The following is a 142965-nucleotide window of genomic DNA, read 5'->3' as shown; positions in this document are numbered from 1 at the left end:
TGTGAGGAGTTGGGGGTTGTAATCTGCAAAGAGTGACATATTTGATTTCTGTCTCACTGAACTACAATTTTAATGACAGTGGAGACCAGAAAAATGCCTCAAAATCAAGAGTGTAGTGACAGGTCTACTAACTAGTGGATAACCCTGCAATTTACCCTCTGACTCCCAGAGGTGTTGAGCAGAGTATGGGAGAGATTGCTGTTGTGCTCAACTGGGCTGGAATGTTTTCTTGGCACACATGGAGTATTGCTGTTGAAACTGGCTTCATTCTTTTTGAGGAAAGAGTTGAATAACATCATTTAAGACACTGGTACATTATGTAGGCTGTTATTAATCATTCCAGAATCCTTTGCAAAGACCAATGTAGTATCTGGTCAGTATTTAATTGATAATGTGAGATGTCACAACAAAGTGACACCTGTCACATTAACAATATTGAAAATGTACCGAATAAAAACGCTGGAAACCATACCTCTCCACAAACAGTGAGCAAAACCTTCCCATATACTCCTCTCCTCCCTTTCTCTGTTGCCTCTTGGACAAGGTCAGCATTCCAATCTCCCTCCCAAGTCAAGCACCTTTAAAACAAGCAATATAGACCTTGTATGCATTTTTGCAATTGTTATTAATTAGAATGCATATAGGGCTAATGTACCTTGTTTGGTCTGACAATGTACCAATCCTCTGCGGTTTCACGTCCTGGCTAACCAGAACATCAACTGAAATGGTTGTCTCGCTAGATAAGAACCGCCATTCCCCAAGACTGAATACAACAAGTTGTTTGGGCAGTGGCAATGGAACATGGACCTGGTGGCACTGGCGATTGGATTTGCTACAATAGATACGGACAAACATTTATGCTGTGAACTACAAGGATGGAGATTGGGCATGTCTGTAATGAATAACGATGGCTCAAATTGGGAGTTGCTGCGTGCCCACTTTCAAAATTTCAGCAACGAAATACCTGATAACTACCTGATAAACTGACGGGGTGCATCGTTTAACGACCAGAGGACGAAAAAATGTAACCGTCCCATGTTGATTTCCTCTGAAGTGAATCAGCAAAATTGCAGATTTGCGTTAACGAAGATGGTCCCAATATCACCAGGACAAATCGCTCGCCAGTGCAAGTGAAAGTGGCGTGTAATTTATAAACTGCGCACCTGTTATCGGCTCTATTGGGTTGCAGTGTGCACAGATCTAGGGTCAGTTTAGTCTCAACCCAGTCCAAATCTTCACCATTATGCGGGCCGACTTTACCCTGCTGTCGTGTGACCTCGTTCTATCCTCATCTGATTACTTTTTGGAACAGCTCAAAATAAAACTGTTGATGGATGTTTCATCAGCTGTGTTATACTTACATCAACTCCCTCATGATTGTTCTTAATGGAGAATCATGGGACAAACTCCCATAAGAGCATAGGCCTTAAGCTGTATGTGTGAGATAGGTCAGCTCTTATGATCAAATCCTATAGCATTTATGTAATGGTCTCAATCTTAAACAATTCAGTTTATCCAACTGATTCCGTCATTTCAGCAGCTGCAGGATAACAAAACAAAATCAGATTATATTTGTCACATGTTCCTAATAAACCAGGTGTAGTAGACCTTACAGTGAAATGCTTCCTTACAAGCCCTTTTTACCAACAATGCAAAAACATTTTTAAAGAAAGAAAATATTTGCTAAAAAAATACACAAAAAAATTAAGTAGGAAAAAAACTGACACAATAAAATAACAATAACGAGGCTATGTACAGGGGGTACCGGTCCCGAGTCAATGTGTGGGGGTACAGGTTAGTGGATGTAATTGAGGTAAAATGTACATGTAGGTAGGGGTTATTGTACATTTTTCAGTACATATGTGGCAATTATTTATTTCTGAAGAAGCCAGCCTCTGGGTCATTAGACACCATTAGACCTGGATACACCTCTTGGGTTTATTCCAGAGGACTCAGCCGGAGGACATGGATTGGTTATTCCTGTAGCGTGCCAAGGTCTGTTGCTATGGTCCTACATGCATGAAACTATTTCTGTGAGACTCTACAGGTTGCATGTTCACTAGCGGTTCTGGGGGGGGGGGGGGCCCTAAATGTCGAGTATGAAATTATTTTTACCAAACTAATTTTTGCTATCATTCTTTTTTTACATCCGTTATTAGACAGTGTCAACGATGATGATTATGAACATGGTCTTTTGCCTGCTAATGCCTGCAATGCAGTGAAGAAAAACGATACGACAACAATAACGTCTAATGTAACTGGCCCCTCTAACAGTACAACTGGCCCCAGCTTGCCCCCCCCCCCCCCCCCCCCAGTTGAAATGGTCTAGAACTGCCACAGTGCATGTCCTAATGTGAAGGCAATATTTATTTATTTATTTTTATTTCACCTTTATTTAACCAGGTAGGCTAGTTGAGAACAAGTTCTTGTTTACAACTGCGACCTGGCCAAGAAAAAGCATAGCAGTTCGACACATACAACAACACAGAGTTACACATGGAATAAACAAACATACAGTCAATAATACAGTAGAAAAAAAGGGAGAAAAAAGTATATATATATGAGTACAAATGAGGTAAGATAAGGGAGGTAAGGCAATAAATAGGCCATGGTGGCAAAGTAATTACAATATAGCAATTAAACACTGGAATGGTAGATGTGCAGAAGATTAATGTGCAAGTAGAGATACTGGGGTAGAAAGGAGCAAGATAAATAAATAAATACAGTATGGGGATGAGGTAGTTGGATGGGCTATTTACAGATGGGCTATGTACAGGTGCAGTGATCTGTGAGCTGCTCTGACAGCTGGTGCTTAATGCTAGTGAGGGAGACATGGGTCTACAGCTTCAGTGATTTTTGCAGTTCGTTCCAGTCATTGGCAGCAGAGAACTGGAAGGAAAGGCGGCCAAAGGAGGAATTGGCTTTGGGGGTGACCAGTGAGATATACCTGCTGGAGCGCATACTACGGGTGGGTGCTGCTATGGTGACCAGTGAGCTGAGATAAGGTGGGGCTTTACCTAGCAGAGACTTGTAGATGACCTGGAGCCAGTGGGTTTTGCGACGAGTATGAAGCGATGGCCAGCCAACGAGAGCGTACAGGTCGCAGTGGTGGGTAATATATGGGGCTTTGGTGACAAAATGGATGGCACTGTGATAGACTGCATCCAATTTGTTGAGTAGAGTGTTTTATAGTACCAGGCGACTGCCTCGCCTGGTTCACCAACTACTTCTCAGAGAGAGCTCAGTGTGTCAGATCGGAGGGCCTGTTGTCCGGACGTCTGGCAGTTTCTATATGGGTACCACAGGGTTCAATTCTCGGGCCGACTCTTTTCTCTGTATATATCAACAATGTCGCTCTTGCTGCGGGTGATTCCCTGATCCACCTCTACGCAGGCGACACCATTCTGTATACATCTGGCCCTTCTTTGGACACTCTGTTAACTAACCTCCAAACGAGCTTCAATGCCATACAACACTCCTTCCGTGGCCTCCAACTGCTCTGAAATGCTAGTAAAACCAAATGCATGCTTTTCAACCGTTCACTGCCCGCACCCGCCTGCCCGACTAGCATCACTACTCTGGACGGTTCTGACTTAGAATATGTGGACAACTACAAATACCTAGGTGTCTGGCTAGACTGTAACTCTCCTTCCAGACTCATATTAAGCATCTCCAATCCCAAATTAAATCTAGAATCGGTTTCCTATTTTGCAACAAAGCATCCTTCACTCACGCTGCCAAACATACCCTCGTAATACTGACTATCCTACCGATCCTCGACTTCGGCGATGTCATTTACAAAATAGCCTCCAATACTCTACTCAGCAAACTGGATGCAGTCTATCCCAGTGCCATCCGTTTGGTCATCAAAGCCCCTTATATAACCCCCCACTGCGACCTGTATGCTCTAGTCGGCTGGCCCTCACTACAAATTTGTCGCCGGACCCACTGGCTCCAGGTCATCTATAAGTCTATGCTAGGTAAAGCTCCGCCTTATCTCAGCTCACTGGTTACGATAACAACAGCCACCCGTAGCACGCGCTCCAGCAGGTATATCTCACTGGTCATCCCCAAAGCCAACAGCTCCTTTGGCCGCCTTTCCTTCCAGTTCTCTGTGGCCAATGACTGGAACGAATTGCAAAAATTGCTTTAGCTGGAGACTTATATTTCCCTCACTAACTTTAAACATCAGCTATCTGAGCAGCTAACTGATCGCTGCAGCTGTACATAGCCCATCTGTAAATAGCCCACCCAATCTACCTACCCCATCCCCATATTGTTTTTATTTACTTTTCTGCTCTTTTGCACACCAGTATTTCTACTTGCACATCATCATCTGCTCATCTATCACTCCAATGTTAATTTGCTAAACTGTAATTACTTCGCTACTATGGCCTGTTTATTACCTTACCCCCTCACGCCCTTTGCACACACTGTATATAGACTTTCTTTTTTTTCTATTGTGTTATTGACTGTACGCTTGTTTATTCCATGTGTAACTCTTTGTTGTTGTTTGTGTCGCACGGCTTTGCTTTATCTTGGCCAGGTCACAGTTGTAAATGAGAACTTGTTCTCAACTAGCTTATCTGGTTAAATAAAAAAAATGGACAAAATTACGTTGGATGACCAAGGATATTACTTCTATTCTCCAAAACTACTAAATATATGCTTTCAGTTGAGGGTTATGTAGCACTCAGGTTAACACACAAATGCTTTCACATAGAGCCAGACATTAGTTTAATCAATATATATAGTACCAGTCCAAAGTTTGGACACACTTACTCATCCCTTTACTATTTTCTACATTGTAGAACAATAGTGAAGACATGACAACTATGAAACAACACATATGGAATCGTGTAGTAACCAAAAAAGTGTTAATCAAATCAAAATCTATTTTATATTTGAGATTCTTCAAAGTAGCCAGCCTTCGCTTTGAACACTCTTGACATTCTCTCAACCAGTTTCACCTGGAATGCTTTTCCAACAGTCTTGAAAGCGATCCCACATTTGCTGAGCACTTGTTGGCTGCTTTTCCTTCACTCTGCAGTTAAAGAAAAACCCTTGAATGAGTAAGTGTGCCCAAATGTTTGACTAGTACTGTATATATGACCCAAAAATCCTTGATTGATCTTGAAAGATAATCATTGGCCGAGACCAAGCTCTCTATACTTTACTACTTAATGGGAACATAAAGTAAATGAGCTGTTGAAAATGTAAAAAATAAAACATAATGAAATGCAAATGAGAATCTTTCTTCTTTATTGTGATTTATTTTCAAAGGAAAGCTTATAAGAAACAGAACTGCATGCAGTACAAAGCACAGCAACCATGGGACACTTATTTTCGGTTCCTTATATTTTAACAGCACAATTCATATGATACAGTACCTTGGAAACATGCACAACACAGATGGATGAGGTACAAACATTCTTTTTTGGAACCACGTATGGGCGGCTATAATCATTTGAGATCATGATTAGGTGCATACAGAGCTACAACACAGAAAACACACACGCAATACAAATTTTCCTCCTTTACAGAGATCTGTGCATAAAATTGTACTTTAAAGGGACGATCCAAATCATACTTTTATACTGAACAAAAAATAAACGCAACATCTAAAGTGTTAGAGCCATGTTTCATGAGTTGAAATAAAAGATTCCAGACATTTTCCATACTCACAATATTTCTCTCAAATGTTGTGCACAAATTGGTTTACATCCCTGTTAGTGAGCATTTCTCCTTTGCCAAGATAATCCATCCACCTGACAGGTGTGGCATATCAAAGAAACCTATTAAGCAGCATGATCATTACACAGGTGCACTTTGTGATGGGGACAATAAAAGGCCACTAAAATTTGCAGTCACTCAACACAATGCCACAACCGTCTCAAGTTGAAGGAGCGTGCAATTGTCATACTGACTGCAGGAATGTCCAAGAGAGCTGTTGCCAGATAATTTAATATTAATTTCTCTACCATAACCTGTCTCCAACTTCGCTTTAGAGAATTTGGCAGTACGTCCAACCGGCCTCATAACCGCAGACCATATGTAACCACGCCATCAGGCAGCTTGACCTATGGGATTGTCTGGGGGGGGGGGACATCTGAGGAGTATTTCTGTCTGTAATAAAGCCCTTTTATGGGTAATAACTCATTCTGATTGGGTGGACCTGGCTCCCAAGTGGGTGGGCCTATGCCCTGCCCAGTCATGTGAAATCCATAGATCAGGGCCCAATGAATGTATTTAAATTGACTGATTTCCTTCTATGAACTGTAACTTAGTAAAATCTTTGAAATTGTTGCATGTTGCGTTTATATTTTTGTTCAGTATAGAAATATATTGAATCTGTTAGTATTTACAATAGTCTAATGCTAGTGTCCACAAAGACCAACCCACCACCTGACAACCAGCAAACTAAATAGGGACTTGGCAATGTAAATATTGAACCCATATTACATAAGAGCTTTTTGTGATAGGGGGTGGCTTTTATTTGTGTCATAAAGACAGACGGTGACCATTTGCTTTATCATTGAACTCGGAGCAACATTCAATATTCTTTCATTGACAATCACTCATTCCAATCACAGTATGCAAAAAAATTATTGAATTGTTGTGCAGAATATTTGTTTAACTGCATTTGGATTATCATACAATTCAAGTAAAAAAATAAAATAAATAAAAGGCTAAAAAGTGACATAGATGAAGCAAAAAATAAAACAAATACAGTTCTTTGGAACCTCTCCTGATTAAGCATTCCACCTAGCAGTCATCTTTCTACCAGTGTTCTTTGATCGCTGCCACCAAAGAAATGTTGTGTCTGATTAATATACAGTACCAGTCAAAAGTTTGGACACACCTACTCATTCCAGGGTTTTTCTTTATTTTTTACTATTTCCTACATTGTAGAATAATAGTGAGGACATCAAAACTATGAAATAACACATATGGAATCATGTAGTAACCAAAAGAGTGTTTAAAAAAAATCAAAATATATTTTTGATTCTTCAAAGTAGCCACCCTTTGCCTTGATGACAGCTTTGCACACTCTTGGCATTCTCTCAACCAGCTTCATGAGGTCTCCTGGAATATATTTCAATTAACAGGTGTGCCTTGTTAAAAGTTCACTTGTAGAATTTCTTTCCTTCTTCGTGCGTTTGAGCCAATCAGTTGTGTTGTGACAAGGTAGGGGTGGTATACAGAAGACAGCCCTATTTGGTGAAAGACCAAGTCCATATTATGGCAAGACCAGCTCAAATAAGCAAAGAGAAACAACAGTCCATCATTACTTTAAGACATGAAGGTCAATCAATGCAAAATATTTCAAGAAATCTGAAAGTTTCTGTGCCAAATTCTTTCTTTGAAAGTTTTGATTGTAAAAACAATCAAGGGCTATGATGAAACTGGCTCTCATGAGGACCGCCACAAGAAAGGAAGACCCAGAGTTACCTCTGCTGCAGAGGATAATTTCTTTAGAGTTACCAGCCTCAGAAAGTGCAGCCTAAATAAATGCCTCACAGAGTTCAAGTAACAGACACATCTAAACATCAACTATTCAGAGGAGACTGCGTGAATCAGGCCTTCATGGTCGAATTTCTGAAAACAAACTACTACTAAAGGACACCAATAAGAAGAAGAGACTTGCTTGGGCCAAGGAACACAAATAATGGACATTAGACCAGTGGAAATCTGTCCATATTGGAGCATTTTGGTTCCAACCACCGTGTCTTTGTGAGACGCAGAGTAGGTGAACGGATGATCTCCGCATGTGTGGTTCCCACCGTGAAGCATGGAGGAGGAACTGTGAGGGTGCTTTGCTGGTGACACTGTCAGGGATTTATTTAGAGTTCAAGGCACACTTAACCAGCATGGCTACCACAGCATTCTGCAGCGATACGCCATCCCATCTGGTTTGCGCTTAGTGGGACTATCATTTGTTTTTCAACTGGACAATGACCCAACACACCTCCAGGCTGTGTAAGGGCTATTTGACCAAGAAGGAGAGTGATGGAGTGCTGCATCAGATGACCTAGCCTCCACAATCACCCAACCTCAACCCAATTGAGATCATTTGGAATGAGTTGGACCACAGAGTGAAGGAAAAGCAGCCAACAAGTGCTCAGCATATGTGGGAACTTCTTCAAGACTGTTGGAAAAGCATTCCAGGTGTAGAGGCATTCTACAATGTAGAAAATTGTCAAAATAAAGAAAAACCCTTGAATGAGTAGGTGTGTCCAAACTTTTGACTGGTACTGTACATATACTATATATCTTTAAAATATGGTCAATTTGCCTTAACTCACGGCACATAACTTTTAAACAGAACATGGCACAAACACAAGGCTACGTCAAATCTTTCTCTATAAACACAGTAAAACATATGAGCAAAATGTCCCACTTCATAATTCTCTGGTCGTCTTAGATTTTAAGTGTAGATAGACTAGGAGCGAGCAACATACGCTGATTGTGATGAAAAATCTATGCACCTATAATTAACCATAACATGTTCTATGGAATCAAAAATATATGTAATTCTAGTAAGTCATACAGTCATATGCAATAGCTGACGCTTACAGTTCCTCAGGCACTGTAATACACTCTGTAGTACAGAGTCTTATTTCGCCATAGTGAGTAGGAGTTATTAAACTTCAGAAGGTAAGTGCCTTTTCCTGGATACTCGTGACTGCCACCTTGCACTGCCATGTGACTGTCCAGACGATACACAGGTAAGATTTCCCTTATGTTGGACTTGGCCAATGATTTAGAAGCCTTCTCAACATCCCCTGTGTTGATAAGTCCTGCATGAGACAACACATATGGCCTTCAAGACAATTACAACCTCAACTAATTTAAAGAGAAGTTATTATTAAATATATTCAAATCTTTTCAAATAAAATTGAGATTATTTCGTATTAAATTAGTTTGGAACTAAAATTTCAAACCAAAAGAGGAGGTGCCTACTGACCTTCTAGCGGATTTTCCTCCTCTTCGTCGTCACTGGATTCACTGATGTGGACTGTAATGGCCTGGCTGGTGACAGGGTTCCAGTCAAAGAAGATTCCAAAGGCTATGTCATAGCTATCTGTGGCAAACTCCCAGCACACCTGCTTTCCCTCAGGAATGGTGGGCACATGGACTGTCATAATGTTTCCTCGTTTCACTGTCACCACACTGTCCTTCTCCAGTCGCAGCTTGGACTTGAGCTCCTTAATCGCCATGGAGGTCCACGTGGAGGGAGGCTTCAGCGGTGGCATTTGGGCTAGAGCACAACCATAGACTATATGTGAGGACAACATAGGAACCAAACATGAGCAGCGTTCAAAAATGTGTGATATAATTACTCAATTTGAGATCCTTTGTCAAATATATTTTTTTTCAGCATACTCATTATTTTATTAATATGTTGCAATACAGACATCAGACTTCAGAACATGGATGAAAGCTATGAGTTCTCTTTAGTGGTAGTGGGTGTTAAACCCTAGACTAAATTGTCTCACCTTTTCTCTCTCCAGGGTTCTGGCTATTCCCACTGCTGTTGCTCTCCTCAACATCTCCCCCTGTGGCCTGCTGCCCGGCAGGAGACTGTTGATTAACCTGAAAACACACAAGTGCTTGCAGTATTTTCATTTCATTGCCATGTACTTTTTTTATGTGGCATGATGTGTACCTCAGCTGGCTGGTTGGACCCCTCTGTGCCATTGGTTCCATCCATATCAGGGTGACTTATGGGGTGGTTTGAGTTAGAGAGGCCTCTGCTCTGGAGCCTGTACACAGACAGTATGACCATTCTAACTTCTAAACACAATTCAGCATACAATACAATTGTGCTATGTAAGGCATACATAAAACAGGCAATGCATTACAACTATACAAAATGGTTATGCCGTATTTAAATTGTATTTAGTAATAGCATATTGCAGGAATTAAATACAGTAGATATACAGCAAAAGATCAAAGTAGGTCTAGCAAGAACAAGTGAGTAACCTGTCTAGCAGATTGGTCTCCGACGTTATCCAAGGGAAAGAGGAAACCGATAACACTGTCAGTCTGGATTGACGCTCCGAAGTAGCCTCTAATTCATCTATCTCTAAAATGAATGCATAAACACCGTTCAATCTCGCTCTAAATAGCGTACTGTATTAAGTCCCCCACCACTTCTCTCTATCCCTCCCCTTTACACACACACACACACACACACACACACACACACACACACACACACACACACACACACACACACACACACACACACACACACACACACACGAATGCCGCGTTCAAAACAACTTGGAACTCGGAAATCTCCGACTACAGTGTATTCAAGACAACTGGAAATCAGAAAAAAACGAGCTGGGGAAAATTGTTTTGAACGGTCACCTAACTCGGAATTCCAACTCGGACCTCTTTCTTGAGCTTCGACCTGAAGATCAGTGTCGTCATTATTTGACCTCGTATTTTTCACAGTTTCAAGTTGTCTTGAACACACCATAAAGCGCAGTTTACCATCATATCAGAAGACATTGTCAATCTGTCTGGAAGGCATTCAGATCCTGTATCATGAAAGAAAACGAATAGACACCAGAATACATTTTCACCAACGTAAAAACGAATAGACACCAGAATACATTTTCACCAACGTAAAAACGAATAGACACCATCATTGTTTTTTTTACCAACGTAAAAACATACGAAAAAGTTTTTGGGGGAGGGGGGTATTGTTGTTGAATTGATAGATATTGCTACATTGTTGGAGCTAGAAACATAAGCATTTCGCTGCACCGTGCTTCTACATCTGCATTGCTTACTGTTTGGGGTTTAGGCTGGGTTTCTGTACAGCACTTCATGACATCTGCTGATGTAAATAGGGCTTGATAAATACATTTGATTGATTTTGCGTACGCAACCAACAAACTGATTTGATTTAGTCCGCGAACTTAAGTCCGATTGGTGCGCGCGCGGTTACAAAGTAACATTCCTAGATAGCTTCCTGGTCACATAATTGCAACAGATTTGAAACCAATTTCATGATAAAATGTAACAGATACATTGAGTTGTTACAGACTGCTACTGGCATGCTGATGTCCCCGCTGAGCAATCACTGCACCCACTGGCTATTCTGAGCTGGAGGTACGCGTGCTAACGTTAGCTATAGTTAGCTAGCCAGTTGAACTAGTCGTAAGATCCCCTGACATTCTTGGAATCGATGCATCTCGACATAATCTTGTAACTCGTCAACAAATTACAAATAAAATAAAAAACTACCAGAGATAATGATAAAGGCACTCGCACATCTGAGCTATCTTTTTTGCAGGTGCATGGTAATAGGTGAATAAGATTAGAAATAAGAAGAAACCCGCACACTGCTCTTTAATACGCCTTACGTATCGACCCCAAGGCTTTTGTGATTTAAAAAAAAATTAGCACCCTTATTAGCACCCTTACGTAGACACCCACATCCGTTCAATGCATCGAATGGTGTTGGAGTCGAGGGAAAATAAGTTACCAAATATAACAATGTTCATTTCATAACTATTCTTATAAAGTGTGTATATAAAACGTCTGTAAAACCACAATGAGGACATCGACCCATCAATTAAGTTTTCATAAATCATTGGGAACGTCAGAGTAATCTGAAATGGGGGCATTAATTCATGTTCACATTTACAACATAACAATACATAGGCATTTCATCATTAAGACCTCAGCCACAGTCATCTAACAGACTCCCATCCAGAGCGACACACATAAGCAACCAGGGTCAACGCCCTGCTCAAGGGCACGTCGACAGATCTCCCACAAGATAAAAAACAGGGACCGGAACCAGCGATCCATCAACCACCGGCCCAAGCTCCCCCCCACAGTTCACCAAGAGCTGCCCCTCAACCATCCGAGACCCCCCCAGAGAAAAAGAATATTCCATTCCCCACCCCTCAATGCACCAACAACTGAACAAAAGAGAAAAAAGAGAGACAAAGGAAAACAGAAAACTATGCAAAAAAACAACAAAGATATCAATGACAACAAAAATCATAACAGCAAGGCCAACTGAATATGTTTGAGTGTATGTATGGCACTATTTACCTTTGTGCATGTGCATTTGATTGAGTGTGTGTGTGTATATGCACGTGTACAAACACCTGCAAGGCATCAGCCTCAGGCAAACCGGTATTAGATGGAAAAACACTGCCCCTCAGTGTCATTCAAACTTACTTTTTCTTATGTTTTATTTTTACTTTGTTTTTTATACTTTTGTCTTTGACCTTCATTCTATCCCCCGCCCTGCAACTCCACTCCCACATCCCAACCCCTTATCTTGTCAAAGGAGAAATGCTCATTAACAGGGATGTAAACAAATTTGTTCACAAAATTTGAGAGAAATACGATTTTTGTGCATGTGGAAAATGTCTGGGATCTTTTATTTCAGCTCATAAAACCAACACTTTACATGTTGCGTTTATATTTTTGGTCAGTATAAATCCAATCTTTAAAAAAAAAAATTGGACATATACATATTGCCCCTTACAAAAAGTATCTGTACGTTGTGTCGCAATAAAACGTTTCATCCATTCTACTCAGGAGCACTTCTATTTTCCAAATCCACAGAGTTTACACCCCAAGGAGTGTTGCTGCTCAATTTGCACCCCTTAAAGAGTTTTTGATATTGGACATATACATATTGCACTGTACAAAATGATTTGTATGTTGTGTCACAGTAAAAGGGGGTCCATTCTCCTCAGGAGCACTTCTAGATTTCCAAATCCACAGAGGTTACACTCAGGGGGGAGTGGCTGCCCATTTGATGGCCCTGATATAGAGCAGCCCATCAACTTAAATCCAATCGTTTTTGTCATATTGGACATACATATTGCGCCATACAAAATAATCTACTCACTAGAGTCCATAGCAAAACAGATGAGTTGGAATGAAAAAGTTTGCGTGGGGCCCCTTGACACTATATGGCACAAACATAGCACTGTAAGGGAAAAAACAATTGATTGTGTCCATAAAACTACGGTCCAGTCTGCACTTTTGTACTGTCACTTTAACTCTCTGCTGACTGACTAATTCAGGAATATACAGTAACTATTTTAGCTTACTCTTTGTTTGCTTCCAGTGTGAAATAAAACGCCATTCCAAACCAGACTTACACTCTTGGCTTGCCTTATAATGGAGATGCCAAATTCTGACTATTAGCAGGTGATTAGGTGAGAAGCGAACTGCTTAAGCGAAACAATGCAATCAGTAAATGTATGTCACGAATTTCGAATGTGTCTATTTAATAAGCTGTGATAGTATTGGGCATGACAATGTACTATTGTAAGGTTACGTTTTATCAATATTTGCACAAGTACGGTATGCGAGTAGTACAACAAATTTACCAACTGGCGTCGCACTTGTCTCCTATTTTTTTATGCTGCACTGATGAACATTATTATAAAGGAGATAATGTTTGGCCACAAAATCTTTGGTTTTCTTCTCAAAAGGCAATATATTTCAGTGGACATTAGTTTATTTCCCTTTTAAGAATATTTCATGCATTAAATACAAATTGTGAAGATCAACTGTACACTTATGTACAATAAACAATATTCTCTATTATCACATGCATTACAATTCCCATTACAGTTAAACATTTTTGTAGTGAACTATTGTCCAAAACAACTCAGGGGTGTAGAGCAAATGTAAAGGCTGCATTATCACATGAGCTATCTCCAAAATAAGCACATAGGCCAAAAAAACTAGTCCAATATTTCAAACATGGGCATGATATTTAAGACCAGACAGCACAAGCCGACATAGGCAAATTTATAGTGAAATAAAGTTTCACACTGACATTTGAAAAATGTCAAATTGAGAAGCAGTCTACTTCGCACATTAAAGAACTTGCTACACAGGCAATTATACCATACGACTGCTGCCTGCATCTCGCTTATAAATGTATTTCAAAGACAACAGCCATAAAAATCAGGAAAAAGTCTAACACCCCCATTGTACTGGTAACAAGTGACCTTCACATCACTTGTAATTAAAAGTGCAGATGATCTATATATTGTACCGCAACACATTCCACAATGCTGAGACTCTTTTAGGATGCTCTCTGCAAGAAATGTTACATAGAATGCTATAAAGCTCACACATACATATCCACATATGCTAAACCTTATAAAATGTTAGGGGACATACACTTCAATAGCTTACAACATCTCTGGTCGAGATATAGTGTTATTTGACACCAAGTAGGATAAGATCATGTTGAATATGACAAACTACAGACTTGCTGTTATCACAATTATGAAAAAAAAGATTCAATGAAATGCTGAGCTTCCAGACACCACTCCTTATCTCTGTCCCTTTTAAGGACATGGTATATTACTTTTCCTCACTGTTACCGTTATGGAAAGATTCTCCACATTCAAAACTATCCAGTCCTATCCTCAAAGCAAAGCTAATCAATTATGATCCACAGTAGGGAGGGACATGACAGTGACCTCTATGACTCTACATGAACTGCTCCTATGAGTCCCTCTATCTAACATATGGTATTACAACAGTATATTACTATGAAGGCACTGCAGGGGAAAATGTGCTAGGAAGTTAACACAAGCTGATTCACACTAGTTCAAACTGCAACAAGTCTACGAGATGAATTGTGTTTTATTTACACCAGCGCTGACTTTTCAGTGCCACTACATTTTGGCTATATACTCCATCCTGTATATAACCATGTTATTTTCTACTCCCTATACAGTGCCTTTGGAAAGTATTCAGACCCCTTGACTTTTTCCACATTTTGTTACATTACATCCTTATTCTAAAATGGATTAAATAAAAAATCCTCAGCAATCTACACACAATACCCCATAATGACAAAGCGAAAACAGGTTGCTAGAGATTTTAGCAAATGTATTATTGTTTTTTAAACAGAAATACCTTATTTACATAAGTATTCAGACCCTTTGCTATGAGACTCAAAGTTGAGCTCAGATGCATCCTGTTTCCTTTATGGTAGAGTGGCCAGATGGAAGCCACCCTTCAGTAAAAGGCACATGACAGCGCTCTTGGAGTTTGCCAAAAGGCACCTAAAGGATTCTCAGACCGTGAGAAACAAGATTCTCTAGTCTGATGAAACCAAGATTGAATGCCAAGCGTCACGTCTGGAAGAAACCTGACACCATCCCTACGGTGAAGCATGGGGGTGGCAGCATCATGGTGTGGGGATGTTTTTCAGCGGCAGGGACTGGGACAATAGGCAGGATTGAAGGAAAGATGAACGGAGCAAAGTACAGAGAGATCCTTGACGAAAACCTGCTCCACAGCACTCAGGACCTCAGACATAGCCAAGACAACGTAGGAGTGGCTTCTGGACAAGTCTTTAAATGTCCTTGAGTGGCCCAGCCAGAGCCCGGACTTGAACCCGATCAAACTTCTCTGGAGACCTGAAAATAGCTGTGCAGCAACGCTCCCCATCCAACCTGACAGAGCTTGAGAGGATCTGCAGAGAAGAATGCAAGAAACTCCTCAAATACAGGTGTGCCAAGCTTGTAGCGTCATACCCAAGACTCAATACTGTAATCACTGCCAAAGGTGCTTCAACAAAGTACTGAGTAAAGTGTCTGAATACTTACGTAAATGTGATATTTCCGGTTTTTATATTCAATAAATTAGCATAAATTTCTAAAAACCTGTTTTTGCTTTGTCATGATGGGGTATTGTGTGTAGATTGATGAGAAGGAAAAAAAACTATGTGATCAACTTTAGGCCTGTAATGTATAAGGCTGTAAAAAAACAAAAAGTCAAGGGTTCTGAATACTTTCTAAAGGCACTGTATATAGCCATGTTATTTTGACTCTACATTTTTATTTGTTATTTACTATGTATTTGTTCCTCGCATCACTATTTCTATTTTATCTTTAACTCGGCATTAGTTAGTCTACAACGCCGGTTGTCTACGAAGCATGTGACAAATAAAATGCGATTCAATTTTTTGTATCAAAAAGTAAATCTGCAGAGCCAGTTCCTTCCAGCTTGTAAGACTCAAAAGGCCTTGCAACAGCTGAGACGGAGTGTGTTCTCTAAAACAAAATACACCGCCCTCTGATTCCGCACAATCATCTCTTCAGTCATTGGACAGCAGTCGGCAATCACTCCTCCCCTTGCCGCCATTTCTGGGATTCCTCCTGGCGTGCGTCTGGGTGAATCTGGTTCCTCATGCCCCCCAGTACGTTGGAGGTGGCCTCGGTGGCCATGATGAGAGGCTTGACCACAGCTGGGGGGAGCTGTCTAAGGACCCCACCCACTGCCCCGGTCATCCCACGCTGCTCGTGCTCCCGTGTGGCCGTGTCATAGATGGTCAGAGCAGTGTCCGTGATTCCCTGTGGGGACACACACATTGAACATGATTTATGACAGTCCTGATAAGTAACTTCATTCTGTACTCAATCTTGTAGTGTGTTACACTTTAAGCAGCACTACAAGCAGATGAGATGCAAATTGCTAGCATCTTGCAATTTACCTCTTTTACAACACTGTAAGCATTGGCTACTCCTTCTCTTAGATCAACTGGCTGATGAGCAAATCGGTAATGAGAGAACCGTTTTATTCTCTTCATTTCCCTCTCATCGGATCCTGGAGATACCATGTCATAGGCAGTCTCTGCTGCTGCCTGAAGAACACAAATACAACAAATTGTTTTGCATTACATTATGGAGCCTGACAAACTGGTAACACAGAAGTTGAGATGCAGGACAGTTACAACCTACATTAGAAATATTCTATCTGGACCAGGGTGTGTTTTTACCTGGATAGTCCGCACCATACGGTTGGTAAGCTCCAGAGCAGCCATAGCTGTGGAGGTGCCAAAGGAAGCAGTACCCCGCTGCAATCCACGTACAACCCGACCATCCTTCCGGTACTGCTCTATCGGGAGCCACACCAGATCCCTAAATCCCTGGACTGAACAGGCAGAACATTTTATTTGGTCAATACAAAAAAGGCCCAAAAGATCAGGATTTCTGACTTTTAATTTAGTTTATTAATACATTAAAAATACTCTAAAATACATACTGAACAAAAATATAAACGCAAATGTAAAAGATTTTACACTTCAAGTGTTACAGTTCATATAAGGAAAAATCAGTCAATTGAAATAAATTCATTAGGCCCTAATCTATGGATTTCACATGACTGGGAACGCAGATAGGCATCCCTTGGTCACAGATACCGTAAAAAAAGTAGGGGAGTGGATCAGAAAACCAGTTAGTATCTGGTGTGACCACTATTTGCATCATGCAGAGTGACATCTTCGCATAGAGTTGATCAGGCTGTTGATTATGGTCTCTGGAATTGTGTACAGATCCTTGAGACATGGGACAGTGCATTATCCTGCTGAAACATGAGGTGATGGTAGTGGATGAATGGCATGACAATGGGCCTTAGGATCTAGTCACCGAAACTCTCTGTGCATTCAAATTGCCATTGATAAAATGCAACTGTGTTTGTTGTCCGTAGTAAATGCCTGCCCATACCATAACCCCACCACCCCAATGGGGCACTCTGTTCACACGTTGTCTGCGGTTGTGAGGCCGGTTGGACGTACTGCCAAATTTTCTAAAACGACGAGAGGCGGTTTATGGTAGAGAAATGAACATTCAATTCTCTGGCAACAGCTCTGGTGGACATTCCTGCAGTCAGCATGCCAATTGCATGCTCCCTCAACTTGAGACTTCTGTGGCATTGTGTTGTGCAACAAAACTGCACATTTAAGAGTGGCCTTTTATTGTCCCCCGCACAAGGTGCACTTGTGTAATGATCATGCTGTATAATCAGCTTCTCCTTCTATGCCACACCTATCAGGTGGATGGATTATCTTGGCAAAGGAGAAATGCTCACTAACAGGGATATAAACAAATTTGTACACAACATTTGAGAGAAATAAGCTTTTTGTGCATACGGAACATTTCTGGGGCGTTTTATTTCAGCTCATGAAACATGGGATCAACACTTTACATGTTGCGTTTATATTTTTGTTCTGTGTAAGCATAACAATAGTATTTTTTATGTTGATCCAAAAGCTTACAGACTAATTTCCTGTGTAGCGCAATTGGCCAAAAGCATGACCTTTGTCACAGTATCTGTGTGGTGCTGAGAGGCTTAGACAGAGTCTTCTTACAAAGATCCAGTTAGTAATTTAAAGAAGCCCTTGCAAATGAAACCACATGCAACAAGACATTAGTGACTCAAAACCAGTTTATCAACATACACATGTCCTACTTACCCAACTGTACCAGCGAGTGGATAGGTCCCACTCCACCCAACAGTCCTGGCAGCTGGTTCTTCTTGATGTCGTTCAGCCACTCATTTATTGCATAGGAAAAGAGCTTATCCACTCCCAACAGTCTGGAAGAAACCAATAATGTCCTCACAGTTACTGCATACTGTATTATTCATACTATACATAGATACCCTGTGTGTCATATTTAACATAACGAATGGCCAAAATAAGTGTTGGTAGGTCCAATCATAACGAATCATACTAATATGAGGGGACTGTACTGATTAAACCTACCCTTGTCTGTAGCATAATCGCCTTAGTTTCAACTCGGAGCAATTCAGCTGCGTCAACCCAATCACAATACCTGCAAACGTTCCCTGTAACAGAGGAACAGCGTAGGAAACATGAGCAAAATGTGCTACTGTGAGGGTAAGAAATGTTATACTTATAAAGAATGTGCTTATCCATCAGAGCTTGTGAACCAAAATATTGCACAATATGTAGGCTGGACAACACCAGTTGTCAAGCCTGTCAACACTGGAATCACTGAACACAAAACTGAATGTGTTGGTATGCAGTGTTTTGAAGAGATTGTTAAAACAACATACCTGCTCCATTGAAACATGTTTCCCATGGTAATCCAGACGAATGGGAACTTCAGAAGTAAACCGAAACTCTCTGAGGGAAATCAAACAAAAGAAAACAAATATTTCATAATTTCCTAACAACATCAATAAACACAATGTGGACACCTGCTTATCTCATTCCAAACTTATGGGCATTAATATGGAATTGGTCTCCCCTTTGCTGCTATAAAAGCCTCCACTCTTCTGGGAAGGCTTTCCACTAGATGTTGGAACATTGCTGCGGGGACTTGCTTCTATTCATTTCTTTATGGACCTTGCCATGCTGAAACAGGAAAGGGCCTTCCCCAAACAGTTGCCACAAAGTTGGAAGCACAGAATCGTCTAGAATGTCATTGTATGCTGTAGCATTAAGATTTCCCTTGACTGGAACTAAAGAGCCTAGCCCGAACCATGAAAAACAGCCCCGAACCATTATTCCTCATCCACCAAACTTTACAGTTGGCACTATACATTGGGGCAGGTAGCGTTCTCCTGGCTTCCGCCAAACCCAGATTTCTTCCGTCGGACTGCCAGATGGTGAAGCGTGATTCCAGAGAACACGTTTCCACTACACACTAGTCCAATGGCGGCAAGCTTTACACCACTCCAGCCGACGCTTGGCATTGCACATGGTGATCTTAGGCTTGTGTGTGGCTGCTGCTCATCCATGGAAACCCATTTCATGAAGCTCCCGACGAACAGTTCTTGTGCTGACGTTGCTTCCAGAGGCAGTTTGGAACTCTGTAGTGAGTGTTGCAACCGAAGACAGACGATTTATACGGGCAACAGCCCTCTGTGGTCCCGTTCGGGGAGCTTGTGCGGCCTACCACTTCGCCGCTGAGCCGTTGTTGCTCCTAGATGTTTCCACTTCACAATAACAGAACTTACAGTTGACAGGGGCAGCTCTAGCAGGGCAGAACTTTGATGAACTAACTTGTTGGAAAGGTGGCATCCTATGACGGTGCCACATTGAAAGTCACAGTTCTTCAGTAAGGCCAGTCTACTGCCAATGTTTGTCTATGGCAATTGCATGGCTGGGTGCTCGATTTTATACACCCGTCAGCAACGGATGTGGCTGAAATAGCTAAATCCACTAATTTGAAGGGCTGTCCACATACTTTTGTATATATAGTGTACCTGTCCACTTCTACACATAGTAAGGACACCTACCTGAAGAAGATGGGCTGGTCAGTGAAGGATGATGCAGTGGCAGCCTCAGCTTCCCCAGAGTCGCTGTTACTGGGCAGGGTGAGGCCATTGAGACTGAGGCTGGAGCGGCTCTGGGCAGGCACAGAGATGATGGGGGCAGGGTCCTGGCTCCCACCTCCATTCTTAGTGAAGCTGCACGAGACCTCTGGGGCAGACGGCTTCTTCATTGAAACACACAGTGCTGCAGACCAACAAATGCATCATTGAGGGTCAACATTTTGCTCAGCGACAAATCATGAAATAAAAGCTGTGATGGAAATGCTATTCAATAGGCTACATATTTCATACAGTAGTAGCCTCTAGCCAAGGATATTTTACCTTCTTGATCAGGTGGAGAGAACATCTCAACTTCAGCAGCAAGGCTAGCAAAGAAGTCTTTCAAGAAAAACAATGCATCCTACATGAAAATAAAAAGCCTGTGTCATTTCAAAGGGATCAATATTAAAACTGAAACATGTTAAATGAGATCATGTGAAAGCCTACCAATTTCCATGGCTTGAAATATTTTGCAAACCTCAGAAGGATGTATGATTAACTAGATAAAACCAGCACGTTTTTCTCTGGCTCACCTGATCGATGTTGAGGCGAAGGGGCATGAGTGAGACTCTCAGACAGCACTCCTGGGGTGCTTGACCCGTCTCTGGACACATGTGCAGAGCCCGAACTGTCAGCTGCAAGAAAACAAAAACACATTCAGCCTCAACATGCCTTATCCACTACCATGTCTTTGATATGACCACAGTCACATGGGCATTAGTCTAGATGCCCAGTGTCCCTCACCATGTTGGAGTGGGCCGTGCGGGGCATCTCCTTGCTGGAGTAAAGGTACAGGAACTTGTTCATCTGGGAGGTGGCCAGTCTGTCTCTGATCTCCAGGTCCTGGACGATGAGCACCTGCCGGGACACAGGCTGGTCCGCCGCCGACCCAGAGGCCACCGGGGACTGGGGGTATACCTCATGTTGGAACCGCACCTGAGAAAAGAGCAATTAGTCCTAAACTTTAGCTTCAGACTCATAGGCAGCATGTTGTATAGTTACAGGAGAGGGGGGTTGTGTCATGTTCTCTTACCTTGCTGAGCTGGATCTCCATCAGGACATCAGGGTTCCTGCCCCGCCCTCCCCCGGCCCGTCCTCCACCCCTGCTCTGTCTGACTGGGGTCTGGGAGGGGGAGCTGTGTGGGGTACACCTTCAACATAACCCAAATATTAACAGAGGACACTTGATCATCTGTTGCACCTTTTGACCATTATATCCATTTCTTTCTCTAGCCATCCTGACATTTCACACAATCTCAGTTCAATCACATCTCCCAGTATTGTTGTTGTAATAAAGAACAGCTGAACAGTCCAAAGCACAAACACTCACCCCCAACTTCTAGCTGGAGAGGAGGTGAATGTGGAGCTCCCAAAGTCCTTCCCCCCGTACAGGTGCCAGATGACAGAGATCTCCCTGATGAGGTAGCGCAGCTCTGGGACAGGGAAGTTCAGGGCTCCCCTGCTGGAGTCGCTGCTGTCCAGGGGCAGGCCAAAGTGGTCGTCTTTGATCTCAATGGAGTCTGGGATTAACTTGTTCACCAAGGGCTCCTCGTCCCGATCCTGAGACAAACACACCCATCACACCAATGCAATGGAGTGACACTAAAAATGTACAAGTTATTCAACATGCTGAGTAAGTAAGTGTATGAGATGCATGTTCTTACGTCTGCTCTGGAGCCTGGGGTCTCTAGAATACAGAAGTCGTCGGTCTCTGGGACCAGGCTAGGGGCAGGGGTGATGAGGGGTGAGTGGAGCGTAGGGTAAGTGGGACTCAGCTCCTGAGGCAGATTTCCGCTCTCGTCCGGGAAAAGGAAGAGGTCAGAGCGAGGCTGGTCGAGGTCATGATTCTGCTCCTCATGAATTCCTGTGGGGGAGAGTAAGGACAAGGTAAAATCACTTAGACAACTACTATGCATGTAGTAAATCTCCAGTCGTTTTAGTTGTATGTAGTCTCACCGTTGTGTTGCAAGGCCAGGCTGTGCTGGTTGTCTGTCTCCTCCATGGCCTCACTCATCAGGTCCTGCAGCATCTGCTGCTCAGCGTCGGGGAGCGGAGGAGCCTGGGAAGGGGGCCGGCTTGAAGCCTCTGACTGACCAAACAAACAATGACATGAACACCATTTTAACTCAGCAGACAGCAGTCCATAGCCTCACGACAGTATTTACACCAGTATAAATTCTACACAGTCCAGACTGGTCTTCTGTCTCAAGGCAATAGTTTGATATACTGTAATTGTAATGGCTATGTTGAGTCATAAATAAGCCTCACAATTTACAGATACAACAAATTCTCCACTGCCCAGTCACTGCTCTTCACTCTCAAGGCAACAGTTTGATATAGCGTAATGGCTATGATAAATCATACATGTATATGAGGGGTATAAATGCTGACCTTGGCTCTATGCTTGGAACACGTGCTTTTGGCCTCCGGCCCAGGAGGGGGCACTAGGTCTCCATAGCTGGCCACATACTGGATGAGGTTCATCAGAGCAGCACAGGAGTCTGAACACGTTCTGATGTGGATGACGTCACTGGAGCAGCGCAGCTCAAATCTGGGCTCAGTCTGTCAAAAGACACAGTGAGAAGACTGGATCAACGGTGCTGTCTTGCTGTTGGAAAGACTTTTCTCATAGATCAACAGAGGTTGTCAGCTCTTACCAATTCTCCATCCACTCCAGGTTTGACAGCAGTGATCCTCAGCTCTAATGTTCCCATGTCTACCACCTGCACATAGTCTGGGAGATAAAGCACATGGGTTACTGGTCCAAACAAATCTGTTTAAATAGAGAATATTTTAAAGCATCTTTGAATAACACATTTTACCAGAGTTTGTCTCACCTCGCATTAGATTTACAGAGACGGCGTTGCTCTTGTCAGAGAGGAACAACGCTGCTTCATCCAAAATGATCCTAGAACCAGCACAAAATACATACTGAAACACATAAACGTCCAACTTCTCATTTCCTGTCAATGACACGTCCAGTGCTGCAACTGTACCTGAGAGTGGAGGATGAGTGGTCTAAGGAGACACTGCTGGAGATGCTGAATGTCTCCACTACCAACAGAGACCTGAGTGGCAGGTACAAGGGCCTGCAGAGAGGATATACACCATGTTAAAATACAATCATCCAGATCAGGTATTCCCAAACTGCCGTCATTTATATTTTCCAACGGGGCTATACATTTGGGTGATGATTTTTCTTGCCTGAGTAGCCTCGTTTCACTGCCAAAAATAAAATAGAACCATCTTGTGTTCAGCAAAATAACACAATGTCAAATACAGGTAGCCTAGTCAAATAATTAACATCCAATCACATTAACCGTTACTCTCTCGCGGGAAACCTTCACTCTTGCGCAGACATTTAGAAACGAAACATGACAATTCGAAAAATAAGCCACAGGAGTTTGAGCGAGAATAAAGACGGCTTTCAAGTAGTAAGACATGTATAAAAGCAACAGATACCATTAATAAGAAGGGGCTAGAAGCGTCTTATATGGTGAGCTACAGAGTGGCTAGGACAGGAAAGCCCCATACTATTGTGGAAGACTTAATTCTTCCTGCTGTCGCAGATATGGCCGGGACAATGCTGGGAGAAAAGGCCCAAAAAACTATACAGACAATGACTTCATCAAACAACACTGTTTCACGACGCATCAGTGAAATGGCAGGAGATGTTTTGAAACAATTACTGCTTCGCATACAAGCCAGTGAATTATATGCATTACAGCTGGATGAGTCAGCAGATGTGGCGGGCCTGGCACAGCTGCTGGTATATGTCCGTTACGTTTATGGGGGGTCAATTAAGGAAGACATCCTCTTCTGGAAACCAGGACAACAGGACAACAGGAGAGGATATTTTTAAAAGTACTGGACAGCTTTGTGACATCAAATGGACTTTGGTGGTCAAGATGTGTTGGTATCTGTACTGATGGTGAAAAAGCCATGACAGTGAGACATAGTGGAGTGGTAACGCACGTGCAAGAAGTTGCTCCCGACACCACTTGGGTACACTGCAGCATCCACCGAGAGGCTCTTGCTGCCAAGGGTAATGCCTGACAGCTTGAAAGATGTTTTGGACACTACAGTGAAAATGGTTAACTTGGTTAAAGCAAGCGCCCTGAACTCTCGTGTATTTTCTGCATTATGCAATGATATGGGCAGCGACCATGTAACACTTTTACAACGTACAGAAGTGCGCTGGTTATCAAGGGGCAAAGTATTGACACGTTTTTTTTTTTTATTGAGAGACAAGCTTAAAGTTTTCTTTATTGACCATAATTTTCACTTGTCTGACCGCTTGCATGATGATGAGTTTCTCACACGACTGGCCTATCTGGGTGATGTTTTTTCTCACCTGAATGATCTGAATCTAGGATTACAGGGACTCTTCAACTATATTCAATGTGCGGGACAAAATTGAGGTTATGATTAAGAAGTTGGAGCTCTTCTGTTTGCATTAACAAGGACACCACACAGGTCTTTCCATCATTGTATGATTTTTTGTGAGCAAATGAACTCAAGCTTACGAACAACGTCAAATGTGATATAGCGAAGCACCTGAGTGAGCTGGGTGCATCATTACGCAGGTATTTTCCCGAAACGGATGACACGAACAACTGGATTCGTTATCCCTTTCTTGCCCTGCCTCCAGTCCACTTACCGATATCTGAACAAGAGAGCCTCATCAAAAACGCAACAAGCGGTTCTGTGAAAATGTTATTTAAATCAGAAGCCACTGCCAGATTTCTGGATAGGGCTGCGCTGAGAGTTTCTTGCCTTAGCAAATCAAGCTGTTAAGACACTGATGCCCTTTGCAATCACATACCTATGTGAGAGTGGATTCTCGGCCCTCACTAGCATGAAAACTAAATACATTTACAGACTGTGTGGAAAATGATTTAAGACACAGATCTCTCCAATACAACCCAACATTGCAGAGTTTTGTGCATCCTTTCAAGCACACCCTTCTCATTAACCTGTGGTGAGTTATTCACAATTTTCAATGAACAAATAAGGTTTTATATGTAAGATGGTTAAATAAAGAGCAAAATTATTGATTATTATTATATTATTATTTGTGCCCTGGTCCTATAAGAGCTCTTTGTCACTTCCCACGAGCCGGGTTGTGACAAAAACTCACACTCATTCTTATGTTTAATAAATGTATCGTATAGTGTGTGTGTGGCAGGCTTACAATGATGGCAAAAAAACTACATTTGAGAGTACGCTGACCCTGGTGCTAGAGGGGGTACGCAGCTGGAGGTTGAATGTTTGAAGGGGTACGGGACTATAAAACGTTTGGGAACCACTGATCCAGATACACAGCCAAGTTAGGTTACAAACGTGACCTATCTACACTGTAGTCTAGTCCACTGTTTCCCCAACTCCAGTCCTTGAGTACCCCAACAGTACACATTTTTATTGTAGCCCTGGACAAGCACACCTGATTCAACTTACCAACTAATCATAAAGCCCTAAATGAGTTGAATGAGGCATGTTTAGCTGGGGAAACAACAAAAACGTGTGCTTTTGGGGGTACTCGAGGACTGGAGTTGGGAAACACTTCTAGTCAACAGCACCTGTAGTCCAATGAGCAGCTCCACAGGTGCAGATGAAGGGTGGTGACTGAGGCAGGTGGGATGTAACCCAACACAGGCTCATCAGACACATTCAGGAAGTCCACAATCTGTTACACACAACAAAGAAACACTGATCAGACAAGAGTATGGTTTAACCAAGGGATGCTTAATGTTGTGGCCTCAGACCGTACACAAACACCTTGGATGGACAGGTGTTGCGTTTACCTGGTCATACCAGCCCAGTTTGGGGGGAACCACTCGGTGCTGGAGTGTGGTCCCTCTCACTCCCACTGCAACCAGGAACTCCTGCAGAGGAAACACATAGTAACAGTGAGCACATATCTCCCCGTCTGTCAAAAATGACATGGCTTTTCTTTCTCAAGCAACAGGCTAGTGTTTCAAACACTGGCACAAGTTAATGCACACCAATAGAAATGTAAAATGGGGTGTACCTACCTTGACATTGCGCTCCATGTTCTGGGAGGAGATCTTGACGGCGACAGACAGCATGCTGTGGTCCTCCAGGCCGATGCCCTCCGAAGGGGACGCCCTATCAGTCTCAGAGCGGTAGATGGCCGGCTCCAGCCAATGAGGACGCGTCCTGCAGGGCAGCTTGATGTCGGACACTGGGGTGTCTCCTTCCACCAGACCTAGGTAGAGATATAAACCCATACAATGTAACAGACACAGTGGCATCACCATGAACAATGGCATATTTACTCATTTGCAGAGGGGATCTATGAAGCTCCACCTCAAATGTGTGCCCAGGCTTAATGTCTCCAGTCTTACCTTGGTGATAGAGACAGATGTTGCTGGTGTGGAAGCAGATGTAGTGCCTGTCTTTGTAGCCTTCGTACTGTGTAACACTGAACAGGACCCCATTCTTCACCTCCAACCAGAATTCTCCATGTCGGTTATTCAAAATAGTCTTATCCTCCTGCTGGAAAATAAAAATAAAAATTGGGGGACCAGTCAGTCAAACAGTCTCAGAGAATACCCAGCTGTTTAAATGCAATGTAATTGAGAAATGAAAGATCATTGTGTATGTAACTCAGGGTTACCTTAGCGCTGGTCTGCAGAGCCACCAGGCCATGGTTGACAGTGAGGATTACAGAGAACAGGCTCTGTGAGGTCTTGCTCTGGGCCTTGGGCTTCTTCTTCCTGCGAGATCTGAAGCACTGCTCAGAGGCAGGGGAGTAGTGGTGCATGGTCTCCTCCTCTGATCCACTGTCCTCCTCTACAAGCACAGGACACCACAGCCATACGGGTGGGGAAAGTTGCAGTTCATTTGATATGAAGGGATAACATTTGAACCATTACATTTCAGTACTTTTTTTACCTGGAACAATTGTACACCTCAATAATATTAATGCACAGAACCGAGTGCACTACAGACTAGCAGCAGCGTATGAAAACCATGAATGAGATTGAGATGCAGCAGATGTTGGTTGAACTATGTAACTATGTGGGGAGAGTCTCACCCTCAGGGCCAGTGGAGCGGAACGGGCTGAAGCTGTCCTTGGTGTAGTGTGCAGCGTTGATCAGCTGGCTGGCTACAGACAGCCCTACTCCATACGGCATGTTCTCCACTGTCTCCACAGGCGAGGGAGCGTTGGGCTCCCATAACAGCAGGTCATTGTTTATCCTGCAAGAGAGGGGGTTGACTATAGACATAGTAAAATGATCATAATAATAGCCAATAGTCAATAGTCAAAGTAATAGCTGTGGTAGAAGCAGTGGAAGATGTAGTAGTTATTGTGATACTATTGTTTTCGCATTCCTAGAACATTTGATTAGTTTCCCGTTTTTTGTGCATAGTACCTGTTATGCAGTTTCTCATAAAAGGCCTTGTTGGGTAATGATAATTGCACATTTGGCAAGCATAACTCTAGGATAAAGCGGGAATTGCTCATGGTTTTCTCCTGGAACTCTGTCATTTCAGCCACATCACCAGGAATGACCATCTAAAGGAGAGGGGAAGAAATGTCAATCATTCAAGTTCCCAAATTGCCAGTCCTAACTAAATGTTGATCAATCAGTCCTAATTATGTTCAAATTAGCGTATCAATAATAAAATGTGCTCCTACCTCCTCATTCTCATACATGACCCGGCGTGAGGAGAAGGGGGAGGGTTCAGGCTTCCCAAAATCACAGACATCCTTCAGTGAGTGGGCACCTCCCCCCTCCTCCTCCTCCTCTGGGGAGTGGCCTTCAGCCCCCTCGTCCTCCTCCGCAGTCACACGCTCCAGGATGGAGTGGACAGCGGTGGGGTTGACTTTCAGCACCACTCTGGAGGGTTAGTAAGGAGTTTCACAACATCTAAGGGACAAGGTGTAGGTATGACATGAAGCAGTACAGTACTACATGGACAGGTGTACAGTACCTGGGCCAGTCAAACTTCCCACTGTCAGAGGTGGTCATGTCTCCATCCATGGTGTGGGAGACCCTGAGGAACCTGGCTGCAGGCTGGTCCTCCTGTTCCTGGAACTTCCCTGTGCGAATGGATGAAAAATGAATGCAGAAATTATATATATATCAAAAGTGGTTCTGGTTTTGAGGCTAACCTGTACGTTAGCAGCTGGGTGACATACATACCGACTAGCTCTCTGAAGGTGAGCTCCATCTTGGTCTGCTCTGGGGAGCTGCTGCCTGTGAACTCTGTCTTCACCTCCAGGTCCTCCAGCTCCAGGTACAGAACCTCCTTCTGCAGGGACTTCTTAAACCAGGGGCCTCTCTCCTGGTCCGAGCGCAGGTCTGGGATGGGGAAGCGCACCACCAGGCTCAACACAGGAGCGTTGACTCTTATCGACACGTGGGTGTTGGCTGGAGTACGGCTGTCATCAAGGAAGACCTCTGTAAAGGCCTTGTGCTATGGGGTGGACGGAAACATTTGAGATGATTTACTTTTTCATAGTTATTGCAATAATAGGCAGCTTCCTTAAACACATGGTATAATCGCTGCTATGACTGTGTAAAGATGGTATTAAGACGGTCCTCACCAAGCTGATGTGTTTATTATAGGACGTGTACATGTGAGAGGCCATCATCTCCGTGGTGATCAGTTTCTGTGGCTGTAGCAGAGAGTTGAGGCGGTCCACGATGCTGATGTCCAGTTCAGAGCGGACCGCCCCCAGCTCCACCTGGAAGTCAGCCTTCCTGGGCATGGTGCTCAGACGCACCTGTCCACCCTGGAGGAAAGCATGTAAGGGGGTACTGTATGAGGCACTGTACAGGATTTGCTACGTACTGTACATTGTGGGCCGAATACTAACTTGAGATGCACACAAATCTCAGTTTGACATTAATGCATGACTGATGCAGAATTAAGTTGCAGTTACTTGAGAGTATGGCAAGTTGGGTTGCAGAACTGGGAATCTAATTACGGTGCATTCACTGCAGCTTTTAATCTCCCTAAGATTGCTCTTACCTGCGGCCCTCTGCGTTCAGACAGTTTGTAGAGCAGGTGGAGGCAGGTGGCAGATGGTGCCTCAGTGGTGACAGGGGTATCAAATGTCAGGAGCTGAGGTGGGACAGACCGAGAGAACATCAACATCTCGACAAGCACATGCCATCTATGCCTAGATCCAAAAATAGACTTAAACATCTGTTATGTTGTTATGATATCTGTTTACTGGGACACTGTGGATGTTGTTGGTGGGGAGGCCTTTACCTCTGTGTACTGGACCCCTCTTAGGGACACACCCCTTTGGGCCTCAGAGGGGAAGAGACACTCCAGCAGCTCCATCTGGCCCAGGGACACGTCTGTGCTGAAGCTGTGCAGGCTGGAGCCCTGACAATGCTCATATGTCACCTTCATCCCCTGAGCCACAAACCTGGAGAGATAGAGGACACATATGACATGGGATTGAGTCAGTCAGGTTACTAAGGTGGCAGGGGAGTGCAAAATATGTCAATAAGATCACCTGAGGTGGTCATAGGGGCAGGCATCGTCAAACGCTGTGCGTAACTGGATGAACCCTGCTGGGGGGAGCTGGTCGGAGCAGACAACCCTAAAGAAGTCAGCAGCCATGGGGGCCAGTGGGCTGGGGGCAGCATCTGGTGGGGGCAAGGGGTCGATGTGGAGAACACACACAGCCAGGCTCCCCAGTGTCAGCCTGAAGACCAGCTCCGGCCTGGACTCATCACCATGGGCTTTGGTTGGGTGGGCTGAAACACAGGACAAAATGAGTGAATTACTGACTTGTAAACACTCTGCTCAGTTTATTCTAAATGGTAGTGACAGTGTATCCTGGTTCTTACAGGTCTGTCTCAGCAGCTTGTGTTGGAGTGGTGAGTCCCGCATCAGGAAAGGGCTTTCTTGGGTCTGCTTCTCCCTCTGTCTGGGCACATCAAGGTAATCGTCCCAGAGGTTCTTAGAGGACAAAGGAACAAAGAATTACTCTATGTTACAATAACCATGTCATTAGATCAGGTTAAGATGCTTTTACTAAGTCTAGTGAGACGTACCGTGGCATTGCCAGAGGGAGACTCTCCTGGAGAGGGGGAGTAGTTACTGTTGAGTGACAGGTCCAGGTCCACAGTGGGCGGTTCCCCCAGTGGGGGGAGGGACGACAGGCTGTGAGACATGTCCATGTCAGCCATGGAGAAGAAGACATCCTCTGCTCCAACGAGAAAGAAACTAGATCAAACAATTGTTCGTGATATTTAGATATAAGCCTACAATAACTATCAAAAAGCTCAATACAAGTCATCAGGTTATTAAACAGTGGTTGGAGGTAACAATTCATCTGAACCTCGGCTGGACACAGTTCTGGTGGTCTGGCTCTCGAAAAGGTCAGGGTCTTCCCCGGCCATCATTGAGTCCTTCTTCAGGCAGCGGTTTAGCTCCATGTGGAGCCGATACTCATCCTCCTGCTGCATGGGACGGTTCCTCTTGTCCTTCCCCCACTCCGGCCCACCTTCGGACACAAAAGCAGAGGCTTATAGTGTTTCACTCACCAACCTCTGAGGCAGCTCCTTTTGAGATATCATCATTAAATTGCAATCATTAAACCCACCTGAGCCTGAAAAAACTCCAAACATGTCCAGGAGTAGGTGAACTTGCCGTGGAGATAGCAGCATGATCATTGTACTGATCTGTCCATCAACATCCAACTGAAAAAGAAAAATACCCTTTCAAAGACCAAGACAATAGACATTCTGTGCATTTCAGTGTGTTCAAGTTTCACAGCTGCTGTGCCATTTGAATCATGTGAGAATGCTGACCAAACCTTTGCTCCAGGCATGGTTTGGTTCTGTTTCAGGACAAGCGACAGATCGATTCTGCCACTAAGGTGACCAATCTGCATGGGTTCAAAGGGTGTTGCAGAGGAAACAGGCTCTGTGAACTGGGGGTGTGGCTCACAGATTATTCTTGGGTTCCAGCTGGGGGATAGCTTGGCCTCTGTCTCCTAAGGGGGTGCAGAAAAGGGAAGAGCGAGTGAGTATCTGTGCTTAAAACTACACAGGAGATTATTTGGATGTAGACTCACTGCTGGGATGGGTGAGGATTTGAAGCCAGGTCTGGCCGCCTCTGAAAACTCGTCCCAGAAGACAGTGACTCCCTCCAGTTGCAGGTTTTTATGTGCAAACGTGGTGGGCTGGTGCACATTCACACTGGAGCTCTCCTCGCCCGTCTCATCACAGTAAACAATCCTGAACAACACAAAACAGATAAGGATTTAAGAGCTCATGTAAAGAGTGGAAAGCTCTGTAAACTGCTCAATAAAATCAGGATTACCTAAGTAAAAGTTATTGGACACTACTTGAATGTGCAAGTAGTTGTTATAACCTAACTTACTTGTTGATTCGCATCTCAAGAGCGATTCCTGTTTTGGAATTTTCTGGAACATGTTCTATTCTGAGAACCGTGTCCAAAAAAGTCACCTTGACTCTTCTCAGAACTACAGAAATGAAAGTAGAAATCATAATCAACCCTACTGATCCTTGGGAAAAAGGCCCACTCAAGTGTTGACTTATTGTACAGTAATTTTGTACTGCACCTGTTTCTATGGTCTCTGCAAACTTCTCCAATCCCTCTAGTGGCTGAAAGCTCTCCCCCAAGTCATCCGTTAGTCTCTGGCTCAGACACTCTTTGGCAAGCTGCATGCTGCTCGTCATGAAGCTGGACCAGTACATGGGTTCCATACCTGATGCTAGGGGCACACAGGGAGAAACAGTCATGGTGAACATGATTTATGCAATCTATAGTCGATGTGGAATCGTTAGCTAGTTAGCTGTGTGCGCACTAGTAGCAGGCAGCCATAGTACAATGATGCTGGAGAAACAAACAAATGGAGGTGTCCTCTTACCCATGCGTGGTCTGGGTCTGAACACCATCTCCAGTCCCTTGACCTCGAGGGCACAGTTCTCCTGCAGCAGGGACGCCCATGGTACGGTCAGAGAGATGGTCTGGATGAAGCCCTCTATTACCTCGAAGGGGGCATCCACCGACTCCAAGATCTCATTTAAAGACTGAAGGGGAAGAAATAGCACTTAGGCAAAGGTACACTTAAAGCATTTATGTCAATACAAATCCAATTATGCCATTGCTATTATTTGTTTACACAACAAAGGTTGAACTTACCCACTTGTCCAACGGCACTTGTGCCAGGGATCCAGTGCCTTGATAGAGGTCTAAGCTAAGCTGATCTAAACTCAGTTTCTCTTGTAGGAAATTGCCCAAATACCGATGCAAAAGGTATCTGCATGCCCGCTTCTTTATAGACTCAGAAAATGGCCAAGGCATGTTGGTCTGATAATTGTGGTGGTTGCCAAATGGCTGTTGAATACAGTATTCAACAAATATGGAGAAAAAGGATGTTGGAGAACTATATATTTATCTTAAAATAATTTTGCATTGGTAGTATCGGGCTTGTCATCCTGGCAACTTAAAATCAGGAAAATGTCAACTTAAACATCCTATACATACAGGGAGAATTATATGGTTTCTATGGAGATATGTGGCAGTAATTCCAACTTCAGTTTGCTGTACCTATCAATGAAAAGGAACATAAGATTGAAACTCAACTTCACATTTGAACACCACATCAGATAGCAAGTTAAGGCTTCAGTACCAGTACTATAGCAATATTGTTGTCACTCCTAGGAAGAGAAGTAGACAGTATTACTGTTGGTAGCTGCATGTTAGTGACACTACCCTGACTTCCAAGCGTCGGGCTAATATATATAAAGAATGGGTGGCAATATCTAGCTAGCATCACATCACATCATTGTTTGCTCAAACCGGGTGTCTAACGTTACTCGCTTGATAATCCTGTCTATACCGTTAACTGAAAGGATCCGTCGAAATATGATAGGTTTTAATGGTTTGACAATACTGCTAGGTTATTTTAGTTTGATTACAAATATGTAGCTAGTATGACAAGCTTACCAGGGTATGTCGATAGCTATAAAATTAAATCCCCACATAATCGACTTGTTTCTCGTCTGGGGTTGTTAGCTAGCTAATGTTAGCACGACTAAGCTAGCATGAACCTCTTGAACATCTTGGACTAGAACTAGTTTGTCTGCCACGCTCTTTTGAATATAGCTCAACTGACATGGCACGACAGTATGTTACGTGTCATATAATGAGTTCTATATAGCAATTTGATTGCATAATAGCTTACGTTTCTCACCTTCTGCATGAATTGTTTACAAACACTTTCATGACACTGCACCATTGAGGGAGTTCGATAAAGTGAACCGGTCTATGGCCCGTGACGTGACCGGGCAAAACCGGTGAGTGAGGGGCGCCCTCTCAAATCGAACAGTAATCTGCGCCGCTCATCCCTGTTGTCAATAAGGCAGCATGATGCATCGTTAAGAAACACACAACATTTATTTTCCATAAAATATGTTCTAATTTTCAAACGAGACAAATCATTTTGATCAAAATCAATCACTTTTGTATTTGAAAACACATAAACCTACTATTACTCCACGTGATTAACCTACGTCACTTTTGTTTTGAGCAGTCTTCGCCGTCGGCCAGAACGGGGCCCCTGGCTCACGACCGGTTTCCAAAACAGATGCAATCAAGGCTAACCCGCTTACCCCGGGTATGTCCGGGGCATTAATATAACTCCCTCTTGACGCTTTCCACGCTCCGCTGTACGTAAGAAGACAGAGGGACGTACACAACCGCACTCCACCCCTTCTGCGAAAATCTACTAAAAGTGTTTACGGCGCATATGGTCTCGGCAAAGCTTTTTCCTCCACAAGTTATTCCACTTCAACTTTTTCATATGACTTCTGATCTGAATATTGCCATGTTCAAAAACAAGGTGTAGAAATAATTGCAAAGAAGTAATTATCAAAAATATTTAACAGTGGTGTTGACCCGAAGTCACTAAGGGCAAAAGATTTTGAGAACTGGAAATGTGAAATATTCATGAACAAAACTCTTTGTTGATCACACAGAAGTACAGTTAAAAAAATTAAAAAATAAACCTGCGGTGGGAGGTAAGACAGCTAGAATTATTTTAATTGTTTATAAACAAATTACATTTCCCGATTAACTGTTGAAGTTTGCGTATAATCATGATTGTTTATTGGAAATACAAATCATTCTATAACGAGAACCCATAGCAACGTACATTGGCTGCTATTGGCGATAAGTTAGCTAGCATGCTAACATGGTGATGATGGTAGTGGACTGCAGTGGGTCTGTCTTGTCACAGAATGAGAAGTGGTACGGTAGTGATGGGAAACCGAGGCTTTCTGAGGCACCAAATTGTGCCGAAAACGGTGAATTACTCAAAGCTTCATTATCTGTTCACAATGCATTAGTAACAACATATTTTCATAACTCCGTGGCGTAGCGGTAAATCGTTGGCTTTATTACCCAATAATCAGTTGGAATACCTGCGTCATACTTCCCGTTTTTGCCTTCCAAGTTTACTACACTGAACAAAAATATCAACCGCAACAAGATAATTCATCCATTTCACAGGTGTGGCATATCAAGAAGCTGATTAAACAGCATGATCATTACACAGGTACACCTTGTGCTGGGGACAATAAAAGGACACTTTAAAATGTGCAGTTTTGTCACACAACACAGTGTTTTGAGGGCGTGAGCAATTGGCATGCAGACTGCAGGAATGTCCACCAGAGCTGTTGCCAGAGAATTGAATGTTAATATCTCTTCCATAAGCTGCTTCCAATGTCGTTTTAGAGAATATTTGGCAGTAAGTCTAACCAGCCTCACAACTGCAGACCACGCGTAAGCCCAGGATCCCAACCCAGGTGCTGAGGAGTATTTCTGTCTGTTATAAAAAAAATAAAAACATTTTTATGGGGGATAACTAATTCTGATTGGCTGGGCCTGGCTTCCCAGTGGGTGGGCCTGACTGCCAAGCAGGTGGGCCGATGCCTTCCAAGGCCCACCCATGGCCGCACCCCTGCCCAGTCATGTGAAATCCATAGATTAGGGCCTAATGAATTAATTTCAATTGACTGATTTCCTTATATGAACTGTAACTCAGTGAAATCGTTGCATGTTGCGTTTATTTTTGTTCAGTATATAAAAAAAACGGAATCTATGGCATTAAAGATGCTTAAGACAAAAGCTTATACTAAATAAAACAAATTATTTAAACAGTGCAGAAAGTGTGGTTTCACTTTTTGTATTTTTTATGAAATAGTGTGTCTTCAACCTCACCCTCACGTCCCTGAATGTTCTCTGCTCCCTACCTGCTAAGCTAGCAGTCAGGGTAACGCCTCGATCACACCGACTTTTTGATACACCAGAAGTACATTTATTTCCAATGGAACGCTGCATTTGCCTTGCAGCATCGTGTTAGAGGCAGCTGCCGTGCGTTCTGTGTGGTGCATACATTGGATATATCGAGCGTATGCGTCAAACTGTATGTGCAGAAGTTGAATGTTGAACTTTTGTTACACACATAGAGATGATGCTCCATACCATTTTGCACAACAACGCTGTATGTGTGATCGAGGGGTAAACTACTTCTTCATTGAGGTTTATTGGCAGACTACACTCATAAGGTGTATTGGCACAACCTACTGTACGAAGTAGTAAAAAAGGTTAAACCTTTATTACAAAATACTAACTATATTTGTAAGTACATTATCCAGTAGAGGTCAGTGTTTGAAAGTAGTTTGGAATCGAAGAAAGCACCAGAATCACAGTGAAATCAGTGGGATCTCGCATTTTGCAACACATGGTTGCAAACGCAGCATTCCGTTGGAAATGAATGTACTTCTGGTTTACCAAAACGCTGTCGGCGTGATCGAGGCGTTAGCTGCTTAGTGATTTCAACTCATGCCTCAGCTCCGATATCAAACGTAAAATCACTAGTTAACAGTAGTAACTATGGTATGAGATGCTAGTCATACTCTGACTGGTCTCAGTAGTTATCACATGTTTCATGAATGAATTCCAAACCATCACAACACACCAGCCTTTAAATAAAATTAAATGTTGTAACATGAGCTGAATACAACAGTGAAATGCTTACTTACAAGCCCTTAACCAACAATGCAGTTTTAAGAAAAATAAGTGTGGGGGGGTAGTCCAGGTAGCCATTTGATTAGCTGTTCAAGAGTCTTATGGCTTGGGGGTAGAAGCCTTTTGGACCTAGACTTGGCGCTCTGGTACCACTTGCCGTGTGGTAGCAGGGAGAACAGTCTATGACTAGGGTGGCTGGAGTCTTTGGCAATTAAAAGGGCCTTCCTCTGACACCGCCTGGTGTAGAGGTCCTGGATGGCAGGAAGCTTGGCCCCAGTGATGTACTGGGCCGCATGCACTACCCTCTGTTAGAGGTCGACCGATTTATGATTTTATTGGATGACCAAAAAAAGCCGATACCGATTAATCAGCCTTTTTTCCCCCTTTTTTTTCTCTTCATTTTATTATTTTTTTAAATTATTATTTTAATTTATTTATTTGTAATGATTACAATTACAACAATACTGAATGAACACTTATTTTAACTTAATATAATACATCAATCAAATCAATTTAGCCTCAAATAAATAATGAAACATGTTCAATTTGGTTTAAATAATGCAAAAACAAAGTGTTGGAGAAGAAAGTAAAAGTGCAATATGTGCCATGTAAAAAAGCTAACGTTTAAGTTCCTTGCTCAGAACATATGAAAGCTGGTGGTTCCTTTTAACATGAATCTTCAATATTCCCAGGTAAGAAGTTTTAGGTTGAGGTTATTATCGGAATTATAGGACTATTTCTCTCTATACGATTTGTATTTCATATACCTTTGACTATTGGATGTTCTTATAGGCACTATAGTATTGCCAGTGAAACAGTATAGCTTCCGTCCCTCTCCTCGCCCCTACCTGGGCTCGAACCAGGAACACATCGAAAACAGCCACCCTCGAAGCATCGTTACCCATCGCTCCACAAACACCGCGGCCCTTGCAGAGCAAGGGGAACAACTACTCCAAGTCTCAGAGCGAGTGATGTTTGAAACGCTATTAGCGCGCACCCCGCTAACTAGCTAGCCATTTCACATCTGTTACACCATCCTAATCTCGGGAGTTGATAGGCTTGAAGTAGAAGTAATAAACAGAGCTGTGCTTGAAGCATCGTGAAGAGCTGCTGGCAAACACACGAAAGTGCTGTTTGAATGAATGCTTACGAGCCTGCTGCTGCCTACCACCGCTCAGTCAGACTGCTATATCAAATCATAGACTTAATTATAACATAATAACACAGAAATACGAGCCTTAGGTCATTAATATGGTCAAATCCAGAAACTATAATTTCGAAAATAAAACGTTTATTCTTTCAGTGAATAAATATTCCTGTTACATTGCACAACCTTCAATGTTATGTCATAATTACATACAATTCTGGCAAATTAGTTCGCAACGAGCCAGGCGGCCCAAACTGTTGCATGTACAATGAACGCAAGAGAAATGACACAATTTCCCTAGTTTAATATTGCCTGGTAACATGAATTTCTTTTAACTAAATATGCAGGTTTAAAAAAATATATACTTCTGTGTATTGATTTTAAGAAAGGCATTGATGTTTATGGTTAGGTACATTCGTGCAACGATTGTGCTTTTTTCGCAAATGCGCTTTTGTTAAATCATCCCCCGTTTGGCGAAGTAGGCTGTCTTTGTTAGGAAGAAATAATCTTCAGGTGGCCCAAACTGCTGCATATACCCTGACTCTGTAGCACAGAATGCAAGAGAAGTGACACAATTTCCCTTATTAAAATAAAATACATTTAAATAATAAATTAAAATATTAAAATAAATTAATGTTAGCAGGCAATATTAACTAAATATGCAGGTTTAAAAATATATACTTGTGTATTGATTTTAAGAAAGGCGCTTTTTTGCGAATGTGCTTGTTAAATCACCGGTTTGGCGAAATAGGCTATGATTCAATTTTAAATTAACAGGCACGATTATATGCAACGCAGGACAAGCTAGATAAACTAGTAATATCATCAACCATGTGTAGTTAACTAGTGATTATGTTAAGATTGATTGTTTTTTTTATAAGATACGTTTAATGCTAGCTAGCACCTTACCATGGCTCCTTGCTGCACTTGCATAGTAGCCTGCCACGCAGTCTCCTCATGGAGTGCAATGTAATCGGCCATGATCGGTGTCCAAAAATGCCGATCACCGATTGTTATGAAAACCTGAAATCGGCCCTAATTAATCGGCCATTCCGATTAATCGGTCGACCTCTACCCTCTGTAGTTCCTTGCGGTCGGAGGCCAAGCAGTTGCCATAACAGGCGGTGATGCAACCAGTCAGGATGCTCTCGATGGTGCAGCTGTAGAACCTTTTGAGGATCTGAGGACCCATGCCAAAGCTCTACTGTAATATTGTTTACAGTCAGACTGGGTCCATCCACAAAAACGTAAACCCTGGAGTTAGGTGCATTCTGATGTTTGAAACTTTGGACTTGCTTGTACCATGTACCACCTACCTTACATCTTAGTTTACAAACTCTCCTATGATAACGAAACACATTTATTATATGGTGAAACACTACTTTTTTCTTTTTTTTGTACTTAGCTTGCATTTGTTATACTTAATTGTATTACTTATTGCACCTTTAACATCAGTTGTCCAGTGATTTTGTATGTGTCTGGTGAAGGGGATGGAGATACACTACCAACTAGAGGACTCACCTGTTTCCTTGTTTGATGGAGACTGTATTAATCACATGAAGGACATGAGGTTGGAAGCAGAGGCAGTGGTCAATGATGTTCTATTCGCCGTGGCCAAAATGTACGTGTCCCAAAATCTGGACAGTGTTTTGGATGTGGCCTACATAAACGTGGAAACTAGAGAGGAAAATCATTATTGCTTTGAGCTCACTGAAGCCGGAATAAGGGTGAGGGATATTGACTTGATGCTGTGATTCAATTTGTGCTGTTGAACTGTTATTCTGTGTAGGCCTATATGATGGGCCGCTCTATATTTGACCATACAAGTGGTTGGCTACGCCTTCGACCAGGTGGATGAGAGCTTTTGCACCCAGTACTATGAGACTGTTTATTCGCTGCTGGACACCCTCAGCCCAGGTTACAGAGAAGCCTTTGGGAATGCCTTGCTACAGAGATTGGAGAGGCAGCAGCAAAATGGCCAATAGAAAAGACACTGTAGCTAATGCTGTGGAAGTGAAACAAGGGTTGTTGGGACATCAATTGTACTATCTGAATACAAACAGAAACCTTTCTGGTTAGGTCATGATTTACCGGACATCCATCTGGCTGCTACCACCACCACCAGGGAAAGTAGAACGATTTTATTCACATGGGGAGCAGGGGGGGGAAAGGTATTTCAAGGGAGTATGTGAGCACACTCGTTCGGTTCGCCTAGCCGAACCGAAGCATACTGCCGCTTTAACATGCTGACCACACGCTCGCATCGCAAAATAAATGTACACATGTTATTCAATCATTGCACCCACACTGTGCGAGCGTCTGTGTAGCCAGGCGTTAAAATAGAACTTGGTTCTATTTGTGATGCTTGACAAGCTGTAAGTCCCGCCTCTCCCATCTCCTCATTGGTTTTTAGGAGCATATACCCACGTAGGTGATTGAAAGATGAACTGAGGTCCACAATCCAGACCAGTTGGTAGTGGTAATGCACCTTAAAGTTGGTTGCCAACCGCCATATAAAGTCCAAAGAAGAAGAAGAAGCCTGAAGGAGGAGAGATTACTAGAAACAAACTTGGTTTACCCTTTTATCTGTGGAATTGTCGGAGTAGAGGACCTTGTGCATTTCAGGTAAAATAACAACCCAATGTTTATATCCCAGGACAAATTAGCTAGCAACAGCTAGCTAGCTGAATTGCCACAAATGTTTAATGCTTTTTTGACCTATCCCCAAATGCATGTAGTTGGTTCAGAGTTAATTTTGATATTTCAACCTGCGTGTCTTGATCGCATCTGGTGTGGGTGGACAAAATCAATATGTGCGCGGTCTGGTCAGCATGCTAGCCCCTTCATCAATGATTGGTCAACAGTACTATTTTCTAGTAGGAGTGGGAACATGAAATGTTTGTCATTCAATGAGAGACGACTAGTTTTCATGCCCATTTTTTTCATTGCATCAAACATTTTAGCTAGATGTAAAATTGCGCAACTTAAGACCTCAACAAATTTCTTGTTTTATCTTAGATTAATTAAGTCTAAGGTTTTTGATGAAGTGTTTCCGTCTATGTTGTTGCTACGGCGTCTCTATATGGACAAACAGTAATGTTGTCACTTTTTTCTCGTTTCCAAGCAAAGGTCTTTAGGGAGTATGAGAGCGCAGATGTTGGCTTCGCCTTCGCCTGCTAGGAGCAAACTGAACCCATGTATGTGGACGCCTTTAGGCAAACAATTTAAGCACCTGAAGATGACTTGAAGAGGATGGATCATTGATAAACGTAATTGTTTTGGATATGGAACATAAACTGCATTTGGTTCCTCAGTAAAAAGCACTGAGTTTTAACTACCGGTTCCACCTCCGAGAGTCAACATATTTGAATTATTTCAGATGTCAAAAGATGGAATCATATCCATTATTGTGAAGCTGCTTTAGGATGTTGGCCCATACATCTATGATTAGCCCCAAGTCCATATCAGTTTCACAGATCTGGTACTTTTACAGTTAGTATTTTGTGTTGGGAATATATTCTCATCCCCAAATGAATAGACAAATGTATAGATTGTTTCCGGTATATGGGACATTGGACAAACAATGCATAAATGTTTCCCTTTTATCAGACTTGCAGCCGTCTTCAATAGGGATGGGAATGTGAGTGATCACCCCATGGACAATTGCTCTACTCGTCTGGCTCTCAACCACTAAAACGAGACCCAGGAAGAATGAAAAAAATATAGGCAACATTTACTTTGAATTAAACCTTTACACTCATGGGAATTGGCCTATATGAATAGGGCTAAATTGAAATGCTTCTTACAGAAATATATGAAATGCATAAGCATGGTAGCAACTGAAAGGGAACAGTTTGGAGATTATGGGGAAATTATTAGACCAAAGTTGAGGATGCAACAGTTCACCGGACACAAGACTGAATCCAAACATTACACTTGATTTTATGTGCATTTTACACTTACTATACTTTCCACCACATTTGTTGGTAACAAATTCTGGAAATACTCATTCAGTAACATAAGAATATTCCTAGGAAATGTGGGGTAGGAGCAACATAAAATGAAAACTGACAAGGGTTTGAGTGAGAGGACTAACTTGTCTACTATACGCACAAAAAGCTGGCAGAATGTTTGTTGTTGCCCAATTAGCTGGAGGGTTGGGGGCAACTTCTTGTCATGTGTTCAAGTTCAGAACGGCTGTCAGTCAAAACCCATACAGTGCTGTGAAGCGCAGAGCTTGAGCTCTGACATCATTTATAGCATGTTACTGTACAGCCACTGCATTCCAATAGCCGTTTATCAGTGACCAAATCTGAAATGTTCAACCAGTATGTGGGTACGAATGTGAAGGGCTATAAAAAATCTGTTGATGATAGATATATTTTGGGGAGGCAGGTAGCCTAGTGGTTAGAGCATTGGGCCAGTAACTGAAAGGTTGCTGGATCGAATCCCCGAGCTGACAATGACAGATTTTTACCTTCTGCCCCTGAACAAGACAGTTAACCCACTGTTCCCCAGTAAAAAAATATACCGGTACTTACCACAATTGAATGTCACATTGACAGCATAGGCCTGTCCTTTATGGAGCTGGCATGGTTGTTTAGGACAAGGGTGGATGTCCACAATCACAACCGTACCAACAGCAGAGGCTGGAGAGAATAGAAAACAGATTGCATTGTCACTATTCGTTATTCTAGTAATGGAACCAAGCCAAAGAGCCACACCTTGTAAAATATGTTATTTTGGTAACCTTCCCTTGTGGTAAATGAAAACAGCCTTGCAACAAATAGAGGCCACACATCACATGACAAGATGAGACCAAAACATTCAGTAAATGAAATAATTTGTCATCAAAATGCCAACACATAAATCAAAACGTACCACAATCTGCAAATTTCACAGGTTCTGCGCAGGTGAGAGCAATCGGGGAGAACAGATGGAAGCTAAGTGAAAATCCATAGCTGCAATCTGGACCTGAAAGCGGTTACATACAGTTGAAGTCAGAAGTTTACATACACTTAGGTTGGAGTCATTAAAACTAGTTTTTCAACCACTCCACAAATTTCATGTTAACAAACTATAGTTTTGGCAAGTCAGTTGGGACATCTACTTTGTGCATGACACAAGTCATTTTTCCAATAATTATTTACAGACAGATTATTTCATTTATAATTCACTGTATCACAATTCCAGTGGGTCAGAAGTTTACATACACTAAACTGACTGTGCCTTTTAAACAGCTTGGAAAAATCCAGAAAATGTCATGGCTTTAGAAGCTTCTGTTAGGCTAATTTACATAATTTGAGTCAATTGGAGGTGTACCTGTGGATGTATTTCAAGGCCTACCTTCAAACTCAGTGCCTCTTTGCTTGACATCATGGGAAAATCAAAAGAAATCAGCCAAGAGACCTCGGAAAAAAATTCTAGACCTCCACAAGTCTGTTTCATTCTTGGGAGCAATTTCCAAATGCCTGAAGGTACCACGTTAATCTGTACAAACAATAGTACGCAAGTATAAACACCATTCTGTCTCCTAGAGATGAACGTACTTTGGTGCGAAAAGTGCAAATAAATCCCAGAACAACAGCAAAGAACCTTTTTGAAGATGATGGAGGAAACAGGTACAAAGTATCTATATCCACAGTAAGACGAGTCCTATATCGACATAACCTGGAAGGCCGCTCAGCAACGAAGCAGCCGCTGCTCCAAAACTCCCATTAAAAAAAGCCAGACTACGGTTTGCAACTGCACATGGGGACAAAGATTGTACTTTTTGGAGAAATGTCCTCTGGTCTGATGAAACAAAAATAGAACTGTTTGGCCATAATGACCATTGTTATGTTTGGAGGAAAAAGGGGGAGGCTTGCAAGCCGAAGAACACCATCCCAACCGTGAAGCACGGGGGTGGCAGCATCATGTTGTGGGGGTGCTTTGCTGCAGGAGGGACTGATGCACTTCACAAAATAGATAGCATCATGAGGAGGGAAATTATGTGGATATATTGAAGCAACATCTCAAGACATCAGTCAGGAAGTTAAAGCTTGGTCGCAAATGGGTCTTCCAAATGGACAATGACCCCAAGCATACTTCCAAAGTTGTGGCAAAATGGCTTAAGGACAACAAAGTCAGGGTATTGGAGTGGCCATCACAAAGCCCTGACCTCAATCTTATAGAACATTTGTGGGCAGAACTGAAAAAGCGTGTGCGTGCAAGGAGGCCTACAAACCTGACTCAGTTACACCAGCTCTGTCAGGAGGAATGGGCCAAAATTCACCCAACTTATTGTGGGAAGCTTGTGGAAGGCTACCCGAAACGCTTGACCCAAGTTAAACAATTTAAAGGCAATGCTACCAAATACATCTTACACCTATAACACCGCTCTCTACAGGTGAAACTAGCTAAACTACAGTGAACTGGTTGCAAAGCTAAAACAAAACACAGAGAGCTGGAGAATATTGCCTCTTTCTATGATGGGGTGCATTAATGCCATGGAAATAGTTTCTCCCCCCAGGTTCCTTTATCTTTGCCAGTATCTCCCAATATTTCTTAAGACTTTGGACTGGACAATCTTGTCATTTGTCTAAGGTTACAAAAACCACTGTATTCGTAAAGCCCACATGCAAAAGCCCAAGGAAAGTGGCGGCTTAGACCTACCCATCTTTAAGTATTATTACTGGGCTGCAAATGCCAGGGCATTACTGGCAACTGGGTTTCCCTGATAAGTTGGACACTGTTACCCCCTTGTGGCTAAATATGGAACTCAAGTCTGTCACAAACTCCTCTCTTCCAGTCTTGCTTTTCTCCAAAGCAGAGTTCCATATTCCATACAAACTGACAGGCAACAACTTTGGTTTGAGAAATTCTTTAAGAATTTTAAACCAGATTAAGCATGGTTGTAAGGTGCCTGATACCTCTGTATACACCCCTATATGCTTTAATCATTATTTTGTTCCATCTCGGTCTGATAAGGTGTTTCTTGAATGGAGGGAGAAGGGACTGGCCACAATTGAAGACTTCTACATAGATAAGCAATTAGTATCATTCATCCAATTAGAATAAATTAAATCTCTCCCATTCACATTTTTTCTGTTACTTATAAGTCAGACACTAAGGGGAAACATTCGTTTTATGATTTGTTACAGCACCCTCCCAATTCAAAACACCTCATCTCACAGTTTGTCTCCTTTTCCTCCAACTACACAGAGGCCTCTACTAGCCATCTCAAGGAGACCTGGGGTAAAGAGTCAAATATTGAGATCTCAGATGATCTATGGGGAGAAGCCCTGTCAAGAATTCCCTCCTGTTCCATCAATGCCAGATATCAATTGATACAATACAAAGTCGTGCTTAGACTTCATTACTCCAAAACCAAATGACATAGAATTTACCCCCAGGTCTCCCCACTGTGACAGGTGTAAAGCCTCAGAGGGTTCCTTAACACATCTTTTTTGGGTCTGCCCCATACTCAATAATTATTGGAGGAACATCTTTGATTGGTACTCAAAGGTATATGAGAGGGCCATTGACCCTGAAGCAGAACTCGCTCTCTTTGGCTGCTCATAGTCAGTTCTAAGACCGTCCTATGAGGAACAACAGGCTCTGATGTTTGGAATGGTGGCTGCTAAAAAAAATGATCCTCACAGAATGGAAGTAACCCACCCCCGCTGCTTTAGTAGATGGCTATCAGAAATGATTAACACCATTAACTTGGAAAATATTTGTCTTTTTAGGACCAACTCCTCCAGCAGATATCTCAAGGTTTGGGGTCTGTTTCTGGACCGTCTGGACAGAGACTGACTGTGAAACTGACTAGGAACACTTACTGTTGTTGTGACTCATTGTTGCTCTATTCCTGTCCCATGTCTTGCCTAAGCAATACTAGCAGCTGTGTTTCTTTTTTATTAGTACTTTTTTTCATGTGTGCTTTTGTTTTGTACAACATTGCAAAAGAAAATCCTTTAAAATAAAATATTACATTTAAAAAAAGAATGATGGAGGCCACTATGTTCTTGGGTACCTTCAATACTGTAGACATTTTTTGGTACACTTCTCCAGAACTGCGCCTCGACACAATCCTATCTCTGAGCTCTACAGACAATTCCTTCGACCTTATGGCTTGGTTTTTGCCCTGACATGCACTGCCAACTGTGGGACCTTATATAGACAGGTGTGTGCCTTTGTAAATCCTGTCCAATCAATTGAATTTACCACTGGTGGATCCAATCAAGTTGTAGAAACATCTCAAGGATGATCAATGGAAACAGGATGCACCTGAGCTCAATTTCGAGTCTCATAGCAAAGGGTCCGAATACTTATTTATATAAGTTATTTCTAGATTAAAAAATGTATACATTGTAAACATTTCTAAAAACCTGTTTTCACTTTGTCATTATTGGGCATTTTGTGTGTGTAGATTGATGAGCAACATTTTTTATTTAATCAATGTTAGAATAAGGCTGTAACTTAACAAAATGTGGAAAAAGTAAAGTGGTCTGAATACTTTCCAAAAACACTTCAGAAAGTGTTCATACATACAAGTATTCATTTTGTTACGTTACAGTCATTCTAACATTGATGACGATTTTTTAAATTGAATCAATCTGTGTTACAGCCTGAATTCAAAATTGATTAAATAAATAAACACCTATCTACACCCAATACCCCATAATGACAAAGTGAAAACATGTTTTTAGACATTTTTACAAATGTATTGAAAATAAGAATACAGAATTCTTTGGGATGCTGGCCTTCTAGGCAGAGTTCCTCTGTCCAGTCTCTGTTCTTTTGCCCATCTTAATCTTGTATTTTTATTGGCCAGTCTGAGATATGGCTTTTTCTTTAGAACTCTGCCTAGAAGGCCAGCATCCCGGAGTTGCCTCTTCAATGTTGACGTTGAGACTATTTAATGAAGCTGCCAGTTGAGGACTTGTGAGGCATCTGTTTCTTAAACTAGACACTAATGTACTTGTCCTCCTGCTCAGTTGTGCACCGGGGCCTCCCACTCCTCTTTCTATTCAGGTTAGAGCCAGTTTGCGCTGTTCTGTGAAGGGAGTAGTACACAGCGTTGTACGAGATCTTCAGTTTCTTGGCAATTTCAGAAGAAAGTTCTTTGTTTCTGGCCTGTAATCAAACCCACAAATGCTGATGCTCCAGATACTCAACTAGTCTAAAGAAAGCCAGTTTTATTGCTTCTTTAATTAGAACAATAGTTTTCAGCTGTGCTAACATAATTGCAAAAGGGTTTTCTAATGATCAATTAGCCTTTTAAAATGATAAACTGCACACGCGCACTCCGCAGAGTAGGTATTCCCTAACAGAAATATGCTAATAAATGCTAGAACGCGACAATAGGATCTCACTAGCTCGTTCTTGGCTCTGCCCACCTCCTTGCTTGTTCTGCCCACGATGATTCATTTTCTCCCATTAGAAACGACAGCCTCTGGTCTATCTTGGGTTACTTATAAAACATCTTTGCTTCAGGTGCAGGCCCACAGACACTCCTCGTCACAGGAAAATGTCGCGAATCTACAAGGTCCGCTGACTGGCGTTGAAAGTAACGAATCAGATATTGTATATATTGCACGGTAGGCGTTTCTTATGACGTTGTGACCAATCGTTTTTCGTCTCTTGATCTGACGCCGCAGTTTATCCATGTTGGGGGTGGGCTTTCTAGCTACAGTGTTATGGAAGATGTCATTCGTATTTCGAGGAGCTATGTTGAGTGCGACAAAGACAAGAGCATGGACCCTTGCTAGGTATACAATAAGCATTTCTATGGGTATTGAAATATAAGGGAATTGTTTAAGGAGGCATATAAACAACTTAATTCTGTCCATTCCGCTCTCTTAACATTACAGCATTGGTTATCATTTAGGGTCAGTCAAGCTTTCGTCATCTAGCTACGTAAAAGTTTGATTGCTGTTAATTAAACATTGTCCTACCATCTAATCAGACAAATACTTTGGACTTAGTCAACGTTGTGTGTCTTGATCTAGCTACACATGGGTCTAGTCAGCATGACCCCAAGGCTGGACCGATCCATATAGGCTTTGGGACACTGGTTGGACTACCAGAGTTATGCATCGTTCTGGTGGGTGGCGATGGAGAAAATAACTTTACCACAATACTAACCAACAGACTCACGATGTTGTGTTCCAAAGCTAATGCCTCGATCACACCGATAGTGTCGTAGCATTTTGGTACTCCGGAAATACATGAATTTCCAATGGAACGCTGCGTTTGCCTCGCAAGAGCAGTTGCTGTGTGTTCTGTGGTGCCTATGTTGGATTTATCCAACGTATGTGTAGACGGCTTGACATAAATGGTAGCAGAAGGTGAATGTTGAACTTCTGATGATGCTGCATACTATTTTGCGACAGGTCTCTATTGGTGTGATCAAGGGGTAACGCCTCGATCCCACTGACAAGTGTTATCACATTTTGGTACACCAGAAGTACATTAATTTCCAATAGAATGCTGTGTTTGCCGTGTTGTATTGCGTTCTATGTGGTACCTACATTGGATTTATCAACATATGCGTCAAACTGTAAGCGTAGAATTTTGCACAGATGCCCTTTTTTAAATAATTTGTTAAACCTTTATTTAACTAGGCAAGTCAGTTAAGAACATATTCTTATTTAGAATGACAGCCTACCAGGGAACAGTGGGTTAACTGCCTTGTTCAGGGGAAGAACGACATAATTTTACCTTGTTAGCTCGGGCATTTGATCCAGCAACCTTCCAGTTACTGGCCCACCGATATAACCACTAGGCTACCTGCCACCCCTTCCCTGCAGCGAACGCCTCGATCACACCGATTAGCGTCTTTGTGAAAAATGGTACGCAGCATCATCTGGATATGTGTGCAACAAAAGTTAAACATTCACCTTCTGCTACCATTTATGTCAAGCATACAGTTTGACACATAAGCGTTCCATTGGAAATGAATGTACTTCTGGTGTACCAAAATGCCTCGACACTATCGGTGTGAACGAGGCATAAGTAGTAGTAACTAGTAGACTGCACTGCTGTCCGTGTAACGTTAGGCCTTATATGTCAGTAGTATAGACATAGAGTTGCATTCATTTGTACTTAGTTGGTCAGCATTAACTAGTTGATTCGTTTTTATTTGGATTAAGAAATTGTAACTAACTACACTATATATACAAAAGTATGTGGACACCCTTTCAAATGAGTGGATTTGGCTATTTCAGCCACACCTGTTGCTGACAGGTTTATAAGATTGAGCACATAGCCATGCAGTCTCCATAGACCGATATTGGCAGTAGAATGGCCTTACTAAAGAGCTCAGTGACTTTCAACATGGCACTGTCATAGGACGCCACCTTTCCAACAAGTCAGTTGGTAAAAATGTTATCCTGCTAGAGCTGCCCCGGTCAACTGTAAGTGCTGTTATTCTGAAGTGGAAACATCTAAGAGTAACAATAGGAGCAACAACAACGGAGCCGCGAAGTGGTAGGCCACACAAGCTCACAGAATGGGAACCCCGAGTGCTGTCCTCTGTTGCAACACTCGCTACCGAGTTCCAAACTGCCCTGGAAGCAACGTCAGCACAAGAACTGTTCGCCGGGAGCTTCATGAAATGAGCAGCCATGGAAGCGTCGGCTGGAGTGGTGTAAAGCTCACCGCAATTGGACTATGGAGCAGTGGAAACACGTTCTCTGGAGTGATGAATCACGCTTCACCATCTGGCAGTCCAATGGACGAATCTGGGTTTGGCTTATGCCAGGAGGACGCCCCCTGCCCGAATGGATAATGCCAACTGTAAAGTTTGGTGGAAGAGGAATAATGGTGTCAGGCTGTTTTTCATGATTTGGGCAAGTCCCCTTAGTTCCAGTGAATGGAAATATTAACACTACAGCATACAGTGACATTGTAGATGATTCTGTGCTTCCAACTTTGTGGAAACAGTTTGGGGAAGGCCCTTTCCTGTCTCAGAATGACAATGCCCCCGTGCATAAAGCAAGGTCCATACAGAAATGGTTTGTCGAGATCGGTGTGGAAGAACTTGACTGGCCTGCACAGAGCCCTGACCGCAACCCAGCCAAACACCTTTGGGATGAATTGGAACCCTGACTGCGAGCTAACATCAGTGCCCGACCTCACTAATGCTCTTGTAACTGAATGGACGCAAGTCCCTGCAGCGATGTTCCAACGTCTAGTGGAAAGCCTTCCCAGAAGAGTGGAGGCTGTTATAGCAGCAAAGGGGGTACCAAATCCATATTAATGCCCATTTTTTTAGAATGAGATGTTTGACGAGCAGGTGTCCACATACCTTTGGTCATGTGGTGTATATTCAAAGTGAGTGACGTGTATGTCTTGAGCATCTTCGGTACTCTGATTTGACTGAATAATTGTATTTATTTTAGGGCCTCTGCTCCCCTTGTCACCAATGTGGGCCAACCAGTATTACTGAGATGTCCCCAAAGGTCACAACCCCTCTACACAGATTTCTCTCGGTTAAGCAGCACAACAGCCGAAGAGGAACCAGCAGAGTCCAGTCCAGTTGAAGAGAAAGTATATCTCAGTGCATCATGTGTTAAGGTTAGTGCAATTATTGACTCAAATTGCTTACACGTCATGTACAGTACATAATGTAACTTCTCATTTGAAATAATTCCCATATGTGTGGGCTGTAAAGCTCTACTGTTTTTCTTTGAGCGCTCACTTTCACTTTCATCAACACTGTTGTGGATGATCAAGTGATACAAGGACACTCCACAATGTCAAGGACTGACGTAATTACCCTTTTCTCTGTGTGTTGTTCAGAGGCTAGGAGAGATCATGGGTAAGGGAGAGTACCTGAGAATACAGGTGGAAGGGGGAGGCTGCTCTGGGTTCCAGTACAAGTTTATCGTTGACAGTACTAGGAACGAGGATGACAGGTAATTGGCATTGATTGATTGTCTCTCTGTAATCATTCAAGAAGAACTCATTATGAATGAACTATTTAATGTGTTGAATGGCATGCAGCAGTAACACAATTGTTTGTGCTAACACAATCATATAACATTTTATTGGTCACATACACATGGTTAGCAGATGTTATTGCGAGTGTAGTGAAATGCTTGTGCTTCTAGTTCTAACAGTGCAGCAATAACTAACATGTAATCTAATAATTCCACAACAACTACCTAATACACACAAATCTAAGTAAAGGAATGGAATAAGAATATATACATATATGGATGGGCAATGACAGAGTGGCATAGGCAAGATGCAATAGATGGTATAAAATACAGTATATACATATGAGTGATGCAAGGTATGTAAACATCATTATTAAAGTGGCTAGTGATCCATTTATTAAAGTGGCCAATTATTTCAAGTCTGTATGTAGGCAGCAACCTCTCTGTGTTAGTGATGGCTGTTTAACAGTCTGATGGCCTTGAGATAGAAGCTGTTTTTCAGTCTCTCGGTCCCAGCTTTGATGCACCTGTACTGACCTCGCCTTCTGGATGATAGTGTGGTGAACAGGCAGTGGCTTGGGTGGTTGTTGTCCTTGATCTTTTTGCCATTCCTGTGACATCGGGTGCTGTAGGTGTCATGGAGGGCAGGTAGTTTGCCCCCGGTGATGCGTTGTGCAGACTGCACTACCCTCTGGAGAGCCTTGCGGTTGAGGGAGGCGCAGTTGCCGTACCAGGTGGTGATACAGCCTGACAGGATGCTCTCAATTGTGCATCTGTAAAAGTTTGAGGGTTTTAGGTGACAAGCCAAATTTCTTCAGCGTCCTGAGGTTGAAGATGCGCTGTTGCGCTTTCTTCACCACACTGTCTGTGGGTTTGTATATCTAAACATTACACTGTGTTGCGTGCTATCTCTCTGTCCCCAATCCCTTCCAATGCCCCTTTTTTAATCCATTCTAAACTCTTTCCACTGCACCCCATTTTTTTTTCTCAGGATGTTTGAGCAGGGAGGGGTGGGGATCATTGTGGACCAAGATAGCCTGGAGTTTGTGAAAGGCTCGACACTGGACTATACTCAGGAGCTGATCCGCTCCTCCTTCCAGATGCTGAAGAACCCCCAGGCAGACCACGGCTGCTCCTGCGGAACCTCCTTCTCAGTCAAGTTATGAGTCTCGGCCTGAGGCTTTCAGCTCTCAAACCCTCATCCCTACATCCCTCACTAAGTCATAAAATTATATATTCGTAGACCGTGTTCTCATGGTTGCATAAGTTATTACACAATTCAGACGATCCTTGTAGCAACTCAGCAACTAAAAACATTGACAGACTGGTGTATCTTTAGGTAAAGTATGCTTGGTTACATATTAAACTAAGTGGATGAGAATCTGAGATTTTCTTGGATGCAAATAGATGGATTGGTTTTCAAGTTTTAAATTTCACTACAATATAAAAACTGTTGTCTTATTGATTCATTATACATTTATACTAAATGAAGACTATGCTTTGGAGTGGTTGGAATGTGCAAGAGTGTATCCCGTACCTAGATGTGTTTGTATATATAAAGAATGGGTCATATCTCTAACAATAAAATGTGTTAAAAGGATGTTACATGGCTTTTTTTATTTGGGATCAAATTGATGCTGGTGTATGTAAACTGGTCATAGAGTACCACAGTATGAGTCATAATACCCATAAAACCTAGCGGTCAAACAGGGAAATGGTTCCAATTGTTTTTCCACCATTCATTTTTCCCATAGGAGATTTTAGAAACACTTAAAATAAGGGCTGTGTTTCATGTAGGCTTACCCTCGCATGACGTTTTGATAACTGTAAATCCTACTAGGACAAGGTGATTTATCAATATATTTGCCTGGATTAACCCCGCAAAAATGAAATGCAATTTAGCTGCTAATATGGCTATCATAAAGAACTACACATGCCATGATGATCTGGACAAGACTGCCGAATCGAGGCAAAGGTAAGAATCTCTTTAACTATCTAATGTTTGTTATATGTAATAATGAATAAATTGGCAAAATGTCTTTAAATTGACAATTATGTGAACTATCTTGTGCTAGTTTTAAATTGACACAATACCTGTTAGCAAAGGTGTCAGCTAGAGATGACGTGCAGGACCTTGCAGGTATTTGTAGTTTTGCATGATGCAAATGGTATTCACACCAGATACTGACAGATTTTCTGATCCACACCCTCCCTACCTTTTTTTTAAGGTATCTGTGCCCAACAGATGCATATCTGTATTCCTAGTCATGTGAAATCCATAGATTAGGGCCTAATGAATTCATTTGAATTGACTGATTTCCTTATATGAACTTTAACTCAGTAAAATCTTTGAAATTGTTGCATGTTGTATTTATGTTTAGTGTATTTACCCATTGAATTGGGAGCTTTCTGATTATGTCATGATGATTGAGTAGCTAGGAAGTGTGGTCAGTCAATCACAGATAGGTCTATCAATCAGCACTAGGTAACTACAGTACAGGAGTTCAAGTTCTCCATCACTGCGACGAATTTCCATCATATGGATTTGTTTCTAAATGTTTTAAATATTTTTATATGAAAAAATATTAAAAAGGAGGAATTGGTCAAACTCACAGTTTAATACATGTACAAAATGATCATCTTTCCCTAAAATCATGATGGTCATGACTTTTTACATGAAAGGGGAGGTTAACTTGGCCCCTCAAACAATCCATTTGAGATCGACAGTTTCAGTCATGGAGTTGTTGTTGTTGTTGCTTTAACCCCTGCAACTACCATTAGGGCATTACCATTTTAAATACTCTTCTCTGTTTCGCAACATCAACATGTTTGTGAATGATAAGGGAATTATTTGTTCTGAACAGGCTATCATCTCAACAGTTTATTATTAGCTCACCAAACCGTCAAATTTACATAGCTTAGATCACTGGCTGTATGCAAATAGTTACTGGATTGATATACATTTTTGGTTGAGTTAGTACCCTCTGCCTGATAAAGAACTTGTGTTGTTTATACATTTTCTTTATTAAAATGTGATTTAAGAAACATTTCACAAAAAATATACAAAATAATATTTACAAACTATATTTACATTGATGTAATCTAAATCAAATATGAAGTAAACATGTCATCTATTTAACAACAATTAAAACGAGGGAAAATATTCTGCACATTTCGTATTTTCAATTTACTCAGTTATATCATATCTGGTTACAAGAAACATACACCTATATCCTTGTAAAAATAGCCACTCACTTTAAAACATACAGTGCCTACAGAAAGTATTCATACCCCTTGACTTATTCCAGATTTTGTTGTTCCAGCCTGAATTAAAAATGTATTACATTTATTATTTTCTCACCCATCTACACATAATGACAATGTGAAAACATGTTTTTAAATGTATTGAAAATGAGATACAGAAATATCTAATTGACATAAGTATTCACACCCCTGAGTCAATACTTTGTAGAAGCACCTTTGGTGGCGATTATATTTTTGAGTCTTTGGTACGTCTGTATCAGCTTTGCACATCTAGATTTGGGGATTTTCTCCCATTCTTCCCTGCAGATTTTCTCAAGCTCTTAAATTAGATGGGGAGCGGCAGTGAACAGCAATCTTCAAGTCTTTCCACAGATTTTCAATGGGATTCAAGTGTGGGTTTTGACTATGCCACTCAAGGACTTTCACATTCTTGTTCTGAAGCCATTCCAGCATTGCTTTGGCTGTATGCTTGAGGTCATTGTCCTGTTGGAACATAAATCTTTGCCTCAGTCTAAGGTTGTTCGCACTCTGAAGCAGGTTCTCATCAAGAATTTGCCTGCATTTGGCTCCATTCATTGTTCCCTCTATCCTTACCAGTCTCCCAGTCTCTGCTGCTGAAAAGCATCCCCATAGCACGATGCTGCCACCACTGTTCTTCACAGTAGGGATGGTGTTAGACAGGTCATGAGCTGTGCCTGGTTTTCTCCAGACATAGTGCTTTGCATTCAGGCCTTAGTTACATTTTTGTATCATCAGACCACATAATATTTTGCCTTTTGCTCTGAGTCTTTCACATGCCTCTTTGCAAACTCCAGGCGTGCGGTCATGTGCCTTTTGTTTGGCTTCCATCTGGCCACTCCCATAAAGCCCAGATTGGTGAAGCGCTGTAGAGACTGTTGTCCTTCTGATGGGTTCTCCCATCTCAGCCAAGGAACTCTGTAGTTCTGTCAGATTGATCATTGGGTTCTTGGTCAAATCAAAGTTTATTTGTCACGTGCGCTGAATACAACAGGTGTAGACCTTACAGTGAAATGCTTACTTGTAAGTGCAAGCTCTAACCAATAGTAGAATTTAACAAAAAAATAGGTTTAGGTTAACAATAGATAAGTAAAGAAATACAAAATAAAAAACAGTAAAATGACAGTGAAAATAACAGTAGTGAGGCTATATACAGGTGGTACCGGTACAGAGTCAATGTGCGGGGGCACAAGTTAGTCAGGCTAATTGAGGTAATATGCACATGTAGGTATAGTTAAAGTGACTATGCATAGATGATCAACAGGGAGTAGCAGCAGAGTAAAAGAAGGGGGTGGTGGGACACAATGTAAATAGTCCGTGTAGCCAATGTGCAGGGGCAACGGTTAGTCGGGCTAATTAAGGTAATTAATATGTACGTGAATGTATAGTTAAAGTGACTATGCATAGATGATAAACAAAGAGTAGCAGCAGCGTTAAAGAGGGGTTGGCGGGGTGGGGGGGGGTGGGGGGGGGGTTAGCCATGTCATTACCTGTTCAGGAGTCTTATGGCTTGGGGGTAAAAGCTGTTGAGAAGCCTATTGGTCCTAGAGTTGGTGCTCCGGTACCGCTTGCCATGTGGTAGCAGAAAGAACAGTGTATGACTGGGGTCTTTGAACATTTTTAGGGCCTTCCTCTGACACCGCCTGGTATTGAGGTCCTGGATGGCAGACAGCTTGGCCCCAGTGATGTACTGGGCCGTACGCACTACCCTCTGTAGTGCCTTGCGGTCAGAGGCCGAGCAGTTGCCGTACCAGGCAGAGACGCAACCAGTCAGGATGCTCTCAATGTTGCAGCTGTATACATTTTTGAGGATCTGAGGACCCATAACAAATCTTTTCAGTCTCCTGAGGGGGAATAGGTTTTGTCGTGCCCTCTTCACGACTGTCTTGATATGTTTGGACCATTCTAGTTTGTTGGTGATGTGGACACCAAGGAACTTGAAGCTCTCAACCTGCTCCACTACAGCCCCGTCGATGAGAATGGGGGCGTGCTCGGTCCTCCTTTTCCTGTAGTCCACAATCATCTTTGTCTTGATTACATTGAGGGATAGGTTGTTATTCTGGTATCACCCGGCCAGGTCTCTGGCCTCCTCTCTATAGGCTGTCTTGTCCTTGTCGGTAATCAGGCCTTCCACTGTTGTGTCGTCTGGAAACGTAATGATAGTTTTGGAGTCGTGCCTGGCCATGCAGTCGTGCGTGGACAGGGAGTACAGGAAGGGACTGAACATGCACCCCTGAGGGGCTCCAGTGTTGAGGATCAGCGTGGCAGATGTGTTGCTACCTACCCTCACCACCTGGGGGCGGCCCATCAGGAAGTCCAGGATCCAGTTGCAGAGGGAGGTTTTTAGTCCCAGGATCCTTAGCTTAGTGATGAGCTTTGAGGCCAGTATGGTGTAGAACGCTGAGCTGTAGTCAATGAATAGCATTCTCACGTAGGTGTTCCTTTTGTCCAGGTGAGAAAGGGCAGTGTGGAGTGCAATAGAGATTGCATCATCTGTTTATCTGTTTGAGCGGTATGCAAATTGAAGTGGGTCTAGGGTTTCTGGGATAATGGTGTTAATGTGAGCCATTACCAGCATTTCAAAGCACTTCATGGCTTAGGATGCGTTTGCTACGGGTCGTTAGTCATTTGGGCAGGTTACCTTAGTGCTCTTGGGCACAGGTGGTCTGCTTGAAGCATGTTGGTATTACAGACTCAATCAGGGACATGTTAAAAATGTCACTGAAGACACCTGCCAGTTGGTCAGCACATGCCCGGAGCACACGTCCTGGTAATCCGTCTGGCCATGCAGCCTTGTGAATGTTGACCTGTTTAAAGGTCTTACGTCGGCTACGGAGAGTGTGATCACACAGTCGTCCCGGAACAGCTGATGCTCTTGTGCATGCCTCAGTGTTGTTTGCCTCGAAGCGAGCATAGAAGTGACTTAGCTCGTCTGGTAGGCTCATGTCACTGGGCAGCTCACTTCCCTTTGTAGTTTGTAATAGTTTGCAGGCCCTGCCACATCCGTTGAGCGTAGGAGCCGGTGTAGTACGATTCAATCTTAGTCCTGTATTGGCGCTTTGCCTGTTTGATGTTTCGTCTGAGGGCATAGCAGGATTTCTTATAAACTTCCAGGTTAAAGTCCCGCACCTTGAAAGCGGCAGCTCTAACCTTTAGCTCAGTGCGAATGTTGCCTGTAATCCATGGCTTCTGGTTGGGGTATGTACATACAGTCACTTTGGGGACGACGTCCTCAATGCACTTATTGATGAAGCCAGTGACTGATGTGATGTACTCCTCAATACCATCGGAAGAATCCCGGAACATATTCCAGTCTGTGCTAGCAAAACAGTCCTGTAGTTTAGCATCTGCTTCATCTGACCACTTTTTTATAGACCGAGTCACTGATGCTTCCTGCTTTAATTTTTTCTTATAAGCAGGAATCAGGAGGATAGAATTATGGTCAGATTTGCCAAATGGAGAGCTTTATATGTGACTCTCTGTGTGGAGTAAAGGTGGTCTAGAGTTTTTTTCCCCCTCTGGTTGCACATGTGACATGCTGGTAGAAATGAGGTAAAACTGATTTAAGTTTCCCTGCATTAAAGTCCCCGTCCCCTGGTCACCCCCATGACCAAGGTCCTTCTTGCCCGGTTGCTCAGTTTGGTCGGAAGGCAAGCTCTAGGAATAGTCTGGGTAGTTCCATATTTTTTCAATTTCCCAATGATGGAAACCACTGCACTCTTGGAAACTTTCAACACCCTAGAAATGGTTTTATATCCTTCCCCAGATATATGCCTCATCACAATTCTATCTCAGCGCTCTACAGACAGTTCCTTGGACTTCATGGTAGTTTCTGCTCTGACATGCTCTGTCAACTATGGGACCTTATATAGACATGTGTTTCTTTCCAAATCAGGTCCAAACAATGGAATTGGCCACAGGTGGAATCCAATCAAGTTGTAGTGACAGCTCAAAGGAATGATCAAAGGAAATTGGATGCACCTGAGCTCAATTTGGAGTGTCATAGCAAAGGGGTGTGAATATTTATGTAAATGAGATATTACTGTATTACATTTTCAATACAGTGCAAATAAAACATGTTTTCACTGTCATTATGGGCTATTGTGTGTAGATGAGTGAGAAAAAAAACATTTAATCAATTTTGAATTCAGATTAATGAATCAAAATGTAGAATAAGTCAAGTGGTATGAATACTTTCTGAAGGCACTGTATATCAATATGTATGCTCTTAATAATGTAACATAGCAGCACACTGAAAAATTATCAAACGAAATATGCAACAGTGCATTGAAACATCCATTTTTAAGCCTTTTTCCTTTCCTGAGGAATTTGGTTGGACAGGGAATCAGGTATTGTCTTTCGATAAGCCATACACTCCCATTGCACACAAACCCTCAAACATGTATACACACACATAATATGTTATGAAGGGTTACAGCACAACCTAAAAGATCGCTACAACATGGTCACACACTGCTGGGGGTTTGAGGTTCAACCAGTGGACAACACGGTAACATACACAAATCATTAGGGTAACACAGTGACCAGGTCGGGTGTACAGTGCACAGTATGCTTTGGCATGCTCACATCCAGATCGTTACTGTGGATGTTACATTCAGGAGGAAGGCCACAGGAGTTTAAATCATTGGTAAAAAATATTTAAAAAAATAAAAACTAGAATTAGTCCAAAAAAAGAATCAGAAATGATAGAAAACAAACATCAAACCACTCTAAACCTCATCAGTCAAGTAGATTAAGGCTAAGGTAGTTTGTTACACGTCTTTCAAAATTGTATTTTCATCCGTCACATTTACTCGTACTAACGGGCAAAACTGCCATTTAGAACATTGACACAGAAACACTCCACCAATCCACAATGTCCATCAAAATCATGTGCAGGTGATATGAAAGGAAGTTTTACAACTGTGATGTGATGTTTTGGAGGGATATTTTGCAACGGTAGTGACTCAATGTCCTCTACCTCAGGGCTTTGCACCTGAGTGCACCTAGTGTTGAGGCAGTGAGTCATGTTTACTAGCTGCCAGGTGTGTTGTCTGTTTTGACATGCTTGCCCCACAGCGAAGCGGGTTCTTCTCTCTGAATAGCCATGCTGGGAAAAGCCCATGCAGCCCCCTGGACTGGACTCAGTGGTGGATGGATGATGTGTCACTCCAGTTATGTATCTCAGTGTGGGGCATGGACGCACCTCCAGACAAACAGGCTGCAGAGGACACCGAAAAGGAAGACGCAAAACACACTTATTACTGTAACAGTTAGACAGCAGTCTAATACTAACCTACAGTATTTCATACACCCTTACAATGTTTATTTCATTGTTAATTGCTGCAATGAACCAAAAACACTAATGACAATGTTGTAAATTGAGACTTTCAGAGGAATATTTTTCGAATAGAGACGGGATTTCTACCTTCTATCATCCCCGCCAGCACTAATGACGAAGCGATCCCCACTTGTGAAGCGAATATTAGTCAAGTGGGCTGAGTGGCCCAGAAAGCGTTTATGTTTGGCCTGCAGGGAACAAGAAGTGTGTTAGCAAAATGGCTACCCCAAAATACCAGTAGCTGAGCTAAATTTAGACTGAATTTAGAATAGATGCATACTGTAGGTTAGGTGGCACTGTTATTATGTCATCCTGGTCAATCACAGGCACAATAACATCACACAGACACATGAATGGTACACATTGAAACCAGGAACATAAGCCCGGATCACATTAGTGGAAGTTCACCAGCAAAATACATAACTCCTTTCAAATCAATGTCGAAAGCTACTATTTTATTTAAGTCAAAGTGAATAATGTAGACTACTGTACAACATGAAACAATTCATGAGTAATCGATTCAACAAGTATTAGCAGTTAGAAAAAATGTGCAGTACTACATTTTTGTAAGTGATGTAAATAAATATATTTTATAACTGTAAATGTATACATTTCTACCATCTTGGATTCATAAGGTACAATTCAACCAGAATTCAATATTTACACAGAGACACAAATCAGCATCATAGAATACAGATTATACTTACAAACTTTTCTGGACATGGAAAGTCAAACAGCTTTACCATTCCAAAGTCATCGCCTGTGACGATGTTCAGGCCAGAGTGGGACACACAGGCACAGGTGACGTCTGCTTTGTCAGTGTTACGGGACCAGATCCCCACAACCTCGTCCCCCAGGACACTGACCAGACAGTGAAACATCACACGTTAGACAGAAAGTAACTCCAATGATCATGTGATGCTTTGACGGGCCTTTTTTTTGATTTTGAATTTGCTCAACTACTTTGTCCTCTTTCCTCAGTCCTCTCTCGCCTCCTTATGAAAAAGGTCAAAGGTAATCGAGGAAAGGTGGCGAGGAGAAGGAACATGGACGAAAATGCACTTGTATTAAATGAGACTCTCCTCTCACACATTAACAGGCAAATGACGTTTACAGGGAAGGAATCGTAGCATATCGGTTTTAAATGTAGCATCTTTTTCTCCTTTGAGAAAACAACAACTGCTTTAAAACGGGGTGTGGCAGATATCAAAACTCTTCCACGAAGAACTCCGGTAGGATACACATGACTGTCCTCGATGAAAGGTGGCTATCGAGGAGGCGAGGTCACTCTTCCGTTCGCCTACTAACTAATTGGCACACCCTTTGACCACTTGACCAATTATCGGTTTCCAGGTCACAGAGGAGAGGAAGGAGGACAGACTTTTGCCCAAATGAGAAAAGGCCAGGGTGTAACCCCTGTGTCCTCAGTATGGATTATTTCATATGGCCACGTCAGTAGTGTGATTACTATGGCCCTAACATAACACACACTCACCTTGTCCATGTGGCCCAGGTTATCCTGTCTATGACTGCCTGCTCTGTGGCCTGCTTCCCAGACGGTACCTCATATACCAGCCGCTTGTAAGCACCAGTAGATATCTGTTTGGGTAATAGCAAATAATAATAGTCTGAATATTGTGAGAGTTTCATATTGGAGAGTTAGTACACATTTGCACAATCATAGATACACAGATATTGTGCCTACCTGAACATAGCAGCTGTCTGCAGAGAAGTCCATCTGCATGACAAAGCTGGGGATGTCCCTGCAGCAGTTAATGCGGTTGAGTTGTGGTCCAAGCGTTAGATCGTAGAAGTCAACCGCACTCTCACTGGAGCCCACTGCCAAGTAGCGTGAATCTGGACTGAACCTGAGGAAGAAAGATGTTCAGTTGAAAATGTGTCCTCTGACACTTGTTTCAACACAGAGAAGAATACTCAGTACACTTGGGATGGGTTTCCCCCATAATAAGCACTGAGTGATTTTGAGAGGGATCCCCCCACCTGATATCTTGGATGGGGGAGCGGCGGTCCCTCTTCTTGCCCCAGATCTTGAGTGAGGTGACCAGCAGGATAATGAACTCTCCGTTCTTCATGCCGATGGCCACCATGTCCCCCTCAGGGCTGTAGGCCACCGTACGAGCTGGGTGGCCCAGGTTCACCTTGTTCAGCATCTTCTGTTACCCCCAAAAAGATTCAACACAGAGAAAGTCAACACACAAGGTTCTTATAGTGCCTCACTCACAACACATGAGTAGAATCAAGTACAATACATCTGTAAGCTAACAGGACACACTGAGAGGCTCCTGACCTTCTCTGGGATGTCCCACAGCCTCACAGTGCCATCCTCTGCAGCAGACAGGAACACATCCCGAGTGGGATGGGTGCCCACACCCCAGATCGGTCCATCCATGTGGCCGTTCACCAGGATGTTGCACGCCGCGTTCTTTTCTCCCACCTCAATGATCTCAGCGTTCCTCGTTCCTACAAGGATTTTACCCTGCAACAGAAACAAGGGAAATGTGGATGAAAAATCCAGATGTGGACTTGATCCTTAACCAAAGCATGACCCATTACCCTATTCTTCATTCCCAGTGGATGGTGGAGAGCCTTACCTTTCCTCTGCATACGGAGCGCACACAGTCTATGATCTGTCCCGTCTCCAGGCGGAAGGCTCTGCAGCGCTTCAGCTCCTGGTCCCACAGCTTCAGAGCACCTCCTTCCTTTGACCTATAGGGGGCACCAAACACAACATCGTTGTGACTACTGTAAACCATTCAGGTTTCTTACAAAAACATATTTAGGAATGAGAGAAAACGCATTAAATAGCAGACTTAGATTAATTAATCCAAATCAGTTTATTGAGTTCAGAGGGCTAACAGTAGTGGTAGCTGGTACAGTGAGGAGAGGAGCAGTACTCACGGTCTTTCCTTGCCTCCTGTAACGATGAGGCCATCTCTTAGTGTGGTGTACATGGTGAATACAGGCCCTGTGTGGGCCTTAGCCACTACTCTCACTAGAATGTGCTCCTTCCACACACACACATCCCCACTAATGGTACCTGTAAATGTCAAGTTATTCTGAAACAAAAAACAAAAACTGCACTAATCTAGTGATCTGAAAGAGCAGAGGATCATTGCACAGACAATCAAGCAGTACAATAATCAATTACATTGCATGTTATCAGTTGTTATCCGTATTATCGTTGTTAACCATAGCCAAGTATATTCAATAGGCTTTTATATGCATGTAATTATTACTACATTTATCATATATGGTGTCTACACACCATTGTCATGCCTTTGAAATGAAAAGGTAGGTTATATTCAAATGTTTTCAACATGAATTCAAGTCATTATGAAATAAATGAAATAAGTATAGTATGTCTTAACAATAAGCAAAATGTCAAATATTAATGCTGATTATACATATTCCGTAGGGGAAATTGCATATGCAGTAACTGTATTGTCCGATTGGGTATCATATGGCAATAGAGAGTGGGGAATAGACTTACAGCCCCAAATGCCACAGAGAGCATGGTCTGCATGCGGGCGTCCTCTATGTTACTCATCACGCCCTTCTTACTGAGCAGAGCCCGGCCCGCCAGCGTCCAGAACCTCACATGCTTGACACCCACAGACACAAACTGGGTGTCCGAGTCTGGACGGAACTCCGCCACAAAGATCCGCTGAATGTGGCCTGACCGACTGGCCACGTTGGCACCTTGAGAAGAATGATTTATTAGAACAAGTTCTGTAGGTGATACATGGACCTGTATTAATTCCAGCTGGGCACTAACAGGTGCACCGTGATGAGGTAAATAGCCTTTACTGAGTTAGTGTTAGGTGTTTACCTTCTTGCCACTTCCAGATGGTGATGGTGTGTTCTGGGTCCAGACCCACAGAGAGCAGCAGCTTCCCAGTGGCACTGAAGCTGACCGAGCAGACCCCCCGGGAGTGGAAACAGCGCAGGACAGACAGCGTCTGCTTGTTCATGGCGTCCCACACGTGAATGGAGGGCGACGTGGCTGAAGGAGGGAACAAGACAATTGTAGATTCAAGCTTCATGTATGCTGGCTGAGAAGAGGACAGAATCTTTTGGCCCAAACTAAATCCACAAATGAAATTCAAGTGATTATGTGACTTTTTGATAAAAAATTGTTGATCAAGGATATTAAATATCAATGGTGCATTCATATAAAAATGTGCCTTGAATAAAGTAGCCTACTAATAATGTAAGTGGGGGTCAAACAAGAGCTGCAAAGACTTCAAAGCAAGCAAGTTTGTGTGAGGTGCACATTTGCCCTTCCCATCTAACCCACTAGGTGGCAGTGTATCAATATAATACATTGTGGATGAAGTAAAACAGGGTACCCCAACTGGCGGCCCGTGGGCCGAATTTGACCCGCGGGTGGTTTTATTTGGCCCCCCCAAGTTTTCTGAGCAATAATTTGGAAAAAAAGTTAATTGTTGGTCTTAAAAGTCTGTAAAAACACCAGTTATTAGAAGTTTTTAAATCTGTTCCCAAGTATTCCCACGCTTAATAGAGTCACGTGATCGTATACAAATGGAAGCAAGGTTTAAAATGATCATGTTTTTGTCAAATATTATATCTGTTTGGGATTCGTGAGGTCAAATTGCAGTCTACAAATGATTTGTAATTATGTTCCGGCCCCCCGACCATCCGCTCAATAAAAATAATCACCCTGTAGTAGAAGGTATCTGGATAGCTGTCAATCAATTAAACCATGCTCTGTATGAAGAAGATAAGGACATTCTCAATCTACCATAAGAAACACATCTTCATATTTTCCCTTTAGTTTATTGAAACCCTCTCCCTCAGAACAACATTCTCTGGTGTCTGGAACAAACCAAAAGTATTGAAATGGCAAAGTTCTTACCTGACATATCACCAGTATCACCTGTAAGGAAAAGAAAAAATTGAAAAAAAAATTGATTTTTTATTGAAAGAAATACTACTTAGATCAATGGCACCACTACAACTCTATGACACTATTTTACACAGTCCAAGTGTTAATAAGATTATTGTCAGCATACTGTATTGTAGTAGTTTTCCTCATTAAGAGCCAATAGGCACATGGGAAATGTACACATGCAGCTTTTGATTCTCTCTTTCCAGACAAATAACAGTTGTTTACAGACCAAGTGTGTTGATAGGTTTCTGTGGATTGCGAGGCACAGAGCATGCGTTACAATTATTATTTTATTAAACCGTGTGGATATTGCGATTATACAGGTTAGCTGCTTCAGAGCACAGATAAGAGAGGGGAGGGGAGCACAGTAGTCCCCCAGCAGAACACACAGTTACAACACATAGGGAAAAAAACACGAGGTCAACCTCTCACAAACATACCTACTTGGCCAGTTGCTACCACGTTGGGGAATTTGGGGTGTTGATTGATAGTCAGGCACAGAATGTCATCACTATGTTCTATATAGAAGCTTTGGCAGGCTGCAAGGAAGCACACACACACACACACACACACACACACACACACACACACACACACACACACACACACACACACACACACACACACACACACACACACACACACACACACACACACACACACACACACACACACACACACAAAGATATATATGAATTGACATGAACGAACATGAAAGGACATATTTAGGATCTCAAAGAACAGCATTAAGACTCATTCAACAGTACTGTAAAACTCTGTTCAGATGAACACAAGTCTGCCCATCCCTTCTTTACTCTAACCCCGCCCACCTGTGGTTAGGTTGAGGACGATGCCAACAGAAGCTGTGTGGTAGATGATATCTGCCCCCTCATTCAGGTAGTGGACGTTGTTGCGGCAGTCATTGCCACGGTAACCAAAAACCAGATCCAGCACCAGGTCCTGTGGGAGAGTCATGAAAAGGCCAGGGTCAAAGGTAATCCCCATAGCAACAGAGAGCGAGACAACTTTCTTTTTTGTCAGTGCCAGGAATGGCAGAACAGCAGGAGCATGTACTTCCTCAAGATGAAATTATGATTAAATCAGGGTCCCTGAAGAGGAGGTCTGGAGTGGACAAAGAAGAACACTTGATTCTAAAGGACTGCATTACCAAAACAATGACCAACCCATTTGTTGAATGACAAACGCCAATGTAAAGATCTCATTTGATGAAATAGGTGGGTTGCAATAGCCAACATCCATAAAACATTATTTGGATGTGTGTATTTGTCCTGAGGTAACACCAGTCTCACCTCGATGGGCCTCTTCTTCTTGCCCACGTTGTTGGTCTGCAGCTTCTCAGGCTGTGGCAGCGCCCTGCTTACAGGAGGTCTGACACAGAACAAGAGGAGCTGCTGTGTATGATCCCATCGACCAATCTTTCTCAAGTCAAAGATCCAAAATACAAGTCAAGACATTCATGAAACATGTATTTCCAGAAGACCTTTCTTGAGCTGTAAGTGCTCAACAAGTGAAATTCGGGTCTGAAATATTTAATCAGAACTTAATATGGACCAGAGGAGATGTGTCTTACCTCGACCCTCTTCCATGGCAGCAATAACAAAGGGGAAGGGAACGTTAGAACAGGGGTTTTGACAGCACAGCGTTCACAGCTGCCCCACCGACACAGCAGCGCAACACAACACTGACACTGCAGCCACTGAGGACATAAAATACACCATATTCAGCGCCACGGAGTATCCATAACAACCAGCCCCTTCAGGATCTCTATGGCAACCACTAACCAGCACCCACAGATGCTGCATGGGTTGTCTAACCATAGACTGAAGCATACATGATTTATTATTAGAGCTGGAAACCAAAAACATTTCCAAAGCCCAAATAAAGACCTTATGTGCAGCTTATTTGGACAACAGGTTCTGTGAAATACCATATATTAACATCCTTATCAATCGATACTTGAGATATCTGAAATTGAGATACTGTATCTCAGGGTTTAAAGTATATTGTGCCTAGCAAGAGCTACTTTTCCCTAAAGTAATGGTGATGTCTTGTGTAAAGTCTCTTACCTGACTACCCCCTGCCTTCAAGTAGAATGAAAGAGGAGAGCAGGACAGACAGAGACAGATGGACAGACATTGAAGAGAGAAGAAGAGAGAGGTGAGGTTATCCTCAAATGAGCAGTATGAATTCACGTAAAGGCAAAAAAAGAAACGTGATTGAGTAAATTTGAATTTACACAAATTGAGTTGGTGGACCGTTTGGTCTCACTTTGATACATTCACTATGAGTTCCCAATTGGCTGTGCTTTCACTACATCTCGTTTCAGTTTAAACTGATTGGCTCAAAGTATTTTGACTGTTCAAGATTTGTCCATCATGTGTCCAATAAAGAAAGCTCAAAAGAAAAGAGAAAGATTTGATCCCTTGGGTATCTCTCCACAGTCCTGTGGTTTGTTACCTCTCGTCCACAGACGGCTCCTTCAGCTGCAGGTGGGGTTTGACCCCAGTCATGGGTCGCATGTTGGTGGATAAGGCCTTGATGGTGTAGCTGATCTCATTCTCCCTCGTCACATCACTGTCATAACCTGGCCAATGACAGAAAATATCAAGATACTAGATCAGAACACAGCCTTTTTACCATCTACGGGAGGCTAAATATATCAGTAGATAGTGACTCTGTGATGACTTCAGACTGAAGCCTCAGGTTTAGTTTGGGGTGTATTTCTCACCCCCATCATCCTCGCTCTCGATGTCCGACTCTTCACTGTCACAATGTCTGGCCTCCCGGTGCCCCTCGGCCTCGTGGGTCCAGATCATGAGGCACGTGTCACCTCCGCCGACCGTCACCAGGAGACCGTCATCATGCGTCCACCGCACGTTAGTCACATGGGTGCTATGGGCCACATAGCGCTTGAACTTTGCATACTTTCCCTGTGGGCAGAAGTAGCATTAACTTAAAATAACATTGTTTTAACATTAGCATAGAATTAACATTACATTAGTGTAAATGTTACACTTTAAAATTAAAATAAAAAAAGAGTCATTTAGCAGACGCTCTTATCCAGAGCGACCTACAGTTAGTGCATTCATCTCAGCTAGGTGGGACAACCACATACAAGTATCTCAGTCATAGTAAGTCCATTTTTCTTCAATAAAGTAACTATCCACAAAGTCAATGCTAGTAGGAAAAAGTCAAGTGCGAGTCTTAGTTCACGAAAGGCAAGGGTGTTTATATTTATGCTTTTTTAGAGGGGTAGGGTGGGGGGGGCTAAGATATTGAAGAGGGTTTACATTCCAGTAAGGGCAAGGACATTAAAATATAATATTTATTATATTATAATAAAATACTATTAACAGTGTCTTACCTTGACAGGATACCTGAATAGCTTGACGTATCCCAGATCATCACCTGTTGCTAGCACCTTTCTGTCGTTGCTAAGGCAGGCAGCAGTCACCTCGGTAACCTCACTGACCACAGGCCAGATCCCCTCACAGGACGTCCCGAGCACACAGGTCCATGTGCTCCAGTCTATCTTCTCCACCTGAAGGAGAGGAGGAGGAGAGAGGAGAAGTGGGAGAAGGGAGGAGAGGAGGACACCAGTGGTTCCTATGAGATATGACACAGCACCAGCCTGACAGAATCTATCATCTCTAACCCCCATCTCCTTAGTGCCCCCCGCTCGCTGTGTCTCACAAGGTGTCTGAATGTCACACAGTATAAGGCCCTAAAAACACTATCCCATTTAAATTGCCAGAATAAGAACGATGCTGGTGAAAATTGGGCCGTGTTAATGCTTGAATGCCCTTCCCACGCCGTCCTGTGACATCCCGGGGGGGAAAGTAGGCCAGCCCCGCTATACCCACTACAACGCCAGGAACCATGGCAGCAGTGTCTGTGCTGTACTTACCTCGGTAGCAGGAATGGTCTGCTTTTTCCCCCGTGGAGCTTCGAAAAATAACTGCTCTTTAGCACCAGTGTTTACTTGAAGTAGTTTTCCTGTGAATGAGAGATCACAGTTAAGATTGAATCAGATTACAAATTAAAACACTTTTGTGCTTTATAGTAGCATTATCATTCAGTTTTATACTTGGAATAACACAAAACAACTATTTATTTACCCAGGGGTTTAAAATGGATTTCAACACATTGTGAATGAGTCAACAGTAAGAATAGCCTGAAATACAATGGCTTTAGTCCAAGTCCACTGTCAGTTGCAAAGGTCACTGCCACAATCAGTGTAGATGTTAAACCAACATGTTTACCTCTCTTGTCCCAGTCCAGATGGGTGACGTAGATGTTAAACCAACATGTTTACCTCTCTTGTCCCAGTCCAGATGGGTGACGTAGATGTTAAACCAACATGTTTACCTCTCTTGTCCCAGTCCAGATGGGTGATGTAGATTAGGGACCCCTTGCACACCCCCACCCTCTTGCTGCTCATCACATTATAGATGTCCACAAAGCTGTCACCCGACGCCACCGCCAGGTACTTCCCTGCACCTGAATAAACACAGCAGCCATGTTTCAAAAGGGTTTCCTCATCTGTTTCACAAGACTGACAGACCTTCTGATCAGCAGCCAAGACATCAACGCAAATAAAATAAACTCTGACTCCATATCTACAGTATGTGGTCACAATTCTTTATAACAAAAACAACTATCTTCAAACCCTTTTTTAGTTTCTATCGGCGATGTGTTGGGAAACTGGATCGAGAGTTTAGTTTCTAGCTCTCACTTTATCCTCCCCCACTATTCTCTTCCCACTCAGACAGACTGTCTCTCCCTGCCTGGCCTTGTTACATACAGTAGTGTATTTGGGTCAAGCCTGCAGCAATACTTCTCCTCACAGCAGGGGGGAATATGAATACCTGGCCACATCTCTGCTTATTTTTTTTATTTCTTTTTAAGAAAGTTCACTTTTACACTCTGTCTTTCTTTCCTCAGGGAAGAAGATCTGGATGGGATTTATAGGGAGGGAGGGATGAAGAGAGGGAGAGATGGAGGGAGGCGAGCATCTGACCTGGTGAGAAGCGTATGTCTGAGATGATGTCCTTGCGGTGGTGGAAGGACACTAGGTCCTCCAGGGTGTCTGCGTTGACGATGAGGAAACTGCCATCGTTCAGGCCCACCGCCAGGGCCTTGCCCTCAGGGGAGAAGCAGCAGCAGCGCCCCCCTATGGAGGACGTCAGTTAGTACCAATGCACCTAATAACTGTACAAATGCACCACAGAAAGAAAGGAAGGAGGTGAATGAATGTAGCATAGACTTCTCTATTTTCAGGGTTGAGTGACTCACCTTTCTTGAGCTTGCGTACAGCCAGCATACAGTGGCTGGGGGACAGGTCCCATATGCGCAGGGTTTTGTCATCGCTGACAGTGGCACAGAGAGGGAGATGAGGATGAGTGGCCAGGCCCCACACCTCACCCTCCATGTGACCCTGTGGACCCATCAAATAGACAATACCATTGAATTCAGTGCAGCTCAGTTCAACCTAATCAAGGTCAGAGAGAAAGGAACCACATTTTATAGGGTGAACCATCTTCTGACTCCTACATAAAATATTTGATATACTTAGTTAAATAAATACACGTCTAGCACAGCCTTGTATTTGGCACGCACACATCCACAGATGTATTGTTAGAATTATTAAGTGCATAATGAAAATCAATGGAGGAGCCGAGGAGCCATAGCTTCTGTTGCTTGGCTTCACCCATAAGAAATTGCTCATTTGCTCTAGAGCATTTAACTAAAGGAATCAATAACATTAGATCTGGGTTTCCTATGGGTCAAAGGAGGCCTGGGGAGATAGTAGAAGCACTTCTCTTTGTAAAATTAAATTTACTAATTAAAAGTCTGCAGTGCAAATGTATCAGTCATAAACAGTTGCCTAACCTTTTCTGAAACATTATTCCAGGTAAAGGGAAAGGGAAGTGGGGATACCTAGTCAGTTGTACAACTGAATGCCTTCAACTCTAGTGTGCAGTACTTTTACAACGGTTTCCAAAGTGATGGGACAGTTCCCCTCACTGCCAGTCTGTTAGTACATTTGCAGGCTTTAAACCCCAAAATAATGTGCCCCCAGCTGACCCCTTCATTACTGACATCTCATTGGCTCTCACATAACCAAACTGCTAAAACCTGGCTGACACATCCCTGCTTGCCAGAGTTACAGCTGGAGCATGTCATGTGTGCTGGTCATTGTGGCATTTATGACAGACAGTTGACTTTATAATTACACTGTATGTAACTCTGTGTAACCGCTCACCTGGACCAGCAAGGTGATGGGTCCACTCTTATCCACCTCCAGAATCTCGCCATTCTTTGTCCCCACCAGTATATAACCATGACCAAGAGATATGGCACGTATGGAAGGGTTGTCCTCCAACAGCAACCCTATAGAGTGAATTATAGGATAAGGTCAAAGACCTTCACTTTAACCAGGGGCAAAGGAAGCAATCTTCATTAAAGCTAAATGGATTGAGTGTTTAAATGGATTTCCACTGAATGATTCCATTGGCGTTGGAGCTATGAACCCAGTATGTAATGTGATTGGCTCCACGGCGGCGGTATGAGAGAAAGGTGAACTTTTTACCTTTGGAACCTGGTGCGAGGACTGCTCTCTTGATGGCGTACGTCTTGAGGCATCTCTCAAAGGTGTTGTCCCACAGAGCCACTATGCCGTCCTTCCCTCCAGTCACAAATCCCTACAGAGTGGGACATCACGAGAGAACAGGAGATAGATTAGAATCTCTCTTCTTTAATCACTCACATAACATCTTTGTATAAAACTGACAACTGAAATAATACAATCCTAGTACTCTCTTCATTGACAATACTACATCATCAGAATTGTAATGGCACAAACAAAGAGAGAAACAAAGATAGCGAGAGAGGAAGAACGATAGAGATAGAAACAGATAGCGAGAGAGGAAGAACGATAGAGATAGAAACAGATAGCGAGAGAGGAAGAACGATAGAGATAGAAACAGATAGCGAGAGAGGAAGAACGATAGAGATAGAAACAGATAGCGAGAGAGGAAGAACGATAGAGATAGAAACAGATAGCGAGAGAGGAAGAACGATAGAGATAGAAACAGATAGCGAGAGAGGAAGAACGATAGAGATAGAAACAGATAGCGAGAGAGGAAGAACGATAGAGATAGAAACAGATAGCGAGAGAGGAAGAACGATAGAGATAGAAACAGATAGCGAGAGAGGAAGAACGATAGAGATAGAAACAGATAGCGAGAGAGGAAGAACGATAGAGATAGAAACAGATAGCGAGAGAGGAAGAACGATAGAGATAGAAACAGATAGCGAGAGAGGAAGAACGATAGAGATAGAAACAGAGAGAGCCGTCTCCATTTGACCCCTTCCCTTCCAGTACCTTCTCCAGGGCGTGCATACTGAAGACTGGGCCATCATGGGCTTTGACTGTCTTCACCAGGAACATGTCTCTCCAGATACAGATGTCTCCTGTGCATGTCCCTGAGAACACCATCTCCTCTGTCCAGCCATACACAGCACACATCATCGTCTCGGTCTTCCCCATGTTGCCCTTACGCCCGATCAGACCACCACCTGAAAGAAAGGTCGTGTCAGTAACTCCCATAACACATCACACCGTTCCTTGAGTCACTGCGGAGTCAACTCTCTTGTCTGACTTTGGGGTCTCTTACCTGTTTTATGCCAGAACTTCATATGCTTTATTCCTGCTGTGATGAGCTTGTCAGGACAGTATGGATTCACTTTGATGACAAAAATCTTATCCTTGCTTCCCCTGAAAAATTATTACAAACGTTGCATTAATTCCGTTCACACAAAAATACTATGGATCTGTAACGGAAGAGGAATACACTTAGAAGACAGTTAGTATACAGTGCATCTGCCCTCCCTAAGGGCTCTTGATCACTTCACATATGAACAATAAGGATCAGTGGCCTTTCCTGTCTGATCCAATGGAGCGTAGTGCACTCTGGGATGGCTCCTTAATCACTGGCCTTTGAGCTGCTGCATCACTACATGGCACTCACTGAGGCCAGAGCTGTACTGACACCTACTTCATCTCTTGATCCCTTTCAAGCCTTCTCACTCACTTCCATCCCTCTCTCTTCCTCCCCCTATCCCTTTTTCCTCCCTCTATCTCTTCCCCTCACCATGCTCCTCTCACAGCTGAGGACTAGGCAGTGCAGTGCACAAGGCAGGCTCTGTCAGGCCCCATTTCCCTCTGTCCGCCTCACTGCACTGCCCACCAGGGCCTGCAAAGTAGATTAGTGCAGCTCCAAGCTGTCTCTGAGCTACAACGGGAGCACAGTACACAACAGCTACGGCACGCAGACAGGAAGAGGAGCAGTCCTCCACTGCTCTAACAAGCCTGATGGAATTCCAATAGATTATATTATCGCTATGAATATCAAGTGCAAAGTCATAGAGGAACAAGACCAGCAAAGACTGGGAGAAATGGGGGTGTCCACATAAATGCTAGATGACTATTATGAAGTCCTGGATATTGGATATTTGCTCGTTTGAATTGCCATTTCGATTTTACATAATTGTCTATTTCTAAACGGGCACTTTCAATTTGAGATTAGCGCCCACAGTGAATACAGTCTGAACCCAGGTTAAGATGGATCCAGGTTAAGATGGATCCAGGTTAAGATGGATCCAGGTTAAGATGGATCCAGGTTAAGATGGATGGATGGGCCAGAGACCAGACATACACTTTAATCATTCAGCTGTGAGTTGGCAGGGCCGGGTGTTCTCTATTCAGAAAGGAACAGCTTTAAGAGTCTGCAGGGTGGTTCCCCTCCCTCCTCTCTTTATCAATCAACCAGTGAACCCTCCTATATAAATGTCCACATTTAAAAGTGGAGGTGTTCAAGTTGTCTAGAGAATTAAAGGGAAGGTTTAGATCGAGAGCATTGATGTACTTGTTGTTATTCTCTCAGCTCTGGAGCCTGTACTGTACAATGGCCAGGGGATGGCTGAGATGCTCGACATTGCATGACTAGACATGTATCTGTGAATCAGTGGGGCTGGATGACTAATTTATCCTGCAGGGACTACTGACCGGGTTATAGCCTGTGGACAAAGATCTCACATTTCCATGAATACAACCAAACTGAATCTGCACCAAAACCAGTATTATGAGATCAACATGTATAACACGCGCTAACTCCCAGAGAAAACAGAAAACCTTCTCTGTTCTTGTTTTTCATCAGTAAGAGTGCAGTGTTCCTAAAGCATGTCAACCCCTAGGACTTATCTTGACCTTTGACCTCTCCAGTCTCTGCCTATCAAGGAGACGGCTGCTGAGATCTGAATGGCTCATCTGAGATGCCATAACAGCTACTGTAAGGAACCAACCTGATGGCTGAGAGCTTCTCCCCCTTCCTCCAGTCCCAAAGGACAATGGTGTGATTGTCATCCAGCCCCACCGAGGCCAACCGCTTGCCATCCGCTGAGTAAGAACAACAAAACACAACTTCCTTCAATACAAAATTCACAGGGAGGCTTCATATTTACTCTTGTTTTGTGAGGAACAGTAAACTAGCCTGCTCCCTGGTATGATCCATGGCATGTAATGGCAGCTATGCCTCTGTCTGTGGCCAATTAGTGGGAGAGAGATGAGCGCCTTTTTCTTGATGTGCCAGCCTGCCACAGTACACTATCTCTGTAACATGTTTGTTCAGAGCGATGCTCTTAAATTGACACAGATTTGAACTCGCCCCTCCTGTGTGAAGGAAGAGTTATTTTTCGTCATGGCTGACTGAGAATGTCAGGTTAGATTAAAGCAAAAATTGGTCGTTGTTGTGTTCAATGTGTTACATTATCTGGAGAGTGTATGGAAAGCAGCTGTAAACAACTCTGAGGTATTACCTGAGAAGTCCAAGGCACACACTCCTAGTTGGTGGAATCCTTTCAACACAGACATGGGTTTCATAATCTCTGTATCCCATATGTGGATGGAAGAGTCTCGCCCTACCTGGACAGACAGAATAAACAATTAGCTTCCACATAATGCTTCCACTCATCCATAGCAACTTCCACACCCATTCATGGCAATTCAATAGTTTTAGCACAGTCTTGGCAGTAGGAAATCATCTTTGGTTATCTTTGCGCCATAAGCATATGAGCCTCCAGCTCCCAAAGGCATCCTCAGAGGTCAGCCTCTCTACCCTTAGGCCTGTCTCTGAATAGTTCATTGTTAGCAGTGCTACCTACCTGGCCTGTTGCTACATAGTCCTTGAGGGGGTGTATGGCCAGGCACAGGATGTCATCGTCATGGCCCATGTAGAAGCGCTGGGTGTTCTGCTGTCGGTTGTACACCACCCCCACGGCCGCCACGTGGTACACTATCTCCCCTGTCTGGGTGTAGAACAGGTTGCTCCTGCAGTCGTAGCCTCTGTAGCTGGAGCACAACAACACAGGGAACAATTATTCAGATCAATAATAATGAATGGTTAATATCGGTCACAATCTAGCTCTTGTTTGTGTGATGTTTGATGGTATGTGGTGCCGCCGTGGATGGTGGTATGAGGTGTCCTAACCCGTGGATGAAGTGTAGCTTCAACCCGCTCCCTGGCGCTCTCTCCCTCTTCTTCATGGCCACCGCACGGTGCTTCTCCTTGGACTGCTCTTTGAGCTGAGGTAGATCTTCTTTGTAAACCTGGACATGGAAATGCAAGGTGAGGAATCTGTTAAGGTTTTTACTCAATGTAATATCAATTGTTTTTCATATGCAATGTTCATAAATGTGTCATTTTCAAAGGCAAAGTCATCTGAGAGGAGAGCAGGTGTTGTGTCGCTAACCTGCCGCCGATATGTGAGGTGTGTCTCCTGCTCGATCTCTGAGTCCATCTCAGGCACGTCCGACTGGTCCGAGTCCGACTCCTCACTGTTGGAGTCGCCCAACGTCTCTGCGGGAGAGAAGAAGACGACTACATCATATCTATTCTACCACCCAGCTGCTCTGCGGGAGAGAAGAAGACGACTACATCATATCTATTCTACCACCCAGCTGCTCTGCGGGAGAGAAGAAGACGACTACATCATATCTATTCTACCACCCAGCTGCTCTGCGGGAGAGAAGAAGACGACTACATCATATCTATTCTACCACCCAGCTGCTCTGCGGGAGAGAAGAAGACGACTACATCATATCTATTCTACCACCCAGCTGCTCCCACATCAGTCTGTTGAATAGGGTTAAACACACTAATCCAGAACTAGCAGACAACCAGTATTGAGTACCATTTTAGCCAACACCAAAGTGGATCACAGAACAATAGTTTGCTGGGTGAAGATGACATCTCATATTCATCAAGCAAGCCTTTTAGAAGTCTTAAGTGGTGGACTGCTTGCCCTGTTCCACAACCCTATTACGCAGACTGAGACATAAAAATGCTGACGCAGAGAAACTCGGTTGGCCGTGCCAAGACCAGGCAGTGAGTAGCCCTGGCACTGCTAGGCCGGTACTCGCTGGTCCATTAGGAAGATTAAATGGAACGGCAGTTAGTATGTGGCTTCATTTCACAAAGCGCAGCACAGCTCTGTCTGAGACCATTTAGGTGAGAAACATTACTTACAAATGAGGACAAGGTTGTAGGAGCTGTACACAAACACAAAAGTGCTCTTCTATGAGCTGATGTAGAAAGCTTTTAGCTGGACTAAGGAACATCATTCAAGGGGAAGGGTCACAGACTTCTCTGCACTTCAGAGTCATATTCACATTGAGCAGGGGTGATGTTATAGAATGGGGGCGGTAATAGAAACGGGACAGCGATGTACCTTGAGGTGCTATGTGAAGAGCTTCTTTCGACTTTCTGTCTGTGACAAACTTCCACTGGAAAACTGAGTGGTCAGCACCACCAATGGTTATCACCCACTGGTAGTCATGTGACCACCTGGCATTGGTTATATGGGCTGAGTGACCTAAATACTTTTTAAACTTTGCACCTGGGATAGAGAGAAGAGTAGTTCTAGGTTAATTTGTGAATGCATGAACTGACAACATCACATCAATGAATAGAGAAACCAATGGAAATCCTTACCTTTTCTTACACACGGGTACCGTAAAAGCTTCACTAATCCATAATCATCTGCCGTTACTAAAACTTGATTATTAAAGTTGGCGTCAACAGAGTTGATGTCATTGATCTCTGAGTATTTGGGCCATATTCCGTTGACCTCGGGGCCCAACACACACGTCCACGAGGACCACTGCACCAGCTTCAGTTCTTCCCTGTTGGTGACCTCTTTACCGCCTGAGTAGAAAGACAGTAAGAACTCCATCACGTGCAACTAAAGCGTCAAATGAGCAGCACATTAGTCATCATGACAAGGCACAATTATCGTATACCGTCAATGACCAAACTAAAAAGAATAAACATCATCGTCATCTTTAACACATTCATATTAGAAGGGGGAGGGGATTCAAAGTAGATAGATATACAGTAGTTTACACAATAGCAGCTTAACGTTTTTACATGAAGTTGGTAAAGTCGTTAATCATTTTACACCAGGACGGCACAGTCGAGAGGAGAAGCTACATTTCCAAAAGTTCCAAGCAGTCAAAACCATTTGTTTTTGAGCCAGGGGCGTCACCAAGGGTGTGTTATATGTAGTAGCAAATTTTCAAAGATGGCCATTTGAATGACAATTAATCGTTACCTAAAATTCCACAATCGTCACAGCCCTAGCCCTACAACAAGGCATACATGACAAATATAGCTGTAAAATATCATTAATAACAGTGTAGAAATGACACAAGAGAAATCCTGTCTTAGCCGGTGCACTTTCCTTCCCATAGAGAATAAGGCTCTTCACAGTGTCATTAATCTACAGGCCGAGACGTCTAATCGTCAGACTTACTTGGCATCCTGTAGAAGAGCCTCTTTCCGTTGCCGTCGTTGGTCTGCAGATACTTGCTGTCTGTGGACCAGTCCATGTGTGTGATGAAGCTAGTGGAGCCAATGCACTCTCCCACCTTCTTGTACCTCTGCACCACGCCGTAGATGTCCACAGAGTTATCATTGGAGCCCACGGCCAGGTGAGCTCCGTCAGGAGAGTACTTCAGCTCATGGATGGCCTCCTTCCTGTCCTTGATGTGGACCACCTCTGTCATATCTCTGTGGAGAGGAAGGACGTTACTGCAAGCATCCACTAACTTGTCATATTGTTCATGAGTAATGAAATTGTAAAAAAAGGAAGTTAACATGAAGTTCATACCAAGCTAATCAGAAAGAATCAGATGTGCCCTTTGACCTCTGCCCTGTACTCACCTGACCCGTAGGACGGTGAAGGAGCCGTCCTTCATGCCCAGCGCCAGGTGAATGCCGTCCGTGCTCACAGCTGCACAGCGGATAGGTTCCTCCATATTACAGCGAGCTATCAGCGCATGATCTATAAGGCTCCATATTCTACAGAGACAGAGGGAGAGACAGAGAAACTAACTAACTATAACATTTTCCGCCAAGATAGAACTGCCAAAGGGGGCGGTGTTGCAATCTACTGCAGAGATAGCCTGCAGAGTTCTGTCTTACCATCCAGGTCTGTACCAAAACAATTCGGGCTTCTACTTCTAAAAATGCACCTTTCCAGAAACAAGTCTCTCACCGTTACCGCTTGCTATAGACCACCCTCTGCCCCCAGCTGTGCCCTGGACACCATATGTGAATTGATTGCCCCCCATCTATCTTCTGAGCTCGTGCTGCTAGGTGACCTAAACTGGTACATGCTTAACACCCTGGCCATCCTACAATTAAAGCTTGATGCCCTCAATCTCACACAAATTAATCAATGAACCTACCAGGTACAACCCCAAATCTGTAAACACGGGCACCCTCATAGATATCATCCTAACTAACTCGCCCTCCAAATACACCTCTGCTGTTTTCAATCAAGATCTCAGCGATCACTGCCTCATTGCCTGCATCCGTAATGGGTCTGCGGTCAAACGACCACCCCTCATCACAGTCAAACGCTCCCTAAAACACTTCAGCGAGCAAGCCTTTCTAATCGACCTGGCCCGGGTATCCTGGAAGGATATTGACCTCATCCCGTCAGTAGAGGATGCCTGGTTATTCTTTAAAAGTGCCTTCCTCACCATCTTAAATAAGCATGCTCCATTCAAAAAACATAGAACTAGGAATAGATATAGTCCTTGGTTCACTCCAGACCTGTCTGTCCTTGACCAGCACAAAAACATCCTGTGGCGTTCTGCATTACCACCGAATAGCCCCCGTGATATGCAACTTTTCAGGGAAGTTAGGAACAAATATACACAGGCAGTTAGAAAAGCTAAGGCTAGCTTTTTCAAACAGAAATTTGCATCCTGTAGTACTAACTCAAAAAAGGTCTGGGACACTGTAAAGTCCATGGAGAATAAGAGCACCTCCTCCCAGCTGCCCACTGGACTGAGGCTAGGAAACACTGTCACTACTGATAAATCCACAATAATTGAGAATTTCAATAAGCATTTTTCTACGGCTGGCCATGCTTTCCACCTGGCTACCCCTACCCCGGTCAACAGCCCTGCGCTCCCCACAGCAACTCGCCCAAACCTCCCCCACTTCTCCTTCACCCAAATCCAGATAGCTGATGTTCTGAAAAAGCTGCAAAATATGGACCCCTACAAATCAGCCGGACTAGACAATCTGGACCCTCTCTTTCTAAAATTATCTGCCGAAATTATTGCAACCCCTATTACTAGCCTGTTCAACCTCTCTTTCGTATAGTCTGAGATTCCCATAGATTGGAAAGCTGCCGCTGTCATCCCCCACTTCAAAAGGGGGAGACACTCTAGACCCAAACTGTTACAGACCTATATCTATTCTACCCTGCCTTTCTAAGGTCTTTGAAAGCCAAGTTAACAAACAGATTACCGACCATTTTGAATCTCACCGCTATGCAATCTGGTTTCAGAGCTGGTCATGGGTCCTAAACGCTATCATAACCACCATCGATAAGAGACAATACTGTCCAGCCGTATTCATCGACCTGGCTAAGGCTTTCGACTCTGCCAATCACAACATTCTTATTGGCAGACTCAACAGCCTTGGTTTCTCAAATGACTGCCTCGCCTAGTTCACCAACTACTTCTCCGATAGAGTTCAGTATGTCAAATCGGAGGGCCTGTTGTCCGGACCTCTGGCAGTCTCTATGGGGGTGCCACAGGGTTCAATTCTCGGGCTGACTCTCTTCTCTGTATACATCAATGATGTCGCTCTTGCTGCTGGTGATTCTTTGATCCACCTCTACGCAGACGACACCATTCTGTATACCTCTGGCCCTTCGTTGGACACTGTGTTAACTAACCTTCAGATGAGCTTCAATGCCATACAACACTCCTTCCGTGGCCTCCAACTGCTCTTAAATGCAAGTAAAACTAAATGCATGCTCTTCAACCAATTGCTGCCCGCACTTGCCCGCCCGTCCAGCATCACTACTCTGGACGGTTCTGACTTAGAATATGTGGACAACTACAAATACCTAGGTGTCTGGTTAGACTGTAAACTCTCCTTCCAGACTCACATTAAACATCTCCAATCCAAAATTAAATCTAGAATCGGCTTCCTATTTTGCAACAAAGCATCCTTCACTCATGCTGCCAAACATACCCTCGTAAAACTGACCACCCTACCGATCCTCGACTTCGGCGATGTCATTTACAAAATAGCCTCCAACACTCTACTCAACAAATTGGATGCAATCTATCACAGTGACATCCGTTTTGTCACCAAAGCCCCATATACTATCCACCACTGTGACCTGTATGCTCTCGTTGGCTGGCCCTCGCTTCATACTCGTCGCCAAACCCACTGGCTCCAGGTCATCTACAAGTCTCTGCTAGGTAAAGCCCCGCCTTATCTCAGCTCACTGGTCACCATAGCAGCACCCACCCGTAGCACGCGCTCCAGCAGGTATATCTCACTGGTCACCCCCAAAGCCAATTCTTCCTTTGGCCGCCTCTCCTTCCAGTTCTCTGCTGCCAATGACAGGAATGAACTGCAAAAATCACTGAAGCTGGAGACTCATATCTCCCTCACTAGCTTTAAGCACCAGCTGTCAGAGCAGCTCACAGATCACTGCACCTGTACATAGCTCATCTGTAAATAGCCCATCCAATCTACCTCATCCCCATACTGTATTTATTTATTTATTTGTTTATTTATTTATCTTGCTCCTTTGCACCCCAGTATCTCAACTTGCACATTCATATTCTGCACATCTACCATTCCAGTGTTTAATTGCTATAGTGTAATTACTTTGCCACGATGGCCTATTCATTGCCTTACCTCTCTTATCCTACCTCATTTGAACATGCTGTATATAGATTTTTCTACTGTATTATTGATTGTATGTTTGTTTATTCCATGTGTAACTCTGTGTTGTTGTATGTGTCGAACTGCTTTGCTTTATCTTAGCCAGGTCGCAGTTGGAAATGAGAACTTGTTCTCAACTAGCCTACCTGGTTAAATAAAGATGAAATAGGGAGAGACTGAGGGAGAGACAGAGGGAGAAGGAGAAACAGAGAGACAGAGACCGAGGGAGAGACAGAGACCGAGGGAGAGACAGAGACCGAGGGAGAGACAGAGACCGAGGGAGAGACAGAAACAGAGAGAGAGACAGAGACCGAGGGAGAGACAGAAACAGAGACAGAGACCGAGGGAGAGACAGAAACAGAGAGAGAGACAGAGACCGAGGGAGAGACAGAAACAGAGAGAGAGACAGAGACCGAGGGAGAGACAGAGAGAGAGGGAGAGACAGAAACAGAGACAGAGACAGAGGGAGGGAGAGACAGAGGGAGAGACAGAGGGAGAGACAGAGGGAGAGACAGAAACAGAGGGAGGGAGAGACAGAGGGAGAGACAGAAACAGAGGGAGGGAGAGACAGAGGGAGAGACAGAAACAGAGGGAGGGAGAGACAGAGGGGGAGACAGAAACAGACGGAGAGACAGAGGGAGAGACAGAAACAGAGGGAGAGACAGAGGGGGAGACAGAAACAGAGGGAGAGACAGAAACAGAGGGAGAGACAGAGGGGGAGACAGAGGGGGAGACAGAGGGAGAGGGAGAGGGAGAGGGAGAGACGGGGAGAGACAGAGAGAGAGGCGAGACAGAGACAGAGGCGAGACAGAAACAGAGACAGAGACAGAGGGAGAGACAGAGGGAGAGAGAGGGAGAGACAGAGAGAGAGAGAGACAGAGAGAGACAGAGACAGAGACAGAGGGAGAGACAGAGGGAGAGAGAGGGAGAGGGAGAGACAGAGAGAGAGAGAGACAGAGAGAGACAGAGACAGAGAGAGAGGGAGAGACAGAGAGAGAGGGAGAGACAGAGAGAGAGGGAGACAGAGGGAGAGACAGAGGAAGAGACAGAGAGAGAGGGAGAGAATGAACCATATAAGTACCTGAATATGTGTCCCTGTATATGTGTACCTGTATATGTGTACCTGTATATGTGTACCTGTATATGTGTACCTGTATATGTGTACCTGTATATGTGTACCTGTATATGTGTACCTGTATATGTGTACCTGTATATGTGTACCTGTATATGTGTACCTGTATATGTGTACCTGTATATGTGTACCTGTATATGTACATTGCTTTGGATGCACCAGATCATTGGGAGAGGGAGAGAATGAACCATATAAGTACCTGAATATGTGTCCCTGTATATGTGTACCTGTATATGTGTACCTGTATATGTGTACCTGTATATGTGTACCTGTATATGTGTACCTGTATATGTGTACCTGTATATGTGTACCTGTATATGTACATTGCTTTGGATGCACCAGATCATTGAGGGTAACTGCATTTGTGGGAGGGATACTGTAGTTCTAATGAGCATAAACTAATTTGTAAGTCGCTCTGGATAAGAGCGTCTGCTAAATGACTTAAATGTAAATGTAATCCTAGGGTTTGACAGTGGTTGTGCTTGGTCACCCACCTGACTGAACGGTCATCGCTGCCGGTCATGGCCAGGGGCTTGGTGGGGTGCACTGCCAGCGCCCACAGCTCCCCCTCACAGTGACCCTGCATGATGAGGAAGGGCTTGGTGCGATCATGGACCACCACCTCAAAGATCTCACTGTCCTGGGTGCCCACCAAGATGTGATCTCCCCGCCAACACACGCTGCGCACTGACAACCCTGCCAACACACACATGCATGCACAAACAGTTAATAAATAAAAACATTCAGACAGACACCTACACACAGAGTGGCTGTTAGAAACAGAACAAGACAGAAGGAATACAAGAAGACTACACAGTCTATTAGTTGTTATGGAGACAGTGTAGTTGGCTGTCTCTGGGGTAAGAAGGAATTGAGGTAGCTATATACAGTATATTCATACATTGTATACATATTCATATACTGTACATACATAAATATGTATATAAATAATACAATAACACTTTGGGCTGAATAACCAACAAGGGGAATGGAACAATACAATACAGGGACGTCTATGCACATAAGGACAGAGGTAGTACTCCGATTGTCCAGTGCCCTGCTCACTGTTACCCACCTCCGCTATTTTCACCTCTAGCTACTGTTAGGCCCAAGACCACAAATCAAAACGAAAGAAAGAAGAAAGGAAACAACTATTAGTTCCTAGAATACATCCTCTAGATGTAATAGAAAAGGCTCTAGCGGTATACAAAAGGCCTGTACTATCAAACAGCATGAAGAACACACTGGTTCATTTAACAACTGGCCTCCTGTGGACTGACTGTGTGTGGGGGTAGAGAAGAGGAGAGTAGATGAGGGAGTTGCATGTCACCTTTATATCCCTGGTCTGTTTCCCTGAGATCGATAACAGTAATTGGTTTGAAGTTGAGGTCCCATAGCCGGACGCAGCCGTCCCGGCCCCCCGTGGCAAAGCCCTCCTCACAGGCATTCATGCTGAAAATCCCGGACTGGAAGAAAAGACAGTCGGTCAGTGGGGATGTGCACCATAAATGAAGAAGACAGACCGGCGGTACAGCAGCTACCAACAGCCCTGCTGCAGCAGACACATGTCTAACAAGGCTTTCACAATTACAAACTATCTGCTGCGTGAAGAGATGACACAACGCTGCGTTACATAAAGCGCTTCAACCATTGTTTTTCTCCTCATTTATTGGCAGGCTCCGGGGACCACCTGCTGTGCAACACAGTGACTGAAGTAGACTGTTGGGAGTGTAGAGGACAGACGTGGACCAACGTAGAGTGCCCTCCCCCACCCCTCCAGCCCTGCATCCAGCTGTTCAACTCACAGATATCATTTCATCCTGAGAAGTAAACGGCTGATTCTTTTCACTGAGGAAAATAAAAGAGAGCCAAAGAGGCTTCATGACATAACCGGTCCTCTTGTATGCTGGCATCAGACTAAATAAACCAAGCTCTATGGACGGAGGAGTTGATCAGTCGCAGGTGGCTGAGTTGGACATGGATGATGACGTGCTTTATCATCCACTGGCCAGCCAGGCAGGCAGGCAGGCAGGCAGGCAGGCAGGCAGGCAGGCAGGCAGGCAGGCAGGCAGGCAGGCAGGCAGGCAGGCAGGCAGGCAGGCAGGCAGGCAATGCAATTGAGTGAGTTTTGGGTCTGAATGTGAAAGCAGGCCTGTGGCAGACATGTGGGGGCTGTAGCAGAATGCAAGCCTGAGCTGCATAGCATGACATCTCTTGATTTGAGAAGAGTCTGCTGCTTAGCATTCCCCAAACTACATCCCACTACTGACAGGGGTGACACAAACAAGAGACACCACCAGGAAGTGAGGCAGAACTAAAGCTGATTTGAAGTTAGAACCAACAACCCCACACACTTACTCCATGGGCTCCTTGGACTGTCCGGATCAGGTTGATGCCCTTCCAGACGTAGATGTCACCGTTCAAGGCACCTGAATATGTGACCTCATCTCTGGCACAGGCCAGGCACAGGATGGTTTGGAGATCTCCCGTTTTGCCAAAAACTCCTCGCTTAGGGGTCAGGGCGTTGCCACATAAGCTCCAAAACTGAACCCAGAAACAAACAGGGGAGACAGGAGAGAAGACTGAGTTTAACGGGGTGGTTAATAAATAAATCAACCAACTCATCCTACTCTGAGAGTCATACATTAATAGTATCATACAAAAAACGTTATCTAGCATGGAAACAAGGCTGCAGCATTTTAACTTGTGTTTATTTGTAGAGTGAACATTAGTTTAATTTTGTAAAGTAAAGTACAAGGTCTGTACAAAATGACAAAGACAAACACTGGGATCACATTGCGCACGTAACGTCTCAATTTGCATGCACACACACCCAACACACAGATCCATCTCCATACACAAACTAAAATCTAACCTTGCACACAAAGGCTCAAATCTAAATCCCTAAAGTCCACCGTCATGAACCCACGCTGGAGGTCAGAGCTGTAATCAGCTGATCAGCATGCAGACACACCCTGCCTCAGGGCAGGTATCACCATCACACACAGTCTCCACCTCCACCGGTCACCATCAAGCTCAGACCCACCATAGTTCATGAACAAGGTCATCGGGATGCACGGGCACATTCCAGACCGTGGACAAATTCCATAAAGCGGAGAGCCGCTTTGTCTGCATGACGAGGAGATGAAAGGAAAGAGTTGAGTGTGTGTTGTGTTTCCTATGCCCAGAGACTGGCACCCTGACATGTGTCAGAACACAGAGAGATGCACTCGTCAAAGGGAGCAGCTGGAACATGACAGCCTTTTTCATTTCCTGCCTTAGGAGGATGTCTCTCATGTCAATATTTATCCCCCTAGCTTCAGCTAGAGCTTGGATCTCTCTTCAATTGTAATATGCCTGCAGGTGTAATCATGATGCATTATACATACAGGCTTTAAGTAAACCAACTTCCAAACAACCTTTGAGTCTGATGTAGATAGTAGCAATATCCCAACACATTATAGTGTGTCCTACGTATCAGACGAGAACGTCTCAGAGCTGTACGTCTGTAGAGCTAAGATAGGACCCAGGGATGAGCTCTGGTACCAGCCCAGCCGGTGAGAGTATCACTAACACTGTGCTGTTAAGGGAGAGAGGGCCAGTGTGTTAACGGGAGGGATTGATTCTCACAGGCCAGCATCATCAGCTCCACTACACAGCCCTAGTGTCCCAGACTGCTGAAAGTCTGAGGTCCTGGGACACCACAGGGGAGGATGCTTTTAATCCTGTTGGGGAAGTAAAGCCAGAAAGTAGTTTCCAGGAAAAGAGAGCGGGTGCTTGGCGTGAGGGCAGGTCGTGTTGAGTTGTGTGGTCGTAATGGTGCTGCTCAGTGGAGCTCGGCAGGGCTTTGTGTCCCAGCCTCAGCCTGTTGTGGAGGCAGGCAATGGGAATGGAGGCGGCGCGAGTGGGCGCCTGGCTGGCCCTGCCTGCCTGGGTCTGATAAGACAGGGACACGCAGGCTACGGCTAATCCCCTCACTGCTCTAAATTACTGCTGAGAGGAGACGAGAGGCTGGAGGGTTTATAATGAGACCAAAACGAGAGAGAGAGAGAGAGAGAGAGAGAGAGAGCGGAGCTAGTGAGAGAGAGTGTGAGAGAGAGCCGCAGTGACAGTGGATTTGAACACTTCAATTCTGCTAAAGAATAACAAGTAAAACCACTCTCTTTAAAAGCAGAGATAGCAGCAAGACCAGACAATCCTCCCCAGTCAAAACTTAGTCTGGCCACAGTGCGTCATAAAGAAGATGAAGGGAAAAGAGAGGAGGAGGAGGAGGATGCTCTAGCTAACAGTGCCCAGCCCAGGATCTGCAGAATGTCAGTGATCAGTAACATGGCCACGTGCACAACAGATCCTTTCTGCACCACTTCTCCAGGGAAAACCTTTTAATGTAATCAAAGTTGAGAGGGTGTAATTCATCAGCCAGGGCGGGCAGGCACCAACTCCCCCCCTCACCACACCATTCCCCCTCTCTGCTTGCCGCTCATAACCACCACAGTGACTCTCAATGTCATGGCACTGACGGCTTGACTGAGCATTATAGAACTGATTGACTGACTGGCTTATTATCCATTTTACAGCAATGACTGACTGACTCAGTGTAATGATACTTGCTGACTGAGTTGTGTCAGGGCAGTGGTGTAAAGTACTTAAGTAAAAATACTTTCAAGTACTACTTAAGTAGTTTTTGGGGGTATCTGTACTTTACTATTCTATTTTTGACTACTTTTACTTCACTACATTCCTAAAGAAAATATTGTACTTTTTACTCCATACATTTTCCCTGACACCCAAAAGTACTTGTTACATTTTGAATGGCTAGCAGGACAGAAAATGGTTCAATTCACACACTTATCAAGAGAACATCCCTTGTCATCCCTACTGCCTCTGATCTGGTGGACTCACTAAACAGAGAACCTCCCTAGTCACCCCTACTGCCTCTGATCTGGAGGACTCACTAAACAGAGAACATCCCCGGTCATCCCTACTGCTTCTGATCTGGAGGACTCACTAAACAGAGAACATCCCCGGTCATCCCTACTGCCTCTGATCTGGTGGACTCACTAAACAGAGAACATCCCTGGTCATCCCTACTGCCTCTGATCTGGAGGACTCACTAAACAGAGAACATCCCCGGTCATCCCTACTGCCTCTGATCTGGTGGACTCACTAAACAGAGAACATCCCTGGTCATCCCTACTGCCTCTGATCTGGTGGACTCACTAAACACACATGCTTTGTTTGTAAATGATATCTGAGTGTTGGAATGTGCCCCTGGCTTTCTGTAAATGAAAAACAAGAAAATGGTGCCATCTGGTTAGCGTAATATAAATAATTAGAAATGATTCATACTTTTACTTTTGATACTTAAGTATATTTTAAACCAAATACTTTCAGACTTTTACTCAAGTAGAACTTTACTTTTACTCAAGTATGACAGTTGGGTAATTTTTCCACCACTGTGTCAGGGTCCTGGCGGAGGAGGCTTAAAATCATCCCACCCTTCTGCTTAACATCCCTCTTTGCATGACTGCCTCTCTTGTCTGCCTGTCTATATCATTAACATTTCAAGTTCTCCTTCAATCAATCAAATGTATTTATAAAGTCCTTTTTACATCAGCCGATGTCAAAGTGCTATACAGAAACCCAGCCTAAAACCCCAAACAGCAAGCAATGCAGGTGTAGAAGCACGGTGGCTAGGAAAAACTCCCTAGAAAGGCCGGAACCTAGGAAGAAACCTAGAGAGGAACCAGGCTCTGAGGGGTGGCAAGTCCTCTTCTGGCTGTGCCGGGTGGAGATTATAACAGAACATGGCCAAGATGTTCAAATGTTCATAGATGACCAGCAAGGTCAAATAATAATAATCACAGTGGTTGTAGAGGGTGCAATAGGTCAGCACCTTAACAGCTCAGCACAGAATGGGTGTGTTAGTGTGCTTGTGTGTATAGGAATGTGTGTATGTGCACATTGGATGCCACCCTCATGAAGGGAAAACAGAGTGCAAATGGTGAAAGACATGGCGGGATCTCCTTAATCAACAGTAAACACGTCGTCACAAATGTCAAAACCAGGCCAGTGGTGTCTGTAATATCGCGTGTGACTAGCATACGTACAGTTGATTACCACAGCACCCCCCTTGGGCCAATCAGTGTCATTTTGTCTCTATGACAAGATGCATCATTCACCCAAATTTTGTCAAAATCGGGCCAGCGGTGTCTGAGATATTGTGTTGATTAGCTAGATTAATATCCCTGAACATGTGTACCAAATTTCATCATTCTGAGTCAAACAGATCAAGAGATATAAACTTGTGCCCGTTATAGCGCCACCGTGTTGTCAATATGAATGTTGTTGCATATGCTGAGTCTAGACAGTGTTTGCAACATGTGTACACATTTATGTTACAATACAAATATCCTTCACTGATTTATATGCATTTATGTGCCAGACCACACCCACATGAATGTTTATTGGTCAATAGCGTTTTAGGTACTCGTCTGGAAAATATTGCCTTGAGAGACCTTAATCCAGATGCCACATATCAAGATTTGTGCCAGAAAAGTAAGGTTTTAAGTGTTTTTCACAAAATTCTAAATAGCAGAAAGTCAATCATGGTGGACCTTATGGATCCCTGAGGGAAATGTGTTCCTTGTGAGGAGAAGGACCTATGTACCAAATTACTTTAGGTCAAATGGGGTGAGGAGCGTAATCTTTCAAGATATTTAAATATCTTGTTATAGCGCCACCTTCTGGCCAATCAGTATAATTGTGTAAATGCCGGATCTCTACAGCAAGACGCATCATTCACCCAAGTTTTGTCAAAATTGGGCCAGTGCTGTCTGTGACTAACGTACAAATGTACTAATGTACCAACGGACGGAGACAGATCCACAGTCCCCTCCCAGACTTCATCGTGGGGGACAACTAATCATCTAACAGCCAGACGTGTGCTTGTCTGCAAGTCCCAGGCACAGGGCTGCTAAGCAAATGTCACAGTCAAACCCAAATCAAATGACCTTCTGATCGCAAAAGGATTTTAGCTAATGGTGGATCCTCTTGCTTCCCTCTTGTCTTTTGTGTTGAAGTGGGAGCCGCAGACAGGCCCAGAGACTGTGTTTTTCTGGGACTATAGTGAGGGGATTATTGGGGCTAAATCTGCTGGATGCATTGAGTGCTATAATCGCTGAGTGAGCACAGGGCTGGGGAGCAGATGTCACATGGTCCGCAGGGGAAAGGCTCGGGAATTATGTGGGACGATTGCTGGATTGCCTTGGCATCATGAGATAGAAAGAGAGGGAGAGAAAGACAAAGAGAGAGATAGACATGGAAAGGGAAAGAGAGTGAGAGGGGGGAGGGAGTGAAAGAGCACGCGCTGAGAGAGAGAGAGAGGAAGGGATTGGTTTGCTGCACTGGGGTCCGTGCGTGGGGTTGTGGGAGAGTAGAGGTATTATCATGAGGGATGGGGGTGGGGGAGACACCAGGCAGGGCAAAGAGGATGGAGAGTCATCCTTGAGATCTCATAAGAAATACTAAACATATGTCAAGGAGGATAGCACCTCCATATTACAGATAAGGTAGATCAATTCCTATCCCAATGATGAACACACAATCACACACAGAAGCACATTGAACTAAATGAAAAATATTTTATGAACGCAGAAGTTCCCTGTGAGATGATATCTATCTCAAGACAACAATTTGGTCTAAATTTCATTTGGGGAGTAGTGTTTAATGACCATTCAAGGGGAACACCGTGAATCTAATACAAGGCGTTTGCAGAGATATGAGTGCTTCATTGAAGACAGTAGTTTGTATAGAGAAATGTAAAGCTGAATGTGGAGAACTGAAAGGGAAAAATGTCCATACAGCTGAGTATCATAGCCACTGCTGAATTCTCCTTGAAAGATAAGAAATTGTTCCTCCTCTACAGTCCACATTAATAGAGATGAACTTGAAAAGAGAGATTTCTATGAGTCATTCCCTGTCCTACTTATGTTATGAATTAATAGTCATAAACTCCAGAATAAAAGTAATATGCATATATCACTTAGGGCTTTGATATGATCATGATACAGCAAAGAAGATAGAGAAAAGGAGAGCATTACCGTTAAAATCTTTGCGTAACTTTTTGAAAACATTACGCTAATAAGACACAAGACATCATACCTTTTCAAAATCAGACTGGTTATGTACAACATACACGACCAAAAGTATGTGGACACCTGCTCGTCGAAAACATCTCATTCCAAAATCATTGGCCTTTATATGGAGTTGGTCCCCCCTTTGCTGCTATAACAGCCTCCACTCTTCTGGGAAGGCTTTCCACTAGATGTTGGAACATTAGTGCGGGGACTTGCTTCCATTCAGCCACAAGAGCATTAGTGAGGTTGGGCACTGATGTTGGGCGATTAGGCCTGGCTCACAGTCGGCGTTCCAATTCATCCCAAAGGTGTTCGATGGGGTTGAGGTCAGGGCTCTGTGCAGGCCAGTCAAGTTCTTCCACACCGATCTCGACAAACCATTTCTGTATGGATCTCGCTTTGTGCAGGGAGGCATTGTCATGCTGAAACAGGAAAGGGCCTTCCCCAAACTGTTGCCACAAAGAAGGAAGCATAGAATCGTCTAGAATGTCATTGTATGCTATAGTGTTAAGATTTCCCTTCACTGGAACTAAGGGGCCTAGCCCGAACCATGAAAAACAGCCCCAGACCATTATTCCTCATCCACCAAACATTACAGTTGGCACTACGTATTGGGGCAGGTAGCGTTCTCCTGGCATCAGCCAAACCCAGATTTGTCCGTCAGACTGCCAGATGGTGAAGCGTGATTTATCACTCGAGAGAACATGTTTCCACTGCTCCAGAGTCCAATGGCTGCGAGCTTTACCTCTCCAGCCGACGCTTGGCATTGTGCATGGTGTTCCTAGGCTTGTGTGTGGCTGCTCGGCCATGGAAACCCATTTCATGAAGCTCCTGCCGAGCAGTTCTTGAGCTGAAGATGCTTCCAGAGGCAGTTTGGAACTCGGTAGTGAGTGTTGCAAACGAGGACAGACGATTTTTACCCTACACGCTTTAGCACTCCCGTTCTGTGAGCTTGTGTGACCTACTACATTTCCACTTCACAATAACAGCACTTACAGTTGACCAGGGCAGCTCTAACAGGGCAGAAATTTGATGAACTGACTTGTTGGAAAGGTGGCATCCTATGACGGTACCACGTTGAAAGTTACTGAGCTCTTCATTAAGGCCATTCTACAGCCAATGTTTGTCTATGGAGATTGCATGGCGGTGTGCTCGATTTTATACACCTGTCAGCAACGGGTGTGGCTGAAATAGCTGAATCCACTCATTTGAAGGGGTGTCCACATAATTTCCTATATATAGTGTATCTGTGTGTGCTAAGTATCCAACCAATCCAAACACATCTTGACAGCTGAGGGCCTTGAGTAAGCCAGTTTTGTAAGGACGAACTTGATTTAAACAGTACCTTGATATGTTTGACACCACAGCTAACAAGCTTGCTTGGCTGGTACAAGTCCCATGATATGTCAAATATCTGTGGGAAAGATCACATGGTAAGTTTAACTATATGCAATTAAATGCATAACATACCGTGCAACAAAATTAGTTTACAACACTTTTGATGTCATCTTCAATTAACGTCAAGGCGTCACACAAAACCTTAAGGTGTGGCAGTGCGTGTATGTCTTTGTCTGTGTGAGTCTTTGTGCGTATGTTGGTTGAGTAAAGAAATAACACAGCAGCATACATATTTTTTTTAAATTCTACTCCATTAGCTTAGCGTCTCTTCAGACAGAGTCTGGAATGCTAACGGTCAATCAGGCCTAACTTGTTTATGTGCGTCTCCTTTGGGCTGCTGCTCCTTCCTGGCTGCATTTCTAACTACAGTAATTGAGGAGATTGATCTGGGCCTGGTGCCTGGGACAGAGAGGTGAGGATGGTGTTGTATAGTTACCCTGTCAGTGTGGCCAGGAGCCGCTGCCAGCACCTTGCCCCTCCTCCAGTCCCACACACAGATCGTGTTTTTGGAGTCCAGACCCACTGAGACCAAACACTGCAAAGGAAACAGCATTTTATGAAACAGAATGACGACTACAATAAAATAAAAGATAACATTGGCTGCATACTGTAAAAACACCAGTTTTCATGCCTCTGGCTCTGGCTGGGAGCCCATCTGTAGGAGTCTGCTGGAAGGGGCTCCTATAACCTAGTGAGTAGGCAACACCAGGAGAGGGGATGCTTATGGAAATCCAGCTCTACTCTGCTGCACCTTGCTCTGTGTGGTGCTGAGAGGCCACTTCCATCTGCCATTGAATCAATGTCTGGGCATGGAGAGAATCCACGGGAGGGGAGGAGAACTAGTTTAACTGTGTTTGAGAAGAATGAAGGGTAAAGCTCCACCCCATGAGGAAACTGGGGGTATTCATTCAGCAACGAATGCAGAGATTATCTGGATCAAAAAGTCTACATGAAGAAATGTACTGAAATGATTCAGAATGTTTACGCATGTGGATATAGGGCTCTAACTTCTGCCATTGAGGGGATTCGATTAAGCTGTGTTGGGTTGAACCGAGCTATGACCCGCCACGGGTCCGGGAGAAGCCGGTCCCTGCTCAAATCGAACAGTAATCTGCGGCGCTCTGTAATATTGTCAACAAGGCAGGAAGATGCATCATTCAGAAACATACAGCATCTCTTTTCCATAAAATACCCTCTGGGGAAAGGGTTCTACATGGGACCCAAAAGGGTTCTACCTGGAACCAAAAAGGGTTCTTCAAAGGGTTCTTCCATGTGGACAGCTGAAGAACCCTTTTAGGTTCTACATAGCACCTTTTTTTTCTAAGAGTGTAGTTTTCATTGGGATGTTGCCATTATTATCTGGGTGAATTGTTTACTGCGCCTACTGATGCTAGTCTGGTTGCAAGTCTCCGAAGCTAACATTTCACTCCTTTTATGGCACATGGCATATGACACAGAGTACAAGGAGTGGTATAAAAAGACTGGCAAACAGACTACACTGGTGCAACCAAATCAAAATCCCAGGACACACAGTAAAGCTATCTAGTGGCATATGTGACCAACTGGTTGCAATTAAGAGCCCTATGTGGATATTAAGGCTACTATACAGAGTTAGAGCCATATTGTTTGAGCCATGTCACATTTTTTGGATAAAACCTTAATCTATTAGACATGGATGCTTGATTTCTTTTTCTGGAAGGGGCAATATAACACAGAATTCATCCACACAATGTTGACTTGAACATAGACATGACCAGATCAGGAGACCCAGTGAGCACAGAACCAGAGCCTGGCTCGGTTTACAACTGTCACATCCTATCTCAATCCCTAGATGACTCTATCCAACCAGGAAAATGTATGGGGTCATTTCCATGGTCTAGCTCTGTAAACAGCGGCGGTAGAACCACTCTGAGGGGCCCTATGGGAAACTCAGAGATAAAAATGAGTGCTTGAGCCATGACATATAGATTTTTTAAATATGAGTACTCCAGCAAACACTAGACAAGAAACGACTGGACATAAACCCTGACTGTCCATAAGCCCTAAGTATTACTCTGTGGAGAGTTGGCAAAGAAGCTAACATTTCAGTGGAAGGGTATACATGAAACTGTTATAATGCCTAATGCATATTTACAGTATAATGATAATAAAGAGGAAACAATTACAGTTACATAAGTAACCTTTATTAAAATGCAATGGACTCGGGGGGGACGGGGGACTTACACTTTAACAGTAAGTAAATGGACATGAGGCGTAATAAACGTGATATTTAATAATTTGGTGCTTATATTTGTCCTATTTCACACATTAATACGCATGTGGGAATTGGAAATGTGTTCTTTTCATTTCCCACTCTCCCTGAGACAGCCTCGGAGAGTATGTTTTCACCTTGTCAGCTCGGTGATTCAAACTAGCGACCTTTCGGTTACTGGCCTAATGCTCTAACCGCTAGCCTACCCGCCACCCCCTTTAGTGTCATATTACAATATGTAGGTGTTGTGAAGGTCTTCAACTGTCTCAGAACACTCCCCAAAAGACCTTTAGTCATTTATAAAATTGGGGAACATGTGCATGAAGCTCTGCAATATTATAGCAAGAGTTTGCAGAAAGAAAACAACCCCATAAGTAACTATTGTAGTACAGGCCTGCCCCAGTCGTCAAAGCTCAGGGCCCTATACTGTTTGGTTGGCTCACCGTAACTTCACAACATCCTGTCAAACTCTGAGTCAAAAAAAATCCACGTTTTACATAGAATTCACTCTGTCAATACTGATTCATGAGTAGCCATATGTGTCACTGTTTTTGTACGAGCACACAGCATGGTTACGCATAAATGCGCAAGACACATTTCGGTTGAATGCATTCAGTTGTGCAACTGACTTGGTATCCCCTTTCCCTTTCCCAGAACTGTACCTGTCCATCGAGGTCGAAGGCTAGGCAGGCGATGCCGTGTGTGTGAGTGTCCTTGAGGATGGACACGGTCTGTACGGTATAGGAATCCCACACACAGATGTAAGGCTCCTTGCCCACCTGTCCTGTAGCTACCAGCACACGCTCCGGATGCAGAGCTAAACTGTAAGGAGAGAGAGAGAGAGAGATACATTCAGAGAAAGAAAAAAGCAGCGTGACAGAGAGGGGGGAAGAGAAAGAGAGAACCCAGAGAACCCAGCTGCACCCTCTAAAAAGAGACCAGTGAGATGATTCACAGTCTATAGGCCTAATGATCAGTGATTATCCCCCTCAGATAGCCTGGGTAAAAAAAGAAGGGAAAAAACACAGAGCAGAGGAAGGCCTAACGTTATCAGAGAGTGGAAGCTATTATCCTGAGTTGCCACGTTGGATCTGTGATAGGCCAAGGCAGGAACATGGTGAATCAGAATGGCAGCTTTACCCCTCCTTTCCATACTATACACTCACACAGGGCACGGCAGGAAATAGCCTACCCACTGCCCTAATTCAGGACTTCTCATCCTCTAAGCCCTGCCCTTTGCCCCCTTTACCTTTACAACATCCTCTGGGGCTCCCAAGCACAGATACTGTAGGCATCAGAAGCAGCCACTCTTTGCTCCCCCCTGCTCTCCCCCTCTTCCACCGGGGCACGCTCTACATCTAAGCAACAGCCTGCAGTCTGATGCATGTAGCATCCCCCTTCCAGCAGCTGCCAGTCACGTTCCAGGCACATCTGAATGATTCACAGGGCAATTCTTTCCCTTGCGTTGGCCTGTTATATATTTCATGCTGTGACGGAGCTTCCACCATTATAATCAGGGCACCTGTTTTGCCAACTGCACTCCACAACTTCTAATCCTGTATCTGTGTATTCAGAGAGCAGGCCAGAGATCAACCGCATCAGCATGCTGGGGGGTTTCTCTGGGAAACCAGCCTTCCCTGGGTCAGGAGTTTTTCATATTTTATTGTGACACTCAATTTGCATTTGAAATGCGCTTCAGAACTATTCTGCTCGCTCTGTCACAGCTCCGGAAATTGCTTTTTAGCCTGGTGGTGTAATTCCTCTATTCAGCCGTGGTGCTTTGTTAGCGATACAGATGTAGGATCTTAATCTGATCACTCTTTTGTTGCTGAGAATTTTCCTGCACCGCAGGAAATACAGATGAGCTTTGTGATTTACATAAATTCACTGAAAACCCACACTAACACACGGTGATATTGACAGTATTGCACTTTGGGGTATGGTAGTAGGTGTCAGGCGCACCAGTTTGAGTGTGTCAAGAACTGCAATGCTGCTGGGTTTTTCACTCTCAATTGTTTCCCGTGTGTATCAAGAATGGTCCACCATCCAAAGCACATCCAGCCAACTTGACACAACTGTGGGTAGCAATGAAGTCAATGCGGGCTAGCATCCCTGTTGAGCACTTTCGACACCTTGTCGAGTGCCCCGACGAATTGAGGCTGTTCTGAGGGCAAAAGGATTGTAAACTCAATATTAGGAAGGTGTTCCTTATGTTTTGTACACTCAGTGTAGGTCAAATTAAGATCATAAGTCTGAGATAGGCTTGAGGAACAGGGCAGGGGCTATCACACCACATCTCCACATCTCCTTCACTCACTCATGAGAGAGGTTTACTCTTTATCTCACCCCTCGCCCTCCCTGTCATCTCCCCTCCCCCCTCCAACTTCTCATCACCTCTTGTATGAATTACAAGAGAATATGATTTGTGCTCTTTGGGATAGAGGAGGAGATGAAAATGCTTTTCAAACTGTGTAAAGTCATCAGGTCAAGAGCACACTGATACCAATACCATACATTCAGCAGCTTTATTCAGTACACAGATTAAACAACGAGAAGGACATCGGATCAATGAACCTTTGTACAAACATTGCTGAGTACAAACTCTGTGCAGGTCAGAAACAGTCAAAAACCATTTGACTGTGACTCAGAATACACTCTACATTTCCTACAGAGAGGTTGCATTACTCTAGCCAAATAGCACTATGAATTTCACTGTCTTTCTACACAACAGACTCAGAGAACGCCAGCTGCAGGGACAGGGGACCTTCCTTTCTAAATCCGAGGGTAGAGAAACATCCTTATTAAGGAAATTCCAAGCAGAGGTCTGTGTTCTCCTCCGAGCAGCTGGAGAGTGTGTGGAGAGACCGGGGACCCGTCTACTTTTTCATTACCAGTGACAGTGAGGGTTGAGACAAGGGCATTAACCTCTCCTCCTCCCAACTCAACCCTGTGAAGGCAGGGCTAAGCTGGGGCACACCACATCAGTCAAGACTCAGCTCCTAGGGTCGCTCTACTAGTTAATAAAGATAGTTCATCTCTTGACTCGTAGAGTCAGTTTTTTTTCCTTACTCGATGTCCAGTCATACCTCTCTCTTGGAGTTTTCCGTTTCCTGTACTGACATAATGTGACAAACAACTACAGACAGTAAAATAGCAACAATCCTCCCAGTCCTTCCGTCACAATAACGTCACTGCTTCTATTACATTTCTATCAGCTAATGAGACTGGGAAATCTCTGGGCTGGGGGGTTCTGCAGTGCTCTGGTTTGATAAACGGCTGTTTAATGTGGCTGGCTTCCACCTGCCAAGAGCACTCGGAGTCCTGGCTGGCTGGCTGGCTGGCAGGCAGGCAGGCAGGCGTGTTGGGTTGGATAACTCTGTAGTCATAGAGGGTGGTGTTGGATGCCACTGCTATACAGATGTAGGATCTTCATTTTGTTGCTGAGAATTTTCCTGCTAAGCAAGAAATGAAAAAGTGTAGTGTATTTAAGTTTTAAAAAGGCTTCTAAAGTTAGTAATTTCCACTTTGAAATTTCAGACTTGATTTGCCCCCGCAAAAAAATACTAAAAAATAAACCCCTACAAGAATTTCCATGAATTATAATCCACATAATAATTCACATTTCATGTTGATCAAATTAAGATCCTACATCTGTACTGTTGGGAAGAGGAAGTGAATAGGGCATTTTCAGATGAAGCAATGTAAAGCCCAGGGACAGGGACAGTGGCTCAGGGACTTGGCATGGATTATGGCCCATCATCATGGTGACAGAGCCATGGCAGGAGAAACGTCATTCAGGGCCAGCCATGGAACCATTTAACTAAAGTGTTCGATCAATGGAGTCATTAGGAAAAAGGGTTTCACTGAAGCACGGTGTGCCTGCTTGCATGCGTGTGTGTTTATTTAGTTTCACAGTAAGTCTGCTAATTGTATAAATCTTAATTGATTCCTCTCAAACAAGAATTGTTGCAACTCAATTATATTGACATGGCTAATAAAGGAACAAATTATGCTCTCAAATCGGCGACTACATCAGCCTATCTTTCTTGAATCCAAGTCCCCACATTTGTAATGACTTCACTTAACAAAAAAAATCAAATACAAACATATTTGTCTCTTGATTGATAGAGTAGAAAATGCATGTTAAAGGTCTATTAAAAAGGGAGATATGATGATGTTTCACAGCCAAACACGCACACACACTCCCACACACCACTTGTCACAACATGGCTAGCTTCCAAGTCAGTTTTGATCCACACTAATGCAGCAGTCACCTTGTCTGCTCTTGTTCAGGATTATAAGGAAGTATAAGATTAGCACATTTTAAAAAGTATTTATCTTCCTTGGCTTTTAGAAAGCTTGTTTAATCTGTCCACCAATTTTACACCATGGCTGTGTTTACACAGGCAGCCCAATTCTAATATTTGTTCCCCTAATTGGTCTTTTGACCAATCAGATCAGCTCTGAAAAAGATCTGATGTGAAAAGATCTGATGTGATTGGTCAAGAGGCCAATTAGTAGAAAAAATATCAGATTTTGTCTGCCTGTGTAAACACAGCCAATGTACTGCACCTGTCTGTCTGTGGCGAGGCAGCTCCAAACTATACATAGCAAAGTGGCAAAATTTAGTTTTTCCTATTATCCTATTAATTGAGATCACAGTTTGTTATGCTATTATCTGGAACCAAGACAACACCTCAAAATGTAGTTAATCTGGATCCTTCTTTAATAAACCAACAACAAGTGTTCTTCTTTTTCTATTTCTAAAGCTTGGTGTAGTTTGGTGAAGATGCTTAATACACAGTCCAGCATTCTGGAGGATCCTAATTGGACTAGACAGACATGATCTTTAGAGTGCACAACGGCATTATCCCACCAACCTGTCAATTCTCTTGTGCAGTCATGCATCAGTCAGATCCTATGATGATCAGGATTTAATTGTGTGTGTGTGTGTGTGTGTGTGTGTGTGTGTGTGTGTGTGTGTGTGTGTGTGTGTGTGTGTGTGTGTAGGAGAAGGGGGGTCAGGATGTGCTTGAAGAGGGATAGCAGTATGGGGGGGGTTGAAAACAGCACTAACCAAGATAAGCAGCTTTGGATAATGAATGAATGGATGACTGTAGTACTAGTGTACTCATTGGGATTTTGAACAGGCATGCGCCAACCAGGATGCAGAAATGAATAGCCAAGCTGATGAGTGTGTGCTGGAAAACCATGAGCAAAAGGCTTGTCCCCAGCTATTAGCATCACAATAATAAGCTAAACCGCATGCATGACTTCACACTGACAACATGCATGTTCATGCCGTGCTTGACCGAGCATAGGTTCAACACATGTTACACACACACACACTATGCCCTGCAAACAAAAGGTATCAATAAGACGTCCCCAGAACGTCAGGAGATTGTGTCATGGTCCCCTGTTTGCTTGGATGTGTTGTTTAATATATATATATATATAGCACACCAACCCTAATAAAAGGATGACACATTACATTTCTACTGCACAACTACATCTCTATAACCTAGATACAACACAGTGCACATTCATTACCAATGAAGACTTGGGACCTCATCTTAAAAGAGCACAGCAAGCAAATGTGTCAGAGTGCACGAAAACGAGTGTGGCTGGATCAACTGTCACTGTATGAGCATACCTAAAATCTGCATCTCATCATATCAATAACAAGGACAACCCATCTGAGGTCAGAGAGAAGTGTTAGACAGATGTGTCAGACATTCCTGCTTTCAAGCTGACGCTTGCATCAAAAGAGGGAACAGCCTCACGCAAAGTCCTGCTAATAAGATAAGGGATCCAGAAGAGCTGATATAGATCGTAGAGTTGGTGAAACAGAGAAATGAGGCAAAGCGAGAGTGAGTAGGTTGCTTAGAATGGCTATAAATACTACACATCCTCAGACAGACGCAAGCAGTCCTGCTGCACCCTCTCATTGATACTATTAGAATAAAGAACATCCTGAATCAAAACAGATTTGGTGTTACATGAGAAATGAGTGAATCCAAGTGCACATGGTTTACATATGGACATGGACACAGAGCAGAGAGTAGGGACGATTAGGAAGGTAGAGAGAACGAGAGAGGAAGAATTACAGCAAGACAGACAGAGAGAAAACAAGTAACAGTGGTTCATTTTTTTAAACTTAATTTAGGCTGGGGGTCAAGCTGATGTAATGGGGTAATATTCAACAAATATTCATATTATACACAGTTGAAGTCGGAAGTTTACATACACTTAGGTTGGAGTCATTAAAACTGGTTTTTCAACCACTCCACAAATTTCTTGTTAACAAACTATAGTTTTGGCAAGTCGGTTCGGACATCTACTTTGTGCATGACAAGTAATTTTTCCAAAAATGGTTTACAGACAGATTATTTCACTTATAATTCACTGTATCAATTCCAGTGGGTCAGAAGTTTACATACACTAAGTTGACTGTGCCTTTAAACAGCTTGGAAAACTCCAGAAAAGTATGTCATGGCTTTAGAAGCTTCTGATAGGCTAATTGACATTATTTGAGTCAATTGGAGGTGTACCTGTGGCTGTATTTCAAGGCCTACCTTCAAAATCGGCGCCTCTTTGCTTGACATCATGGGAAAATCTAAAGAAATCAGTCAAGACCTCAGAAAGAAAATTGTAGACCTCCACAAGTCTGGTTCAACCTTGGGAGCAATTTCCAAACGCCTGAAGGTACCACGTTCATCTGTACAAACAATAGAACGCAAGTATAAACACCATGGGACCACGCAGCCGTCATACCGCTCAGGAAGAAGACGCGTTCTGTCTCCTAGAGATGAACCTACTTTGGTGCGAAAAGTGCAAATCAATCCCAGAACAGCAGCAAAGGACCCTGTGAAGATGCTAGAGGAAACAGGTACAAAGTATCTATATCCACAGTAAAACGAGTCCTATATCGACATAACCTGAAAGGCCACTCAGCAAGGAAGAAGCCACTGTTCCAAAACCGCCATAAAAATGCCAGACTACGGTTTGCAACTGCACATGGGGACAAAGATCGTACTTTTTGGAGAAATGTCCTCTGGTCTGATGAAACAAAAATAGAACTGTTTGGCCATAATGACCATCATATGTTTGGAAGAAAAGGGGGAGGCTTGCAAGCCGAAGAACCCCATCCCAACCGTGAAGCACGGGGGTGGCAGCATAATGTTGTGGGGGTGCTTTGCTGCAGGAGGGTCTGGTGCACTTCACAAAATAGATGGCATCGTGAGGAGGAAAATTTGGTGGATATAGTGAAGCAACATCTCAAGACATCAGTCAGGAAGTTAAAGCTTGGTCGCAAATGGGTCTTCTAAATGGATAATGACCCCAAGCATACTTCCAAAGTTGTGGCAAAATGGCTTAAGGACAACACAGTCAAGGTATTGGAGTGGCCATCACAAAGCCCTGACCTCAATCCTATAGAAAATTTGTGGGCAGAACTGAAAAAGTGTGTGCGTGCAAGGAGGCCTACAAACCTGACTCAGTTACACCAGCTCTGTCAGGAGGAATGGGCCAAAATTCACCCAACTTATTGTGGGAAGCTTGTGGAAGGCTACCCGAAACGTTTGACCCAAGTTAAACAATTTAAAGGCAATGCTACCAAATACTAATTGAGTGTATGTAAACTTCTGACCCACTAAGAATGTGATGAAAGAAATAAAAGCTGAAATAAATCATTCTCTCTGATATTATTCTGACATTTCACATTCTTAAAATAAAGTGGTGATCCTATCTAACCTAAGACAGGGAATTTTTACTAGGATTAAATGTCTTCCGACTTCAACTGTGTACACATCACATACCTGACTCCATTTTAAGGATATGCATATTATTGGTACCATTTGAAAAGAAACACTGAGGTTTGTGGAAATGTGGACTACAGGTAAAGGAGGGTCGAACACGCCCCCATTCTCATCGACGGGGCTGTAGTGGAGCGGGTCGAGAGTTTCAAGTTCCTTGGTGTCCACATCACCAACAAACTATCATGGTCCAAACACACCAAGATAGTCGTGAAGAGGGCACGACAACACCTTTTTCCCCTCAGGAGACAGTAAAGAAAAATTAAAAATGTATCTTACCTTTATTTAACTAGGCAAGTCAGTTAAGAACAAATTCTTATTTTCAATGACGGCCTAGGAACAGTGGGTTAATTGCCTTGTTCAGGGGCAGAACAACAGATTTGTACCTTGTCAGCTCGGGAATTTGAACTTGCAACCTTTACGGTTACTAGCCCTACGCTCTAACCACTAGGCTACCCTGCTGCCCCAAGATTTGGCATGGGTCCCCAGATCCTCAAAAAGTTCTACAGCTGCACCATCAAGAACATCCTGACCGGTTGCATCACCACCTGGTATGGCAACTGCTCGGCATCCGACCGCAAGGCACTGCAGAGGGTAGTGCATACGGCCCAGTACATCACTGGGGCCAAGCTTCCTGCCATCCAGGACCTATATACTAGGCGGTGTCAGAGGAAGGCCCAAAAAAATTGGCAAAGACCCCAGTCACCCAAGTCAGAGACTGTTCTCTCTGCTACCGCATAGCAGAGAGTACAGTACAGTAAAATACATAGCAAGCGGTACCGGAGCACCAAGTCTAGGTCGAAAAGGCTCCTTAACAGCTTCTACCCCCAAGCCATAAGACTACTGAACAATTAATCAAATGGCCACCCGGATTATTTACATTGAACCCCCCCTTTTGTTTTTACACTGCTGCTGCTCGCTGTTTATTATCTATGCATAGTCACTTTACCCCTACCTACATTTACAAATTACCTCGACTAACCTGTACCCGCGTACATTGACTCAGTACCGGTACCCCCTGTATATAGCCTCATTATTGTTTTTTAGTGTTCTTTTTTTTTACTTTAGTTTATTTAGTAAATATTTTCTTTACTATATTGTCTTAAAACGACATTGTTGGTTAAGGGCTTGTAAGTAAGAAATTACTTTTTTTCCCCAGAGATCACTTTATATACAGTTTCAGTTTGTCACAACATACATAGTCACTACTCTTTATGTATATGATCCACATCTTTTGGTATTCTGCCACTTATTGTTTCCTAATCTTACTTCTAGCCTGTCTACGAACATCTTTACTTGGTTTCTCTTCCCCTTCTTGGCACATACTTCAGGGCATAGATTATATTGGTGGCGTAACCATAGCAACGACACAAAAAAGAATACAGACATTCATTCATAATGTAGGTGCATGTCCAAGGACACCCACAGGACTAGGCAAAGGCCTCCCTCAAGCCCACAATTGCCCAGTCACACACACATACACACACACACACAAGGGCCTCCCCCCAAGCCCACACTGATTGTGCTCACCACTCCGAGACGCACAACACATGCACCGGAAAATCCCTCATAGAAACAAACCCATTCTTCAGTAAGAAGGCCCTCTAACATCCGCCTGAATTGCCCTAGAGGAACCAACTTGAAAGAGTTTTGGAGATCATTCCACATGAGAAGCACAAAAAAAATAAAAGCAGATTTACCTAACTCGGTGGAGATTGAAGGCATCTCCAGGGTTAGCCATCCCTGAGTCTGGGTCTGGTAACTTACACATCTGAAGGTTAACAATGAGGTAAGGTATGGCGGAGGTTTATGCAAGTGGGCTTATAGACAAAAAATAATGCAATGCATCGATCTACGAGACTTAATGGAGGGCCAACCTACTTTCTGATATAAAATGCAATGATGTGTACTGAACCGATCGCCCATAATAAAGTGCAATGCGCTGTGATAAACTGCATCCAATGGCTTCAATACAGAGGCAACTGCATTCAAATAGACCAGTGGTCACCAACCCTTTCTGAGTCAAGATCACTTTCGCATTCAAAAAGCAAGCCGGGATCTACCGCTACAAAATGTTTTTTTACATGACTTAAAAACATTAACCTAATAAAAACAGTTCTGTAGGAATGAGGTTTGCGCAGTAGGCCTAATACATTATCACAGCATATTGGCTATATGACTGGCCTGCCAATATTGTTCTTCTCAGACCATATTAGCTTTGACAACAAAATAGATCAGTTGGTGTAGCACTTACAAGGCACAGCTGAGCATAAATTGAAATAATTTGCTTTTTTATTTGATTGGACTGATGGTACCTGCATATGATGGTAATGGTGTTTTCAAGACAACTGGGAACTCCGCAAAAACAAGATCAAATCATGACGTCAGTGAACTTCAGGTCGGAAAGTCGGAGCTCTAGAAATATGCCCTAGTTTCCGAGTTCGATGACCGTTCAAAAATATTTTCCCCAGTCTGATATCGTTTTTTCAGAGTTCCCAGTAGTCGTGAACGCATTGAAGTCGGAGATTTTTGAGTTCCCAGTTGTTTTGAACACGGCATTGGTCTCAGCGGAGGGAGGGACAGAGCTGCACAGGGTCCGCCTCTCACGGTCCCTGCTCTGTCCTTTCTTTCCTCCGATGAGACTGACCAGAGAGAAGACAGTCTTCCACCTGATGGCGAAACTCGAGTCGCACCGCATCTACCCCAGGCACACATTCATGTTGTTCCTATGACCAGAAAACATGAAATAGGCATACTCTTCGATATTAAAATAGACACGACCAGTTGCTAATAATAATACGAATGCTTGGCTAGTCATTAATTGCAGCTGCAGCGCGAATGGAAGTAGAGAGAAGCGTATTTTGTAATAGTGTTGAATAAAAACAGCGTTGACAGTGCTGAATAAAACTTAAACATGAACTCACTCATAAAAACAGCAGTTATTTGCTATATTATCGATATAATATACATTATCTATATCTGTATTATTGTGTCTGGTCATGGTTTTAAAAGTCATGAAATCTCACCTAGGTTAGTACCAAACTTTGCTGTAGCCACTGTCGTGGAAGCTGTAAATAGGCACAGTGATTTGAGCTATCCATTTGGCCAGCACACTTTACAGACAAATGTAATGTTTCAAAATGGGAACACTAACTATCCGGTGCGCAGGGTTACCGCCAACAGCTCAACACGTAGAAAATGCCTTTATCGTTGGCTTTTCTATAAAAATGTTTGGTGATCGCCATAGTCAATAACCAGAATGAATAATGAGTGAATTTGTCTACTGCGGCTGGCTGACGTCACGAAAATGTTGCATGCGCATCGATGTGGCTGGAAGTCTTGCATCGTTATGATTCTGAACGGCCACACAGCTAGTGACAATGACAAGAAGCTGCCATGTGGGGGGTCGTACGTGGCTCGTTTCAGCTCATTGTGTCTTGTTATGGATAGATACCATGTCTTGTTTTGAGGAGTTTTGACTGATGTCATGTCTATGCTAATATGTCCAAAAATGTGCTAGCTTGCTAACCAACAACTGTAACGATGTATTTCAAATCAAACGTTATTTGACACAGGTGTAAACTAACAGTGACATGCTTTCTTACTGGCCCTTCCCAACAAGGCAGAGTAAAAAAATATAAAAAAAATATTTAAAAAAAAATTATAACACGAGGAATAAATCGGAAATGACTAACTATAACTTTGTTATACAGGGGGTACCTGTATCTAGTCGATGTGCAGGGGTATGAGGTAGATATGTACATATGGGTAGAGGTTAAGTGACTAGGCAACAGGATATATAATAAGCAGGAGCAGCATATGTGATGTCAAAAGAGTTAGTGCAAAGGATGGTCAATGAGGATAGTCCGGGCAGATCGTCCGACAGAAAATACTTATACTGTAGTTACTGTAAACTAGAGGACAGAAAACACATACTGTAGTTTCTGCAGACAGAAAACACTTATACTGTAGTCTATTATTATTTTTATTTAACCATTATGTAACTAGGAAAGTCAGTTAAGAACAAATTCTTATTTATAATGACGGCCTACACCGGCCAAACCCGGACAACACTGGGCCAATTGTGCGCTGCCCTATGGGACTCCCAATCACGGGCGGTTGTGATACAGCCTGGATTCAAACCAGGGTGACTATAGTGACACCTCAAGCACTGAGATGCAGTGCCTTAGGCCGCTGCGCCACTCGGTAGCCCAGAAAACCCTTATACTGTAGTTACTGTAGACTAGAGGACAGAAAACACATACTGTTGTCATGACTTGACTTTAACATTAATCTGAAGACTTATTTATCTAGTTACCTAAATAGGTTTAATTGTTAACCGATTAAATTAATCATGTAACAATTAACTCATTAGGATCTGGGGCACTACGAGAGCAGTTCTTTAAAGAGTTACCATCTCCTGAATTAAACTCTAAAGGTCTCTAACTATCACATCTATAAACAGTCAACTTATTAATCATAACCTTGTATCATCATTCTGAACAGTCGTAACTTCCTTGCATCTGCAAAAACCTGAGTCTTACTTATGATTCAGTACTACACAAATTGGTTTAATTATTTATTTACTAGCTAATTAAATGGTAACACAGGATAAACATACACACTTAATACATTAGAAACAGGTCCCTAGCGGACTGATACAATATGGCTGCTTGTTACAAAAGACATGGTGAGGGCGAAAGAGGGACAGAGACACTTAACGTTGGTACATTTAGAAACTACTCTCACTTATGTGACACACACAGTGGTCTCCCGAGTGACGCACTGATCTAAGACTGCATCTCGGTGCAAGAGGCGTCACTGCAGTACCTGGTTCGAATCCAGGCTGCATCACATCCGGCTGTGAGTGGGAGTCCCATATGGCGGCATATAATTGGCCCAGCGTCGCCGGGGTAGGCCGTCATTGTAAATAAGAATTTGTTCTTAACTGACTTGCCTAGTTACATAAAAGGTAAAATAAAAATAATCTTATACTTGCACACGAACCGCTGCCTGCTTGGAGTAAGAAATCATGAATGTATTTACATGAAATGCCTTGGTTCGCCGTGTATCTCTCTCGGAACCGGGCTGCTTTGGAAAGGGGGTTGGTCCTTTTTGCGGCACGCTTGTAAGCCTTTGATTGTCCAAAAGGGAGTCTCCTCTGCAGTTGTCCAGTATCCGGTGTTTTGTCGCGTAATCCTGAACAGAACTACAGAGTTTATTCTCCATCCATTCGCTCTGGAAGATGCTTCTTTGAAGATAGGCTAACCAGCCGTGTTGATGGTTCCCAGTGAGAGTAGCATAATATGATGGTTTGAACAGAGTAGTAGAATGGTCCCACTTAAATTAACTTTCAAAGATACTTTACTTAGGACAGCTAATCAGCCGTACCAGTGATTGTCCGGGAGGTGAGTTCATCATTTCTACCTCGTGTTGAGATTCAGAGTTCAGACCACTTTAAACGTAAGCTGCAACTCTACGTCTCTCTGGTCTGATGTGTTTTTTTCTTAACCCATCATTTTATGAAATTTGTTCAAAAGGGGCGGTTCCGTCAGGCTGACACGCTCTCTGACCTCACTCTGGGGCGTGACTTGTCACTGTGAAAAGCTTATGTAAAACAATTATCTCTTATAGCTTCAGAAATCACATCCCTCTCTTAACAAAAACAGTTTCATAATATTTCATGCACAATGCATAGGATGGACACTTCATACATGTAATGGGTTTACTTTCCAAGTTACAGTATTTCCTCTATAACATTTTTAATGACATCACAAAATAACAAAGAAAATGACATGAGTGTTCTATAGATCGCCTCTGACCATTCCCCACGTTCTATGTTAGAAATATTGTTCCAGTATTCGCTTTTGAACGTGTTAGAGTTTCAGCGGGAAAAGGTCTGTTGAAACAAAGGACATTCCTTCTGTCCTTGGGTGAACCTTGGAGAGGGAGAGCTGAATGTTCTCTCCTTGATTTACAACAGGGCGTGTGAGAGGGGGTCAGAGTGAAGTTATTCATTGCGAACCTGATCTGACCTAATTGGATTCTTGTAGACAGTCATGACACTGTAGTGGAGTGGATAGACAAGACAGTACCACAAAGTACAATGCTGGGCGCGACTCAGTGAGAATGAACAGGTCCTAGTCAGTCCAATGAAATGGCCTTTCATTCATGTTCCTAACCTGGCCATTAACTAGCTCTCCTCAGGCAGTCAGACAGTCCGAGGGTCAGTCAGTCAGACTGGAAGACTGGCAAACCGAGAACGCCACAGGGCAAGATAACATCAGAAGGGTGATATGAGGATAGGAATGAATTCATCCAGCACACAAAACACTAACAAATCTAAACATAGTTACAAGACAAAGAAACTGAAGAACTGAATAAAGTCTGACTGACTGAATAAAACACAGACTGACTCTAAGAAATGAAAGTTAGACTCCATTCACTGTCGAGAGCTTTCTCTGTGGCTGTTTCTTCGTAGAAAATGTAATCACAGCACAGTGAGGAGGGAGACGACTGCACCTCCCACTGCTATTTGAGGCGGCTGCATCTTTTTCACATGACTTTGTGCAACGTGAGCGAGAGCTGCCCGCCAAACAGCTGCAGTTCTGTCTTCTGTGTCTACTCCGCACTGCTTCCCCTGAGCCCTACCTCTGAGGTAATCTAAACAGTAATCTGCGCACCACAAGACTGTATTAGCTCACCAAGCTAAAGTCTAAGCATGGAGAGCCAACACAAGTCCTCAGGTCTCAAACAAGGCCACTCATGGCATGAGCTTCACTGAACTACCTCCACTACACATATGCTTCTGATACAGTACCAGTCAAAAGTTTGGACACACCTACTCATTCATGGGTTTTTTCTTATTTTTTACATTGTAGAATAATAGTGAAATCATCCAAATTTTAAATAACACATATGGAATCATGTAGTAACCAAAAAAGTGTTAAACAAATCTAAATATATTTTATATTTGAGATTCTTCAAAGTAGCCAACCTTCACCTTGACTGCTTTGCACACTCTTGGCTTCATGAGGAATGATTTTGCAACAATCTTGAAGTAGTTCTCACATATGCTGAGCACATGTTGGCTGCTTTTCCTTCACTCTGCGGTTCAACTCATCCAAAACCATCTCAATTGGGTTGAGGTCAGGTGATTGTGGAGGCCAGGTTATCTGATGCAGCACCATCACTGTCCTTGGTCAAATAGCCCTTACACAGCCTGGAGGTGTGTTTTGGGTCATTGTCCTGTTGAAAAACGAATGACTGTTCTACAAGGCGCAAACCAGATGGGGATGGCGTATTGCTGCAGAATGCTGTGGTAGCCATGCTGGTTAAGTGTGCCTTGAATTCTAAATAAATCACAGACAGTGTCACCAGCAAAGCACCCCCACACCTCCTCCTCCATGCTTCATGGTGGGAATCACACATGTGGAGATCATCCATTCACCTACTCTGCGTCTCACGAAGACACGGCGGTAAGAACTAAAAATCTTAAATTTGGACTCATTAGACCAAAGGACAGATTTCCACCATTCTAATGTCCATTGCTCGTGTTTCTTGGCCCAAAGCAAGTCTCTTCTTCTTATTGGTGTCCTTTAGTAGTGGTTTCTTTGCAGCACTTCAACCATGAAGGCCTGATTCACGCAGTCACCTCTGAACAGTTGATGTGTCTATTACTTGAACTCTGTGAAGCATTTATTTGGGCTGCAATCTGAGGTGCAGTTAACTCTAATGAACTCCTCTGCAGCAGAGGTAACTGGGTCTTCCTTTCCTGTGGAGGTCCAGTTTCATCATAGCGCTTGATGGTTTTTGTGACTGCACTTGAAGAAACCTTCAAAGTTCTTGACATATTCTGAATTGACTGATCTTCATGTCTTAAAGTAATGATGGACTGTTGTTTCTCTTTGCTTATTTGAGCCGTTCTTGCCATAATATGGACTTTTACCAAATAGGGCTATCTTCTGTATACCACCCCTTTATTTATTTGAACCTTTATTTAACTGGGCAAGTCAGTTAAGAACAAATTCTTATTTACAATGACGGCCTACCCCAGACGATGCTGGGCCATTTTGCGCACCACCCTATGGGACTCCCAATCATGGCCGGTTGTGATACAGCATGGAATCGAACCAGGGTCTGTAGTGACGCCTCTAGCACTGAGATGCAGTGCCTTAGACCGCTGCACCACTCGGGAGCCCTACCTTGTCACAACACAACTGATTGGCTCAAACGCATTAAGAAGGAAATAAATTCCACAAATTAACAAGACACACCTGTTAATTGAAATGCATTCCAGGTGACTACCTCACGAAGCTAGTTGAGAGAATGCCAAGAGTGTGCAAAGCTGTCATCAAGGCAAAGGATGGCTACTTTGAAGAATCTCAAATATAAAATATACACTACCGTTCAAAAGTTTGGGGTCACTTAGAAATGTCCTTGTTTTTGAAAGAAAAGCACATTTTTTGTCCATTAAAATAACATTGATCAGAAATACAGTGTAGACATTGTTAATGTTGTAAATGACTAAAACTGGCCTTTAGACTAGTTGAGTATCTGGAGCATAGTAAAAATAAAGAAAAACCCTTGAATGTGTGTCCAAACTTTTGACTGGTACTGTATGTCCAGGAGATGGATCGCCTCCTCACGGCATTTGAACTGAAGCACTTCCCACAGAAGTTAAGGCAATGCAAGGTCTGTCTCTCTGTTGACCAATTAATAATGGATCAACTCAACAGCTGACTAACAATATAAATCCAAGTAATTTCTAGTCTAGGCCAACAACACAGCCACTGAAGCAGTGGATACAGGTCATTCAGTACAATGAATCATTGTATGGCGCAAGCTGCTGCAATTTGTCCCCTAGAAGTGAAAGAGGGGTAATCTCCATAGACCAAATTATAATAAAGGATCTTCCTCCCATTGATGTGAATGATTGGAACGATCACATAAATGTGGGTCTCTGTGTCAATTCAAGTTTACCTGACCCACCACCAGAAATATCTCTGTGGGAATCACAGACTACAGCTTTTCAAATATTCCCTGAAGGTCCTGGAATGTTTCAAGTCCATTTATCCAGTTGGGCTCCCGAGTGGCGCAGCGGTCTAAGGCACTGCATCTCAGTGCTAGAGGCGTCATTACAGACCCTGGTTTGATTCCAGGCTGTATCACAACTGGCCGCGATTGGGAGACCCATGGGGCGGCGCACAATTGGTCCAGTGTCATCCGGGTTAGGGTTTGGCCGGGGTAAGCTGTCATTATAAATAAGAATTTGTTCTTAACTGACTTGCCTAGTTAAATAATGGTTAAATAAACTTTAAAAAGATGGATCACTGCAACCTGGTCTCAGAGCATTTCGTATTATTCTGTATGTAAATCTGAGACACTCCATTTAGTATGATATGTTACATTTCGTATTGTTACATAAGACAGATGGTTATGACAGGTGGATGGGTGGTTGTATAACGTCAACGTCTCGCAACCCAAAGGCTGTGAGTTCGAATCTCATCACGGACAACATTAGAATTTTAGCTAATTAGAAACTTTTCAACTACTTACTACTTTGCAACTACTTAGCATGTTAGCTAACCCTTCCCCTAACTCTTTTAGCTAACCCTTCACCCAACCTTAAGCTTTTTAGCTAACTCCTAAACTTAACCCTAACCCTTAGCCTAGCTAGAATTCGTAACATAGCATACGTTTTGTAAATTCGAAACGTATCAGACATTTCGCAAATACGTAACATATTGTACATTTTGCAAATTCTTGTTACATATAAAAAACAAATTGTAGTATGTATCATATCATACTAATGGAGTCTTGCAGATTTACATACAGAATAATACGAAATGCTCTGTGACCAGGTTGCTCAAAATCCTTTGATAAAATGTCTCACCTTTTCCTCCTGAAAAAAACAACGGTATCAGAGATATGATACAGCAACTGCATCCTTCAAGACAACTAACACGTTCAAATCATTACTCCCTCCCCAAAGCCTCTACTTTGATTAAAGTCGCTCAGTAGGTGCTGAAACGAAAGCTACTTTTAATGGAAGTGGCTGTCCATCCAGTAGGTGCTGAAAGAGGTTAGTTAGCTCACAAGTTAGGCCTCAGTCTGATATTTTCACAAACTATATAATTTTCACTCTTTGAAACTGTATAACGTTAGTCACATATTACAACTCATAACCTCGATTCAATAGAGACTTAGGCAAAGTATCTCCTCGCCAGAAATATAAACTTGACAATTTGTGTTTTTTGTTGGCCATGTCGTCCCGTTTTATTTTTAATCTCGGCATATCTGTGAACGAATGAGTTTCTGCAAGTGGGATTACCTGATTATGTCATCGTTGTGTCCCAAGTAAAATTTTTGCTTGTGTTCCCGTGTGTTGTACACTACTCCCACACCAGCAACGAAGTAGACAATTTCCTTGGCCGCTGTGTAGTACAGGTTGTTGCGGCACTGATGTCCACGATACCCGTAAACCCACTCTAGTCGCAGGTGACAATTCGGAGCGGTCCTGTCAGCCATGTCCGTATTTATTTTTTGTCGAGAGTTTTTGATATTTCTTCATTCACCAAGACGGATTTCATTCAATCCCGTATCCCTTAGTTCCACTGGAAATGCATCGTATCCGGTACAAGTGGTAACAGCGGGCATTCGAGTGCCATGTGCATAATAGTCTAACTGAGTCTAGTTTTACTTCGAGATTATATGCTTATCTTTAATTCAAAATGGTTAACTATGCCGTCCTTTTCATAGTGAAAACCATATATCTACCTCTACTTCAGCCTTAGGCTAGCTGCCCCTCTTGAGAGTCGAGGCAGGTCGAAGCTCTTGTCAAATCCTATAAAGATGGAGTTTTCGCGTTTATTTACAAGCACCGCCCCCAAATGTTATCTACATTGGTGATAGATCAACAATCTGTCCAATCACATCCCCAAATATCTATTTAGCGTTTGAAGGGATGTTCACGGACCAATGGCAATCATTATAATTGGACATGAACGTCCTCCCATAAAGAATGTGCTCTAACCCATGGTCTGAAATCAATGACAGGAAGATTTTGACAGCTGTCAATCCAAGTATATGGTGTCACCGTTTAATATTTTACCCCATTGCACATTTCTTCAACATTCTGCAGTAGTTTTTCTATCCATGCAAAGGCTCTATCCCACGGAAAGTAGGTATACTTATATGTTTCAGAGACTATATAAATGCTGTTGAAAGTGACATTCAAAACATTAACTGTATAACTACAGCTAATACACCAACTGGATTCTTTTTTGAGAAAACACGCATTCAGGTTCACATTATGATACTTTTGCCTCCCATCCTCCCAGCTTCTACTTTAAATAAAGTCGTTGTCTACTCAGTTGGTGCTGAAATAAAGGTCACATAATTTAGCGAATGAAACTTGGAATACAAAACAAAAGCGCTCGAAAGGTTTGAGGAAACCCATTGATCATGCTTCACTTCAGAGAATACTATTTGTTCTCGCGGTAAATACCCCAAAAAATCAATGTACCGGGTGGGAAGAGTTCGTACTATAATGGATGGGATGGTCCTAAAAGCAGTGCCAGTGCACACCGCCATCCGCTCCGGCATGCTGAGCGAGCTCAATCAAGTGCACATACAAAAGGACCTCCCCTCTCCTCCGTTGCTGGGAGTGACAGGACACTTGCTGCTTAAGCAACAAGCTTTGTGTTGATATCTAAACTCTAATTTACCTAGCTAGCTACCTCTTCATTTATTTTAGCACCACAAGCAAATAAGACAAAATGGAGATACCTATGGATCCCTTGTTTCTTGCATGGAGCTACTTTAGAAGACGGAAGTTCCAACCATGTTCCAATATTTGTTCGAAGATATTGGAGGACAGTCCATACGACCAGGTAATTATAAGCTAAACTTGCTATATATAGTTATTTTAGCTCTGCTAGCCAGCTCCAAGCATTAATCCAATTTAGCTAGCAGTAGCAAGCTAATGTTGATAGTATGCTTGCAAAATCTGCCATTGCTTGCTTGCTGGCTAGCTAGCTGTTTTGCTAGCACATTGTTAGCTAGCTAGGTAGTATTGGCTGCAAGAAAAAAACTACTTGTTAACTAGCTAGCTAGCCTAGCAATCATATCTGGCAAATTTAGACATTAGCCGTCAATTTCATTTCACTTTTAGTTCATCTAGTTAATCATTTTTCTTGAAATGTGCTTTCTATAATGCATGCATCAAATCTGTATTCACCTCTTCTCTCATAATTTCACTCACTGCTGTATTAAAAGGGACCTGACTCCTCATCATATATCTCTGAGGTAACCTCTTTCTTGCCATGCTGATTCTAACCTGGCATGTTGACATACAAATAGAATGGATAGCTAAATTAATGAAATATCTGTAGTACATCTGTACTGGAGTTCCATACCTTGTAACATCACATTGTAAAATAAAATCTGACTCACTGTAAATATGCCTTCTAAACAGGTTAAACACCTGTTACTTCTTTGACAGGCTGCATGGAGTCTGAAGACCCGTGCTCTGACAGAGATGGTGTACATTGATGAGGTGGAGGTGGACCAGGAGGGGATCGCTGAGATGTTGCTGGATGAGAGCTCCATCGCTCAGGTTGCTCGTAAGTCTGAACTCTGAACTCTGAACTGTCCCAGAGGGCCAAGAGTTTTTCCTGGTCAGGCCAAATGGTCAGGAAAAACTCTTGACCATGCCCACAGTACAGCCTACTGAATCTCAAAGTCTGTCTCAATCACAAAAATATATAACCATTCTGATCTGGTAAAATCTGTCCAAAATGTTCTCAGCTCTTTGAATGTACTGTAATGAAGCTTTCTTTCAGGCCCTGGGACATCACTGAGGCTTCCAGGAACAAGCCATGGCGGTGGACCTACTCCAGCCATCAGGTATGTGACATTTTAGAATTCACAACTATCTTGTATGTGTTAGGTAAGTATCCCAAGGCATTTCCCCTACTGAAATTGTGTAATTACTGTAACAATGTTTCTGACATTGAGTCGTGGGGAGCATTATGTTCCTTGAAAAGCATCAGATTAGTTCTGAATCTGAACTGAGCTTTTTTGTCCTGAATCTAGGCCCATGACCCAATCGGGACGTCCTATCACAGGCTTTGTGAGGCCCAGTACCCAGTCTGGCAGACCAGGGACGATGGAACAAGCCATCAGGACCCCTCGCACGGCACACACTGCCCGTCCTGTCACTAGTGCGTCTGGGAGATTTGTCCGGCTGGGAACAGCCTCCATGTTGACCAATCCTGAGGGACCATTTATAAACTTATCTAGACTCAACTTAGCTAAATATGCCCAGAAGCCCAATTTATCCAAGGTAAGAGTATTTTTATCAATGTAATGCAATGAACATGGTATCTCCAAAAATATTTTTGTCATTGTACTTGTATTTATTTGGGTTATTCGGGTTCAATACATGTTCTAAAAATGTCTGTGTTTTTTTTTCTGCCCCCAGACCTTATTTGAGTACATCTTTCATCATGAAAATGATGTTAAAAATGTGAGTTGCCAATACAGATATACACTGAGTTTCCAAACATTAGGAACACCTGCTCTTTCCATGACATAGACTGACCAGGTGAATCAAGATGAAAGCTAGGATCACCTGTTTGGTGTCACTTGTTAAATCCACTCAATATTAGTGTATATCTTTGGCTTCCCATGTTGTTTTTATTTGTAAGTTTCACTCTAAAGGCATTTGTACCTTTTTTTGTTTGTGTACAGGCTTTAGACCTGGCTGCTCTGGCCACTGAGAATGCTCAGTTCAAAGACTGGTGGTGGAAAGTCCAGCTGGGGAAATGCTACTACAGGTAAAGCTTTAGATAATTACTTAGATCTCATACAACTGTTATTATACTATATTACCACTACAATTCTACTACATTGTGACTGTTTTCATTGACAGACTTGGTTTACACCGGGAATCAGAAAAACAGTTCCGATCTGCTCTCAATCACCAGGAGGTGGTGGACACATACCTGTATCTGGCCAAGGTAACAGCATACAACCTACAATGTCCCTAACACTGTAAATACTGTGTAACTACAAGTGTAAAACCACTGTGTATACAGAATGGATTAACCATGACACGAGGCTTCTCCGTAGCAGATAGCACGTGGTGCGTCACTCAACGGCGAGTTGTTTCTATAAGTCCAAATAGGTTTTTGTTTTTTATACATCGATCTACTGCCCTATATTTGTCACAAATTATAGAAAAATACTTTTTGTTCTGTTTTGCCGCTAAAACAGGTCTATCAGCGGCTTGATCAGCCTATAACTGCACTGAACCTCTTCAAGCAAGGTCTGGACCACTTCCCTGGGGAGGTCACTCTCTTAACAGGAATTGCTCGCATTCACGAGGCACGTGACATGATTCCTTTTTTGTTGTTGTTTGTTTGTGAAGCGTTCTCTTGCTTAAAGAAACCGGTTGAAATCGGCATGTCAGATGTGTAATCTGAAATGATCAGCTGATTGCCCTGGAATTTAGAGCCTAATTGTTTTGCATCTCTAGTAGCTATTGAATAATTCTACTGTCAATTGAGAGAACAGATGCAGGTTGATCAGGAGGTCCAAAATCTGTATTTAATAGTATCTGTTATCTGCGTCTCTCACAGGAGATGAATAACATCACCTCAGCCACAGAGTACTACAAAGACGTCCTGAAGCAGGACAACACTCACGTTGAGGCTATCGCCTGCATAGGCAGCAATCACTTCTACACGGACCAGCCTGAGATCGCACTGCGCTTTTATAGGTTAGTCACACACACACACATACCACTGCCTTTAATTCCCTCATTTTACTCTGATTATTACGGCTATGCCAGTGTGATATTAAAGAATGTTGATCATGTCAGTGGATACACATGCCTTGTGTGGTTGCGTTGATTTTACAGTTGTTTTCCCCTCTAACCCTCCTTTCCTGTAGACGGCTGCTGCAGATGGGAGTATATAATTGCCAGCTGTACAACAACCTTGGACTGTGCTGCTTCTATGCCCAGCAGTATGACATGACCCTCTCCTCCTTCGAGAGGGCTCTGGCCCTAGTGGCCAACGATGAGGAGCAGGCTGACGTCTGGTACAACATTGGACACGTAGCTGTGGTGCGTTAGCTTAGCACACACAGATGTTATTGTTACTGCATGAAGTTACTCTACAGCACCCTCTTCTGTATGCCAACTGGTTTCTCTTGGACAGGATCCAAACTCTGGCTGCGTGCTTTGAACATATAGCATGCTATCACTTCTTCACGTTTCTGTTTATGTTACGTGCATCTTATGTTTCTCTCCACAGGGAATAGGAGACCTGACTCTGGCATCCCAGTGTTTTAAACTGGCCTTGGCCTTCAACAACGACCATGCTGAGGCCTATAATAACCTGGCTGTGCTGGAGCTACGCAGGGGACACATTGAGCAGGTGAATGAACTGGGGTTTCTAGATCTTCAAATATATCATATTGATCAAATGTTAGTTTTGTTAAGAGAATTGAGAGAGTAAATCTGTTGTAAGTTGCATACCTTCTTTCCAACTGGGGTAAGCTTCTTCCAGGCTTGTTCTTCTAAGGCGTTATACCAAGTGGTTATTTTCCATATAGTAGAACACATTATGTAATTAGTCTTTAGGAGCCTCTACAGTAGTCAACTGTTTATGATGTTTTGGTATAGAGTCTAATTCAGAATGGTTGTTTTTGATTTCCTCCTTTTCCTCACAGTCCAAAGCTTTCCTCCAGACCGCTGCATCACTCGCCCCTCACATGTATGAACCACACTTTAACTACTCCACTCTGTCAGACAAGGTAACGTGACACTTCATCAGCACTTTTTAATCTATTTAACTATTGACATGCAGCCTGCAGGGATCATATTAATTGATGTGCTGTTGTCTTCTGCTGTGTCCAGATTGGAGATCTGCAGAGTAGCTACACGGCAGCCCAGAGGTCGGAGGATGCCTTCCCTGAGCATGTAGATACCCAACAGATCCTGAAACACCTGCGCCAGCACTTTGCTGTGCTGTGAGCTACTGACCAACACACCTGACCTGAAAGTCCAGTCTGCCTGTGCGATAGCTCACTTACTCACTTGTCATAGAGTGCTGCTATTAAACAACAGTGACTGGCCTCCTCATGTAATGGTTAGACGTCTTCACGATCTACAGACAAATATTTTTCCTGCAGGGACACAACTGTTACTTGATGGTGACACTATACAGGCTAAATGATACCAAGGGCAATCTGGCTTGGGCAACTCACTGCACAGACATTATTGTAAAACAGTAGTTTACAACTGCCTAGCCCAATGTAGGTCTTATTAGTTGTAATTTAAGTGTTTTATGTGCTTATTTTTCTCTTCACTGGTTGGTTCACAGGCTTGTAGAATAGTGTAAGGTACTTTTAAGCACTGATTAGTAAATGTACATAGTAAAGTATGAACATGGAAGAAACAAATATTTATAGTAAATGTATTTATACTGCTATCTTTTTATAGTGTATTCAGATGTATTTTTATACTACCATTCCTCTTGTCACAATTGTTACGCGGAGTGGAACAGGGGAACCCAAGAGCAGACTCAGACAAGGAGACTGGGATGAAGTAACCAGGGTATTTATTGAAACACGGGGAGATGGAGTGCAGGTCAGGGGAAGCTCGGGCAGGTTGCTGGAAACCAAATGCTGAGGCTGGAGCGAGAGGGTTTGAGACAGGGTGAGCAGGTCCAGTGGGGAATCCAAGGGAGTAGTAGAGTGGGGAATCCAGGACAGAGTAGCAGGATGACGAGACGTTGGACTGGAGACAGGGACCAGAGTCAGAGCAGGCAGAATTAACAGAGATTAGGATCTGGCAGTGAGGAAGAGGCAGGACTGAGTATTTGTAGAGGTCTTGATTATGAAACAGGTTGCAGCTGGTGGGGATCTGCTCTGACTCCAGCACACCTGTCTCTGCCCACACAATCACACACAGGGAGAGAGCACTGGGGGAGTGGCGGCAGGTCAAGGAGACACCGGATGAGCACTAGAGGACGTGGCAGGAGCAGATGTGACAACAATTTGTAGTCTGTCTTGTTTGTTTTTGATTGATTACTCGTTACAATCAAAAAGATACAGAACTCATATTAATTTCTATGTGTTTAACTTTACAATATGACAATTTATTTCAACAGATACAATCTTATGCTATGTACAACTTCAATTTACATTTGATTCCAATGCCTATTATTTTCAATGTATGTATTTCCTTAATGAAATAATGGACATTTTCTAAGCCTTCCTTGATTGCATTTCACTTGTACAAGTAGCATCATTCCAGAACTTCATGGGATTTATTTTGATGGCCGCAAAGTCCTCCATTCCATAGTGGTCATTGGGCTCTCCATCTTCCCAGTACCTTTTAAACCAAGTTAAAGGTTACTTTCTAGACATTCTGGTATTATCCTGAAGGATAATGGTACAGTGTCACAGGCAGTGGAAACATTTAACCAAGAACTGCTTAACATGTTGGTCTATACAAATACATAGAAGATCATACATGATTAAACCTGTATCCAGTCCATTAACTTGTGCAGCTCTTACCCCTGAGTCAGATCAGTCCCATCAAGCCATGTCCAGGTCCCCTCTGTATCCTCTTCCTCCTTCAGTCCTATCCAGAACCCTTTTATGTGCATGGGTTCGGAGTTAAACTGCACTGTGTGCATCAACTTATGAATACCTGAGCAAACAAACACAACAAGGCAGGAAAGAAGCTTATTTAATCAGTGGTAACTGAATTTTGGACAATCTTTCTCTTATAGTGCTCTCAAACCATTACAATGTAAAGGGCCCTACTCCATGGAGTAGGGCACTTACAGCATTCCACATAGAGACACATTGCATAGAACTGATGGAAATGTTGGGGGAGGGGGTTCTACTAAGCTAACATATGGAATTGTTTTGACATGGTCATACCGTGGATCATTTAGCTATTTGATTTAGAATTTTAGGACCCCTGTAGTTATAAAAAAAAAAATATATATATATATATATATATATATAAATGGAAAAACAGTCAAAGAATAAATCATAAGGAATAAGGTTTTGAAGTGTGTCTTATATCTAGGAGATATATACGAAAGCTCAGGAAATACTGTATATATATGTTTTGGGGACACGAACCCCTTTTTTTTTGTTGGCACAAAACCACTTCCATACTTTCATGAATTTGTTTAACTGGTACTGGGTTACTTTCAGACAACACTTGTGGAGAAGACCCTCGTGAGAGTCTCCCCTTTCCATAGTGTGGTCATATTAGTTTGTAGGGCAAACCATGTCGTTTTTGTGAGAAGACCGAGTTTTGGGATGTCTCCTGGTCTGGCAAACAGCGCTGTAGATCTGCCACTTTCCATCGCAGGTGCGGAAGGCCGACATAGGCGTTAGCGGTGGATTGAGACTCACCCCATACAAAAAAACATATCTAGCTTAAACAGACAAGTCAATCGACTCCTAAAGATTTACTAAGAATTTACATTCATCAATGTCTGTTCTACATACAACATTGCATAGCATACAAAAGACTGAGTCCCAAAAGTCTCACCAACTTCAGTGACCCGGGACTGCAATGCCACCTGTTCCTGAAGGCTTTCAACCTGCCTCTGTAACTCCATGCCGGTGTGTTTGGCACTCCCTAGCTGCCTGCTGGTTTTGTTCACCTTTTGGAGCTCTCGCAACCTGGTCTCAGAGCATTTTGTATTCTGTACCTAAAACCAGGGCACTCCATTTAGTATGATATGTTAAATTTTGCATGGTTACATAAGACAGATGGTTACTTAAGGCAAAAACGAAAGGAGGATGGTTGATCGAGGTGGGTGGATAACGCGAACATCTAGCAAGCCATAAGTTGCAAGTTTGAATCTCATGACGGACAACTTTGCAACTACTTAGCATGTTAGCTAACCCTTCCTCTAACCTTAACCCTTTTAGCTAACCCTTCCTCTAACCTTAACCCTTTTAGCTAACCCTTCCTCTAACCTTAACCCTTTTAGCTAACCCTTCCCCTAACCTTAACCCTTTTAGCTAACCCTTTCCCTAACCCTAACCTTAACCCTTCCCCTAACCTTAACCCTTTTAGCTAACCATTCGCCTAACCTTAACCCTTTTAGCTAACCCTTTCCCTAACCTTAACCCTTTTAGCTAACCCTTTCCCTAACCTTAACCCTTTTAGCTAACCCTTCCTCTAACCTTAACCCTTTTAGCTAACCCTTCCCCTAACCTTAACCCTTTTAGCTAACCCTTTCCCTAACCTTAACCCTTTTAGCTAACCCTTCCTCTAACCTTAACCCTTTTAGCTAACCCTTCCCCTAACCTTAACCCTTTTAGCTAACCCTTCCCCTAACCATAACCCTTTTAGCTAACCCTTCCCCTAACCTTAACCCTTCCCCAAACCTTAATCCTTTTAGCTAACCCTTTCCCTAACCTTAACCCTTTTAGCTAACCCTTCCCCTAACCTTAACCCTTTTAGCTAACCCTTCCCCTAACCTTAACCCTTTAACCATAAACCCTAAGCCCTAGCCTAGCTAACGTTAGTGAGTTGCTACAATTAGCCACCTAGCTAGAATTTGTAACATACAGTGTACCATACATTTAGCAAATTCGTAACATATTGCACATTTAGAAAATCCATAACATTGTAATTTTTTTAAAAATTCGTAACATATAAGAATTGTAATTTGTAACATATCATGCAAAATGGATGATGAACATCCACAAAATAATACATACTGTAGCGACCCGCACAGACAGCTATGTGTTAGGCTATTAGTTGGTTGTGTTGTACTTACCAGCACAGTGTTCGCAGGGTCCGCCATGCCAATCAACTTGCTATCTGCCAATCACAGGAATGCCTGGAATGTTCTGATACCGGGCGTCCTGGTGGTTGGCGGAGTGGCGTGCAGGGGGGTTGGGCAGGGGATGGAGCATTGGAAGTTAAGACCGGGTTTAGCCATTGTTCTCTCTCTTACGTCTGGCCTTCACAAGAGAAGGTCACGGTTGTTTTATAGGGCTATCCTTCGTTTATTTGGCGTGGGCTAAGGCCAAACAGTAGCCTGTGTGAAGTTGGGTTAATAAACCGTAAATTCTTAAACTCAATCCTCTGTCTGGACAATTGTTCCTTTATGATCTAGTTAGGTCATTACAATACCATACGAAATGTAACATATCAAACTATATGGGATGTTTCAGATTTACATACAGAATAGTATGAAATGCTCTGAGACCAGGTTGCAACCTGTCAGGACCTCCTCTTTGGCATGGATCATATTACTGTGGGTGGCTCTGAGTTGCTCCAGCTCACTGCTGATATGTGTCAAGTTCTGATATAGTGGACCATACTTCTCACTGACTTTGCTGTCTGTGGGGACCAAAGAGAGACCTAACATCACTAGAGGAAGAGGACAGAATTATTCAATTCATTATTTAAAGCAGAGTGAAATGATAAAGGACACTACTCACATTGGACCCCCAGACCAATGTCAACGACCAGTAGAAGAGCACTGAGCATGCCCAGACTCACTGCAACCAATCGGTAGAATCGAAAACTCTGCCCATCTCTCACCATGAACATGAACACTGGACAAGAGACAATTTTATCAAGTATTACCGCAATAATATTTGGGTTAATCCACAGGATTTTTGTGACATACCCGTATTCAGAATTTCATTCTCAAATCTACAATCTGTCACCAAGCTCCTGGATTGATATTTTATAGGAGAGCAGATTTTCTCTTGATTTTCTGAAAAAGGTCACGTTCTCCTTACGGTACCTTGTTGTTGGTCTTGTCTGTTATGGAGAGGATGTCCATCTGTGCTGAAATCATCCTGACATATCAGCTCATTATATGTTCCCTTGAATCCTTTAAACACATTTTTTGATATGTCAGAATTCTCCATTGACTTGTCTGTCTGCTGTCTGCCAATATTGAATAAAACAATGGTTTACTCATTCTCTCTGCCTGTGGAGGATTTGTTTAGTCATTGCCCTATGTCAGTGCTTCATGTGAATACTGTGAAGCCATTGGTGGTTTGAGTGGAGGGAGAAGTGTTTGTTTGTGTGTGTGTGTGTGTGTGTGTGTGTGTGTGTGTGTGTGTGTGTGTGTGTGTGTGTGTGTGTGTGTGTGTGTGTGTGTGTGTGTGTGTGTCTGTGTGTGTCTGTGTGTGTGTGAGAGAGACAGAAATATCCTCAAACAACCAGTGATATATTATAACTGCCCAATATTCATTTAATTTACTTTTGTTAAACATTTTCATTTAACATGTAGTGTCTTTGCAAATGGCAACACTCATGGGACAAATTATTACAACTTTAATTCCTGGGCTGCCTTTGCTTTCATTTCACATATCCATTTCAGTGCATATCTACATGGGGCATCGTTCCAAGTCTTCATGGCATCCCAAGTCGCCTTTGGATGGTTTTTGGAGTAAATGGCTGCACAGTCCTCGTTATTCATATCGTCGTTAGGCTCCCCATCTGCCCAGTATCTTGAACAAAGGTCATGCTCATTTTTAGATCATTTGTCTATCTCCATACCGTGCCACAGCAGATAGGTTAAACGTATGTTAATCAAATCTACATGGCTCTGATATAATTAATAGGTAATAGGACAGTAGTAATAGTCAATGGTAATACTCGCTACTAAACAAACCAATTCCAATAACTTGTGCAGCTCTTACCCCTGAGTCAGTTCAGTCCCATCAAGCCATGTCCAGGTCCCCTCTATATCCTCTTCCTCCTTCAGTCCAATCCAGAACCCTGTTAGGTGCCAGGATCCTGAGCTGTATCTTAATGCTTGTATTGCCTTATTGATAAAATCCTGAGCAGACACACACACACACACACACACCACACATACAGAGAGAGAAAGAGAGAGAGAGAGAGAGTGAGATAGTGGTCAAACCTTTACCATGTAAAGGGGTCTATTCCATGGAGTGGCGCATTAACATAATTCCACTTAGAGGGACATTCCATAGAACTGATGAGAATGCTAGAATGTTCTACTCATTCTATGCTAACCTGGTATGTACTGTATATTTTCTTTAACACATTGTGGAAGTTACACCATATTTAAATTTATATATATATATATATATAAATATATATTAACCTTTATTTAACTAGGCAAGTCAGTTAAGAACCAATTCTTATTTACAATGACGGCCTACCCCGGCCAAACCCAGACGACGCTGGGCCAATTGTGCGCCGCCCTATGGGACTCCCGATCACAGCCGGATGTGATGCAGCCTGGATTTGAATCAGGTACTGCAGTGACACGTCTTGCACTGAGATGCAGTGCCTTAGACCGCTGCGCCTCTTGGGAGAAATATGGAATATATCCAAATAACTTACCTGCTTCTCGTCACTATCTATTATTGCCAGGTCAGCTCCTTTTTTAATGCAGTAATCTCTGCTTCTGTCCCACGTTTTCAGAGGAATGGAGTTAGACAAGGGAAAGTAGTAACACAACGAGTTGAGCAATGTCCATCCTGGCAAACAACGGCCACAGCTTTCCACTGTTATAAAATGAGATGGAAAACATTGAAACATTACTTTTGTTGTAACGTGACAAATGAAGGCCCCCATATAAGCATGCACTGCTGTTTCAGATCTCCAGATTGGGATATTATCAAAGCAATTATTTTGTTATGAACATCTACCAATAATAAATGAATCAATGTCGGTTCTACATACAACATTGCATAGCATACAAAAGACTGAGTCCCAAAAGTCTCACCAACTTCAGTGACCCGGGACTGCAATGCCACCTTCTGTTCCTGAAGGCTTTCAACCTGCCTCTGTAACTCCATGCCGGTGTGTTTGGCACTCCCTAGCTGCCTGCTGGTTTTGTTCACCTTTTGGAGCTCTTTCTGCAACATTGTCAAGGCCTCCTCTTTAGCATGGATCATATTACTGTGGGTGGCTCTGAGTTGCTCCAGCTCACTGCTGATATATGTCAAGTTCTGATATAGTGGACCATACTTCTCACTGACTTTGCTGTCTGTGGGGACCAAAGAGAGACCTAACATCACTAGAGGAAGAGGACAGAATTATTCAATTCATTATTTAAAGCAGAGTGAAATGATAAAGGACACTACTCACATTGGACCCCCAGACCAATGTCAACGACCAGTAGAAGAGCACTGAGCATGCCCAGACTCACTGCAACCAATCGGTAGAATCGAAAACTCTGCCCATCTCTCACCATGAACATGAACACTGGACAAGAGACAATTTTATCAAGTATTACCGCAATAATATTTGGGTTAATCCACAGGATTTTTGTGACATACCCGTATTCAGAATTTCATTCTCAAATCTACAATCTGTCACCAAGCTCCTGGATTGATATTTTATAGGAGAGCAGATTTTCTCTTGATTTTCTGAAAAAGGTCACGTTCTCCTTACGGTACCTTGTTGTTGGTCTTGTCTGTTATGGAGAGGATGTCCATCTGTGCTGAAATCATCCTGACATATCAGCTCATTATATGTTCCCTTGAATCCTTTAAACACATTTTTTGATATGTCAGAATTCTCCATTGACTTGTCTGTCTGCTGTCTGCCAATATTGAATAAAACAATGGTTTACTCATTCTCTCTGCCTGTGGAGGATTTGTTTAGTCATTGCCCTATGTCAATGCTTCATGTGAATACTGTGAAGCCATTGGTGGTTTGAGTGGAGGGAGGAGTGTTTGTGTGTGTTTGTGTGCGTGTGTGTGTGTGTGTGTGTGTGTGTGTATGTGTGTGTGTGTGTGTGTGTGTGTGTGTGTGTGTGTGTGTGTGTGTGTGTGTGTGTGTGTGTGTGTGTGTGTGTGTGTGTGTGTGTGTGTGACAGAAAGATCCCGAAACAACCAGTGATGTATTATAATTGCCCAATATTAATTTAATTTACTTTTGTTATAAACATTTTAATTTAACATGTAATGTCTTTGCAAATGGCAACACTCATGAGACAAATTATTACAACTTTAATTCCTGGGCTGCCTTTGCTTTCATTTCACATATCCATTTCAGTGCATGTGTACATGGGGCATCGTTCCAAGTCTTCCTGGGATGTGTTTTGGAGTAAATGGCTGCACAGTCCTCGGCTTTCTTATCGTCATTCGGCTCCCCATCTGCCCAGTACCTGGAACAAAGGTCAAGGTTAATTTTTAGACTACGTAATAGGTAATAAGACAGTAGTACTAGTCAATGGTAACACTAGCTACTGAACAAACCAATTCCATTAACTTGTGCAGTGCTTACCCCTGAGTCAGCTCAGTCCCATCAAGCCATGTCCAGGTCCCCTCTATATCCTCTTCCTCCTTCAATCCAATCCAGAACCCTGTGTTGTACCTGACTATTGAACTGTATCTTAATGCTTGTATCACCTTACTCATAAACTCCTGAGAAAACACACACACACAGAGACAAACACAGAGAAAGAGAGAGAGTCATGCACAGACAAGCTGTTGAACTAGGTCCGTTAAATTATTAATAATGCCAAGTTTGGAACAGTACTCACTGTCCCACTACAATGCCCTCAGAGTCACACAAAATATGATAATAAACATCACACTCCCAGTTACAGGAACAAGATCCACACTGACGGTCCATGTCTTACCTGCTTCTCCCAGCTATCTACCACAACCAGGTCAGCTCCATAACTTAAACATTCTTTTCTGGCCTCTCCCCAGCTTCTAGACTCAATGGCATCAGAAATGGCAAAGTAGTAACATGTTGAGTTTAGCAGATCCCATCCTGGCAAACATAGGCCACAGCTTATCTCTGTAAAGACACATTGGATGTTTGTTTTTTTACTAGTCAGTAGATCAAATTCTAAATTAGGTGTCTCACAATAAGTTATCTCACCAAGCGAAGATATTTGGGACTGCAGCTGCGGCTTGTCCTTGCGAAGGCTCTCAATCTGCGCCTGAAAGTTATCGTTGCTGGTCGTCTGTTGCTGTAATGCTATCTCTAGTTGGTGGAGGCTAGTGAGCTCTCTGTGTAACTTTCTCTGGGCCTCCTCTTTAGCATGAATCACATTGTTCCGGACGGCTCTGAGTTGCTCCAGCTCACTGCTGATCTGTGTCAAATTCTGATATAGTGGAAGATGACTCTCACTGACTTTATTACCTGTGGGGATCAAAGAGGGACCCAATATCACTAGGGAGAAAAAAAAACACCTTTCATGAACAAAGTAGTACGTTTACATTTTTTCTTTGTAAACAAAAGGACATGCATGCTGCATTGACATGTACATTGAGAGTGAGAGATTACTATACTTAGTGTTGAGACTTATCTTTGGACATGGTTATACTCACAGTATACTCCCAGGACAATGGCAACAACCAGTAGAAGAGCACTAAGTGGCCCCAAACATATTGTAACCAATCGGTAATGCGGAAAACTGGGCCCATCTCTTACTGTGAATGTGGATTCTGAAAGGGATAATTTCCGTCAGTATCAGAGTGTAGAGGTTATAAACAAGTTATAAACAGTCCACAAGATAGTAATGTTTTCACTGAACGATTTCAGTGAAACATTCTAGACAGCTTACTAAAATGTATGATTTGCACAAACTGGATCAGGGTTACACTTTTAGAGGTGGGCAGTGTCAAAGGTCACATTGTCTCAAAGAGCTTTTTAAAAGCCAATTCAAAAACATACTAAAACAAAAATGTACAGTCACAATAAGCAGAAGAAAATGGTTAACACATTGACTTAATATCTAAATCCTATTAGTTTATACTAGAAAAATGTATTTGTTTAAGGTACCTGGTTTCTGGTCTTGGCTATGATAGAAGGGAGCTTCATCTGTGTCGAACCCATTTTCGGTATATTTCTCGTAATTCTCCATTGAATTGCCTGCCTTGTTAAAAATGTTCCAGTCAGTGGGGATGGTCGTATCTCTCTGTGGAGTTTGTTCAAACACTGGACTGTGTCAATATAGTGTGTGTGCTTGTTTCTGTGTGTGTGTGTGCGTGAGTGTGTGTGCGTGTCTATTTGTGGATTGACTTCAGTGATACAGTGATCGTAGAAAGGGGTTACCGTGATTTTGACAGTAGCTTATAGGCAGCTCGTTGGCAAGTAAAACTCTATATTTCATATTAAAACACACCTACTGTAATATAAATACGGTATCAAAGCAAGTACTGTGTAGTGACACACAGGACTGTTGCAAGCAGGTTGGCTGCTAGGTAAAATGTTTACAAACATTAAAGCATATGAATTAATACTTGGTGTTTTATATCACTTGCACTTCTAGAGGCCATAACAAAGGCTTCCAAACTGGCAGCAACTACAGTGAAAAACAGACCAAAAGGACATGGCAAAATGCTCTCTGTCTCCTATATATTTTAAATTGATAACCACATAGGGGTTAAATAAGTACAGCATTCTCATTAATGGGTGCAACAAATATGGCCTCTTACAAGGCACAACTCAAAATATGTTAATGAGCCAGAAACAACAATACCACGCACCCACTAGCGCTCCAAAGGTTTTGGGGCGCATCAAAGGTACGGTATGGTAAATCAAATCAAATCACATTGTATTTGTCACATACACATGGTTAGCAGAGTGTAGCGAAATGCTTGTGCTTCTAGTTCCGACAGTGCAATAATATCTAACAGGTAATCTAGCAATTCCCCAACAACTACCTAATACACACATATCTAAAGGGGTGAATGAAAATATGTACATGTAAGTATATGGATGAGCGATGGCCGAGCGGCATAGGCAAGGTGCAATAGATGGTATAAAATATAGTATATACATGTGATATGAGTAATATAAGCTATGTAAACATTATTCAAGTGGCATTATTTAGAGTGGCATTGTATAAAGTGACTAGTGATCCATTTATTAAAGTGGACAGTGATTGGGTCTCAATGTAGGCAGCAGCCTCTCTGAGTTAGTGATTGCTAGTTAACAGTCTGATGGCCTTGAGATAGAAGCTGTTTTTCAGTCTCTTGGTCCCAGCTTTGATGCACCTGTACTGACCTCGCCTTCTGGATGGTAGCAGTGTGAACAGCCAGTGGCTCAGGTGGTTGATGTCCTTGATAATCTTTTTGGCCTTTCTGTGACATCGGGTGCTCTAGGTGTCATGGAGGACAGGTAGTTTGCCCCCGGTGATGCGTTGTGCAGACCAGACCACCCTCTGGAGAGCCTTGCGGTTGAGGGTGGTGCAGTTGTCATACCAGGCTGTGATACAGTCCGACAGGATGCTCTCGATTGTGCATCTGTAAAAGTTTGTCAGGGTTTTGGGTGACAAGCCAAATTTCTTCAGCCTCCTGAGGTTGAAGAGGCGCTGTTGTGCCTTCTTCACCACACTGTCTGTGTGGGTGGACCATTTCAGTTTGTCTGTGATGTGTACACCGAGGAACTTAAAACTTTCCACCTTCTCCACTGCTGTCCCTTCGATGTGGATAGGGTGCTCCCTCTGCTGTTTCCTGAAGTCCACGATCATCTCCTTTGCTTTGTTGACGTGAGTGAGAGGTTGTTTTCCTGATACCACACTCCGAGTACCCTTACCTCCTCCCTATAGGCTGTCACGTCATTGTTGGTAATCAAGCCCACTACTGTTGTATTGTCTGCAAACTTGATGATTGAGTTGGAGGTGTGCATGGCCACGCAGTCATGGGTGAACAGGGAGTACATGAGGGGGCTGAGCACTCACCCTTGTGGGGCCCCAGTGTTGAGGGTCAGTGAAGTGGAGATGTTGTTTCCTACCTTCACCACCTGGGGGCGGCCCATCAGAAAGTCCAGGACCCAATTGCACAGGGCGGGGTTGAGACCCAGGGCCTCTGGCTTGATGATGAGCTTGGAGGGTACTATGGTGTTGAATGCTGAGCTGTAGTCAATGAACAGCATTCTTACATAGGTATTCCTTTTGTCCAGATGGGATAGGGCAGTATGCAGTGTGATTGCGATTGCGTTGTCTGTGGACTTCTTGGGGCGGTATGCAAACTGAAGTGGGTCTACCTTGGCCGGTAAGGTGTAGGTGATATGATCCTTGACTAGTCTCTCAAAGCACTTCATGATGACAGAAGTGAGTGCTACGGGGCGGTAGTCATTTAGTTCAGTTATCTTCGCCTTCTTGGGTACAGGAACAATGGTAGCCATCTTGAAGCATGTGGGGACAATAGACTGGGATAGAGAGTGATTGAATATGTCCGTGATCACACCAGCCAGCTGATCTGCGCATGCTCTGAGGACACGTCTAGGGATGCCGTCTGGGCCAGCAGCCTTGTGAGGGTTAACACATTTAAATGTTTTACTCACGTCAGCCACGGAGAAGGAGAGGGGGTGGGGAGCAGTCCCTGTTAGCGGGCCGTGACGGTGGCACTGTATTATCCTTAAAGCGGGCAAAGAAGGTGTTTAGTTTGTCTGGAAGCATGACGTCGGTGTCCGTGACGTGGCTGGTTTTCTTTTTGTAGTCCGTGATTTCCTGTAGACCCTGCCACATACGTCTCGTGTCTGAGCTGTTGAATTGCGACTCCACCTTGTCCCTGTACTGGCATTTCGCTTGTTTGATTGCCTTGCGGAGGGAATAACTACACTGTTTATATTTAGCCATGTTCCCAGACCTCTTTCCATGGTTAAATGCGGTGGATCGCGCTTTCAGTTTTGCGTGAATGCCGCCATCCATCCATGGTTTTTGGTTAGGGTAGGTTTTAATAGTCACAGTGGGTACAACAACTCCAATGCACTTCTTTAAAAACACACTCACCGAGTCAGTGTATAGGTCGATGTTGTTCTCTGAGGCTGACCGGAACACATTTGTTTGTTGTTTGTCAATTAGGGTGTGCAGGGTGAATACGTGGTCTGTCGTATGATAATTTGGTAAAAAGCCAAATTTGACATTTGCTCAGTACATTGTTTTCACTGAGGAAATGTACGAGTCTGCTGTTAATGATAATGCAGAGGATTTTCCCAAGGTTGCTGTTGACACATATCCCACGGTAGTTGTTGGGGTCAAATTTGTCTCCACTTTTGTGGATTGGGGTGATCAGTCCTTGGTTCCAAATATTGGGGAAGATGCCAGAGCTAAGGATGATGTTAAAGAGTTTTAGTGTAACCAATTGGAATTTGTTGTCTCTATATTTTATCATTTCATTGAGGATACCATCAATACCACAGGCCTTTTTGGGTTGGAGGGTTTTTATTTTGTACTGTAGTTCATTCAAGGTAATTGGAGAATCCAGTGGGTTCTGGTAGTCTTTAATAGTTGATTCTAAGAATTCTATTTGATCATGTATATGTTTTTGCTGTTTGTTCTATGTTATAGAGCCAAAAAGATTGGAAAAGTGGTTTGCCCATACATCTCCATTTTGGATAGATAATTCTTTGTGTTGTTTAGTGTTTTCCAATTTTTCCAGAAGTGGTTAGAGTCTATGGATTCTTCAATTACATTGAGCTGATTTCTGACGTGCTGTTCCTTCTTTTTCCGTAGTGTATTTCTGTATTGTTTTAGTGATTCACCATAGTGAAGGCATAGACTCAGGTTTTGTGGGTCTCTATGCTTTTGGTTGGACAGGTTTCTCAATTTCATTCTTAGGTTTTTGCATTCTTCATCAAACCATTTGTCATTGTTGTTCATTTTCTTCAGTTTTCTGTTTGAATTTTTTTTTATTTGATAGGGAAGCTGAGAGACTATACTGCTTAGGTTTTCTACTGCCAGGTTTACACCTTGACTATTACAGTGAAACACTTTGTCCAGGTAATTGTCTAGAAGGGATTGAATGTGTTGTTGCCCAATTGTGTTTTGGTAGATTTCCACACTACTCTCCTTCCATCTATAGCATTTCTTAATATTATTCAGCTCCTTTGGCTTTGATGCCTCCTGATTGAGTAAAGCTCTGTTCAAGTAGTGTGATTTTGCTGTGATTGGGTTGAGGTCAGTGATAAAGTAGTCTACGGTACTACTGCCAAGAGATTAGCTGTATGTGCAGCTACCATAGGAGTTCCCTCGAAGCCTACCTTTGACTCTGTACATACCCAGCGTGCGACAGAGCTGCAGGAGTTGTGACCCGTTTCTGTTGGTTATGTTGTCATAGTTGGTCATCCCCAAAGCCAACACTTCCTTTGGCCGCCTTTCCTTCCAGTTCTCTGCTGTCAATGACTGAAACGAATTGCAAACATCTCTGAAGCTGGAGTCTTATATCTCCCTCTCTAACTTTAAGCATCAGGTGTCTGAGCAGCTTACAGATCACTGTACCTGTACACAGCCAATCTGTAAATATCACACCCGACTACCTCATCCCCATATTATTACTTAGCCTCTTGCTCTTTTGCGCCCCAGTATCTCTACTTGCACATCATCATCTGCACATCTATCACTCCAGTATTAATGCTACATTTTTATTATTTTCGCCTCTAGGGCCTATTTATTGCCTACCTCCCTACTCTTCTACATTTGCACACACTGTACATAGATTTTTCTATTTTTCATTTATTTTGTGTTATTGACTGTACGTTTGTTTGTGTAACTCTGTGTTGTTGTTTTTGTTGCACTGCTTTGCTTTATCTTGGCCAGGTCGCAGTTGTAAATGAGAACTTGTTCTCAACTGGCCTACCCGGTTAAATAAAGGTGAAATAAAAATAAATAAATAAATAATTGTGCCTAGTGGGGGATATGGGGGAGAGAATGCTGTCCCCTCCAGGTAGGTGCTTGTCCCCCTGTGTGCTAAGGGTGTCAGGTTCTTGTCCAGTTCTGCCATTTAGGTCGCCACAGACTAGTACATGTCCCTGGGCCTGGAAATAGTTGATCTCCCCCTATAGGATGGAGAAGCTGTCATTGTTAAAGTATGGGGATTCTATTGGGGGGATATAGGTAGCACACATGAGGCCATTTGTCTCTGTTGAGAAAATGTCCTTATTCATTTCTAGCCAGATGTAAAATGTTCCTGTTTTGACAAATTTAATGGAGTGGGTTAGGTCTGATCTATACCAAATTAGCATATAGTCTCTTCCCTGTTTCACACCTGGTAGTTTGGTGGATGGGACTACCAGCTCTCTGTAGCCTAGATGGCAACCAGTGGGTCCGTCTTCTTTAAACCATGTTTCTTGTAGGATGACAATGTCTGTATTTCCAATTTCTTTGATGAAGTCTGTGTTCCTGCTCTTTAGGCCAAAGGCAGATGACCTCAGACCTTGTATATTCCAGGATGAGATTGTAAAAGCTTTGTGTTCCATATTGTCTAGTGTTGTTTTTGTATGGTTTACGTCCAAAGATGTTATAACAAAATGAGGTGAGTAAGGGTTCACTCATTTTATTGAGAACTTCCAGAATTGAATGGTGGAATATGAACAATTGTAGACGACAGACCCATTCAACATGCATACTATAAACAGACCAAACTCATCTTGTCTTTTCTTATTATCTTTGGTTTCTGTGAGAAAATAAAGCATGGCGGCGTGCAGAAACTACCCATCGTCGGATTATTTTCGATTTCTAGAAAGTGTTTTACTTAAATATTTAGATAAATGGTGAGCTCACCCGTGACCGAAAGGTTACAAGACTGAATCCTCGAGCTGACAAGGTCAAAATCTATCGTTCTGGCCCTGAACAAGGCAGTTAACCCAGTGTTCCTAGGCCATCATTGAAAATAAGAATTTGTTCTTAACTGACTTGCCTAGTTAAATAAAGGTAAAATAAAAAAAATAAAAAATCTTTGAAATGCAAGAGAAAGGCCATAATATATTGCTCCACCCCAGGGATTTAGATTTTGGCCACTAGACGGCAGCAGTGTATGTGCAAAGTTTTACACTGATCCAATGAACCATTGCATTTCTGTTCAAAATGTTGTATCAAGACTGCCCAAATGTGCCTAATTGGTTTATTAATACATTTTCGAGTTCATAACCGTGCACTCTCCTCAAACAATAGCATGGTATTCTTTCACTGTAATAGATACTGTAAATTGGACAGTGCAGTTAGATTTTGTTGGGTATTAATGCGCCCTGAGATCTACAGAAACGCAGTCTAAATAAAGATTTATGAAGTTTGCTTCTGCCCACAGAGTTTGCGCTGCACCACCATTCAGATCTAAGCACAAGTAACTTGAGTGTTTCTGGGTCTTTAGTGAATGCATAGAAATGAAAAAGATGGACTCCTTGTGCTGTGGCACAGTCAGCTTCCAAAATGTAAATTTAGTAAAGTGGGTGTTTAAACTGGAGACAGTAATGTATACAGAAAAGAAGATATCTACTATCAGAGATCAGGGGAGATGGTTATTGTATTACTGCGCATTAACAACGTCCAAAGGTTTCGAAAGACCAGGCCAAAATATTTGCAAGTAACTTGGTAACTAGCAAATCAACAACATTGTTGCACACTATTGCTGCGGGATAATTTTTTGAAGCAGTCGTAAATATGATGATGTAAGATTCTGTATTTATTTTCTTAGTCAACCTTGTGTTCTGTTTCGTTGTGTTCTTGAATGTAGCCCTGTCTTTCATTTTTGTTCATTGATTTCACCTGTGTTAGTTACTCACCTGGTCTCATCAGCTCCTTATTTAGTTCAGATCATTCTGTTTGTGCCTTTGTGAGGTATTGTTCGTTTTGACTCTACTAAGCCTTTTCCTAGCGCATTTGTGAGAACCAGGTATAGCCTTCAGTCCTAGTTTTGATTCACTTACTGTATGACCTTTGCCTGCCTGTGACCATGATTCCTGCATTCTGCGAAGGTGAAATAAACACTTGCCGCGCTCTGCTCGTGAATCTACACCTTTTTCTCCCTGAGTATTCATGACAGATGATTGCTTTTACTGATACAATGTATAGGAGTTCTCTGTACATTCTACTCCCCCCAAATGTCATTTTAAATGAATAGGAGTTTGCTTACACAATTAATTTGTGAATAGTTCGCAATTATTAGGCATACAGTTGTTTGCCGCTTATTATACTCAAAATGTCACTCAAAGACTATGAAAGGCATTTCGCCTCACTAAATTCATATTCTGTCAGTGAATCTTTCGCCAGTGGGCGATTGACGTCAGTATACAGCGGCAAGGAAGAAAAGTTACATTACATTCCAATCTGGATCCTTGGAAAAGGGGCATTTGGCGAAGCAGACAGAGATAAGCAGGTCAAGCACTATTTCTATCATTCACGCACGCAGACACCTCTGTTCTGTCAGAGCAAAATATACTACTCAAAAAAATAAAGGGAACACTTAAACAACACATCCTAGATCTGAATGAAAGAAATAATCTTATTAAATACTTTTTTCTTTACATAGTTGAATGTGCTGACAACAAAATCACACAAAAATAATCAATGGAAATCCAATTTATCAACCCATGGAGATCTGGATTTGGAGTCACACTCAAAATTAAAGTGGAAAACCACACTACAGGCTGATCCAACTTTGATGTAATGTCCTTAAAACAAGTCAAAATGAGGCTCAGTAGTGTGTGTGGCCTCCACGTGCCTGTATGACCTCCCTACAATGCCTGGGCATGCTCCTGATGAGGTGGCGGATGGTCTCCTGAGGGATCTCCTCCCAGACCTGGACTAAAGCATCCGCCAACTCCTGGACAGTCTGTGGTGCAACGTGGCGTTGGTGGATGGAGCGAGACATGATGTCCCAGATGTGCTCAATTGGATTCAGGTCTGGGGAACGGGCGGGCCAGTCCATAGCATCAATGCCTTCCTCTTGCAGGAACTGCTGACACACTCCAGCCACATGAGGTCTAGCATTGTCTTGCATTAGGAGGAACCCAGGGCCAACCGCACCAGCATATGGTCTCACAAGGGGTCTGAGGATCTCATCTCGGTACCTAATGGCAGTCAGGCTACCTCTGGCGAGCACATGGAGGGCTGTGCGGCCCCCCAAAGAAATGCCACCCCACACCATGACTGACCCACCGCCAAACCGGTCATGCTGGAGGATGTTGCAGGCAGCAGAACGTTCTCCACGGCGTCTCCAGACTCTGTCACGTCTGTCACGTACTCAGTGTGAACCTGCTTTCATCTGTGAAGAGCACAGGGCGCCAGTGGCGAATTTGCCAATCATGGTGTTCTCTGGCAAATGCCAAACGTCCTGCACGGTGTTGGGCTGTAAGCACAACCCCCACCTGTGGACGTCGGGCCCTCATACCACCCTCATGGAGTCTGTTTCTGACCGTTTGAGCAGACACATGCACATTTGTGGCCTGCTGGAGGTCATTTTGCAGGGCTCTGGCAGTGCTTCTCCTGCTCCTCCTTGCACAAAGGCGGAGGTAGCGGTCCTGCTGCTGGGTTGTTGCCCTCCTACGGCCTCCTCCACGTTTCCTGATGTACTGGCCTGTCTCCTGGTAGCGCCTCCATGCTCTGGACACTACGCTGACAGACACAGCAAACCTTCTTGCCACAGCTCGCATTGATGTGCCATCCTGGATGAGCTGCACTACCTGAGCCACTTGTGTGGGTTGTAGACTCCGTCTCATGCTACCACTAGAGTGAAAGCACCGCCAGCATTCAAAAGTGACCAAAACATCAGCCAGGAAGCATAGGAACTGAGAAGTGGTCTGTGGTCACCACCTGCAGAACCACTCCTTTATTGGGGGTGTCTTGCTAATTGCCTATAATTTCCACCTGTTGTCTATTCCATTTGCACAACAGCATGTGAAATTTATTGTCAATCAGTGTTGCTTCCTAAGTGGACAGTTTAATTTCACAGAAGTGTGATTGACTTGGAGTTACATTGTGTTGTTTAAGTGTTCCCTTTATTTTTTTGAGCAGTGTACATACAAAATTAATTGACCTATTAGGCCTGTTTATTAGTGATCTACAATAGCTTTTCCTGCATGCTGAGTGAATCTCCCACCAAACCTGGCCAGTAGCCCCTGAGATGGCTAGTCTACTTTAGTTTTCATACCCCAGTGAGAAAGGCTTGCGAGAGAGCTGAAGATCCATTACATTCCCGAGCCGTTTGACAAAATTGCTATTATTCACGTTGCTCAAGAGTAATAGTGTGAGGACATGGTTAGTATTTATTTGATCCCAACAGGAAAACGACAACCTTTTGTAAATGTCAAACCTTTGTTTACTTGCTGAAAGAACAGTTTGTTTGATTAGAACCTACATCATGTATAGTACATTATTAGGGATATACCCTATTTTATCTTATTATTACTCGATTACATTTTATAATAGCAGAAACACACAATGGGGGGGAATAACATTCATATTTTAACTTTGAGTAAGTAATTGCAGTGAAGTCTTGTTGCCTGAGGTCTCTTGGGGTGTTATTTGTTGTAGCCTTCTAAGTGAGTGTGTTTCTGATCTCATCCTCACCTCTCTCTGTCTGTTCTCTGTCTGTCCCCTGTCAATCACTCTACAGGACAACTCTCTGGTGGTGTGGAAGGAGGTGGACTTGAACTGCCTCTCAGATAAAGAGCATAAATATGTCACAAATGAGATCAGCATCCTCTCCATCCTACAGCACAACAACATCAACAGCCTACTTCAACCATTTCATGGACAAGGACACTCTACTCATTGAGCTTGAACAGTGAGATGGTGAGATATGGCATCATCTTAACACTTGAATGTGGTGTATTTGTATGAAATACACATGGGATATTAAGCTGTGTTATTAAGTGTCCTTATTAAACGTGATACTTTGTATGACGGGATAATGATATTGGCTCAATTGAAATATGATTGCCCCAATTTTAATGTTCTGGCAGTTACAATAGCAATAGAAAATGACCACTATCTTTTCAATTTCAGGAGGAAATCTTTTTGATAAAATCAACCAACGCTTCACTGAGGAGGTATGAAAGTGAAACACAACATGATGTAAGGGTGTATTGTACCTAGAGACACACAATGGCTCTGACTTTGTTCTAGATAAGAACAATTGTGAACATTCAACTATATCTTTTCCCCGCCAGTTTTTAATATCTAAAACATCTTAAATTCCTCTAGGTTGGTATATGGTACCTGTACCAAGTCACCTCTGCAGTGGCTCACATTCATAAGGCTGGTATCCTGCACAGGTAAATTCCAGGGTTGGGTCCAAACTTTCCTCAATGATTGTGCTATGAGCTGCTTTGATTATTTGTATTGCATGTAAGCTGTGTTGGTTATGAATACAAAAGTCCTCATTATTAGGTCTGGTCACATTTTTTTTTTTTGCTGACCTATTTTATTCTTCTCTTGAAGGGATATCAAGACACTGAATATCTTCCTAACTAAAACAAACCTTATAGAGTTGGGTGATAACATTTTAAGTATTAGCCTGGAAAGCTGTGCTTTTCTGGTGTTATGTTGACCAAGTAGATCTCAATGACGTAGTGCTGAATGAAGTTAACACACAGCCATTATAGTTACTGCAGAGCTATTAGAGCACATATGCTGATCACATTCAGTGAACAGATTTGGTGGACAGACTGGATACTCAAACCAAATCAAGTACAGAGCAATGTGGTTGTTCTGTCCCTTTGTGGGCGTAGTCTACATATCTCTCCCTGTGTGTACCTAAGCCTGCTGTATTTGTAGTCAGCTCCATCCATGGCTCTTCACTCTGCCACAGGGACATGACTTCTGTTTGGAGGCAGGCGTGAAAAGGGGTAGCAGCGAGTGTACAGCTAATTGTGACCACGAGCAGTGCTATTTGTGTCTGACGGCCCGTATGGATAGCTAGAGAGCCCAGTTAGCCAATGTGCGGGAGCACTGATTGGTCAGCCCAATTGAGGTAGTATGTACATGAATGTATAGTTAAAGTGACTATGCATATATGATAAACGGGGCCACACAATGCAAATAGTCTGAGTAGCCATTTGATTACCTGTTCAGGAGTCTTATGGCTTGGGGGTGAAAACTGTTGAGAAGTATTTTTGTCCTAGACTTGGCACTCCGGTACCGCTTGCCATGCGGTAGTAGCGAGAACAGTCTATGGCTGGGGTTTTAGACAATTTTTAGGGCCTTCCTCTGACACCGCCTGGTGTAGAGGTCCTGGATGGCAGGCAGCTTTGCCCCAGTGATGTACTGGGCTGTACACACTACCCTCTGTAGTGCCTTGCGGTCAGAGGCCGAGCAATTGCCGTACCAGGCAGTGATGAAACCAGTCAGGATGCTCTCGACGTTGCAGCTGTATAACCTTTTGAGGATCTTAGGACCCATGCCAAATCTTTTTATTCTCCTGTGGGGGAATATGCTTTGTCGTGCCCTCTTCACGACTGTCTTGGTGTGTTTGGACCATTCTAGTTTGTTGTTGATGTGGACACCAAGGAACTTGAAGCTCTCAACCTGCTCCACTACAGCCCCGTCGATGAGAATGGGGGCGTGCTCGGTGCTCCTTTTCCTGTAGTCCACAATCATCTCCTTAGTCTTGGTTACGTTGAGGGATAGGTTGTTATTCTGGCACCACCCGGCCAGGTCTCTGACCTCCTCCCTATAGGCTGTCTCGTCGGTGATCAGGCCTACCACTGTTGTGTCGTCTGCAAACTTAATGATGGTGTTGGAGTCGTGCCTGGCCATGCAGTCGTGGGTGAACAAGGAGTACAGGAGGGGACTGAGCACGCACCCCTGGGGCGCTCCAGTGTTGAGGATCAGCGTGGCAGATGTGTTGCTACCTACCCTACATGTACTTCACACAGTTCAGGAGACAACTTCAAATCAGACATCTGGGCGATGGCCTGTCTTAACTCTCACAGAACATTTGATGCTACGGTATGTGTCCTGCTTATCTTTTTAACCCATTTTGTAATTAATACACATTTGCCTGCTATTGTCATGTTTTCTACCTTTTAAAAACATGGCATTGACTGATTATGAATGTCCCCTTTCTATTGATGTCACTTTGATGCATTTCTGATTGTATGCTGCTGCTTGACTATGTAGAACCCACTGAACCTGTGTGTGAAGATGGTGCAGGGAAACTGGACCATGGAGGTCAACTCTGAAGTATATTCCTCTGCGCTGATCAAGCTGGTGTACGAGTGCTTAGATCAGGTGAGTGGCTGTAGCTACAGGTTTCTGGGGGAAGATGCTGCGGTCAGAACATGTACAGCATACTATCGTTTCAGTTTTTTTATGGTTGCCATCATTACAAAACGTACGTGTGTAGAGAATCAGTTGATGTAAGACATGACAACGGATTTGTTACATGTAGAAAGATGTGTGATGGATGCTAATGTAACAAATGTGATGTTTGATACATGTATTTGCAGGATCCAGAAAACGGACCCACAGCTGATGAGATTCTGGACCAGCCAATCCTCTCCTGCCGCAGGCAGTGAATCTGAAGTGGGGAGAAAATGTGATGGGATGTCTGAAAGAGAATAGAGAAGATGGTGTGATTGCTTAGATATAGGTATAGTAAGAGACATCATCAAAACAGCTGTTTTAATGGACTAAATTACATTTAGTTTTGTTTCAGGGAGCTTGAGGATAGAGTTGCCTTGCTGAACTCAGTAATGCGAGTATGTTCAACACATTCACCTAATCATGCAAATGCAGTATTTGTAAAATTATATATATTTAAGTTAATTTGTGACTTGTCCAAACAGTAGGTTGAGCAACACAATTGAGAGCCCTGTTGCTGTAGTGACAACACGCTCTAGGGAGGTGTATTTCTGGGGAGGAGAATTTCACACCCCAGAAACTGGATGCCTTTAAAGGTGAAAGCAGTGGCCAGCATGTGTGTGCAGGGGAGACCCACTTTGCTGTGGTTACCGTGGAGAAAGAGCTGCACACTTGGGCTGTGAGTACCATGTTCCTATAAGTCCAAGGCAGAAAAAACATTTCAAGCACTTTAAAGTTGTTTTTGTTGATTAAACATGTGCCCTTTTGATGTCGTGGTTTCATTTTATAGTGTCCAAGATGCTGGGCCATGGGGCCCAGGCCTCGTATCGGCAGCCACGCAAGGTTGAGAGGCTGCAGGGAAAGGCCATCCGTCAGGTCGCTTGTGGAGCTGATTTCACTGCCTGTGTCACTGGTGAGTGGTCTGCCTGTGTCACTGGTGAGGGGTCTGCCTGTGTCACTGGTGAGTGGTCTGCCTGTGTCACTGGTGAGTGGTCTGCCTGTGTCACTGGTGAGTGGTCTGCCTGTGTCACTGGTGAGTGGTCTGCCTGTGTCACTGGTGAGGGGTCTGCCTGTGTCACTGGTGAGTGGTCTGCCTGTGTCACTGGTGAGTGGTCTGCCTGTGTCACTGGTGAGTGGTCTGCCTGTGTCACTGGTGAGTGGTCTGCCTGTGTCACTGGTGAGGGGTCTGCCTGTGTCACTGGTGAGGGGTCTGCCTGTGTCACTGGTGAGTGGTCTGCCTGTGTCACTGGTGAGGGGTCTTCCTGTGTCACTGGTGAGGGGTCTGCCTGTGTCACTGGTGAGGGGTCTGCCTGTGTCACTGGTGAGGGGTCTGCCTGTGTCACTGGTGAGGGGTCTGCCTGTGTCACTGGTGAGTGGTCTGCCTGTGTCACTGGTGAGGGGTCTGCCTGTGTCACTGGTGAGGGGTCTGCCTGTGTCACTGGTGAGGGGTCTGCCTGTGTCACTGGTGAGGGGTCTGCCTGTGTCACTGGTGAGGGGTCTGCCTGTGTCACTGGTGAGGGGTCTGCCTGTGTCACTGGTGAGGGGTCTGCCTGTGTCACTGGTGAGGGGTCTGCCTGTGTCACTGGTGAGTGGTCTGCCTGTGTCACTGGTGAGTGGTCTGCCTGTGTCACTGGTGAGGGGTCTGCCTGTGTCACTGGTGAGGGGTCTGCCTGTGTGGAGCACTAATCCAGTAGAATAGGATGTTTACAGTGGGAGGGCTCTGTTTCTGGTTTTTTTACAACACAGATACAATTCAAACAGATTTGGTCTAGTTTGACAAAATGCTGTTGATGTGTTTCGTTTCAGATGAGGACCAAATGTACATGTTTGGTTCTGACTACTACAGCGGTATTGGAGTGGCGAACGAGCAGGGCTTGTAGGTGCTAGAGCCTGTGCTGTTGGAATTCTTTGAGGAGTGGCCTGTCAGGCAGGTGTCCTGTGCAGACAACCATGTGGTGGTGCTGACCCACAGGGGAGACATCTAGTCCTGGGCCTGTGGAGAGCATGGTATGTACCAGAACAGCGTATACTGAGCTACACAGCAGTACTGTATGTCTACCACCATGTCTCAAGCTCCATATCCATTGTCCTACCTTATCTTGCCAGTAGATGGAGCTATGATGATGAAGGACATAATTCATTTATGAAGTTGGCCTTTTCCTCAGTCTTGGCCTGGACTGTGAGGATGACTTTAACTCCCTCATGCAAGTAAGATCCTGCCCTCTAGTTTCCAGCAGAGCACTTGAACATATCATTTAATTCTGCTCATGGGGAATGGGGCAATGACGTCTCAATTTTATCATCCAGACAAATGAATGAAAATGTGTTTGAATCCACCATTTAAATCGATAGGAAGCATAATGTTGTATCGTCTGGCGTTCACAGGTGGACATACCCAAAGGAGCCATTATCTCCTCTGTGGCCTTGACAGAACCTTCTGACAGTCTGGCAAAGTCCTGGCCTGTGGGAACAACAATCTGAACCTTGGAGTCTCTGGCCTCAAACCTTCCTGGAGAAGTACAGCATCACATTCAACATACTAGGATCCACTCACAGGCTCTTCTCATTGCTTTAAAATAAGGAATAATGCAATTAATGGTGGAGAATTTAAGTTTTCTTCCTTCAATATCAGGCCTTCCAGAGGATACCATACACCACTACTCTCACTTTGGTCAAGCAGCTGGCCAGGTATAAGATCCAAGTAATTTCCGCTGGGAAGACCCAGCTGCCATCAACGGTACAGCTACCAGACTCTCCTCTTTTTTTTCTGATTCCCAATTGAAAGTATATAGAATTTTATATAAAGACATGGTTCTGACTGAACTCTGACCTTGCAGGCTGATGACCTTTGGTTGCAAAAATTATGGTCAGCTTGGTGTGGACTTCAAGAAGGACCAGGGCATCCAGCTCTTGTTGGGGTCTTTTGGGGGGGGGGAGGTGGTCAGCAAAGTGTCCTGCGGAGATGGCTTCACCATCGCAGCCACGGAGGGTCAGAAAAACAACTAAGCTTCAACATTCTCTGTTGCAGCATGTTGTTGAATATGCTGTTTAATGTGTATATGCAGCTTAAAGTTGTGGTGCTTTTTTTTTTTCTTCGCTTTATTCTGTTAGCAGGGAGTTTTCTGCTCTGACCTACAAAAGTAGGACTCAATCTAATGGAGAATACCGGTAGATTCCGTGTTTAGGTTCTGGAAGGATACAGGCAAATCTCTCCTCCTTTCAAACAATCAGATCTTTGCCTGGGGAAAAGCAGGAAACAGATGCCTGTGAATGCTTTACCACAACCCATTTTAGGCTCCCTCCACCATGTGCCAGACCTCTCCTGTCGCGGCTGGCACACCATTCTCATCATGGGTTAGCCACTAACTTCTGTTCTAACACCAGCTAATAATTTATTGAAAAATACAGTTGAGATTATGTTCCCTGTTTACAGAAAAGGTTCTCAACTCTAAAACTATCTGCTCAAACAGCTGTGGACTTTTAATTGGCAGTGGTAAGTAAGATGGCCATGGTCTCGCTGGTTACTTTATCATTACATTCACAATCTGAACAGGTCAATAGTTTTATACCAGTGTGGTACTGTACTGACCACATGGTGTGTCCTGGTGTTTGTCGGTTCACACTAAGGCCTGGGCCAGGCCTCTACCTCCACTGTGGATCTGGAGAGTGAGCCAGGCTCAGACAGGGCTACATGAAGGGCGATTGGGGGGCACTAAGGAGGATGACACAGACCAGCGACACATCAAGACAGCCTGTCACATCCTGACCCTAGTAAGATGTCATTTTCTATAGTAGAGTAGGTCAGGGCGTGACAGGGTGTTTTTGGTTTTTCTATGTTTTCTATTTCTATGTTTAAGTTCTAGTTTTTCTATTTCTATGTTGGGGTTGTTTGGGTTGATCTCCAATTGGAGGCAGCTGATCCTCGTTGCCTCTGATTGGAGATCATATTTAAGTAAGGGTTTTTCTATTTCTATGTTGGGGTTGTTTGGGTTGATCTCCAATTGGAGGCAGCTG

The 142965-nt window shown here is 43.2% G+C and overlaps 8 protein-coding genes across 13 annotated transcripts in view; 3 read left to right on the top strand and 5 right to left on the bottom strand.

The window, feature by feature from the left end:
• Positions 1–1280, bottom strand: part of zgc:163014 (uncharacterized) — a 4320-nt gene extending 3040 nt beyond the window's left edge. Inside the window, exons 1-5 of the mRNA XM_014210844.3 lie at positions 976–1280; positions 656–832; positions 473–578; positions 156–269; positions 1–23 (exon numbers count right to left, since the gene is read on the bottom strand). The exon at positions 1–23 is cut by the window's left edge and continues 94 nt beyond it. Coding sequence (XP_014066319.1) covers positions 1–23; positions 156–269; positions 473–578; positions 656–832; positions 976–1037 — 482 coding nt within the window. The 5' untranslated portion in view covers positions 1038–1280. The remainder of the gene's footprint in view (positions 24–155; positions 270–472; positions 579–655; positions 833–975) is intronic.
• A 3965-nt stretch (positions 1281–5245) lies between these two features.
• Positions 5246–11389, bottom strand: LOC106611095 (protein TMED8). The gene is made up of 5 exons (XM_014210962.3): positions 9988–11389; positions 9671–9767; positions 9501–9597; positions 8969–9262; positions 5246–8801 (listed from the first exon to the last, which is right to left on the bottom strand). The coding sequence occupies exons 2-5, from the start codon at positions 9713–9715 to the stop codon at positions 8584–8586; spliced, it is 654 nt and encodes a 217-aa protein (XP_014066437.1). The 5' UTR covers positions 9716–9767; positions 9988–11389; the 3' UTR covers positions 5246–8583.
• Positions 11390–13495: 2106 nt separating this feature from the next.
• On the bottom strand, positions 13496–33500 carry LOC106611034 (autophagy-related protein 2 homolog B). Of its 2 annotated transcripts, none has more exons than XM_014210846.3 (43): positions 33365–33500; positions 32311–32718; positions 32036–32198; positions 31727–31879; positions 31525–31627; positions 31217–31379; positions 30956–31135; positions 30743–30839; positions 30479–30643; positions 30192–30343; positions 29985–30096; positions 29648–29891; positions 29395–29557; positions 29152–29244; positions 28724–28912; positions 28320–28593; positions 28108–28216; positions 27812–28013; positions 27546–27688; positions 27206–27369; positions 26786–26961; positions 26514–26664; positions 26181–26374; positions 25950–26030; positions 25725–25831; positions 23142–23234; positions 22983–23053; positions 22803–22879; positions 22537–22707; positions 22102–22234; positions 21810–22009; positions 21476–21705; positions 21179–21296; positions 20890–21081; positions 20679–20780; positions 20428–20506; positions 20071–20290; positions 18883–18952; positions 18569–18651; positions 18278–18399; positions 16802–16956; positions 16517–16666; positions 13496–16376 (listed from the first exon to the last, which is right to left on the bottom strand). In XM_014210846.3, exons 2-43 carry the CDS (start codon positions 32470–32472, stop codon positions 16146–16148), a joined length of 6237 nt encoding a protein of 2078 aa, XP_014066321.3. In that variant the 5' UTR covers positions 32473–32718; positions 33365–33500; the 3' UTR covers positions 13496–16145. The 2 variants fall into 2 exon arrangements, with proteins under 2 accessions (XP_014066321.3, XP_014066322.3); XM_014210847.3 differs by having other exon boundaries at positions 33356–33437.
• A 5016-nt stretch (positions 33501–38516) lies between these two features.
• LOC145857968 (GSK3-beta interaction protein-like) lies at positions 38517–39333 on the top strand. Its single transcript, XM_082955567.1, has 2 exons — positions 38517–39074; positions 39174–39333. The coding sequence occupies exons 1-2, from the start codon at positions 38821–38823 to the stop codon at positions 39331–39333; spliced, it is 414 nt and encodes a 137-aa protein (XP_082811693.1). The 5' UTR covers positions 38517–38820.
• Positions 39334–46967: 7634 nt separating this feature from the next.
• On the top strand, positions 46968–51877 carry LOC106611035 (iron-sulfur cluster assembly 2 homolog, mitochondrial). Its single transcript, XM_014210849.3, has 4 exons — positions 46968–47103; positions 49738–49912; positions 50138–50253; positions 51269–51877. The coding sequence occupies exons 1-4, from the start codon at positions 47000–47002 to the stop codon at positions 51441–51443; spliced, it is 570 nt and encodes a 189-aa protein (XP_014066324.1). The 5' UTR covers positions 46968–46999; the 3' UTR covers positions 51444–51877.
• Positions 51878–53277: 1400 nt separating this feature from the next.
• Positions 53278–111763, bottom strand: LOC106611036 (echinoderm microtubule-associated protein-like 5). Its single transcript, XM_082955666.1, has 43 exons — positions 111243–111763; positions 93758–93917; positions 91281–91379; positions 90792–90860; positions 83667–83852; positions 82639–82774; positions 81803–82004; positions 77135–77272; positions 76725–76981; positions 75905–76117; positions 75642–75809; positions 74664–74770; positions 74402–74520; positions 74076–74262; positions 73731–73836; positions 73218–73311; positions 71531–71631; positions 71239–71432; positions 70444–70555; positions 70117–70244; positions 69147–69288; positions 68872–69024; positions 68220–68351; positions 67759–67847; positions 67216–67392; positions 66580–66781; positions 66309–66435; positions 65918–65932; positions 65141–65219; positions 64661–64790; positions 64271–64369; positions 63798–63818; positions 62751–62924; positions 62412–62620; positions 61820–61977; positions 61513–61627; positions 61209–61397; positions 60902–61074; positions 60606–60768; positions 60396–60499; positions 59608–59761; positions 58988–59088; positions 53278–58780 (listed from the first exon to the last, which is right to left on the bottom strand). The coding sequence occupies exons 1-43, from the start codon at positions 111437–111439 to the stop codon at positions 58744–58746; spliced, it is 5916 nt and encodes a 1971-aa protein (XP_082811792.1). The 5' UTR covers positions 111440–111763; the 3' UTR covers positions 53278–58743.
• Positions 111764–112536: 773 nt separating this feature from the next.
• Positions 112537–118188, top strand: LOC106611037 (tetratricopeptide repeat protein 8). Of its 2 annotated transcripts, none has more exons than XM_014210855.3 (13): positions 112537–112803; positions 113415–113535; positions 113755–113818; positions 114008–114257; positions 114396–114440; positions 114665–114750; positions 114846–114933; positions 115190–115300; positions 115555–115694; positions 115868–116042; positions 116233–116355; positions 116651–116734; positions 116838–118188. In XM_014210855.3, exons 1-13 carry the CDS (start codon positions 112690–112692, stop codon positions 116952–116954), a joined length of 1518 nt encoding a protein of 505 aa, XP_014066330.1. In that variant the 5' UTR covers positions 112537–112689; the 3' UTR covers positions 116955–118188. The 2 variants fall into 2 exon arrangements, with proteins under 2 accessions (XP_014066330.1, XP_014066331.1); XM_014210856.3 differs by having other exon boundaries at positions 112539–112803; positions 113388–113535.
• LOC106611039 (CD209 antigen-like protein C) lies at positions 117524–126909 on the bottom strand. Of its 4 annotated transcripts, none has more exons than XM_045723475.2 (11): positions 124364–124603; positions 124053–124169; positions 123688–123951; positions 123303–123466; positions 122630–122769; positions 121723–122437; positions 121412–121528; positions 120742–121310; positions 119499–119661; positions 118502–118637; positions 117524–118316 (listed from the first exon to the last, which is right to left on the bottom strand). In XM_045723475.2, the coding sequence occupies exons 8-11, from the start codon at positions 120766–120768 to the stop codon at positions 118190–118192; spliced, it is 453 nt and encodes a 150-aa protein (XP_045579431.2). In that variant the 5' UTR covers positions 120769–121310; positions 121412–121528; positions 121723–122437; positions 122630–122769; positions 123303–123466; positions 123688–123951; positions 124053–124169; positions 124364–124603; the 3' UTR covers positions 117524–118189. The 4 variants fall into 4 exon arrangements, with proteins under 4 accessions (XP_045579431.2, XP_045579430.2, XP_014066336.3 ...); XM_045723474.2 differs by lacking the exons at positions 117524–118316; positions 118502–118637; positions 119499–119661; positions 120742–121310; positions 121412–121528 and adding exons at positions 125196–125335; positions 125554–125717; positions 125802–126095; positions 126254–126370; positions 126708–126909 and having other exon boundaries at positions 122154–122437; positions 124364–125076; XM_014210861.3 differs by lacking the exons at positions 117524–118316; positions 118502–118637; positions 119499–119661; positions 120742–121310; positions 121412–121528 and adding exons at positions 125196–125335; positions 125554–125717; positions 125802–126065; positions 126254–126370; positions 126708–126907 and having other exon boundaries at positions 122154–122437; positions 124364–125076.
• Between the last annotated feature and the right edge of the window lie 16056 nt (positions 126910–142965).

The sequence above is a fragment of the Salmo salar genome, chromosome 09 (genome assembly GCF_965601325.2).
Source record: "Salmo salar chromosome 09, fSalSal1, whole genome shotgun sequence".
Lineage (NCBI taxonomy): Eukaryota > Metazoa > Chordata > Actinopteri > Salmoniformes > Salmonidae > Salmo > Salmo salar.
This window is presented reverse-complemented; position numbering and strand designations above follow the sequence as displayed.

Coding starts and splice junctions, on each gene's coding strand:
- LOC106611035 (XM_014210849.3), top strand. CDS start 47,000: ATGTTGGGGGTGGGCTTTCTAGCTACAGTGTTATGGAAGATGTCATTC. Junction 49,913..50,137: donor TCAGTGCATCATGTGTTAAG/GTTAGTGCAATT, acceptor TGTGTTGTTCAG/AGGCTAGGAGAGATCATGGG. Junction 50,254..51,268: donor ACTAGGAACGAGGATGACAG/GTAATTGGCATT, acceptor TTTTTTTCTCAG/GATGTTTGAGCAGGGAGGGG.
- LOC106611034 (XM_014210846.3), bottom strand. CDS start 32,472: ATGCCTTGGCCATTTTCTGAGTCTATAAAGAAGCGGGCATGCAGATAC. Junction 28,014..28,107: donor GGGAAGTTTGACTGGCCCAG/GTACTGTACACC, acceptor CTAACCCTCCAG/AGTGGTGCTGAAAGTCAACC. Junction 21,082..21,178: donor TGGAGATCCAGCTCAGCAAG/GTAAGAGAACAT, acceptor CTCTTTTCTCAG/GTGCGGTTCCAACATGAGGT.
- LOC106611037 (XM_014210855.3), top strand. CDS start 112,690: ATGGAGATACCTATGGATCCCTTGTTTCTTGCATGGAGCTACTTTAGA. Junction 112,804..113,414: donor AGGACAGTCCATACGACCAG/GTAATTATAAGC, acceptor CTTCTTTGACAG/GCTGCATGGAGTCTGAAGAC. Junction 114,441..114,664: donor ATGAAAATGATGTTAAAAAT/GTGAGTTGCCAA, acceptor GTTTGTGTACAG/GCTTTAGACCTGGCTGCTCT.
- LOC145857968 (XM_082955567.1), top strand. CDS start 38,821: ATGTGTCTGGTGAAGGGGATGGAGATACACTACCAACTAGAGGACTCA. Junction 39,075..39,173: donor CTCACTGAAGCCGGAATAAG/GGTGAGGGATAT, acceptor TTTGACCATACA/AGTGGTTGGCTACGCCTTCG.
- LOC106611039 (XM_014210860.3), bottom strand. CDS start 124,490: ATGGAGAATTCTGACATATCAAAAAATGTGTTTAAAGGATTCAAGGGA. Junction 123,952..124,052: donor CATTGGTCTGGGGGTCCAAT/GTGAGTAGTGTC, acceptor TGGTCCCCACAG/ACAGCAAAGTCAGTGAGAAG. Junction 122,770..123,302: donor TAGATAGTGACGAGAAGCAG/GTAAGTTATTTG, acceptor GTGTCTGCTCAG/GATTTTATCAATAAGGCAAT.
- LOC106611036 (XM_082955666.1), bottom strand. CDS start 111,439: ATGGCTGACAGGACCGCTCCGAATTGTCACCTGCGACTAGAGTGGGTT. Junction 76,982..77,134: donor TTCACCGTCCTACGGGTCAG/GTGAGTACAGGG, acceptor TCCTCTCCACAG/AGATATGACAGAGGTGGTCC. Junction 63,819..64,270: donor GGTAGCAACTGGCCAAGTAG/GTATGTTTGTGA, acceptor TTTTCCTTACAG/GTGATACTGGTGATATGTCA.
- LOC106611095 (XM_014210962.3), bottom strand. CDS start 9,715: ATGGATGGAACCAATGGCACAGAGGGGTCCAACCAGCCAGCTGAG. Junction 9,598..9,670: donor GGTCCAACCAGCCAGCTGAG/GTACACATCATG, acceptor GTGTGTTTTCAG/GTTAATCAACAGTCTCCTGC. Junction 8,802..8,968: donor GGAGGAAAATCCGCTAGAAG/GTCAGTAGGCAC, acceptor TGTCTCATGCAG/GACTTATCAACACAGGGGAT.